We start from the raw sequence: 143148 nt of genomic DNA, 5'->3' as shown, positions 1-143148 counted from the left end.
TACTTTTGCATCAACCTAATAACGTAGTGTTTGGTGATAAGAAAGGTGTATATTTCTTCCCTGAGAAAACTATACACCAGTGGAAAGACCTACTCTTCCTTCACGCAGGTCCCACCTGCCCAACATGTTCTCAAATGTTGAGGATGAAGATCAGTATACTGAGTTATCTTTGCATTTCATGAGTCAACAGTGGATGGTATAATTGATATTTTAATTGAATTCTGTCCTCTCTCATCTCTTCCAACTATCGACAGCTCCTTTACTAAATCCTTCTTAACTCAAGGACATCTTGTGAAAGCAGATATGCAGTTAACACTCTATGAGTTGTTAGCTGGGAGGTTTGGATTTCAACTTACGTCACTGAGTTCAGATAGAAAGCCTGAAGCCAAGGCCGCTGAGAGCTCTGGGTCTACACCTGTGCTGTGCACTGTGGAAGCCACCAGCCCTTTGTGGCTATTGAGCACTTGAAATGTGTTGGTCCAAACTGAGAGGTGCTATAAGTGTAAGATACCCACCAGACTTCAAGTAAAAATTAAAAAAAGAATACAAAATAGCTCAAATTTTCATATGATTATATGTTGAAAGGATAATATTTTAAATGTTAAAATATATATCATAAATATATTGGATGTACACAAATTGTATATTGATAGAATACATTAGATAAAATTAAATATATTATTAAAATTAATTTCACCTGTCTTTTTAACTTTTTAATGTAGCTACTAGAAAATTTGAAATTACATCTGTGGTTCACAGTATACTTCTATTAAACAGCTCTGATAGAAATAGAAAAAACTGGTCTGTTTTGCAAAAAGTGTGCAAGAAATAGTGGAATTCCGTACTTCTCTGCTTAAAGCCCAGCGTGGCATGCTAATATTCTTGTAAAACGAGACAATTGAAGTGTCCCTGACCTTTCACACCCAGACACCTGTAGGCTGGCCCCTCACTAGCGCCTTTGCCTTTTGAGAGCCAGTGGTGGTGCCTGCTGCATTGAGGCTTGCGGGGCTGGCCAGGTAGGCACAGGTAAGCAGGGAGGCTTTGGTTAGATACTGACGTCATTCTGAGAGTCAGCTGAAATAGTGCTACGGATCAGACAGGATCTCAGCTTCCCCAGGCAGAGGCTGTGTGGCTCCATTCCTACTGCCTGCTGGTCAGGAACAGAAGTATTTTCATTTTTTTCCCCGTTAAACATGTGCCGCCTGTAGCAGCTTGTGCTTGAGGCTTAGCACTTTCTCCTAAATTTAGCTTGAAGACCCAGCAGGTGAGACCAGAGAAGGGCTGTCATTAGCAGCACACAGTCATGTGCTAAGACTAAGGTGTAATGCTGACTCTTACTTTGAAGCAAAGGGGAAAACCATCCCTATCATGTTGCAAAGATGAGTAAATCAACCTGGTGACAGAGTTTTGTATCTGTTAAGAAATTGGACTACACATTCACCAAGGTCTCTTTAAGCCACAAACCAATGTTTCTTTCCTACTCCCCAAATGCCCGTTTGCTCAGTAAGTGTCTGCTGGCTCTAGAGACATGTTGGAGAGAGTGGAAATGGAGATGGAGAGGGAATAGGTATGGGGAATTCATCCAGTCATTTGGCTGAAAGCTCCACCAATCTTTGGATGAACTTAAGATACATCAGCATGGGAGAGAAAACTAGAATCGAATAGGACAGAAGTCACAAACTGGTAGCCCAGAAGTAAGTTCTGTTTGGCCTGAATACCATTTTTAGTAAATTTGAATTCAGAGGCAATACTTAAGTACCAGGAGATGTGCTTAAAAATTTTTTTAATCCCAATTTTAACTTCTTTTGAAAAAACACCAAGATCTGGTTACAGAGTCTGTATTTCTCCAAATAGATTTGGAGCTGAGAAATATCTGCTCTCCCTTAGAAAGGGGCCTATATGCTCCAGATTGGGAGTCCTTTCCTGTCTTGCCTTACTCCTTTTTTTTAATTTTTTTATTACAACTTTTATTTTATTTTTTTATAACTTTTCCTATTAGTTTCAGGTGCACAAAACAATGTAATAGTTAGACATTTATCATTTATATCCCTCATACAGTGACAACCCCCCACCCCCATTCACTATCCCTCTGACATCGCACAGAGCTGTTACATTTCCCCTGTCTCTATTCCTAATGCTGTACTCTGCTCTGCCTTACTTCTTTATGTTACCTGTTTGGCTGGCCCTGGCTGATGTTTGAGTCCACAACCCCAGAGGAGCTTTTAAATCCTCCTGACCTCAGCATTTTATGGTCTATGGATGTAATGTTTCCAGGGTCCTTGATAGACATGGGTCATTTGATTTTTACCTGTTTCCCTGGAGCTCTCTCAACAGACATCAAAAGACCCCAGGGCACAACTAGTGCTGTGCAGAGGTCAGAATCCTATGTCCTCAGCTGAAGGGCTAAGAATCTGATCTTGGCAGGCAAGCAGAGCCCTGCACTTTCTAGCAATCATGGTTCTTTGATGACGTAGTATCACAGAACCCAAACTTTTGCACCCATCTGGTAAACAAAGAAAAGGGAACAGAGGTAGCAGGATTGGTTTGCCCAAAGGAGCAGCCTTTAGTTCCTGCGTAGAGACTGACCCTGCTCTCACTCATTCCCGGTAATGGCTGGAAAAGACAGTTGGGAAGAAATTCAGTAAGAGGTATGTATGTAGGATGGAAGTGGTAGAGAAGCTTCCTTCCACTGTCCATGGGGCCCTACAGATACTAGTCTAGTCTATACTCCCCCCACTGCATTATGCCCCCAGTTTATTTGGAGGTAAAGTGGAAGGTGAAGTAGAGGGAGCACGAGCAAGGACCACTCAAGGGACAAACATCTCCTACAGTGCAGGAAACTTACTCTTCCTCAGGACTTGTCGGCACTCAGGGGTGATGGGTGGAGCATTGGACTTCGACAGGGCATTTGAGAGGACCTCGATGATGCAGCGAGTCACCTGGGGGAAAACCCAAAAGTAGGTTGGCAAAAGCTGGTGTCACTGGGATGACAGACTACGCAACCCAGGGCTACTGTCCAGAGATGCTTGGCTATGTGATCTGTACTGATGCAGAATCCTTGGGGCAGGAATGTAGAGTTACAGGACCATAATGAAACCTTTCAGGCCTCTCCTGGGCAGTGCAAGAAGGCACTGGACTAAGATCACCCCAAGAAGAGAAAAAACACCCATTTCTCAACATGTTGGTAGGAAAATGGTGTGATGATACAGTTATCCTCAGAGACACTAAAAATCCAGGAAGGAGGTGAGACTGAGGGCAGGAGGGGCATCCTTGCCTTTTCCCTCAGGGGTGAAAACCTGGCTTTCTAACACGATGTTGTCTTTTTGTTATTGTTTGTTTGTTTTTGTTTTTATTTTGTTTGGTTTGGTATAATAAGGAGTGGGAGAATGCATTGCAGTCTAGATTCTAGACTCATTTCAACTTACCATTTCTTCATTGTGATTCCTGGTATCCACTGGCATAGAACTGACAGCTATGAAAGAGAAAAAGAATGGGAAATGAGTTGCGTTGATTTTGGAAGTTGTATGACCCCAAACTCACAAAATCATCCTCCATCCCCCACACACATTACTTGGAGAAAGGGGCAGAGTCCGTGTTGAGCAGAGTGGAGATAGCTGGAGATGATTGTTCCAGGAGCCATAACTGTCTCCATTTCGTGTATACACACACACACACACACACACACACACACACACACACACACACAGCTGTTTTCCCTAAACATGATTTGGAAAAATATGCTATCTTATACTCAGTCTAAATCAAATCCAGACCACAGACAAGGGGAGATTTTGGGCTACTGGTAATGTTCTGTTTCTTGATCTGGAATCTGATCACATAGGTATGCTCAAAGCATGAAAAATTATACTTACGATCTGTACAGTTTTCTGTTTGCATATTATACTTCAGTAAAAAGTTTGAAACAACCTAGTTTAAATGAATCCAGGGTGCCTTCTTCAACTCTTCTGCCCACCCAAAATGTGTAAATGTCTGTGATTCCCTCTGCCTATTCCTGTCCTCAAGAAAACATTCTCTCCAAAACTCACTGCCTTTACAAAAACATGGTTGTGACTATCTTATGTAATTAATTGCCTCATCTTTTCACTTCCAGGCCTTTACCTGAACAAGCTTGCTTATGCATCTGTATCAATCAGTGTTGTATCATCCCCCACGTTGTCTGCAGCCATGTAAAGAACATGGGAGGTGTCTAATTCTATTAGTAGATCACCAAGTACATAATATCATATGCAAATAGGCACTTAACAATTATTTATGAGGATATTGTAGTTTAACAACTAATTTATGAGGATATTTTCAAAAGGATAATTTTTAATTTACTTAAGTTAAATTTCATGAGATTCAACTTATTTTAAACCAGCAAACGAAGTGTGTTTGTCTTCTTAGGAAATGCTTCAGTTGATTTTAATTTTTCAGTGCCTTCTTTTATTCTTTCAAAGTTGCTTTGATCCTTTTACCTTTTACTTTGACTTTGTTCTGTCTAAGCCTTTTCCATTGGAGAAGCTCAAAAGCATTTATGTACATATAGGCCCCTCTCTACAGTTCTCGTGGTACTTCCTGGAGGAGAAACTGCTATGATGGCAGAAAAAGCTCATTGCAGAAAATTTTTCTAGGTCCCTGAAACAGGAGTAAAGCTAGCTGGAGCAAGGGCAAAACTCTTAAACATCGGAGATGGAAGCTACTCAAATGCAGTTTATTTATAACCAGCAACCTGACCTTTCCTCCCAAAATGTTTGCTCCCCAAGCCTCTTTAACTACTCCCCCTCCAATCAATTACATATCACAGGGCTCAACCTGGAAATAAAACACCTATTCCATTTATTCACCTTTCCGAATTTTCCTTTTCAAACCATGGCCTGGGATCTGCTTCAATTGTTTTAAGAGGCCCAAAGTAATCCAGCATGTTAAAATCATTTGTAAAATGTTTAAGAAATTGCCAACAAGGTACAAAGACTCCCATGTTCTTCCTGAAATCTAGTTCAGACAAGATCCAGATGGTTCTTTAGCATCCAGGGTCCAATATGCTGGACTATTATTTTATCCCCCAAATTCTCACTTTGGCACTTACTCTTTCCACCTGGACTCTGTAAAATTCTCTGGAAAGAAATGAGAGAATTCCTCCTCTAATAAACTAGAAGTTGCCTTTTTAAAATCTAGCTTTACTAAACCTTTGGTATTGCAGTTTCTTGCTAAAACTTTCCTCTTTTCTTTCCCCCACAAATGTGAAATAGGTGTTTTTATTAAGTGCTGATGTTGCCAAAGTATTAACAGTCATTAGATTTGGGGGGAGAGAAATATTTTTCTTTTATTACTCTAAACAATTTGTAGCTCATGTTTATTATTACAGAACAGACTTGTTTCTCTGATGGAGGCTCTTCAGACATCTTTTGATGGAAAGGAGCATGAGAGTCTCCTTGCGAAAGTGTATTATGCATCTTGCTGAGACATCTAAGTGCCAATGTAGTTCCTCCAATAGGATCTGTGACAACAAAGTAATAACTAAGACATATTGATTGCCCTAAAGCAGTGTACCTTATTTTTGTATAAAGTAAGATTCAGGGGGCACAAAAGGAAACCCAATGATTATGTTAAAATGAAGTAGTGAGATGGTAGAAAAATTTTCAAATAATATTGTATGATAAATCTGAGAATAATGTCTGAAGTATTAATATCTCTCATAAGACTATCGTTTGATCCCAGATTGAAAACACATTTATAAAATAACAAGTTAAGCAAGCCCTTCTGAATGCAGAACCCATCTTATCTGGTATAATATGGCTATCATGTAGCTACTTCACTCGTATTAATTTTTAGAGTGCACAGTAGCTACAGTAGAAAGGTGTGGATCTCCCTCCAGAAGCTCTTAAGGGTAGGAAATGAACCATATGGTTTCCTGAGGTCCGCCCCTCCAGCCCTGTGATTTTGCTACATAACAAGCTCTGCTTAAAGGTTACCATGTCTCATTTCCAGGTCCTGGGGAGAGGTGGGAATGGAAAATGACTGCTAACGAATATGGGGTTTCTTTCTGGGGTGATAAAAATGTTCTGAAATTTGATAGTGGCCACACAGTCTGTGAATATACTAGAAATCACTACATTATGCACTTGAAAAGGGTGGATTTTATGGCGTGTGAATTATAGCTCAATGAAAAAAAAAATTTAAAGAGTATAATGTCTCCATGTTAGCTGATATTAAAATATGAACCCTTCTTAAAATATTCTCTTACATAAGAGAGCCATAAGTATTTTATGACTATAGTTAAGTAAGTTTCACAAATGTCACTGTTTTGTATTCTAGCACAATATATAGCACAGTTTTAGCCTCTTAAGCAATTCCTTTCTGAAGATATTTTTCACCAGAAAGACTCTAAATTAATTTGTTTGGTTTTCTTGAATTAAATTGAGAACATTTATAGGTGATTTGTAAGAATGACAAACATTATAGGAAATTCCTAATGTGTGTAGCTTGCAATAAAATAAATTACCACTGGCTTTCCTTTTGTCTCTTTACATTTTAGATCCAGTAATTGCTGTCAATGAAAGCTTCATATTCCTGGATGGCATTACCTCAATTCTAGTTCGGACTTTCTACCTCAGATTTTTAAAAAATTCTATGAGGTCATTAAAACAGCTGGAGAAAACCTCCAGTTTAATCTGGTGCTGACATATTTACTTCTCAGTGGTCTCAAACTCATAGTGACTTTACTTCAACACACACACACACACACACACACACACACGCACACACACACACACACACACACACTTTATTTTCAAATCCCCAGAGATCATTTCTTTGAGATTCAGAATAGTTTGAAAGATTAATCCCACATTCTTCCACACATAAAGAGACACTGTCAAATATCTACTACTTAAAATTTCATCCTGTTATGTCAATGATGCCTCAATAAAAAGACCAAAAAAATCATTTTCCCAAATTGACTAAAATAATTTTGTTTTCATTACTCCAAGGACATTTTGTAATTATTTCATACTCTATTCTTTTTCTGGAATACAAAACTCAAAATATCTACTGCAGTTTCCATTCATAACTTAAAAATGCATTAATTTGAATGTGAAATTACCTCTCTCCAGAAACGCAAATACAAAATACAGAAAACCGTTACATTAAACTTGTACACACATATACCTGAACGCACATACACATATATATTATTATGTTAAAAGAAAAATAGGATATCTTATATATAGGAGACTTACTTTTGTTTCATCATGTTTATAGAATAATAATAACAAAGCTAAATATGCAGGTGCCAACTGATATCATATTACATGCACTCCTGTCTCTCCTTGGTTATCTGGCTGTAAAAAAGCCAAACAAATACTTAAATACAGATACAGAATAAGACTATAAAAGCGCCTCTCTAGACGGGTGGGTAAAAAGAGCACAATTTAGAAGTGAGCGCAAAACGTGAGGTTTCCTTGGAGGCTTTGGCACGTTTTCTCCCTATCCACAGGAAAACTCAGATATGAAAAGGCAAACTCTACTGGTTGGGCTAAGAAACCCTCTGGCTTTTTCCAAGTCAGACGGTGGGGCGGGGAGTTGAAGGGAAACACCCGGGGAAGAAAAGAAATTAAGAACCTGCAGCAAGAGAGAGAAACCTATTTAACCCTTCCTCTTTCCCAATATCCTCCAGCTAACACGCCGGGAGCGGCGGGGAAGATGGAGACTGGCGCTGTCCGCGGTGCTGAACGGCCCGCCGCGCCCACTCACCCGCCACCATGGTGGCTCCGAGGAGGCCGAGAAGCACTGCCGGATGCATGGCCCGGCTCGCCTGAATCTGCGCGCAGAAGAGGATAGTGGCAGAACCAGTGGAGCGAGAAGAGGACGGCAGGCGAGACGAAGATGCTCCAGGAAAGCGGCCGTGTGTCTTAGTGCCCACGGTGTGGCGCGGTTGGCGTAGGCCCCCCGCTCTTTTAAAGGGCAAGTCCCGGCCGCATGGTCGGGAGGGGCGGGCACCCAGCAGGCGGCGCCCCCTCGCTCAGCCCTGACGTCACGAGGCAGCACTGGGGGTGGTGGCGCAAGTAGGCTGCAGTTTGCGCCAGTCCAGTCGCCTGGGTGCTCTGGGTCTGGAGCGGGGGTGGGGAGTAAGGCGGCAGAAGGAATGGAAGGGTGAAGAGAGGTAGTGCCAATCTGATCCCCGGGACAGGCGGGAGGTCCCGCTTAGACTGCCCGAGCGTAGACTGCCTCATCTCCACCTCACACACTTACAAGTCTAAAAACGTGTTGGAAGCTGTGTATGCTGTGCGGTTCTATTGAGAGTGTGTCCATCCATGCGTCAGTCTGCTTTGTATCTCCACTACCCAGCGGATGATAGGACTCTTGCTAAATAGAGAGGACTAAACGGTGGCGGAAATGGAAAAGGCTTGATGGCTTTAAAAAAACAAGGTGCAGCTGGAAAATATGGAACCTGCTGTTTTTCAAACTTTTGGTCTTATACCTAGCTATTATTCATTTATCTATCTATCTATCTATCTATCTATCTATCTATCTATCTATCTATCATTTAGCTACCTATCTACTATTCTACTATTCATAATTCCCTCCCAACAATAACATATATACTTGGTAAAAATTTTTTAAATCTCAGATGCGGCAGAAGGGTTCACTATAAATGTCTCCCCTCCACCTCTATCTCCCCAAGTTCCCCAATTCTCCTCTGCAGAGTCAACATGACTTAATTAATTTCTATTGTTAGGCTTAAGTTATTTTAGAACATAAACAACTGCAACTTATTCTGAATGGCTGCGCAGTATTACATTGATTGTATATGCTAGAATTTATTTATCCAGGCCCCTTTCTGATGGGCATTTATTTAGGTTGCTACCCTTTGGCATCTTATTACTCCTTTATAACACAGCCATAGTCTCAGGGGTGGGGAATGGAATAACCTGCTTGTAGGAGCCAGTACATCCCACAAGCCCTGTGAATCCCCTTTGCTTTAAAATTGAAGTAGAGGAAACTATTTTGTTATTATGTGAGAGGAAGAGGAAAACATCCTCCAGGATAATTTTGATGTGGGTTCTCTCAGTCTAATGAGGAATCAGGAAAGCAGCAGAAAAGTGCCCTGCACCAAGGAGAAACAATTTAGAATCTTCTCTGACAACACAGGCTTTGGGAAATAGAGTGAGCCTTCCTTTGGGGTCTCTTTCAGGGAAGGCAGATGTCTGCATGCGTAGCTAAAAGGAGGTTTCAGTGTCATTTTCCAGAAAATCAATGAGGCTCAAATTCTTTTTGCATGTGCTGAGTGGATGGCTGCATCTTCTTGAAAAGGCTGGGAATTATTTCACCAAGGCCACAGCCAGAGACTATTTAAAAGAATCTTAAACAGGATATTAGCAATTTTGAACAAGATCTGTAAATTACATAATGATTATGTATCAATGTTAATTTCCTGATTTTGAGAATTCTACTGGGATTATGTAAGAGAATGTCTGTGTTTTTAGGAAATACATGTTAAAGTGTCTAAAGGTAAAAGGGTATCATGTGTACAACTTACTCTCAAATGTCTTAGAAAAATATAAAGATAGAGAAAGGAAAAGAGAATACTAAGGCAAGCAAAGCAACATGGTAACATTTGGGAAATTGAGGGTGAAAGGTGTGTGGAAGTTTTTAATACTATTTGTGCATTTTTCCAAAATCTGATATTATTTTAAAGCAAACAGAAAAGAATGTTCTTGTCACAAAAGAGTCTGTAAAGCAGTGGGTACAGAAAACAAAGGTGTTGCCTGAGAGCCCTCCCCTGGGTATTGATTTGGAAGAAGTTCTTCCTCTGCTGTTGAGCTATACAAGGTTCCAACTGCTCTTTTAAATGCACTGATTGGTAATAGTACTTGCAAATCCCTACATTCCAGGAGCATCTGCATTCCACTTTTATAGCAATTTCCCTCTCTTCTTACTCCCTTGAAAGGCACATGGTTAAAAATGTTAATGTCATCTTGTAGCTTCTCAAACTAGGCTTGAGCAGAATTTATTAATCATTAGGAAAAGACTTTTCATTATTGTCAGTTGGCCCACAGCCAGCTCCTATACCAGACTTACCTTTCTTTCAGTCATTATTTCATAAATAATATGAGACAGGGACAAAGACCCTTTTTTTTTTTTAAACCATATCACAACCTAATTGCCCTGGGACTTTTTTTTATTGAAATAGCTGTCATTTCCACCTGCTCTACTGTCGCACTGTGAAAAAAATCTAGAGTCCACATGTGCATGGGCATGTTTTTGGGGTCTTCTAGAATATTGATGCTTTCCATTTCATTGGTCTATTTGTTTATCCTTGGAGCAATACCACACTTTCTCTATCACCATAGCTTGTAAAAAAAAGATTTTTATTAAAAATATAGCTAACATACAATATTATGTTAGTTTCAGGGGTACACCATGGTTAGTCAACATTTATATGTCTAAAGTGATCACCATGATAAGTCCAACGACCATCTGACACTGTACTATGCTATCACAACATTATTGACTATATTCCCTATGCCATATATTACATCCCCATGACTTACTTGTTTTATAGCTAGACATTCAATATTATTTTATATTAATTTCAGGTGTACAGCATAGTGGTGAGACATTTATATAATTTAACAAATGATTCCCTTGGCTAGTCTAGTATCCACCTGACACTATACATAGTTATTGCCATATCATTGACTATATTCCTTATGCCTTATTTTCCATCCCCATTACTATTTTATAACCACCAATTTGTACTTCTTAATTGCTTCACCTTTTTCACACTGCCCTCCAAACCCTCCCATCTAGCACCCCAACAAATCTAGTACCCATCTGACACCATGCATAGTGATTACAATATTATTGACTATATTCCTTATGCTATATTCAACATTCGCACGACTACTTTGTAGTGCTTCTTAATCCCTTCCCCTTTGTTTACCCACACCTCAATCCCCCTCCCAGTTGGCAACCATCAAAATGTTCTCTGCATCTATGAGTTTGTTACTGTTTTGTTTGTTTATTTTGTTCTTTAGATTCTACGTATAAGTGAAATCACATTGCATCTGTCTTACACTCCACTCAGCACAATACCTTCCAGGTCCATCCATGATGCCGCAAGTGGCAAAAACTCATTCCCTTCCATGGTTAAGCAATATTTCACTGTATATATGTACCACCTCCTCTGTATCCATTCTTCCACTGACAGACACCCAGGCTGCCACCAAATCTTGGCCATTGTAAACAATGCTGCAATGAACATATGGATGTACATATCCCCTCGAAGTAGTGTTTTGGGTTTCTTCAGATAAATATTCAGAAGTGGGATTATTGGGTCCTTCTTTGTCTCTTGTTATAGTCTTTGCTTTATAGTCTATTTCGTCTGGTATAAGTTTGCTATCCCAGCTTTTTTGTTTGTTCTGTTTTCATTTCCATTTTCATTAAATATCTTTTTCCATCCCTTTATTTTCTATCTGTGTCTTTCAATCGGAAGTGAGTCTCTTGTAGACAGCATATGTAGGGTTTTGTTTTCTGATTCATTCGGCCCTCCTCTGTCTTTTGATTGGAGCATTTAATCCACTTACATTGAAAGTAATTGTTGATAGATATGTAGATATTGCCATTTTATTATTCATATTTTTTATCTTTCTTTCCCCCATCTTAAAGAAGTCCCTCTAACATTCCTTGAAATACTCGGTGTGGTGATGAACTCCTTTAGCTTTATCTTGTTTGGGAAGCTTTTTATCTGTCCTTTGATTATAAATTATAGCCTTGCTGGGTAGAGTAGTTTTGGTTGTAGGCCTTTGCTTTTCATCACGATTGAATATTTTGTGCCAATCCCTCCTGGCCTGCAAAGTTTCTGTTGAGAAATCAGCTGACAATCTTATGGGATCTCCCTTATAAGTTACAAGTTGCCTTTCGCTTGCTGCTTTTAGGATTCTCTCTTTGTCTTTTACCTTTGGCATTTTAATTATAATAATTATAATGTGTCTTGATGTGGGCCTGTTTGGGTTCATCTCGTTTGGGACTCGCTGTGCTTCCTGGACTTGTATGTCTATTTTCTTCCCTGGGTTAGGAAAGTTTTCAGTCATTATTTTTTCAAATAGGTTCTCAATCCCTTGCTTTCTCTCTCCTCTTTCTGGTACCCCTGTGATGTGAATGTTGTTACGCTTGATGTTGTCTCAGAGGTCTCTTAAACTATCCTCATTGTTTTTGGATTTTTTTTTCTTTTTTCTCTTTTCACTAGGTGTTTTCTGCTACCTTGTTTTCCAAATCACTGATTTGATCCTCTGCTTCACCTAGTCTGCTGGTGATTCCTTCTAGTGCATTCTTCATTCCAGTTATTTTATTCTTCACTTCTGACTGGTTCTTTTTTATGGTTTCTATGTCCTTTTTTATGCTTGCTATCTCTTTGTTGAAATTCTCACTAAGTTTCTTGAGCATCCTTATAACCATTGTTTTGAACTCTGTCTCTGGTAGGTTGCTTGACTTCATTTTGTTTAGTTCTATTTCTGAAGTTTTCTCCTCTTCTTTCATTTGAGACATATTTCTTTGTTTCCTCATTTTGGCCTTAGGTACATTGTCTGACAATTAAGTTCGTGAACTTGTTGCAGTGATGTTGCCAAACTTTTTTGATATCAGAGGGATTATTCATTATGAATTTGTACCAAGTGGGCAAACAATTAACCAAGTTTACTATTTGGAAGTGCTGAAAAAGCTGCATGAAAAAGTTAGACAACCTGAACTTTTTGCCAACAATTCATGGCTCTTGCATCATGACAATGTACCAGCTCACACGGCACTGTCTGTGAGGGAGGTTTTAGCCTGTAAACAAATAACTGTATTGGAACACCTTCCCTATTCACCTGATCTGGCCCCCAGTGACTTCTTTCTTTAGCTGAAGATAAAGGAAATATTGAAAGGAAGACATTTTGATGACATTCAGGACATCAAGGGTAATACATCGACAGCTCTGATGGCCATTCCAGAAAAAGAGTTCCAAAATTGCTTTGAAGAGTGAACTAGGCACTGACATCAGTGCATAGCTTCCCAATGGGAGAACTTCAAAGGTGACCATAGTGATATTCAGCAATGAGGTATGTAGCATTTTTTCTAGGATGAGTTCTCAAACTTAATTGTCAGATCTTGTAGTAAGTACCCTGTGGGACCCTGGCACAGTCTCCCTGGTCACCTGTTCCAGGTGCTCCAGGAGTGTCCCTTGTGTGGGTTGTGTGTTCCCGCCTGTTATAGTTGAGCCTTGATTGCTATTGCCCTGTCAGTAGGTGGGGTTGACCCTCAAGCTGATTGGCTGTGTGGTTTGGGCACATCCACAGCTGATGGGCTGCTGTGTGGGGGGCTTACCCCACTGAGTGGAATTCACCTTAGTGGACTCTGGTGCTTGTTGAGGCCACTCTTTGTGTGTGCCACTTGTGGGGAAAATTAGGTAGTGCTCTGCTATGATTTGAAGCCAACCTCTAAGTATGTTGGTTCTGGGGCCTCTTGGGAGGTGCTCTGGTGCAGACCCAGGTCGCCCACTGCTTGTGACTGGCTGGGGACTACCTGGTAGGAGCTACAAAGTGATCCACAGTTGTTCACTGCCTGTGCTAAATCTGTAGGTGCATGGGAGATGCCATGCTATGAACTGAGGATGTCTGTCACAGTACAAGGCCTGGAGTAGCTCTGCAAAAAGTCAGGACATCCTGAGGCCTGCTGCCACATTCCAGCTCCCTTAAGTTTCAGCCCCTGATAAAGCCTTGTGCGGTATGTAAATTTGGTGAGGCACCGTCTCAGGGAGTCACTAGAGTGGTCACCAGGTTAATGTAGATTCTGGGTTGGTGCCAGTGCTGAGCCTGGAGCTACTCAGCAAAAGTCTCAGAGCACACTGAGGCCAGTCGTCGCCCACCTGTGGCCCATGGACTTTGATAGTTTTCCAAGAAGGAATGTAATACAGGCGAGGCTGGTTTCTGTCAGAGAAAGTACATCTGGTGTTGGGGGAGTTGGGGATGGCGGGTTCCCAGTGAGTCAGCAGGGTTGAGCAGTGGAGCTCACCAGACCAATCAGATTCTGATTTGTCTGTGTGTGGGCAGGCTCAGCACAGGAAAGATGGTGCCCGCCTGCTGGCTGCATGGGTGGAGGCCCCTTCACAGAGAAAATTGAGACTGTCCTCCAGCCCTCACTCTGGAGCCACATTCCTCAGTCTGCCCTTCATATGCTTCTGACGCCCCCTGAGTCACCATCCCTCCACCAGAGCCCAGGGTGAGTGACTGCGAGTGAGTAAGTCTGTGTGCAGGACACTTAAAATTATCTGGGTTTCCCCCAGTCTTCCATCCCACCCACGCAGTCAGAATCCCCACTGTTTTTCACAGCCAGGTATTGTGAGGGCTTCTCTTCCTGGCACCAGTACTCCAGGCTGGGGAGCCTGGTGTGGGCTGTGGTCCTTCGCTCCTCCAGAAGGAAACTCCAGGGCTGAGATATCCCTCCAACTGCCACATGGAGGTTTGGGGCTGCATTGCCACCCCTTCTACCAGTCTTGACTTGGCTTTTTCTTTATATCCTTAGTTATAAAACTCCTGTTCAGCTAATCTTCAGATTGATTGTTCTATAATTTAATTGTAATTTTAATGTGTTCATGGAAGGAAGTAGGCACAGTGTTTATCTATTCTGCCATCTTGGATCTCTCACCTATCACCATAACTTTTTAATTAATCTTTTTTTTTTTAAGATTTTATTGGGGAAGGGGAACAGGACTTTATTGGGGAACAGTGTGTACTTCCAGGACTTTTTTCCAAGTCAAGTTGTTGTCCTTTCAATCTTAGTTCTGGAGGGCGCAGCTCAGCTCCAGGTCTAGTTGCCATTGCAGGGGGCGCAGCCCACCATCCCTTGCGGGAGTCAAACCGGCAACCTTGTGGTTGAGAGGACGCACTCCAAACAACTGAGCCATCCGGGAGCTCAGCGGCAGTTCAGCTCAAGGTGCCGTGTTCAATCTTAGTTGCAGGGGGCGCTGCCCACCATCCCTTGCAGGACTCGAGGAATCCAACTGGCAACCTTGTGGTTGAGAGCCCACTGGCCCATGTGGGAATCGAACCGGCAGCCTTCAGAGTTAGGAGCACAGAGCTCCAACCGCCTGAGCCACCCGGCCAGCCCCTAATTAATCTTGATATCTGGTGGGAAATGTCTTCCCACCTTGTTTTTCTTCAGGAGGGTACTAGTCGTTTTTGGCCCTCTGCATTTTCATATCAATTTTAAAATCAGTTTTCAATTTCCATGTAAAAAAAGTGTTAGGATTTTAATATAAATTGCTTAAATACATAGATTAATTTGGTAACAGATGATATCTTTACAATATTGGGGAGACTTGGGTTTTTGATTGCTGATAATTTTCTGGATATAATCTGCTCTCAAGTACCACAAAATACTATTACCATAGGAAAATACAAAACCCCACAGGGAAGAACATGTCTCAGGAATGCTCTCAAAGAAGAATTAAGGAAGAAAACATATCTCCTTCAGGAATCAGGGTGTAGATTAAACCATAGTTTTTGTTTATGGCTCCTGAAACAGGTTATCCATCAGGGTCCAGTCAGTAAAATGAAATTATTAGAAGGAATTTAACACAAGAAATAATACACAGGGGTTACAAAAACTGAAAGAGCAAATAGGGGGAGATGAGGAAACCCAGAGATTATTAACTGCAGGCAGCCACTACACCCCTGGGAAATGGAGGGCTACAGAAAGGATAGGTTCTCACTGGAGCCCAGAAACATGGGCCACTTCTGTAGTGGGAACTTCTGTAGGCTAGGAAAGTGGTATTTGGGCCATAGAACAAGAGCTATCTGGTGGAAGCTGAAACCACAGAAGAGAAGCAGTGACTGCTAGAGATGTATGCCCTCCTCCCAAGAAGAGAAAGGGGGAAAATACCCTGGCTTCTGCTTTCTTTCAGTGCCACTGCCTCTTGGTGGCTGAACATACTTGGGAATGACTGACAGGGGAAGCCTGGGGAATAAAGTTTGCAAGGGCCAGTCTCTCTAGTGATACAGAACAGAGGAAGCAATCAGAAAATAAACAAGCAGATGAATGGCATATAGATCGAAACCACCTAGCAGTACAAGTACTGAATTTAGATTTTCTCTCAAAAATTAATTCATTTTATTTGCATGTATAAATGCTTACAATGTGTCAAATACTTTAGTAGATGCATATTCTTTTTGGCTACAGCAAATTACATGGTCAATCTCAACATTGAGGGCAAAAAGACATACACGCCACCTACTCTAGCAGAGCTCACTAGCCGCCAGAGAGTAAAAGTGGGAGAGGTGTAGGGTGGATTCTGAGTCTACAGAGGAGGGTGAGAGAGCATGGCATGCCAGAAAAATGTCACTACCATGGAAACTACTGCCCTGAAAATGTTCATGTACAGAATTGTCTGTGTTTGTAGCCAGTATGACATTTATCTCTTGTGACTGACTGCAAGGTATTTTCCTAATAAAGAGCAGCATATAAACAAGTAGTTTTCCTTAGGTAGTTTGGTACTAGAATACATTTAGTACCTGGTTTCTTATGTCAGACAGATTCCTAATACCCTTTGACCTAATTAAAAAATCACAAACCCAATTTTCATCTTAGAAAATAGAAACTATTTTTTTAATCCACTAAATTGTAGGTAATGTAACTCCATATAACTTGCATGTAGGTACATATTCATAAAAATTAACATTTCTTAAAAGAAGTCAAGAGATAGAGCTGCAACCGTTCAGGTGTGACAAAGCAGAGACTGTTCCTCTTTAATTTGGAGTTTGCAGAAAATTGATGCATTAGATGAACAGGTTCATATATTTGTTCGTGTACTAGAGAGAAAGCAAGAAACGGATATTGAGAACTTGGTGCGGTAACTATGGTTGTGTCTGATGAGTTAATAAGATCACCAGGCTCTTGACAAATTTATTCTAGTTAGCAACATATAGCATAGTAAAGATCTAGAATGGATGCAGAGTGCTTCCTGGTCTCTCATATGTTCCTCCTCGCAATACACACACACACACACACACACACACACACACACACACACACACGCGCTGCAGCAAATGCTACTGGTTATCTGCGGTCCTTCCCACTTCACAGAACCCTGGCTTGATTTCCAGTCACTAAGACCTGCATTTCTTTGCCTGATGGCTTTCTCTAGTCACCAGGGCCAACAGTGCTATGCAAATGGAGGCTAGAAGTGCTGAGAAAGTAAAGCCCTTAGGATCAGCCCTCACTCAAAGACTGACAAGCATTGGTGTGTAAATACCCCAGATTCCGAGATCCTTTTGAGGTGTGTGTTCTACATAGGCTCTGAGAGTTTCCCAGTGGGACTGAGCTTTAGTTGCCCACAGTGGAAAGTCTCTTGATAGCAAGCTCTATATGGCTGCCTTTCCTTCCCTGTCTTGCTTCTCCATTCCCTGTTACTGATTCCTGGAATTGTCTCAAAAATAAATAACTTGCAGTTAAATTTTTGTCTCAGGATTTATGTCTGGGGGAAATTGAACTATGACATGTATCTTCACAAACCTCTAATAGGCTGTTAAATAGAAATTTTATTATGTCTAATTTTTGGCTGAGGCCTCAGAGCTAGAGAACATGGCATTAAGTGCCCACATATTCCAAAGATCTTGTCTTTGCCAGTCTCTACGAGACTTACTAACATGGGGCTGAACTGGCATGGTGGCTCTCACTCATAACGTCCGTGTAAGGTAAAATAGAAATGCAAAGGGGATTAGTTAGAGAAATAATTTATTTGAAGGGAGTTTGTAGGGAGCTCTATAATGTTTCATGATACCTTTTCCTAAGTGACAAGTGATGGGCCCCAAGAGAACGGCCCATAAAATGTAGGGTTGTCTGCAGGAAGGAAGACTAACATCTCATTTCCTGGCTGGATGCTTGCTGAGCTGCAGAAACCGAGAGACTCCTTACAGTGCTACTAGAGGAGAGTGGGAAGGAGACCACATGGCAATTTAATTTGTATCGCCAAGAGTTTGAGAATTAAGTGAAGAAGATGGAGGTCAGTGAGAGGTCAGTTAGAACAGCCTGCAATGCAAGTTGGGCAGAGAGGACAATGGCTGGACTATCTGCAAATCCAGAGTTTTCCCTGGGCCATGTAGACTCCATGGAATTTTACTGGTCTCAAGTCACCCCCAAATGGTCCCTGCTTGATGGAGCAATGGGACCCATGGGATGTACTGATGATGTAGCTGAGAGTCGTTGTGAGAGGTCAGACAGAGAGCATCCCCTTTGTTAGGGAATGATGAATGAGAATTTGCCATGGAGGACTCTGAAGAATTGACAAAGGTCCCCTGTGACTGGGCAACCCAGCATCTCTGGTGTTCCACAGCAGAGAGCATATAATATCCAAGACAGAACTACAAAGTACACTGGCAGTGGTGATCTCTGATCCCTCCTCGGTCTTCTCTGATCCTCGAACTTGTTCCAAACTAGATGGAGCTGGGGTGGAGTAGGGTGCGAGAGGGGAGGATGGAAGGAAAGAAACAAGGAAACAAAATAATTGGCTATATTTTCTCTCTCCTGCATGACTTGTTAAGAGTTGGGCAGCAACTGGGAGCTGGAGCCTTGAATTGGGTGAAAAATAAAAGTTTGAACTGTTATAATGATCCAGAGTTAATGAAAAGCTATTATTTCTACCTGAGATACAATTCAAGGATCAGGGAAATTTGATAACATGCTTGAAGGCAGCTGTGAGAGAAGTCTGAAGCTGTTTCCTGTGTGTACTTTCCAAGTTCAGCGTGTTCAAAATGGTATATGTGTAATATAGGACTGAAAAATGCTTACACACAGACAATAGTTTAGTGGTTACCAGAGAGTAAGGGGGGTGGGAGGGTGGGAGATGAGGGTAAGGGGGATCAAATATATGGTGATGGAAGAAGAACTGACTCTGGGTGGTGAACACACAATGGGATTTATAGATGATGTAATACAGAATTGTACACCTGAAATCTATGTAATTTTACTAACAGTTGTCACCCCAATAAATTTAAAAATTAAAGAAAAATGCTTACACATTGTTTACACATGAGTGCTGCAATATAAGAGGGAATGCTCTGATTGGAACAGAAACCATGAGGAATCAAAAGGCAAAATCTGGTGGGTTCAGAGTGAAGGAGGAAAATCATAGACCCAAAGATAGGAGTAATGCAAAAGATTGGAGAAATTTTGAGGTTCCTCTAAGCCCAGAAGCAGGACAGAACCTGGGGGTAACTGTTCAGGAATTTGAGTGGGGTACCTGGTGGAGGCACACAAGTGGCATGGTCCTCCCCTTCTCTGGCCCTTGTGCCAAGCAGTGGGTAGCAGAGATCTCAGGAACTGCATCCTGTCCTGTTGGGTTCTCTCCACCTCTTTGCAACTTCTCTCCCATTTCTCATGCCTTGGTGCCCACAGCCTCTTTCTCCTCGTCCCCTGAAAACATGTTCTCTTGATGGCACTTCTCATAGAAATTTTTGGAATTTGGTCTCATTCCAAAATATGTATTTCAATTTTTGGAATTTTTAACACCAAGCCAGAAATAGTGGTCATGACCTTGAAATCACAGCACCGTTAGGCAAACATGGCTGAAACTAGACATCAGAAGCAGTTTTGAGGTCTCCCTCTTGTGTTTGGCCTGCTGAATTCCCCTGGCCTTTCTTCCTGCACTCATCCTCAGGATTCACGAAATGTAAGCTGGTACTGCCTCTGTGATTCTGAGAGATCTGGCAGACTTAATAAGCCCTCTTTGCTCTGCGAGGAGGCATTCTTCTGCTGGTGCTGAGTTTTGAATTATTTATGGCGAATATTAGAACATAACAACTTCCAGGCAGACCTCTCCTCAACAAAAAATGTATTCTGTAGATATAAACTCCAGGAAAAATCCATGTAGGCTAATTTCAGTTTTACACCTATGAATATTTCATTTCCCAATAATTCACAATGGTCCTCGAGGAGCCATTATCATAAGTAAATATGCATAATGTGAAACCTCCCAAGATGCAATTGCCCATATTTTTGATGTGAGTAACAAATGTATATATGGAGAGTGGGCCAATTCTCATCCGTTTTATTAAAGGATTGCTCTCTATCCCTTTCTTCTTCTCCTCTAGCTGCCTTTCCTTTCTTTTACATTCACTCACAAAGCTGAGAAAAGAGCACCAAATAATTCTGCCATGTAAACAGGGTACTGCCTGAAACTGTAAGTTACCAGGATTTGATACTTTCTCCCCAGAAGTACAGTGGGGGCAGAATTCCTAGCTAACTTAGGAAAGGAGAAAGTACCTTTGCTGGGATATGAGTGGTGTCCCAAGTCCTGCAGACCAAAGCAGAAGCCTAAGGGTTCATCAGACCAGAACCTACTGGAATATGGGGCAGCTTCTAGCTTAGAGGTGGATGAGGAAGTAAAGGGGCATCCAAAAAACCCCACTGGATCTAGAGCCCAGAGAGAGATTGTAAAAAGGTCAGAGCAGCATGGGGGACGGGAGTTGGTTTTGTCACAGAATGAACGTGAATTCCCCTCATTCCTGAATTTACCCAAGGACCCAGTGAAATGGATAGACAGCATTCTCTAAAAGCTAGAGCAGGGCCGGCCCGGTGGCTCAGGTGGTTGGAGCTCCATGCTCCTAACTCCGAAGGCTTCCGGTTCGATCCCCACATGGGCCAGTGGGCTCTCAACCACAAGGTTGCCAGTTTGGTTCCTCGAGTCCTGCAAGGGATGGTGGGCAGCGCCCCCTGCAACTAAGATTGAACATGGCATCTTGAGCTGAGCTGCCTCCTGGATGGCTCAGTTGGTTAGAGTGTGTTCTCTCAACCACAAGGTTGCCGGTTCGACTCCCACAAGGGATGGTGGGCTGTGCCCCCTGCAACTAGCAATGGCAACTGGACCTGGAGCTGAGCTGCGCCCTCCATAACTAAGACTGAAAGGACAACAACTTGAAGCTGAACGGCATCCTCCACAACTAAGATTGAAAGGACAACAACTTGGAAAAAAAGTCCTGGAAGTACACACTGTTCCCCAATAAAGTCCTGTTCCCCTTCCCCCAATAAAATCTTTAAAAAAAAAAATAAATAAATAAATAAAAATAAAAGCTAGAGCAATTGTTTGTTTGCACAATAATTCAGTGTTTTATTGTGACACTGTGGACACTGTTTTGACAGTGGGGATGTAGAGGAAGAAAGAAAACAAGAAGAGTATATAAGAGGCAGAGTGTCCTATAGACACATGCATACCCTCCGCTCTGGGTAAACCCACACATGGGTATCCTGGGATGCTGCTACTTGCTGAGTCGAGGGAAAAGGGCACACAGAAGGTCATGGAAGCCTCAGAGCAGGCATTGCGATGCCAAATCAGTCGGTGGCCCCCAATCCTCTCCTCTTCATAATCTCCTTTCCATTTCCCCTGGTCCCTCCAGATGAAAGGGAGATACCAAGAGAACTTTGGGAGGCGAGGAGGAAGTAACCCAGGAACGATGCTCTGTCTCCTTGACACTCTGCTCTAAAGTGAGCATCCAAATGAAGCATCCAGCTTCCATCATCTGCCTGCCCTTCCAGTAACTGTTTAACATCTCACCATACTAGATCCAAAAGTAAAGAGGCAATTTGCATAAAACATGCTGTTGCAAAGTGCTAATGAATGCGAGGAGGCTCCAAACCAATATTACCCCTGGAGCCATTTCAGAACAACTTGTCCCTAAAGGCATCCAACAGGAGAGAGTTCATGAGTGGGATTTCAGGCACAATACAGAGGTTCCTCCGGGACCCACTTCAGTTAAGAACCGTCTCAGGATCCCTCAGCTCATAACCTGTGGGTCATGGCCCACTCAGTGGACCGACTCTGCTCTCGCTTCACATGGAAACAGTAGTTCCCATGAGAACATCCTTGGGGTGGGGCTGTGGCTGCTGAAGTAGACATTTCTGTGAGCACTGCAAAGTGGGTGGTGTTTGGAAGATCTTCCAGAACTCCTGGGAGGAGGGTGCAGGTCTTTTTTATCTCTGTACCCTAACAGCATCTGTCCCAACCTCAGTGGGTTAAGGAGGTGTCGATCTCTCAGTGTCACAGGACCGTTTCTGTCGCTCTCATCTGTCCACAACCAACACACTTAACCCTGCGTCTCTGGGCTCAGCCTTGCCTGAGTCTTATGTCCTCCCTGAGCCTCTGTTAGGAGAGACGCACAGAGTTCATCATCAGACCACATCTCTAGGTGGTCTGGCCAAATATGGAGTCTGTCTTCTTATAATTAGACTTGTTTCTTCATCTACGGTCTGACCTCAGCCACCTCTCCTGTGGCCCATGACTGTATCATGTATGATTAAGAGTTTGGTACCTCATCTCAGTAAACAGTGTCTCCGTACTTTCAGGTGCTCAGCTACAAACCTGGGAGCCATCCTTAATGCCTCTATTCTCTCACATGCAATAGTTAATCTTTTAGGAAATCCTAAAGACTCAAACTTTACTCAGGCTGTTCAAATGTTCCAGTGGCTCCCACGTCACTCACAAACCCAGAATCCTTACACTGGCCACCAGCCCTTTATGACTTGACTCCCTTTATCTCTCTCACTTCTCCCACACTCCCTCTCGTTCACTCTGTTCCAGCCACACTGGCCACTGTGCTGTTCCTGAAACTTACCAAGCAGCCTTCTGCCTCAGGTCCTTTGCACTTACTGTGTCCCCAAACAGGGCCAGAGATCCGCAGGCTCACTCTTTTCCTCCTTCAGAGCTTTGCTTCAATGCTACGTTGAAAAAAAATATTATAATTGACATACGGTATTCTATTACTTTCAGGTGTACAATATAATGATTCAATATTTATATACCTTACAAAGTGACCACCACAATAAGTCGAGTAACCGTTTGTCACTCCTCATAGTTATTGTGATATTACGGACTCGGTTGCCTATGCTGTACATTATGCTTGTCGTGAGGTCGTCCCAGACCTTCTCCCTCCCCGTTTGCCAGTATTCCCTATCCTTTCTCCTGCTTTATTGTTCTCCAAAGCACTTCACATATGTGTTTTACTTATTTATTTGCCGCCTACCTCTCCCACTAGAGTGCAAGCTCCATGAGGGCAGGGATTTGTGCCTGTTTCATTGTGTCCTATTGTTGGGACCTATAATGGTGCCTGGCACATAGTGGCTGCTTGGTGCCTGTTGTTTCATGAATGAATGGTGCACAACCAGCTGTGGAAACCGTTATTAGGCAGGGCATTCAACCAACCAACAGGGGTGGGTGGTCTGCTTTTGGGGACATTAAAACAACGACATTGTGTAGTTTGGGGAAGGGTATACTGTATGCCTACTGTGAACATGGCACTGTGGAAGACTAAACAAGATCTGGGCCCTGACCCCTACCCCCAATTCAGTTTGACAACTGAACACCTGCTGGGTCTGACGTTGTATGAGTTGCTCGGATTCAAGGATAATTAGCAAACGCACCATAACTGCACTCAAAGAGCATATCAGGAATTCCAGGCACAAATAAATAATTATAATACAAGATTCTAAGTGTTTCCTTAGAGGAAAATACAAAGCAAGGCCTATCTAGAGTGCCAAAGTTGGCATGGGGGCCCTCAAGGCTTCCACTGGAGCTGATTTTGAGTTGGCCCTGGAGTAAACACATATCAGAGAAGCTTATTATTTCATAGGATGGTGACTAACATTAAAGACAAAACAGCAGTTACGAAGGCACTGTGCCACTCATGCTGGAGCTGGCTTGTACCAGTTCGTGAGAGCTGATTGCTAAAGTTTCAGGAATTTCAAGAGTTTGTTGACATCATATTGATAGCTTGAACTCAGGCCTGGTGGGAGTATTTACAGCACAGAAACCAGCCACCGGTATCCCCTGCTTTTTGAAAGTTCGTGTCAGGCCACTTTGCTTTGATGAAAGACCTACGTTAGTGCCTGTTGTTGATAACCAAAAAAATCTGAAGAGGATTTTTGTTTTTACGAAAAAAAGACAAAAAGCAGAATAGAGTTTGGTGTTTGTTTTGCAGAGATTTGTAACAGAGGCCATGCACACTTTGAACAGTGAGAGTGGCCCCGCCAGCTCCTTCCCCGGGAACCACACTCAGCATCTCAGCATCAAGGCACAAACTTTGACCTGCGTCTGGGAGCATCTGTGCTTTATCCCCATTCATTTTGTGTATCTGATAGCAAGATGTGTCCTAACATATAAAAGAATCCTAAGAGAGCTTGTAAGGGTATTATGCTTAGCATAAAACTGGTCTTAATTCAATGTATTTTGGTATGATTGGTAGGTTATTTTTTGATTCTGGGAATACTCAAAATTTTGTCCATATAAATTAATGGTAATTGTTTGCTTTGCACCATATATATATATACCTCCCTTTGCACATCTACCCAAGAAAGTTGGTTGCTAAATACTCACGAACACACCACTAGGCACAGGACAGACATGATCCCATGGTTCATATTACTGGATGGTCCTGGTAGCCGTCACAGTCAGGGACCATACACCCAGGTGAGGGAATGAGCTAGGTCTTCACGTTGGGTGAGATATGGACATGCCAAAGTAAATGTACTGGGTGAAATAATGCCCTCCCCTAAATTCATGTCCACGTGAAACCTCAGAATGTAACCTTATTTTAGAAATATAGACTTTGTCACTGTAATTACTTAAGGTAAGGTCATACTGGATGAGAATGGGCCATGAATCCAATGACTCATATCTTTATAAGAGAAAGGAGGGGGAGATTTGGATACAGAGACAGTGGAGACCCAGGGAAGAAAGCCATGTGAAGACGGACACAGAAATTGGAGTGGTACAGCTACAAGACAAGGAACACCAAGATTTGCTGTCAACCACCAGGAACTAGGAAGAAGCAAGAGAGGATTCTTCCCTGCAGGATTCAGAGGGAACGTGGCCCTACTGATTTTGAACTTCTAGCTCCAGAACTGTGAGAGAATAAATGTCTGTTGTTTTAAGCCACCAAGGTTATAGTAATTTGTTACCACAGCCCTAGAACACTAATACAGAGTTGCATGAATAAGGACAATGAGATGGGGATGTGTAAGGGATGTCTGAGGGAGAGGGAGAAGAGAAACTGTTGTCATTTTTTGAGGGTCTTATATGTCTCCTCAGTCCCTATGATGTGCTTGCTGTGTCATAAACATCATTTCTGTTAATCCTTAAAACAATCCTGTGAGGTAGGGTTTATTATTGGTTCATGAATCTCATTTTAAGATAAGAACACCAAAGTTCAGAGAAGTTAAGTGATTTGCTCAAGGTCACACAGCAATTAATGACAGAACTGAGATTTACAATAAGCTTGGTTTAACGCTCACCCTCCTTCCCCTGTGACACTCTACCTCTCTGATATTCACTCCGAGGTGGGCAAGAACCATCTCAAAGGTCTCAAATGATGGAGACTGTGATAAGATATTAAAATCATCAATATCTACATCAAGGAAGCAGGGCAAGGAGGTTTTAGGACCCAAGTAGAGTTCAATAGCTTTTGCATTGTAAAAATCAACTTGAACTGGAAAGATTCAGACGTCATTAAGGAATGGAATTTCAAATAATCACAGACCTGCTTAGAAAAATGCAATAAGGGAACTGAGACCCTCCATATGGAGGGAAAAATCACAATCATGTTCAGAAGAGATCGAGCAGCCAATGTTTATGTTGGTTAGAATCATTTTGCTTTTTCCCAAATGGTGCCTTTTGTTTGGCATCACGGTCTGAAGTTAAAGGAATAAAGATCTAATTACTAGAATAGCAGGCAATAGTCACACAATATTCTACACATTTGTGCACATAAGACAAGCTTTGACTTAAAAATAAAGATTCATCGCTTCTCGGCCTTTTGGCTAAGATCAAGTGTGAAAATAAAGATTCTACCAGAATTATAAGAGAAGAACCACATCAAACAATTGTATTTATACTGCAACTGTATTTTGAATATGTTTAGTTGATAAAAAGCCGGTGATTTTTTCTCCCGCGTAGACTCATGTAAAAATGTTCTGGGTTATAGAATATTAGGATTGCATTTGAATTTGTACATTGGTAAGGATAGTCAACCAATGATCTAATAAAAAGAAACATTGCTGATATGAGTGCAATAGTTGAATGGAGAGGGATAATTATAATGAATTCCTCATGTTACTTTGTAAAACCACAGTCTACATATAAAATATAATTTTCTCAGCTTACTAAATTTATTAAAAGTCTAATATTAAAATTGCTGGCATTTTGCCTACTTGGTTTTTTAAAATAAATTATTATTATTATTATTATTATTTTAAATTGTGGAGGGTTAGAATCTTGTAATCTGTGATTTTAATTCTTGGGGTCTGGAATTGGTTTCCATTAAGTCCATACCTCTTAGAAAGCTATGCCTATATTTCACTGACTCCACAGTCTCACCTTTGGGGAAATACTAGCTTCAATCTTCTTTCGAGGTGTGATTGCACATGCTGGGTTCACCTACCTCAAGCAGACTAGTCCCACTGAAGCATCAATGCAGAGACCCCAAACTGGCCGAGCCTGGCCCTCAGGTGGGTTATGTTTGACTTGTACTATTTGCTTGTTTTAAACATTTGAATTTAAATGCCTTTAGTTCATGCTCCTGTTTGGCCACACTCAATCTCCACCGGTTTCATAGTCTTAACATCTAGCCCAGTTCCCACAATTTATCGTCATATGGCCCTTGGAAGCTTTTGCTGCTGGATCGTTGGACAGCGTGCCTTGGACTATTTTTTCCCATAGTTGCAGAAATGTTTCCATTGTCTTGATTATGCTTCTAATTTCCATGGAAGACATGTTAGTTCTTCACACCCCAGGATGAAATAGCTCAATGGATTGCTTTCCTCCTCAGGCCTAAATTCAACCCAGAGAGAGGTGGAGTTTTGCTGGTGGGACTGTATTTCTTTGCAGCTCAAGTGAAGTACGGGAAAGGGCAGGTTTAGTGGGACCAGGTAGAAAGGGGTTTGGGGCAGTCAGAGGGCAAGGCCAGGGGAGAGGAAGTATCAGTGGAGGAGCTGCTGAGTAGTGTTTCCATGAGGGAATTCTGTCCCAGCATTTCTTGGATGATTTGTATACTTCCCAAATCTCACATTTTGAGAAAAATCAGTTGAGAAATTGAGAGAACAGGGAAAGGTGTTACAATTCTCCTGTGAGAATTAAAAGTTAACCATCAACATAGAGACACCACTGATTTGAAGGGATTCATTGAGAGGTCCATTGAAAGCAAGATCAAGAAATCCTAATACCGGAGCTGGGTTAGATTTGAATGTTAGATTATTCAAAATCTACTGAATAATGTTAGGTGGCATTTAAAAATATTTGGATAATTGCTACAGGCTTTAGTTGTTTATAAATATTAATAAACTGTGTATTTCTTATTTATTTAAAATATTTTAATAAATCCATAATAATGAGTAAAGAATTTCTGATGTTTCACTTCCAAGTCCCAAAGATTCATTTTTTGAGAATTTAGCAACATTACAATGAGGGAGGATATAAAAAGGTGAGTGAAAGTCTGTTTTGAAATTTTGCCTAGGGCCAATCTTGTTCCTGAAAGAAAAATAATGGTCTTCAACAGGCATGGGTTTCTATAGGGAAACAAAGTTATTTAGTAAATGTCACAGCCTAAAGAAGCCACAGGGATTTGCTCTGGTTTTTTTTTGTCTTATCTCCCATGTTCTCAATTTTATCTAGAACCATCATTGTACTTTTGTCATGGCTGACAAGTCAACTCATGAGCCTCAGGAAGCTTAAATGAACGTGGCTGTTTGATTGTAGAATCAGAGCTTTTTAACTACTCTAAGGCCCAAAGAGACCAGGGAAACTAGCAGTATCTGTAACTACCCATGTTAAAGCTGCGTGTGTTCCAGCCCAGACCAGTTCAGATGGAACAAGAGGTGATCAAACCATACCACGTTCTCGAAGTGCAGTCATTGCTCTTTGAGAAGAAATTATTCTTTATTGCCATATTAGAGGTAATTGTGTCTGTACCAGATGTCCTCTGGTTCTGGGAGGCTGGCAAGCAAAGACAGGGCATGAATGAAATTCATCAGGCACGTGCTTAACTTCTTACTTCAATCCCTGTGGTCTGAAGCAGGGACAAAGCCAGCAAAGAGATCACACGTCTAAAACTTTAAGGAGTGTGATCAACAACGGTCAACCTCTCTTTCACTTATATTATTGTCTGTGGCCAGAGGAGGGGAGAATTAGAATTAGATTTTAATTTTAGATTAAATGGACCACTCATTCTGATGTAACAAACATTTTTGCATGTGGTCTGTGATATTGTGATTTATAGTAAGAAATATATATTTGGTCTTTTGTTCCTGTTTCTGGCACAGAGCTCTCCTAAAATCCTTGGAATTTCCTAAGTAAGAGTGATACAGGTGTCTTGATATTTACAACAAACCCCTTTCAACCACACCTGAGTTTATGTTAAAGAGGTGACTTTTGGAAAGCACCTAAGGATGGAGGCTGGTTGTCAGGGGAACCAGCCATGTGACTGAAGGGTTGGAACTTTCAGTTTCACCCCCTGACCTCCCAGGAGGGGAGAGGGGCTACAGGTTGAATGGATGGCCAATTGCCAATTATTTAATCAATTGTGCCTATTTAATGAAGCCTCCAAAAAACCCAGAAGGAAAGGCTTTGGAGAGCTTCCAGGCTGGTGAACCAGAATGCTTCCACATGCCACTGTGCTAGATCCCAAGTTTCATGAAGACAGAAGCTCCTTTGTTTGTTACTTGCCCTATGTATCTCTTCATCTGGCTGTTGATTCATGTCCTTTAATATCCTTTGCAATAAACCAGTAATCTAGTGAGTAAACTGGTTTCCTGAGTTCTGTGAGCTACTCTAACACATTAATCAAACCCATGATAAGAATTGTGGAAACCTTTGATTTATAGCCTGTCAGAAGCACAGGTAACAACCTGGACTTGTGATTGGCTTCTGAAGTGGAGGGCGGTCTTGTGGGACTGAGCCCTCAACCTATGGAATTTGATGCTATCTCCAGATAGACAGTGTCGGAACTGAGTTGAACTGTAGGACACCAGTCGGTGTCCGAGAATTGCTTGGTGGTGTGGGAACCCACCCCCCACCCCACACTGGAATTGGGTGATCAGAATCATTATGGCCAGAGGAGGGGAGAATTAACATTAAATTTTAAGTTTAAATTAAATGAACCCCTCATTCTGATGTAATAGGCATGCCCAGAGCTGCTAATTAGACGAACAGTTAGATGTAGACGTCAAAGATGTGATCACACAGGTAGAGATGATGGAGATGTGGCTGCCAGTGGGTAGGGTAGATGTAGAGGAAAATTTGCCTTCATTGGTTGATACGAGCTTTTGTCGTTTCTGCAGATGAGGTGATCTCTGTGCTGTGATCAGGGGTTGAGTAAATTCCCCCTTTGGTCTCGTGCTCCCGAGCAGGGGAGACATGAGATGCGGTTGCTTTTCTGTTTGTTCTCATTCTCCCGAGTATGGGAGATGTGAGATGAGGCTACTGTTCTGTCTGTGCTGTGAGGTGATAGTTAGCTTAGGGCTAAACAAAAAATTCTTGATCAGGGTTGAGAGAATTCCCTCTTTGTTCTGTTTCACCCACATCAGCAGATGAAGTGAAGAATTAGCTAAGTTATATCAGGATGACGTGACAGGCACATCGCCAGGCCTTGTTGCTTATCCAGATGAATTGGCCCTTCGGCCAGATGGGCAACATTCGTATCAGTAACTGACTTCCAGCCACGAACCTGGTGAGGTCTGGGTGGTTCCCGACCTCTCCAGTGCTGTTCCCCACTGTTAGCCTTCTTGAGAACTTGTTAGCATCTAGAAAACTTGTATGCAGCTTGCAGCTTACAACATCAGAAGACACCTTGACTTCTAACAACAACAACAGCAATGACAACAGCAACAACATTCTTCAGATTGTTAACACCTTGAAAACTTTTATGCAGCTTGCAGCTTATAGCATTAGAAGACGTCTTGACTTCTAACAACAACAACAACAACAAAGGCAACAGCAGCTGCATTCTTGGGAACTAACAAGCAGCGGTGTGGTGTGGGAGACGCCTGAGTTTCTCTTAGCTGCAGATTTGGCAGGGTTTTGATTTATTATTTTTCCAGTGCTGTTCCCCACCCCGGTTTGGTGAGCTTTTGGCAACTACTGTAATAGTTACTATCCTATAGAGCTTACTACTCCTTTTGGATACTCCTTACTGATGTTATTTGTGTATTTAGCCAAGTGATTTTTGATCAATAGTAAACATATGTTGGGATCTCTTAAATTTATATGTATGTGTACTCCTTTGATATGACATTGTGATCAATGTATATAGTTTAGTCTTAACCACCTTTACTTTCCGACATTAGCATATTCTGTTAATTGTCTTTGTCTTTTGCTATTGCATGTTGCTAACTACATTGATTGGCTATTAAATTAATTAATTAATTAGCCTCATTCTAACGTGTGCGCCTCCCCTTTCCTTCCCCCCCCCCCACTTGTCAGTACACAGTGACATGGATGAATATGCAAATGATGATGTCGATCTAAACGCAGATGTAGGCAGAGTAAATGTCGATATAGATGCAGATGTGCATGGCACAGCTGTAAACGTGGAGGTAGAGGCTGCAGACTGGGATCTCTCCAACTCAGCACTATTGATATTTTGGGCCGGATATTTTTTTGTTGTCAGAGGCTGTCCTATGCATGGTCCTACATGCCAGGGGCACTCTGTCCCCCACCCCCAAGTTGTGACAATCAAAAATGTTTCTGAATAGTCCTAATGTCCCTTGGGTGCAAAGTTGGCTCGGTTGGGAACCACTGATGTAGACCGTGTAGATACTGACATAGACAGAAGCATAGGTGTAAATAATGCAGATGATGAACATGAAAAAGTAGCTGTAGATGATATGGATGTAAACATAGATGTACGTAAAATACATGAAGTGTGATCACAAAATACGGTGAATGTTTAAATAAAAAAATTATTACAGTAAAAGACACATTGCAGTTAATCCGCCTCAAAATACCCCCCCCCCCACTTCGAACACACTTATCCCATCATTCTTGCCACTTTCTGAAGCAGTTCTGGAAGTCCTCTTTCATGAGTGTCTTAGTTGCGCTGTCATGGCTGCCTCGATGTCCTGACTAGATTCAAAACGTTTACCTTTCATGGTCATTTTGACTTTGGGGAAGAGCAAGAGATCACACTGTGCCAGATCTGGTGAATAAGGTGGATGAGGACACACTGTAATGTTTTTATTTGACAGAAATTGCTGTGCCAGAAGCAATGTGTGACGTAGAGCGTTGTCATGATGGAGGATGAAGACACTAAAGAAAGAGGACTTCCAGAACTGCTTCAGAAAATGGCAAGAACCATGGGATAAGTATGTTTGAAGCGAGGGGAGTATTTTGAGGGGGGTTAATGGCAATGTGTCTTTTACTGTATTAAGATGTTTTAATTTAAACACTCACCGTATTGGTTGATTATACCTCATATGTAAATATAAATGTAGATGATAATGTAAGAGTAGTTACAAATGATATAACTCTAAATAGAGATGTAGATGATATATTTGATATACATAATGTAGATGGATAAATGTGAATTTATGACCTGGGCAGGAAAATACAGGTGTTAATGATGCAGATGACATAGATTAGGTATAGGTGATGAAACAGATACCTAGCTAGAGCAATATGGAAATAATTTTCCGAACGAGTATCTTTGAAGTTGAGGACCGTGACTATATATTCATATCTCCCAGAGTAATTTGGACGTATTCATTAATGATCTGTTGATTATTTAATTAGTTCTACCACTTAAGAGCAAGTAATCTTTTCATATTTCAAGTGCTTTCCATTAAGAAAAAAGATTGTCTTCAGGGAACTTTGTGGTAACTTAAAACTCCAAGGTATAAATAAATGCATATGGGTAGATATTTAATACACTTAAAACATATCCTGTATATATTTCCCAAACATTTTATTATGAAAAATTTCAAACATGCAGAAAACATGATACAAATTTACAAATAAGACCACTTAGATTTTACCATTAACGTTTACTGTACTTCCTTATCTCTTGCCTATCCATCTATCCACCATCTATCCATTCATCACTCCCTCTTATTTGTTGATGTATTTCAAAGCAAGTCCTACATATGTTTTTAATTGATTCCCTGGGTGTTGTTGAACTTGCATGGTGAATTGTATGTGGCATGCCATGAGTTGTGTGCTCCCATTGGTCCATAACAGATTGGAAATTAAATAGGGGTCCTTCACCACTGACAGCTTAAGAAGCAATGATTTAGCACACAAAAGGGGGGTGGAAGGTGATGAAAAAGAATGGCAGAAAGCTAAAGGCTGTTGAAGCTAGGGGATGGCCAGGCACATAGCACAATTCCCTCTAGTTTTGTAAAGTATGAAAATTTGCATCATTTGGTTTATTAAAGTTTTTTTTTAAGAAAAACGCAGCCTGTCAATGGAGATATTTTAAATACATGTATTTTCAAAGTATATAGTTATACCTAAGCATACAGTGACTATTTAATATATGTGTGTTTCAAATAAAATGATACAGAAATGACACACAGAATACATAGTCCACATAGGGATTACATGTAATGGTTCAAGTGAAACTTTATAGAAGAAGTCTTAGGTAAACAGAAAGTAATTTGCTGGATCATGAGCTTGGTGAGCTTTTATTATGTAATAAATCCTGATTATGTAATAAACTCCTTGAAGCCACAGATCCTGTGAGATACCACTTCTGTGTCTCCACAGCACTTTATCCAGGGTACTGCAGAGTAAATGGTGCTTAATAAACACCGGCTGATAGGCTAAACTCAAGAAATGAATTGTGATGAACAGTAGTTTAATTCTCCGTGTAATAACGCCACATAGCTCAATCGATTTGAAAAATCTGTTTCCTGAATCCGCCCTCATAGAGATTTGCACAGAATGTTTGAGCCTGAGGGGGACTTGGAGCTTTGCTAATGTCCTCATTTTGCAGACGGAAATGAGGCCTGGAGGAGTTATATGAGGCTCACTGAACACCCCACTTGTTAATGGCAGCATTGTTGCCTCTGACGCCTACAATGGACTCTTCCTTTGGCCATGATGTTTCTCAGAAGGTACAAACCACCTCCCACCCCCGCCCCTTGCTCCTGGCTTAAAATGATACGGTTTTAGCTGTAACAAAGAGAAAGAAGTTGTCAAGCTGGCTTCACTTGGAGGCTAAACAGGAAATATGAGTACAGAACAAGTCCATGTGATGGTCAATATTTACCCAGGACTGTCGTATGCCTGGCTTGGGTAAGATAAGCTCTCTGGCCTTCAGGAACTTTCCGTCTATTGGGGAAAGGAAGATGTACAGATGTGAATAGTTAGAAGATGGTCCTGCTGTGTAGGATTAAAGCATAAATGAGCTGTTGGGTAGAGCCGCGGGGGCTGGAGAAAGGTTAGGATGTTTTGGAGACCACTGCGCTTGGATGTAAGGTTCGAAGACTGAGGAGGGGGCAGAAACCAAGGTAGACGAGCGTGGACCTGGGTTTGTACTTCATCCTGTTGGTATGAACGAGGTTGGGAGGTTTCTGTAGAGGATGGGGTGGGATCCATTACTGACTGGATTTAGGAAGACCAATACGGTAGCAACAGTTTCTGGGAGAGACTGACAGCCAGGAGAATCTTGAGGAGGACCTTTAGGAAATGAAAGCTTGGAGCAGGTGCTGGCAGTGGGAAGAGAAAGAAAAGGCAGATGTAAGAATAGTTTTTCTCAGACCAATGTTTCTCCAAAAGCAATGAGAGAATAAGGCCAGCGGGTTGCAAACAAGCAAACAGGCCTGACTCCGGTCCACACGCATCTTGGGCTGTGTAAATCATTTCTCCCAAAGCGGCTGTCGTGTGGATCACCTTCACATGTTCTTCCTCTGAACGTAAACTTGCTCATGAACACTGAGTTCTCTAACAAACTGGGAAAGTGATTTTCCCCTGGAGAAAAAAGTAGAGTTTCAGGGAGTCAGTGACCTGAGATCATGGGACTAGAGAGAGGAAAATATTATAAAAACTTACCAATAGTGTCCTCTGCAACTTTCATAGTCTTATTTTTTACATGTAGATCTTTAATCCATCTGGAATCTATTTTTGTGTATAATGTGAGGTGGGGATCTCACCATTTGTTGAATATTTAGGTAATTCAACTTTTATGAGTGTTTTGAAATGTTACCCTTAACACATACTGAATTCCATGAGTACCTTCTTATTCTCTTACTTAAAATCCAAAAATTGTTTCCTATTGTCCTTAGAATAAAATTCAAATTCCTCTTCCTGGCTTAAAAGGTCCTCGCTTGCTTCTGAAATTCATCTACCAGTCTGCCCTCTGCATACTGTGCTTCACACATGGGGCTTTCTTCTGTCCAGACACTTCGAGCTCATTCCAGGCGAGGTGTCACACTAACTTTGCACATGCTTATTCTTTTCCTGGATGCTCCAGCCTTTGTGTAGCTTTTTTTTGTGTGTGATTCCTGCAGCTCTCTGCTTGAATGCCACTTCTTTAATCTTTCTCAGACCACCAGTCTAAAGCACCCACCTCAGGCCCTACCACATCATCCTTTATTACCCCAGAGCATCTAGAATCCATTTTGTCATCAGAAGTGAGGAGGAATCTAGCTTTTGTACTCTCCTCCCCTATTGTGGGGAGTGAATGACTCTGAGACCATTTGCTGAAACTGCACCTTTTCCTTATGCATTTGATTGCTGCCTTCATTATATACTTAATTTCCACAGGCATCCACAACTATTTATGGACTGAACTCTTTTTCTTTGATTTGTCTACTTCTGTTTTATTGCTGCTTTAATTACCGTAGTGTTAAAATGTTTTCATATTTGATAAGGCGAGATCCTGCTCTTTAATTTGCTGGCTACTCATGCATGTTTTGCTTTTTAAAATAATTTGCACTATGGCTGCAGGGTAAAGAGAGACAAAGGTAGGTGTGGGTTGACCTGATGGACTTTCTCTCAGTATTCCAGGAGACAGATGATGGGAGACAACAAAGTAGAAAAGATGATCTATCCCATTTTATTCCAAACTTCAGTCATTTTCCAGCGTACCACTTCTATAATTTTTGACATATTTATGTCACCCACCTGCACTATTATTAATTAAACTTTTTCACTAATTCAATTCACTTTTATATTTTAAATATTTGTATTAAGCTTATTCTATGTAATATCTGTAAAGCATATATTAGATGTGGCAGTTATATTTTTTGTAACATATGAGTATTAAACTGAATAGGTAACAATAAAAATAAACATAGTCCATGTAGTGCCTAAAATTATTTTGTGTACTACCAGCAGTCTGAGAACACTGGTGTGAGCAAACCCTTCTCATCAATTCTCCAGATAAAAATCTCTACTCGGAAGGGGGCTGCCCTGGCTGGCTGGTCATATCTGTGGCTTAAGCTGGATGCTCACTGCACAGTTGGGTTCAGTTCATGAAAATCATCACAATGTTCACTTATAAATACTCTTCTGCATAATTATTATAATCCAATAAAAGTTTTAAAAGTAACCTTTAAAGTTTTAAGAGTATCACTGTATTGTTATGTGCTAATTACTGGTAATAAGATCTATTGCATATGCCCTTACATAGGTCGTGTGAAAAAATAGACTAATGAAGTGAGTAATAGTTACACAAATTTAAAATACTGGTAGAAGTTCTCTTCTTTGGGTTTTTTATGTTCCTGCAAGCAAATCCATCCTCCCCAAGACCTCCAAAAGGGCCACAGGTGATATCATAGGCCAGTGAGAGCCTCCATAGGATGATAATATGTCAGTGAAGTGATCTGTAGGGCAGAATTAGACAATAATGCCAAAGGCCAGAGCCTCAATATCCTTACCTCTTAGTCTTTATTAAAGGCAAACAGAGATAAATGGAAAATGTCGTCCTGACCTCATGAAGATCAAATTAAAGCGCAAGATTGCACGGAATCAAATATCATCTACTGACCTGTCACAAGCACTTACTCAGACACAAACAAGCACACACCACACTCTTTTTTCTCTCCCCGCAGGTGATACTGGCTTTCAGACTTCTAAATTCTCTGCTTTCACAGTCTAACCTCTGGCTAAGCACCCACAGCACTGATATTAATAAAGGTTGCAAAATCACTGATGCTAAATTCTCACTGCCAAGTAGAAGCTGCTGCTTCTGGCATGGAGATTCAAATAGCTTGTATCATTTGTCCTTTAAAACAGTATAAAATAAGGGTGACTGGTTAGCTCAGTTGGTTGGAGTATGGTGCTAATAACACCAGGGTTGCTGGTTCGATACCCATCTGGACCATGGTGAGCTGTGCCCTCCTTAAAAACAAACCACAAAAAACAGTATAAAATATCATAACCTATAATATAGTCAATTTCTTTAATATATTACTTAATATTGGTTATGATTACATTTACGGAATAAATAGTGTAAGTTTTTGAAGTTCTTTATAATATGAAATAAAAAGAATAAAAACAGTATGCAATAATCCAGTTCACTTCTCTTGGTAGCCACGCAAACAAATCTCCAATATTTGAGTTACAGCGTAATACTAGGAACTACAGCATTCTTTAAGGGCATCTATTAATTTGTTTCATGTTAAAAAACAATGCAACTAGTGACCTCAGAATTCAACCTGTAGATTTTCAATTATAAGTCCCACAGTTTTCATCACTATTTGGGGGTCACTTGAATAGGAGAAGCCCATGGAGAAAGATTGCTTGTCACAGGAAAATCTGGAGGCTTGCTTTCTCAAGTATCTTTCAGAGGCCTATTGATTTCTTATTTCCTACCATTTAAGTCTCTCCTTCCACTGGTGCCTCTGCCTTTCAATGTGGAACTCTGTTTCTTATGTCTGATCTTCCTAGAACAGAAAGCCTTAGTATGCAATTCCTGACCTGTAAAAGGCTTCTCTCTCCATCCAAAAGTCCCCAAAAGACCTGCCTGAGAGGGCACACTCACTCTTAATATACCCATCTAGGCTGATCTATTTGCATAATTCAATTTTCAATTTCCAGAAAGCTTAGGGTGTCTTATGCCAATTATATATACCTAAAGTTTCTCCAAATCTAATTGCAGTGTTGCCAGCTTCTCTTGTTGTACTTCCCCAAACAAGTGATATAACCCTTTCTATGAATGTAATTTGGAGAACAGTCGAGGTAGGAATTCCTGTGAGGCTTCCAATGATGGGGTACTTCCAGTTTCAGGGTACTTGATGCCAGGTGATGTCGTTCTATCACTGAGTCTCAAACAGGGGGTTCAGATACAGCTGCGGAACAGAGCATCTGCTAGTGCAAGCCTGGACTGGTGATTTACAGCCACAGGGAACATAGTCACTAATATTGTAATAACTATGTATAGTGCCAGGTGGGTACTAGATTTATTGGGGGACCACTTCGTCAGGTATATAAATGCCTAATCACTACATTTTACTCCTGAAACTAATATAACATTGTATGTCAACTGAAAAATAAAAAAAGAAATTAGTCCCGGGTGAAGCCAGGATAGGACAGGGGTGAGGGGCCAACTGTTCAAAGGGTGACAGAAGGTGCTGGCTGCAGGGAGGCAGAAAGCAAAAATAATGAGAGGAAGGTGACCACTTGGGCAAAGGCTTCTTTTTTCTCTTCCACCACAAACTAACAAGGACGCATGGCATCCGCCTAGCCTATCATAATTGCGCTTACGCATACTTTGGTGGGTGGAGCACATTTGTTTTCTCCTCACCTTTCACATGTGCAATCTGGTGGAGATGAAGAGACTTTTTTTTTTTTTTAATTTGTGAATTTTAGCTGTTATTTTAGATGGTTCAAATGTTCCTTCCACACCCAGTTAATATTATAAAATAGGCCATTCTGGCTTTGGTGAGGCAAGGGTATGATTAAGACGTGATGCACTTTTTGGCACCGTATTTAAATCTTTGTATTATTCTGGGACATATGTTCTCAATCACATGGTTGCAGTTTTACAACTTGGTATAATTCTTGTATTTGATTCAGCATAGGGCTTTGTTCCCTTTAAAAATTCACCTAATGGAAACTTGTTCTATTAGGTCAAGTTTTCCTGGAAGTGGACTCTGAGTCACAAATTCAGGTACAAGAGATGCATTAAAGAAAGGCTCCCAAGGGACACCAACCAGTAGGAGGACCGAGAAAGGGAGGGAGTCAGCAGAGTGGGCTATCCTGCGAAGTCCCAGCCTCAGCCTAATTCAGAGGGGAGTTCTGGAGCATACATTATGCCTCAGAGCATGTCTTTCCTTGAGACAAGGAAGTTGGGCTTTTGATACCCAAACCCATCATCCTGGGGTTATTCCTCTTGTTTGCTCAAAACAAGCACATTTTATTTGCCTATTGCAGGGGTTCTTAACCTTGTATAGAATGAGCTCAGGCCAAGGGGAATGGTGGATAGGGTGGGAAGGAGCATGGCCTGGTGGCTATAGTTTCCGGACATTGATGGCTCTCTATATGGGCAGAACTTGCTCTAGTACTTGGTCACAGTACTTGGCCTTTGACTGTAGAGCAATTAGCTGGGGGCTGGGCACACAGAACTGACAAGAGAGACTTAAGGGGGCACCAACAGTGACACCCACGGTGCTACCCTCCATACAGCCTGCTTTCACCACCAAGCACCTGTCATGGGTCTTTCATCATGTTCTGCTGCAAGAGGAAATGAATAATATCTTTGGAAAGCCCTGGGGTTGGCGTCTCGTTATCCAAAGACTCACTTCCTTCTTCCAGTGGGTAGAAATGGGTGTCCCTGGAATGCTTCTGTAAGACTGAGCAGCCATCCCGGTTAAAGATGACCTGGGCCATTTGAAAACTTCGAAGGGCATACTTCTGGCTCTCCTGGCCCTTCAGGTCATTGATTTTCTGAGACAGGCACTGGCAGACAGATGCGGAGAGTGGATTTCCAGAGGCTGGCTGTGGATGGCCAAACAGTTCATAGAATCTATCCAGTGATTTCCGGAGTCCGTCATCCTCTGTCTTGGTCTCTGGTTGGGCTTTCACAGAAGGGTCAAGCCAGAAATTCTCAGAGGTACAGGAATCTCTTTGTGCAATATTTAGGTTACTGGTGTCTGCAAGACAAAACACATCCCAATACTTGAACACATATTTGAAAATACCAGAAAGTCAGCAAGAACAGATAACGTCTCTTTTCAATTCAACACACTTACTGGTCCTGGGTAACGGGCAATGGGCAGAATCAGATGATTTCAGAATTCATGCCCATCATCCTGGGGTTATTCCTCTTGTTTGTTCAAAACAAGCACATTTTATTTGCCTATTGCAGGGGTTCTTAACCTTGTATAGAAGTTTCAGGGTGACTGTGAACTTGGATGAGGAAACAAATTGTATCTTTATTTTCACTAACCTCTACCTGAAATTCAGCATTTCCTTCCATGATGAATATAGGCAATAAACCCATAGGCAGCAGTACCTGTGACTTTTCACCAATAGATCACACCTATTTTCATATAACATTATGGTATGTTGAAGATATTTTGAAATATTACTTACGCCTATCACTATGCTATGGACTGAATTGTGTTCCTCCAAAATTCGTATGTTGAAGCCCTAATCCCTAATGTGACTATTTGGAGATGGGGCTTTTAGGGGCTTACAGTTAAATGAGATCATAAGGGTGGGGCCCTAATCTGATAGGATTGGAGGATTTATAAGAAGAGGAAGAGAAAGCTCTCTTTCTCCGCACACACACATCAAGGATAGGCCATCTGGGAACACAGAGAGAAGCCAGCTATCTGCGAGGCAGGACAAGAGACCTCACCAGAACCTGACCATGCTGATAGCCTGAGTCTAACTTCCAGCCTCCAGAACTATGAGAAAATAAATTTCTCTTAAGCTACCAGTTTATGGTATTCTGTTACGGCAGCCCAAGTAAACTAAGACACACTACTTTGAAATCACCGTAGTTATTATTCCTGACACAAGATCTTATTATCTAAGCATTAATTTAAGAAAACATATATTCGTTACCATATCACACATTTGTTCTTTAAGTATTTTAATAACTACATTTCAATTTTTTCCCTTCGTAATGCTGTGTGTTTTACTTTATACATTTAAAAACTTTATTCTGAGAAAGGGCTGATGGGCGTCACCTGATTCCAAAGGGATCTATTGCACACAGTGAAGCCCCCTAATGCAGACAATTCTGGGCATTTATACAGTTCAGACATTTCTTTTTCTACTCCCTACAATGATCCTAGAGACTCTTTACCTCTAAATTGAAAGCACCACCTTTGTGTTATTTATTTAAACAAATAAACTAAGTGATTTAATGATAGACAATAATAAACTAGAATTCGAGCCAAATCCTAGTTCTTGATCTAACTTTCTGTATCTCTCTGGGCACCACTAACTCTTAACACCGGAATCTTTTAGGTCTTATGAAACAAAGAACTTTCCAATAATTGTGTTCTAGAAAAGATTTTACACAAATAATTAACTTGTAACTTGCTGAATTCCTGATACAGCCACAAGTTTTATGCTTTAAACTTTTATACTTTAAATCAAAATAGTATGTTTTCCTTTTTTTCACCCTGATATTTAAGCTTTAATAAATTACTAGCGTTAATTCCACATACCCACTCCCCCCGTCCGCTAACTCAATTACTAGTTATGATAAAAATATCTGTAGTTGTTAATGATGAAGAAAGTTGCATGCCGTTATGGAAGGCAGTGTGGAGGTTCCTCAAAAAATAACGAATAGAATTGCCATATGACCCAGCAATCCCTCTCCTGGGTATCTACCCAAAAAATCTGAAAACATTTATACATAAAGACACGTGTGCTCCAATGTTCATTGCAGCTTTGTTTACGGTGGCCAAGACATGGAAACAACCAAAATGTCCTTCGATAGATGAATGGATAAAGAAGTTGTGGTATATATACACAATGGAATACTACTCGGCGGTAAGAAAAGATGATATAGGAACATTTGTGACAACATGGATGGATCTTGAGAGTGTAATGCTGAGCGAAATAAGTCAGACAGAAAAAGCAGAGAACCATGTGATTTCACTGATATGTGGTATATAAACCAAAAACAACAAAAGAACAAGACAAACAAATGAGAAACAGAAACTCATAGACACAGACAATAGTTTAGTGGTTACCAGAAGGTAAGGGGGGTGGAGGGTGGGAGATGAGGGTAAGGGGGATCAAATATATGGTGATGGAAGGAGAACTGACTCTGGGTAGTGAACACACAATGGGATTTATAGATGATGTAATACAGAATTGTACACCTGAAATCTATGTAATTTTACTAACAATTGTCACCCCAATAAATTTTTAAAAATAAACTAAAAAAAAGAAAGTTGCATGATGGAGTGGGTGGAGTTTTAGAAAAGGAGCTGAGATTTGGGGTTTTGATTCTAGCTTTGCTAGTAGCTCGCTTTGTCCCCTTGAATGAGCCATACCACCTTTCTGGGCTTTAGCTTTCTCATGTATAAAACAAGAGTTCTACTAAGCAATGTCTCATCTATGGTAACATAGGGAACAGAAAAGCATATAATCCAAAGCATTAGGGCATCCCAAAAGAAAGTGGACACATGCTCTCTGAGACACACACAGACTCACACATGGACTAGCATTCATTAATCCAATACAACAGTAGCTCCAACAGCAAAGCACTGTGCTAGGAAAGGACAAGATGAGCCCAGAACATCTTACTGTTCTAAAATGCTCAAAGAATGATGGGGGCATGTCAAGCGAGGGGGTGGGGGCACAGAGGCCAGTTCGAGAGGGATCCTGTGGCCAAATCTGGAACAACTTGAGCATCAAAATAAATCATGAGAGTAACATATTACAAACCACTTATTAAACCACGAATCCATACAATAATTGAAAGTTTGATGAGGAACAGGATATTTACAGTCTCAGAGTAATTCCCCATACAATACTTATTAATCAAAGAATAATGTTCTAGAGGAGAAGCCTGGCAAATATCACCTTAATCAAGTGATCTAGGTGAACAGCACCAGTTAATGGGACAAAACAAAATCATGTGCCACCTGACCAGATGCAACAGGAAGACCCAGCATCACTTCTCTGATAGTACTAACAAAGATGCCTCATCTGAACCCAACTATGAGGAAGGGTCAGACAAAATCACAGTGAAGGGCATTCTACAAAATGACTGGCCTGTGCTCTTCAGAAGTGCCAATGTCATAAACACAAAGGAAAGACTAAGCAACTGTTCCATACTGAAGACTAAAGAGATATGACAACTAAAGGTAACACATGATTTTCAACTGGATCTTTTTGCTGTAAAGAACATTATTGGGACTACTTGAATGGGGGCTGAGGATTAGATGATAGTAATGTTATAACTATTAATTTCCTGATTTTGATGATTGCATTGGAATTAGGTAGGAGAATGTCCTTGTTTATAGGAAAATCAGGGGTGGTGGGCATCAGATTGGCGACTAACTCTCAAATAATTAATGAAAACAAGTTATTTGTATTGTATTTGCAAATTTTCTATGAGTTTGAGATTGTTTCAAGAAAAAAATTAAAACAAATCTCTGGAGGAAGAATCGTTAAAACTTCCTTTGATGGTCTACTTTAATAAAACAAAACAAAACAAAAAAACGAAAAACCTTAGCCCAGGGCTTGGCGAATATTATTTGCCTAACAAATGGTACTGCTGTTAGAGAGCTGAGAGGGGAAGGGAAGGGGATCTGAAATGGCAGGACGAGGTGTCCCTTCCCACGCCCTTCCCCACAGATGATCTGGTCCTGAGGTGGTCAGGCGGGAAGATGGGGGCTGAGAAGAGTCAATGGGAAGAGTGGAAGAGTGAAGAGAGATGCCTGGCAGTAACACTGGGTAAGGTGGAGAGGTCTTGAAACTGCCTACCCAAGGCAGCCATTTGTACAGAACACGCCAAGTAGCACAGCATGTACTTATTAAGTAACTGGTCAATAACTTTGATATGAAGGGTTTTGACTTTCCATCTGAGTTTCATTTTTATATTTAATTTTTGAAATTCAGTATCCTAAATTCAGTGTCCAAAGAAACCCTACAAAACTCATGTGTCTCCTCTATTTTTCATGCAAATATCAAGCCAACTGCAACTCATCTTCAAAGAAAACCTCCTTGCCCTTTCCAGAAGAGCAATAACAATATGGGTTGAGTCATTCACTGTGTCAGTTCTCTGGCACATTGTCTCCAGTTCATTTCACTCTTTGATTTCCTTTTAAAATTTGCTTTACTACCAACTACAAAGCCATCTCTCTGAACACATGGTTGGTGTGGCCTTTTGGACATCACTCTTTCTTCACCAGCATATAAAGCTAATTACTTCTCTTCCTGATGCACCTATGAAGGTCTCACAATTAAGTTCGCGAACTCATCCTTGAAAAAGTGCTACCTACCTCACTGCTGAGTATCACTATGGTCACCTTCAAAATACTCCCCTTGGGAAGCTATGCACTGATGCCAGCGCTTAGTTCACCCTTCAAATCAATTTTGGAACTCTTTCTGGAATGGCCATCAGAGCTGTCGTCGTATTATGCTTGATGTCCCGAATGTCATCAAAATGTCTTCCTTTCAATATTTCTTTTCTCTTTGGGTAAAGAAAGAAGTCATTAGGGGCCAGATCAGGTGAGTAGGGAGGGTGTTCCAATACAGTTATTTGTTTACTGGCTAAAAACTCCCTCACAGAGAGTGCCGTGTGAGCTGGTACATTTTTGTGATGAAAGAACCATGAATTCTTGGTGAAAAGTTCAGGTTGTCTAACTTTTTCACGCAGGCCTTTCAGCAATTCCAAATAGTAAACTTGGTTAACTGTTTGTCCAGTTGGTACAAATTCATAATGAATAATCCTTCTGCTATCAAAAAAAGTTGGCAACATCATTGCAACAAGTTCGTGAACTTAATTGTCAGACCTCATACATGTGGACAAAAGGACGATTCTTTGATAACTCAGCCAGTTCCTCTTAGTGGTGCATCCTCATAGCTATGTTCAAACCCCACCTTATTCTACCTGTTGGTATAGCCCAGACTTGTAGAGCTCACACTAGAGGACAGTAATGTCTACTTTAGGGAGACGTTTTTGCGTCAGTGATTGGAAAGTGCTACTTGCAGTTAGTGAGCGGGGTTGAGGATGTAAATATCCTACAATGTAGAGGATAGTCCCATACAGCAAAGAATCATCCTTCCCCAACGTGCCAGTAGTGCCCCTTTCCCCTGCAGGAACTCTGGCTCAAAGAACGGATTCTAGAAGAAGTAAATGCCGAATCCCACTGCATTTTCATATATTGATGTGTCTCAAGCTCCCCTTTGCAATTGACCCCTGTACCATGCTCTTATTGCTGGCATCCATTTGTACTATGCATTCCTTCCTTCTCCGACCTTGTTTTTTTCCTCAGCAAGAGCCCCGGTCCCAGTCCCAATTCTGGCCTTATCTAAATTGGGTGGGACTTCCCTTTTTATTTCAATATGCTTTCTATCATTAATAAAATTTCTTTAGGAATTGGCAGGAAGAAATGGAGGACAGAGTTTCCTGTGGTAATACTTTTGCGTGCATTGTTTCAAGGTCCCCTATCTACCAGAGCATCTGTTTGTCAAATTTTCTTTTGACCAAAGAGACAAAACATAGAGCTGTTTGAGATTCTTATAAACCTAAAAATGCTTCTATATCTTCAGGAGTTATAGATGGTAAGTACCATCTAGAAATTACCATCCAGCCAATTAGCATGGAGCATTTGAGATTAATGGTTGTGTTCTGTGAGAGATGCTATTAGCCTTTAGAAACCCCGATATCTAATAGGGGTTTCTTCCAGAGAATCTTCATGGCACTTCTGTGGTTGATAAGTGCACAGCAGGATTCTACCTCTGTGAAACATTTTAGCTTCAACTTTAACAAGTTTCCTCTAAATGGATTTGATATTTAGAATTCTGTCTCCTTCGTGCATCAGAGTCAATCACTGCCCACTCTGCCTTATTTGTCCAGAATTTCTTTTACTAGCAACTGCTAATTGGGAGGAGCTGTGGTTTCAAGGCTGTGCAGAGCTGAAAGAAATCTAAGACTTAATAAAAAAGAATATGGAGAATTATCAGGATTTAAGGAAAGAAAGAATATGTGTCTTTTACAGTCTCCTTCTATGTTGCTCAGAGGGGAAGCTGCCCCTTTATCTGGGCAATGCAAGGCACACTCCTAAGTGTGGCCCTGCTACCTTGGTTTGTCTGTCGGAGGCTACCTGGGCCCCCGCTGGCTCTAAAAAGTCATGGACATGAGAAGGACATGGTGAATGGGGTGGATGGCATATCCTGGTCATCAACGGTCACTTACTAGCGCAGTTTGGATGCACGGTCTCATCTTTACGCCAGCAGTCAGACCTCAGAGGCCTCATATGTTCTCTACATGGGTGACACTACCATTTTTAGTATATGAGGGACAATGGCCCATGGATCTGGGGGCCCTGTTCTCCTGGTTTGCATCTTCCTGCTCCAGATCTCACTTCCTTTTCCTTCATGCCTTCTTCTCCTCTCACTCCTGTCACCCACTTCTGTGGAGGAGGAAAGGAGTGAATAGGATCATTGATTCAACAAGATTAAGCCCTATCTCCATCCCTACGGGCTGCGTGGAAGTCAGACTGCATTGTTGCCTTGAAGAATCTGACCTCTTTCTGAACCTTGATTGCACCAAGAAAGCTACCTCTTCAGAACCTTTGCACTTGCTGTTCCTCTGCGTGGAACACGCTTTCCCCACATAGCTGCATGACAGGGTCCCTCCCCTCCTTCAGGCCTCTGCTCAGATGTTACCTTCTCAGTGAGGCCTTCTGTATCTGTCAGGATGGATTGGGTTATGCTACATAACCAGCAAGCCCCAAATTTCAGGGGCATAAAACAACAAATGTTTATTTCTCACTACTTTCAGGCAGGGATGGGGAAAGCTCTGTCACTTCTGTTCGTGTATCATTGGCCAACGTGAAATCATAGGACCACACCTGATTTCAAAAGAATTAGGATGAAAAATTCTCCTGTAGGGAGCTGTAGAGAGTATTGGTGAACAACGATTCAGTCTACCACAACCGCCCTGAGCACACTATTTGAAATTCCATTTCCCTCACTTCCCTAGGCCCTGGCTGTCCCTCTCTCTCATTTGTCCTACATTTCCAGGTAAACCTAACAGAATCTAATAATATAAATGATTTGTGTGTTTGCTATCTATCATCTCCTACGCAAGGATGTTTTGTCTTGTTATCGGTGGTGGCCTCAGGGCCTAAAACAGTGCCTAGCATGTGGTAGATACATTTTTCAAATGGTGATATTTTATTTGATGAGTTTCATTTTCAAAGGCATAATAAATCTTTAATACGCAAAGATCTCCTTATTGTATGTTTAAGAAATTCAGAACCCCATGCACTCAATACATTCGTGGAATGAATAAAGGAGTGAATGAAATCAAGGTTAATAAGCTTTGGAATGAGACATGTAAGCAACACACGTATGAGTTAGCCAAACACCTATCTACTTCCAACACCCACACTACTCAGGGATATTTCCTAAAGACTGACAAAGTTTAAGGACACTTAAAAAAACTGTATAATAGTAAAAAGCAAGGAATTGCACACAGTATAACGAAAGGTGATGTGAGCAGCACATTCATCTAGATCTCTACTATCTAACACAGAGGCCACTGACCAACTGCAGGTATTTAGCACTTGAAATCAGGTTAGTCTGAATGGAGATGTAGGCATCAAATCACACCAGTATGAACAAATAATACATATCTCACTAATAATTTTAAAATATTGACTACAGATTGAAATAATAATATGTTGGATACATAAGGTTAAATAAAATATTTTATTAAAATTAATTGTTTCTTTTATGCTTTTTAAATGTAGCTACTAGACCATTTAAAGTGACTCTTATGGCTTGCATTATGTTTTTATTGGCTAGCAGCTGGTCTAGTCTTTATAGTTGTGATTTAAGAAAGCTTTGGCTCCACCGTTCTCTTCCTGAAGGTTCACGTTGAAGCTCCTGGAGACCAGATGACATTGTGAAGGCAGCCAGGATGAAGAGTTGCTGTACTATGAGGCCCTACCCTGGTTAGAGAAGCATAAGCTGTCCATACCCGGTTGGTCAGGGCTGTGCCGTCTTGCCTCTGTCAGATACCTTGCGGGACCACTCCTACAAGGAAGCGAGGATGAGCATCCTAAAGTGGCCCAGTCGTTTCTACCTTCAGACTAAGTAATTATGAACCATCTAACACCCAGGCCACAGGGTTTGGCCCAGTGCTAGATGGCCACGGTCCAGGAGGCAAAAGCCGAATAAAACTGGGATGGCAGGTTACACATGGACTGGGAAGATGGGTCATCTCCAGACAGTTGAAGTGGAGGGAAAAAGCTATACCCATAGGGGAAGGCCTGGAGGCAGGAATGCCTGTGAGGGTAGTGTGGGGAGGTCCAAGGGTCGGGAATTCTTATAAGAGAGGAGAGGCCTTAGGTTGTAGAGGACGTGAGTGCCTGCGGAGAAGCCAGGCAACCCCTTCTGAAAACCTCCAGCTTTGGACATTCCCTACTGTAAATGTGCACTAGTACTAGGGTGACCAGTACTCCCTAGGGTGACTGGGAGGTTTGCCCAGGACAACCCTGGTTTATGCCTGCTGTCTCAAGTCATTATTAATAGCACCCTCTTCTACTCTCAAATGGGTGCTGGGTCACAGGAGTCATTACATGTATACATAGATCATGAAACATTAGGTATATAACCTGATGCTGGAAACGTGGGGCAGATGTACCTGGGTCAACCGTGAGAGGTTCCTGCCCCATATCCCTATGTCCTGGGGGGTTGAGTTTTGATACCAAAAAGAATCCCAATCTGTGGTTGAAATCATAAGGTGTCTACAGTCTTTTGTTTGCTTTGTTTTTTCCTGAACCTTCCGTAGGTTTGTTTTACTGTCCTCCTCCTTTCCTTTCCCGTCTTTTACACATAAAAGTATTTCTCCTACCCCTTGCTGTCCGAGAACCTTTGGGTTTCTGTTCTACAAGTAAAGGGCCTTGATTCGCTCTACACCATCAGCAACTTGCTTTGATTCCTCTCTTTTTTATTTGCTCCCCCACGACCACCCCCACATAATAACACCAGCATTGGAGTTCTAAGGCATCTTCCTTCCTAATACCATAAAATTAATGAACAAAAAAATCAATAAGTGTAAGCTTCCTGCTGTCTTATAGCAACCCTGTTGGTTTATACATTTTAGAATTTGCAACTGTTCCTTTAAAAGACAAAATCCACACACTTACAAAGGGGGAAGTGGGCAGGGTGTGGATATCAAGATATTAATACTTCAAAAGGAGGGATGGTCTGAGTCAGGTGCTTTTGAAACCGCAGTCCCCGTCCGTACTTGTTTACCTCTAAAGCTAAAACTGGGTGAATCACCCTGAGGGGAGGTGGGATATGCTGTCACCTTCATCCTAAACAACAAATAGATGCAATGGGCAAAGGAAAGGGTCTTCTGAAAAGGCAACAGTTGAGAAATAAAATGAATGCTGGAAAAAAAACAAAGATATGTGTGATTGGAGAATCATCCTAAAATTAGGTACCCAGGACAATTATATTAGGCATATCTCTAGTGTGCGATTTGTAAGCTATCTTACTTTTACCTTGGCATTTATATTTTTCTTAAGAAATTAAAATGTTCTGAAATCTACAAGGAACTATAATATCCAAGTTCACGTCACTCCGAATCAACAATCAACGTTGTCATATTTGCTTTAAGTCTTTTTTCTTGTTAAAGAATTAAACATTTCGATTAAAATTGACCATTTCTACATATAAATTTATTCCTTCCAGCCCATTTTTATACCTTCCACACAGATGTATCCATAACAAATACAGAGTGTTGCTTTGTGTGTGGTGGTCATTGTAATTTTAATTTCAATATACAAACTTTTGCTTTTTTTCACTCAACTTAATGATTTTTTTACTTCTAGCCACTGTTGATATGTCTGAATCTACTTCATAGTATTCTAATGTAGGTACATACTGCATTATTTTTCATCCATTCTCTTGCTAATGGTATGTAGGTTGTGTCTAATTTTTCACTATCACAAACAAAGACTCAGTGAGCCCCCTGGTACATGCCTCCTTACATACTTGTGTGAGGCTTTCTCTGGAAATACACCTAGAAGTGAAGTTGCTGAGTCAAAGGGAATATGCATTTTCAATGTCATTAGATCCTGAGGAATCACTCTACAAAGTAGCTGCAGTATTTACAGTCCCATCAGCTGGGTCTGGGTTTTCCTGTTTCTCTGTGACTTTGCCAAACCCCAATACTGTCAGATGTTTCAGATGGTATCTTCTTATCTAGGTTTTCATTTCCCTGATGACTTATACAGCTGAGCTGCTTTTCATACACTTGTCGGCCATTTGGGTTTCCTGTCCTATGAACTGTCTACTCATATTCTTTACCACTTTTTTCTATTGGGTTTTGTATCTTTTCTCTCTTCTTTTTAATGGCACAAAACAAATTACAAAAAAACAAAACAACAATATCTTTTCTAACTTTTCTTCACTTCATCTCAGTCTGAAGGGGATTAAAAGGAATGTGCGAGTGAACAAAAGACTTCATCGGAAGCCTCAAGGTTTGTTTGGAGTGGCAAATCTTCTCAAGCAAAACAACCCTCACAGGGTCAGTTTATCACTTCTAAAAAGTGATACTGTATTTCTACTCCATTTAGTAAAAAAGTCATGCACCCAGCTGGATGCAGGGGCAGGGAAAACATCCTGGTCCCATCCAGACTAGAAAATTGAGACCAAGTCTCCAGAATTATTTGATGAAGGGGTTGGCAAATAGAACCAGAAAAGGCTAATCTGCTCATCAATTTTCTTTAATAACATGATCTTCATCTGGCTATCACTTGCCATAATTAGAACCAGTGATAGCTTTGCATGTTGGGGATGAAGAGGTAGGCAGGGGAATCCAGAGCCTCTCTACGCGACTCAGATAATGAAAGTTTAGGAACCACAGGCTAGGATCCTGAAACTGCTTAACAGTTCTTTTCTTTACTATGACATTGAGGCTTAGCCTGAGGCTTGATTTAAATCAGCTTGGTTTTGCGTTTTGTTTAGTAACAAGTTAAAGGATCAGAATCTGACCCCTTTACAGCTAGGAAAATCACGGGGGGAATTATCTGGTTCAACTCTCTCACGTTCTGGACCAGAACTTTACAGCTGGAGCTAGAAGAAGAAGTAGGACCCCTGACCCCATCAATCCCTGAGAAGGGTCGATGAGGCCAGGCTGTCAGACAAGGGAACCCAAGATACAATCCCCTTCAGTAGCTGTTTGGAATTAGGAGCTTCACTGTTAAACACTTGAAGCAACCATTTAAAAGATTTTCCCCAAAACGGTTTTTTACATTTCATTTTACATGGGAGGTCTCAGCAGATTTGTTTCATATCCTGGCCTAGATAGTAAGGAACACTTGTGAGCAGAAAGGAAAAGCAAATGATTGGGATCTAGGTTGCTATGGCAACATTGCTATTTTTGAATATGACTGTTTACTTCAGCAGAGTTAAGTTAAATGTGAGCAGCTAATTAAGGTGATGCTTGAATCTTTAACCTTAACCTTCACTATAAGAAAAAAGTAAGCACTTTAAAATGCTGCTTGTAGTGTTGCTGGAGATAGATGTAGCAGGGAGATCATTCTCCTTTGCTGGGGAAGCAAAAACCTCAGCCCTCTTCCTTGACAAGCATTGGGGGCCTGCTCACAATCTGGCCACATCCACAAGTCAATATTTCGTCATTTTAAGATTTAAAGAGGAACAGAATTCCTATCAAAACAAAGCCTGTTCCAGGGTTGACATCAGCAGTAAGACTTTCTGAGACTGCAATAGACAAGGAAAATCTGACGTTTTTCTACACACAAGTAGAATTTTTGTTAGATGCTTATTTGTGTCAACAGATTTCACTCCACCTCAAATTGACGTTAAGTACATTGTAATGTAGGGTCTCAGCTCCCGCTCCCCATACAAGAACGCAGTATATGGTGAGGCCAAAAAGGAACAACAACGGAGCCATAGACAGGGGAGTCATACCACTATATTCTCAATAGCAGCTGGTCGAGACACAAAAAGTCGGACCAACACGATCCGCAGTCCACAATCCGCTTGCTAACCACACTTACTAGCTGCAATCTGCGCTTGCTAGCGTAGCCACGGCAGTTATATTAGTGGCTAATAGCTAACTGGTTACAGCTGATGGCCATCTACTACCCGAGCCAGCACCTTTCCACGTGAGGTCGAGAGCCTGGAAACTGCTCTCTGGGACTCCATTCCTACAAAATCTATGAAGTCACAGACTGAATTGTAAACCAAGACACCAGAATGTAAATACATAGCTGAATGCTCCCTCTTCAAAATAATCACTCCGGGGGCCAAGCTCTTATTTTTAAAATGCTGCCATTGCTGAGAGCATGTTGGAGCCTCTTTAGCAAGTGTCTTCATGCCCTCTGGAAGCATTTTCTGGATGTCTGCATTGGTGGCGAATCTCCTTTTTGGAAACTGTCAAGACACATTAGGAGTGAAATCTGATAAATAATGTTGGTGAGCAAGCAGGGTAACATGGCATGGAGTGAAAAGCAAGATTTGGAATATAAATGTCTAACCCTTATGCTATACACCTGAAAGTAATATGATATGGACTTTCAACTGTACTTAAAAACATTGTGGGGACAGAGTCCCAGAGAGCAGTTTCCAGGCTGTCGGCCTCATGTGGAAAGGGGCTGGCCCGGGTAGTAGATGGCCGTCAGCTGTGGCTAATTGACCATCAGCTATGGGCTATTTATTGAGCACTGACAATGTGCTAGGCTTTAATGCTAATAAATCATTTAATTCATAGCTCCTGATATAACTGCCGCAGTAGCACTGCTTGGGGAGTCGGTTGGTTGGCAGATAGAGAAGCAGACAGCAGGTTGCGGGTTGTGTGGAACCAGCCTCCAGTGAGACTATAGTGGTATGAACCCCTACCTTTGGCTCCGTGGGTGTTCCTTTTTGGCCTCACCATGTCCTGCATTCTTATGTGGGGAGCGGGAGCTGAGACCCCACAGGCCACATCGCACGACAAATGGCACAGCGAGCAAGGTCCCCCCGCACGACAAACATTTTTTAAAATTTTTAAATAAATAAAAACAAGGTTTATCTCCAAAAGGAGATTGCATTTCTTGTTTCATAAGCTGGTTCTGAAAGCAGTTCTCACAAAGGAGTTCTAAAACCAGTTCTGTACTACAATAGGCAGCATGTTTCCGATGTGTATATATTTTCAAATTTGTGACTTTGAAGGACAGAACTAACATGGATATAAGTTCTCACCTTTGTAAAAAAGCTCTTAGCTATAGATCAGAAAGCTGAATACTTTTGTCCTGACAGATGAGATGCTTGCAAGCATGGATTTTTTGCCTTTAAGAAGGTTTGAGTTCGAGTCTTAGCTTGGCCACTTACTGGTTATTTGACCTTGGGCAAGTGACTTAACATCTCTGACGCTCCATGTCCTCACCTGTCAAATGGGGTTAATAACAGCTCTTACTTCACAGGACTGTTGTTAGAATTAAATGATTTATTAGCATTAAAGCCTAGCACATTGTCAGTGCTCAATAAATAAAGCCACTTAATAATGATTAGTATCACAGTGATAAGAGTAGTATCAACAGCAGAGTTGTTATATATCGGTATTAAGGTATTTGTCATTTAACATCTGGGATTTTCAGAAGTGAGATGTAAATGCTCCAATATGTCTCCTATACAGTGACAGATGCATATCGTAAGGAAAGTCCAGATGAACAAGCATTTATTCCTCACTAGAAGGAGCATCACCTTTACCAAAAGCTACTGCCCCAACCTGACATCAGAGTGGATGGGATGAAGCATAGCGAACATTCCCCATTTCACAGCAGTAGGATTATGACTACAGAGAGGTCCCAAGTGCACGCTCTGCAAAGCAAACATGATCCCAGCGTGGGTGGAAACAGCAGGAGCCTCAGTGTGTGGGAGTGTCAAACACAGAAGCCCAGGCTGGTAGAGTCCTCCAGCTGGCCCTCAGCACATCTCCCCAGGGAAGACCAGCACCAGCGTGTAGGTGGGACTGAAATGACTCAATCTCCAGGGAGCCTGACGGTGGTGGTGGTTTTGGAAGTTGATGGAAACTATAAATCAAGCAAAGACCTTCAGGGGAAAGTTTGGGTGAGTAAATATATTGAAGAAGGAGAAACAGGCTACATTAAAAAAAAAATGGGGGAAGTAGGCAGAAAAGATCTAGGGTTCACAAAATGACTTCTGGCTGAGTCAGAATTGTACTGCTGAGTTAAATTTAAAAAGGTAAGATGAGACCAGGAAATAAAATGAGAATACTTATAGGAGATAATTTTCAATCTCCTTCCCTCTTCCTCCCTTCTCCCATTTACAGTTGGATCTGAAGAAGGGCAAAGATTTGCACCTTCTCTTCTGTAGCAAAAAACTTCAGAGAACATGGAAAACTCAGAGAAACTGGGGGAAAAAATCCACAAACAAAATTTAAAATAGCATAATACAATCTATTCAGAAAAGGCCTATAACCAGCAGAGAAGTGAAAGCTGGGGCTGACTGAATGACAGAAAATATGGGACATGAGGGGTTAGGATGTATTTGTGTTGAAAATGTTTCTAACATGGATTATTAAGAGCTAGAAGTGAGTGCAACTGTGGAATTGAATTTCCACTTTTACAAGGATACCTCTGGTAAGATTGCAGAGATAAGTTATATGCTTTTGACAAAAGAAAATGGTGGATAAGAGACTATGAAAATTCTCCTTGTTTGCAAACATCTAAAAATCCTCGGTAAAATAGTTTAAAAAATCTTTTAAAATGCATGACTGAGCTGGAATAAAGTAAAGAAAGTCATTAGAGACCAAAAGTAAAATGAGAGCAGGTGTTCCAAGAGGTAAGTGAATCCCGAGCTGCTTTCTAAACCTAGGACATCAGCCTTAATGGTCACACAGGTTCAGTACATAAAGTCTAGGGTCACAGCAGGATGAGGTTCTTGAAAGGAGATCACTGCATAAAGTGGAGAGCCCTGAAGTTACTATACATGAACTAGATGAAGTAGAAAAAAGAAATGCCTTGCAAAGAGTCACAGTGAGAAAACTTGTTTGTCTTGGCTTTGGCTCTGCAGTGAAGAGAAAGAAAAAAAAGAAAGAAAGAAAGAAACGTCTGTGCAGAGATTTAACCATGAGCCAGACCTCACATATGTTTGTGGCCTGAGTTGAGACTACTTTTGTGGTCTAAAAACCTCCAAGTCAGGGGCGGCTGGATGGCTCAGTTGGTTAGAGTGCGAGCTCTGAACAACAGGGTTGCTGGTTTGATTCCCACATGGGCCAGTGAGCTGCGCCCTCCACAACTAGATTGAAGACAGTGAGCTGCCGCTGAGCTGCCAGAGGGGCGGCCGGATGGCTCAGTTGGTTAGAGCACGAGCTCCCAACAACAAGGTTGCTGGTTCAATTCCCACATGGGTTGGTGGGCTGCGTCCCCTGCAAGACTGAAAATGGTGATTGGACTTGGAGCTGAGCTGCACCCTCCACAACTAAATTGAGAGACAACGACTTGGAGCTGATGGGCCCTGGAAAAACACACTGTTCCCCAATATTCCCCAATAAAAAATTCTTAAAAGTAAAAAAATAAATAAGAATCATATCTTAATATGGTTCTAGATTGATGTGTCCTCTTATGTTTAGAAAACCCAAATGCAAATCCTCTTTAGAGAAATGTACTCTTTAATCCAAACCTCAAAAGAAACCCTATACATAAAGTTCCATTGAACATGAAGTCACAATAAAAACAATATTCACAAAATACACACTGAAACAACACATCTTTATTGAAGAGTAAACAAAAAGAGCACCAGAACGAGACTCACAGAAGCATTAAATATTGGAGTTAATGGACACATATAAAACAAATGTGCTCAATATGTTTTAAAAAATAAAATAGAAAATAGAAAGTTTAAGTATGAGTAAGAGACTACGAAAAATGAACAGGTAAATTAGAAAAAGAAACAAAAATAACTAGAAAAATGAAAAATTATAATAATAGATGGGCAAAACAGAAGATTAGACACCACTGGAAAGAGAATTAGAAAACAGAAATTAGATTTAAAGATATTGCTCAGAATTTAGCACAGAGAGACAAAGAGATGTAGACAACAAAACAAAACAATTAAGAGACGTAAGAGATATAAGTCAAAGTGAGATGGTCTATATGCATCTAACTGGAATTTCTGAAAGAGTTAATAGAAGAGGGGAAAGGCAGTGCACAATGAGTTCGTGGGTAAGAACTTCCTAGAACTCATGAAAGCATGAATTCTCAAATTTAGCAATCACAGTATTTTACAAGGAGGATAAATAAAAAGAGCTCTATGGCTAGGCACAAGATACAACTGCAGCCTATCAAAGGCAAAAATAAAAATCCTAAAACCACCCCCCACCCCAAAAAATACAGATTACCTATAAACGAATGATGATAAAGTTGACTACTCATGTCTCAATAGCAGTAGTGCAAGCAAGTAGGCAATAGAAAAATATCTTCAAAGTTCTTAGAGAAAATAACTGCCAACCTAGGGCCACTCAGGAAATGATAAGGAAATTAAGACATCAGTCTCTTAACTTGCCAGATCAACAAAATGATAAATGTCATACTCAGATTGCCCTCATATCCAAAGCTCATTCTTTAAGAATGCTTGAAACGGACAATATTCACCTAGGCTGACTTATAGAGATTTTGCCTGAATGCAGAGGAATGACCTACATAGAATTTTCATGTTTTCTATCCCTTTGATGACATGAGTCTGTTTAATTTACTAATATGGCCCAGCTATCCTTGAATCAGTATTCCAATGTTAGACTTTGATCCCAAATCCCATGTGATCATCTTAAAAGTATAGTTCGTGTCCACCCTTCATGTTGCTTCTGAAAGTTTCATTCCATAATAAGTCAATTATGCAAAATCATTCAACATCAAAGTTGTTCTAGTTGGTTTTATAAAAAAATATAGATGCTGTTAATGTCTTACAGATGACATTTTCTTTCTCTGTAATCAACTATTTTTATTTACTTTTCACATAATTATAAACTTTATCTTTCTAACTCAGCTGACGCCTGCTGTTCTAGTAGCTTCAGCATTGCAATACTAATTGTGCAGCCAATGGCCCACAGACCAAGAAATCTGCTCCAAATACTCTTTTTGGAAAAAAGAAAATGATTTTTACTCTCTCATGATATTCACTCTCTTTGAAGCGATCACACAAAAGAAGTATAGTTTAGTTTTAAGAAAGTAGTTCAACTCTCTTTTAGCAAACAAACTATGCCACCTTAAGAAGATAAATAGAGTCAAAGATTATGACTCACAAAGTTATTACTGGTAACATTTACTACCTTATTGATATTTTGGAATTTTCTGTTATCTCAAGTCCTCCTTTAATTCATCGCATTTCACATATAAATGAAACAGTTTTCTTGCAGAAACCTAGAAAGGAATACAAATTTTTAGGGGACTATCAAAAAGTAAAAAAGAGAAAGATGATTGAATTTTACTGATTATTTCAGATGACTAAATTTTTCTGACTTCTGAGTGGCAAAACCTTAAAAGCATTTGAAACTTTAGCCCTAAAAGGAACCCCCAAAACTCATGCACACAGTAAATCTTTCATGCACATGTGGTTTTTTTCTATGTCTTGATTTGGGTAGTGGTTAATCGAGTATATACATATATAAAAATCCACCAAGCTGTAACACATAAAAATATCTACATACACACACACTTCCTATCTACAATAAGTTGTGGATGTGGTATAGAAATTAAGTTTAAAAAATAGATTCCAGATGGTTCTAACGTTCAGTTAGGTTGGTTAACACTACCCTAAGGCAGCTGGAACAAGTCTTGATTAGAATAGACGTTCAGAAACTATTTGTTTCAATGAATGGATGAATGACTGAATTAATGAATCAATTAATGAACCAACAAGCTAATAAATATCTGTGTTATTCATGGTTGTAGGTATACCATTGAGTAAAGCCCAAAAAAGCCCTAAGAATACTTTTTTATAAAGCATGCCAGATAATGTTTTAAGTACTTTAAATGCCTATTTTATTAACCCTCACAACAACTCTATGAGGTAAGTTGACTGTTCTTGGTCTTCAGTTGCAGCCAGCATAAATCACTTTGGTTACTTTAAGCAGAAAGAGAGGTATTAAGAAGTATACCATAGTTCACGCCATTGTTGGGAGAGCTGCAGAAACAGACTCTAGGCTGAGTTTTTAGGAAAAACTACTCAAATCAATAAGCAGACTTGCACAACCAAAGGGGCTACTGGCTCTATCACAGTTGGGAACCTAAAGAATTAGGAAGCTGCTGCGACAGGTGCTGCTCCAAATGAACAGTTTCTGCTATAGTCTGGAAGCTGCCTGCTCAGAGGACATAAAGAGACATTTTTCTAAAGAGGACATACAGATGGCAAACAGACATATGAAAAAATGCTCAACCTCATTAATCATTAGAGAAAAAGAAATAAAAACCACAGTGAGATAACACCTCACTCCTGTCAGAATGGCTGTCATCAATAAATCAATGAAAAAGTGCTGGCGAGGCTGTGGAGAAAAGGGAAACTATGTGCACTATTGGTAGGATTGCAGATTGGTGCAGCCACTATGGAAATCAGTATGGAGGTATCTCAAAAACTGGAAATGGAACTACCTTATGACCCAGCAATTCCACTCTTAGGTATCTACCCAAAGAGTGAAATCCAAGAGAGAAATCCAAAATGCTGATTCAAACAAATTTATGCACCCCTATGTTTATTGCAGCGCTATTCACAATAGCCAAGAGTAAAGCCCAAAAAAGCTTGGGGAATAACCGAAATGCCCATCGGTAGACGACTGGATTAAGAAATTGTGGTACATTTATACAATGGAGTATTACTCGGCCATAAAGAAGAATGAAATCTTACCATTTGCAACGATATGGATGGACCTAGAGAACATTATGCTAAGTGAAATAAGTCAGACAGAGAAAGACAAATACTATATGATCTCACTTATATGTAGAATCTAAAGAATAGCATAAGTGAACAAACTAATCAGAAACAGTCTCAGAGATATAGGGGAAAACTGAGCATTGCTAGATGGGAGGGGGTGGGGATGAGGGAGAGGTGAGGGGATTAGAAAGCACAAATTGGTAACCCCAAGATTGCCACGGGGATATGAAAGACAGTTTGGGGAATATAATCAGTAATGTTGTAAGATTTTGTAGGGTATCCAATGGACACTTGTCTCATTAGGAAGACCACATCAGGGATGGTGTAGATGCCTGACCACTGCACTGTACACCTGAAGCTAAAGCTGAATAATAATGAATGTCAAATATATATATATATATATATATATATATATATATATATATCACAGGATGTGCAGTACAGTGTAGGGAATAGAGTCAGTGGAACTGTAACAGCTATATATGATGTCAGAGGGGTAGTAGATTGGGGGGTATCACTTTGTGAAGGGTATAAATGTCTAACTATTACATTGTTTTGTACACCTGAAACTAATTTAAAAAAAAACCAACACAAAACACCACACACACACACAAAAAGAAGCTGCCTGCTGAATCAGGAAGGTATCTATCAATATAGTTGCTAGTTCCAAAACCATGCTGCCTCTGCCATCATCCACACCAGCTAAAAATGAGTATACCACGCCCCATTTCTCTTCCAACAGAATCTCGGTCTGAATTCAAAGGTTAATGGGAATGCATTTGATTAGCAGATCATACTTACATCCAGAACACTAGCTGCAAGAGATTCTGGAAATGGAAACTTCTACCCTCTGTAAGATAAGAAATAATGGTAGCAGGAGGTTGGAATAGGCATTGGGTGGGCTAATTGACAGACTCACAGATAATGAAACTGAGGCACAGAGGTTAAGAAACTTGGTCAAAGACATACTGCTAGTGAGTGGCAGGGCCAGGATTCAAACTCAGGAAGAATGACCCAAAGACTCATAAGGCATATTAGAGAATAATAATAATACAGTATACAGGCAAGCTCATGGGTGTGAGGACTGCAGGACTGACATAGAAATTTCTGTGCTCACAAAGAGCAGCTTACTGTACTCATTAACCCTGACGTCCCTTCTAGAATTAAGTCTCATAGTTCCTCATCTTCAAAATTCAAAAATATATCATTAATTTACTTGACCATTTTATTTTTGGTTTAGAAAGTGTTCTCAAGTGTTTTGGGTGGTAGAAGGATTGAAAAAGATTCTATGATTAAATAGTCACTGAAGACCTCCTTACCCAGACTTTGATAACCACCGTTCAGCTTCAGCTTCTCACGTCACTGCCCTGGTACAAATTTTAAAAATATTGAAAGGTATCCTCAAGTTATTTTAGGACTTTCTAATGGAACATCTTCCTGATTCCACTTTCATCAAAAAGTTTGGGAAACTGTGTTGGATGCAATAGAATGACGATAATTTAACCTCTGCTTGGAAAGCCGACCATTATATAACACTTATGGACTGGATACCTTGAAACTGAAGCTTGTATGTATCCTCTGTTATTTGAAACTGTATTTCCACACTTTCTTAGTATAGTTTGGCCTGTCAGTTGGTCTGTCTATCTACCATCTATCTGTCTGTCTGTCTGTCTACCTATCATTTCCATCCATCCATCAATCTACCCCTCTCTCTATAAGAATGACCCAGATAGCAAAATAAAAACATTAACTATATCCAAAGTAAATATATCAATAAGTACAGACTAAGGTTGAAATGAGTGAGGAGGGTCAGTTCCAAATCACAGGATGGAAATGTTGAAAATTCCCCACAACGGAGAATGTGTCAGCTATTTTTAAAAGACTGTAATTTTGAACAGAGATCCTTCTGGGGGAAGGGGCAAGAGAAAATGTTTCATTTGACATGACAAGTTATGAATTGTAAATCTGCCAGTTTGGGAAGGGTAAATATTTGCTGAAGATTAAGTAAATGGCAAAGGTACATCATTAAATATAAAGTAATTAAAAAACTCAATTTAGTATGACATGCATCTGCTCCATTTTTAACGAGCATACAGTCTGAACAACCATGAGCCATAGTCCAATCTATCTCCATGGTGTAGAAGGAAATGATAAATGTCTTCAGCATGACTTCCAACAAAGTGAGTCTGACTTAATTACTCCGTGTGCAAGTAAAAATGGATTTGGTTAAACAAATGAGCTTGTCAACCAAGGACATCAGTCACATGCTGAACTCAATTTCATATTAATCAAATGTACATCAGACTTTATCAGTGACATGTGCACAGAAGGGCTGCTTAAAACTTATATATTAATTCCCAATTTTTGTTTATCAACGTAATATATGCTCATAGCTTTTAAAAGTCATCAGATGAGACTAAAAGTCTTACAATGAATAATAATTCCCTGCCTCTTCCATCCTCCTTCCCATTCCTGAGTCAACATTTCAATTTGCTGTTCCTTCTGATTTTAAAAATCTTGTATGTCTAATTAATATCATCACATATGATAATTTATCAGTTTGAGACATTATATGTTGATATCCTTAGGCCTTAGGCACACACACATACAGAGGCTTACCTTCCCCCATTCTCTAAATATAGTTATGTCGATTTTTTATTAATAAATATTCAGTGTTTATATTATTATAATTATATAAAGTTGATCACTGCTAAATGTACTAAGAATATGTTCCCTTTATTGTATGGTCTTACTGCTTTTGTGGTTAGTAGTTATGTCTGCTTGCTTTGCTTTGTAACTATCTTTAACTGTACCCACACCCTCCAAGAGCCTCTCAGTACAGTTTTCCACATCTCAAAATGACAGGATAATCTCAATTCCCCAGCCCTCCTGGTCACTTCCATCTGAGAGCCCCCCACACTCTTGCTGCCGTCAACCTGGTTGCTCTCCAGGCCTGCTCCACAGCTGCTGACCTGGGTCTCCCCTCTGTTGCTCTCCTAAATTCCTTGTATTATTTCTGTGATTATTTCCTCTACCCCATTTGCTGTTTTGTTTTTTTGTAGATTTCATCTGCTACATCATTCTCTCTATTTCTCTCAAGTTCTCTCGTTTTTATTAGTCCTGGTCTCTATATTTTGTGATATAGGATTTTCACAAATAGCTGGTGATCATTGGCTGTGAGTTCATAATTTAAAGGTGAGGCATTAAAGAGCTAATTGGAAACTCTCACCATGGGTAGGGCTTATAGACTGGTGGACTTCATATAGAGTGACTGATATTCATTCAGTTTTTCCAGAGATGGCTCCTCTCATCTCTGAACTGGCCAGAGAGTGATGGATGAAGATGCTGTTTTAGATAGGAAGGTACAGAAAGTCCTCTTTGAGGAGGTAGCATTTAGCTGGAGCCCTAAATGCAGTGAGGAGGGAAAAAATGCAAATATCTGAGGCAGCTGGGTTGCAGACAAAGGAAAATAGCAAACGCCGAGTTCCTGAGTGTCTGACAGTTGAGCCACACAGCACAGTGACCACCAAACCATGACGGTATCTTAAAACCGAAAAACAATGCAGGCAACTCCATAGATTATAATCAAATTTATTGTAGGATAAATTACTTACAAAGGGTAGGACTGGAGCAGACAGGCACTCCAAGAGTCTAAGTCTGAGCAGTTAATCTCTGCCGCTTGGCAGGCGTTACCGTAAGTGTTTTATAGTATAACTAAAGTACTAAGTGATTGACAAGACAGAGACAAGGAATGCAGTACGTTCCAGGAACCATATGCCCTGGTGGTCTTATGATGGATAATTGCTTACAATTGACACCAACACTTGGTTTGATATTTATCTTGGTTGCTGTGTCACTCTGGCCATTACTGACAGGAATCTCTATGGTCACATGGTGTAGCTTACCCATCAGAGGTAATCATTAACTATACGGCTTTGGTATGCTTGCTGGGAATAGTTAGATTAGTCAGAGTTCATAGCATGAAAACTTAAACAGAAAAGAAATCAAGGGGGTACAAAGTTGGAGTCAGTCTTATTTACACCAACATCAGTACACTGAGATGGGAACAGATTTAGTGAGTGAGGACCAGCCAGGAGACCACTGTGGCTGGAGCAGAGTAAGCAAGAAGGAGACAGAGGAACAATGTAATTTACAATTTATGGAAACAATTCTCACATAGACACTAAAAAGCCAAATACTGAAATATTTAGACATAGTTTATAAAAATGAATCTGAATCATTTCTACAGTACTTGACAGTGACAAAACAAAAATCACTTGACTTGCCTTTGGTTAATCAGGCAGGCTAACAGTTACGTGAAATTATGTATCCCTGTTCAACCTCATGAAGACCTGAAAAATAAAAAAATTCTGTACCTCATAAACATGTAGTCTAGAGACTCTGAATATATAGATCTGAAGATATAGATCTGTACACCTGAAACTAATAAAAAAGATATAGATTTGTACACGCTTCTGAGCTAAATTAAAAAAACAACAACAGTTCACGTTATTGAGAAAAATCAAAAGCTTTTTCAAAAAATCCTAGTTGCCAAGGCAACAAGAAAAAATCATACAGAAAATAGTTTCCGTCTACAGCACTATCACCTTCAGAAGTTGTATTTAACCTTTATTCAGTCACTTCTGAAGATGGGGCAAGAATTGAGAGTCCACAGCACAGGAGCTTTGTCAGAGCTGGGCAGTGGGGCAACTCGCTAGGAAAGAACCCTTTAAGAGAGTGAAAAAAACCCTCTGGCTCCCGGGCTAAGGCATAAGAACCATTTTTTTTTTCACTTGGTTTTATTCTGCCCCTTTCCCTGTATGACAGTTTTACAGACAACTTACACTTCTGAGTTAGACACCAAGTGGTTACTACTATGAGATTAGAAGGTCAAATAACTTGCTGGAGGGTTTCCAAATCCTTCTCCTTAAATTTCTGTAATTTCAAAGAGTGACTCGGAGCTGACTTGAAATACCATCTGTGATCCTCCACCAGCCACGCTGCCAAAAGCCATGTCATTTGCACACTGCCAAACACGTTCTTGACTCTCCCCTTGCTGGCTTTCTCCACCTAGAGACTCCACTGCTCCTTGGGGACCCTGTGCCCATTTTCCTCCTTGGTGAGACCTCCTCAGTTTGCCAGGTAGAGCTGGCTGGCTGTCCCCTACCCCAGGTCCTGCAGCCCTCACACTCAGTGTACGGTATTCAGCAGCATTTCCATCCTACTAAAAGTGGGTGTGTCTGTTTTCTTCTCTGACTGACTTCCTAGAGGCAGGGGCCCTGTCAAATATAGTGGAACACCAGTGCCTGGTACAATGCCGAGGTAACTGGTTTTAGTGAATGAGACACGATGAATTAATGTACTGCTCTAGCTTTTAATGCTAAAGGAAAATCCCAAGTCACCATCAACACAACTAATGGGAAGAATCTGGAAAACTGGTGGTGGGTTGAGGGAGGCAACTGTGTGTGGTCCTATCTCAGGCCCTAGATGCCTGTGAGATGACTAAACTGCCCTCATTTTCCAAACTGTGTCCTGTAGATGGTAGCAGGTGTTCCATGAAATATAGCAACATGGTTAAGCAGAGGCCTAGAGATAATGTAAGTGTCACATGGCCCCAACCACAGCAGAGCTGAACAAACAAAACAATGCTCCCATGAAGGTATCTTAAATGTCAAGGGAAAGTCTGCAACTGTTACACGGGTGATTTTCGTTCTTACCAATGAATAATCTCATTTAAATGAATATCATTTAAATACTGCAGAAGTCTGAAGAGAAACTAGGGACAAAGCTCAAAGTCATCCTGAAGAACAAAACTGAAAAACATCAGGAAAGAAGCATAAGAGTCTATTGTAGGACTATTTTAGGAGGAAAAGCAAGACTACAAACACTGTGGTATGTGTACCAGGAAGTACGACAAATCTGCAGCTCCAGGTCATGACGAGGAAGATAGATACATCAGCCACACAGCACAGGTGTAGGGAAGGTTTCAGAAACACAAAGAACAGCGCAGACTTGGATAACCGCCCAGAAATCTCTGCCTGGAGAAGCAAATCTTCAGTTAAAATTCTCAGGCAGAGAACTAGAAATAATGGGATTTTAAGGTTTAAAAGATGTTAATGTCTCCAAAAGATCTCATCCTACTTTCAGGATGAGGTTCAGGAAAATAATATTAGTAAACAGAGTAGTCCTATCCTGGAAGAACTCTTGGTTCGATCCTGGAAGTATGATGTATACACCAGCAAAACTAATTGAAAAAAATGTAAGCAGTGAATTAGAGAAGCTTGAGTTACAGATCATGTTAAACGATTCGATAGCAAGGCATGAAAGCCCAGCTCATATTCTAAGTTAATGCCTTCACATATGGATAGTAAGGAAAACCAAGGCAGTAACACATAAGGTTTCTATTCTCCACAAGAATCCTTTACAAATACGGATTAGTTTCTCTCCTAGACTCACTTTCATTATTCTTAACAAATAAAAATAAAAAATAAAAAAACGGGACAGGGGAGAGGAGGACAGGGGGCATGAAAGCAATGGCATTACAGGAAACGGAAAAGAAAAATTAGCAAAATAGTAAGAGTTTCTCTCTGAGTGGAAGGATTATGGGTGTTTCTCTTTTCCTTCTTTGTGCCTTTTCTCATTTCCCAATCTTCTACAATAAACAGACAAGAAAAATTTTAAAGTGAGGTAGAGAGAAAAAGAGAGAGAGAGAGAGAGAGATCAAAGGATTAGAGAAATCAAATAGAAACAATTTAAAGGAAGCAACACAACTATTGCCACTTCAAAGCAAATGCTTGTTCTGCCTCAGGCAGAGCATCTGTTCATTTCCTGTTTCTTCAAGGGCAATAGTCATTTGTCAAATATTTATTAAATGTCCACCAAATGCCTGACCCTGGATGGAGAAATGAAAGGTGGGGCTGTTGACCTTGATAACCTTGCAGTCAAGGAAGAACCAAAAGAATAAAACCCCTAGAGCATTATTAATTGCTAACCCACGTTCTTCTGACAATGGCTGTAAACAGAGCTTACAGACAGAGAACAGGGATCAGAGGTGCCAGAAGATGTTCACTGAACCAGGAAACCAGAGCTGACCCCTAAGGGAAATGGAGATTTGGATGAGCTCCCAGGGTTCTTCACAAAACGATCACAGCTAAGTGGAGGTGTCTCAGTGGTTTCTTTTGATAGATAACAGGATCTGCTTAAAGACAACGCAGTACTTGTGTGCCCTCTAAGCTTTCATCAAAGTGTCACTGTTAACATCTTCCTTTTCTAATGAGTCTCACTGGAAAATTATTGCAATGCCCTGTTTTTAAATTGATATATTTTAAACTTTTTATTAAATTGTAATATACACATATGAAAGCGCCTAAATCATAGCTCTGTTAGTTTTCACAAAATGGAACATATTCAGTATAACCAGCACCCAGATCAAGAAACAAAACAGCACCAGAACCCCAGGAGCCCTTCTCGTGTCCTCGTCCAGTTACTACCCTTCCGAGGGTTCCTGTCATTTTGACTTCTAACACCTAGATTGCTTTGCCATTTTTGTACTGAATGCAAATGGAATTATACAGTAGGTACTCTTTGGTATCTGGCTTCTTTGACTCACCCGTGTGAGACTCATCCATTTTGTTATGTAGAGCAGTAGTTTGTTCATTTTCAATGATGTATGTAGAATTCCACTGTATGAATAGACAAATCCACCATTTATTTATCCATTCTCCTGCTAATGGGCATTTGGGTAGTTTCTAGTTATGGCTGTTACAACTAGCGCTGCTATGACTATCTCAGTGCATGTTTTTCCATGAAAATATGGATGCATTTCTCCTAGGTCGGTACCTGGGAGTGGAACTACTGGGTTGCAGGGTATACAACTGTTCAGCTTTTAGAGATACTACAAATAGGTATAATAGCTTATCTGAGAATTAGCGTCCATTTCTGCTTTTGCCTGTTCCTAGCTGTCATGGTGACATCCTGTATCACACCTGGCTCAAATCTGACCTTCTGTCACCAAGATTGAGAGCCCCCAAACCATTCTATCTACCTTAAAAATATTATCTTCTTAGGTATTGCCTATGCTTGGTGTTGTTGTTTTTTCCCCTAAAGAAGAGGCTATTGACCAGAAGGGCAGAAGAAATTATACTGTAGTTAAAGGCCAATTATATTATAAAGAACAAGCTGTCTAGTATAACGCACTTATAATTACAATTATCTTCAAAATACATCAAATTATCCATATAAACCCAACCATTCACTGGTAAATTAATGAAAAACATGACAATGTCGAGCTTCTAATTGCCTCTATTGCAAAACCCCCAAACTTGAACTTCGGTTATCAGGCAGAGAAGAGACAATCAGTGTGCAACAGATGCATCAGTAAAAACCTATTACAATTTGGGCCCAGAGTTAATATTCCCCATGTTTATGAAGTCCATCTGTCTAATTTTTTTCATGTTTTCACTTTAGACAATCCTACTCAATCCTTCCAAACTAATTGCTTTTTATTGTTTTGCTGTTCTTGTTGGGTTTTTTTTTTTTTTGGGGGGGGGGAGTGGAGGGGGTCAGGATCTTTTTCTGATAACTTCAGTATATTAGCTTCATAGGACCCCTGTTATCTCAAACCCCAACTTTAATTTCCTTTCCAGAACATTTTTTTCCAGAATATTAAACCTCAGAAAAAATGGCAGATGAAAAGATGATTGAGCAATGATAGGACTTAAATAAATTAAGGTTTCTAGGCTGTGTTGCTACTTCCTGTTTCCAAAAAGTAAAATCTTTTCCGAGGATATTAAACATCCTTTGTGACCTTTAAGAAGAACCCCTGAAGTCATTCATTCATCATCAAATCTGGTTAGACTATCATAACAGTGAATAATATAAAATGATGCCAATTTTCAATTATAAGACTTCATACTGCCTATTACACATTTTCAAAATTACGGAATAGGTTTGAAATGGTCCAAATAACAATCAAATATATTTTGTTTGGCAGCATCAGATGAAGAAGCTACAAATAAACACAACTGGGGCCCAGAAGTGGGAAATAGAATAATTCCAGAAAAATAATTACCCAAATATTATATTCCCTATGGAGACTGAAGGAAAGGGGAATTTGGTCTTAGTACAAGACCTGCTCCCTTACAAGTGGAAAGGGGGGCTGCTCTGATGATGGAAGCGTGGGGTCATAAAGAAATGACCCCTTCAAGCAGTAAGGAATGACTTGAGGGGCATAGGAAAGAACATCACGGGCCCTTCCATCGCACCTAGAATTCCCACTCTGCTGGCCTCTGAGGTGATGACGTATCCTGTAGTATTGTGAGCGATATATTTATTCATTCAAGAAATATTTCTGAAGGATCTGTTATGTGCCATACACTGTTCCAAGGTCTGGAGACTCGGTGATGAACATCACAGATACAGTCCCTATTCTCATGGAGCTAAAGTTTAGAAGAGAAAGTAAAACAAGGAATAAATAACTGCATACATAAATTCTAGTAAGTGACACAGAGGGTGCCCCCAGAGAATATGATAGCAAGTAAATCTGGATATGGGAGGAGGAGTGTCAGGGAGTGACTTGGTTATGTACAACATGCAATGTAGTTCATCAGTGTTACGTATATATGCTGAATCCATTATTCATAACTAACAGCATCTTTAGCTAGGTAAGTGATATTTATTGCACCTTTTCATTAGTCACTTCAATACAACACATTTGGGGGGGGGGGGCACTTGTTTTTATTTCAACCACAAAGGAATGCAGAGATGGATATGGTGTCGTCTGTCCTCAGAGTGGATGGTCTGGCCAACAGAGGAAGCGGTCCCATGAATAACCCTCCAGACCACAACACGAAATGCAGCCTAATGAAGTACACATGCAGTCAGCTGTAAGGGAACCTAACTGCAGGCAGGGAAGACTGCAGAGAACAGGGTATTGGGGCTGGATTGTAAGAATATTAGCACTTCTCTAGGCTGGAAAGGAGGGAAAGGAACTCCTAGGAAAGGGAGTAGGCATGAAACGTTGAAAAGAGGTGCAAAAGTCATGAGGTGTTTGATGAGCAGCCTGTACACTGGCTGAGTGGCTGGGGAGGAGACCAGAGCAGTGGGTGTGGGGGCAGAGACAGAGGGGCCTGTGGGTGGAGAGATAGCTGTGGACCACACTACAAGGGGCGATGACTCAAGGCTGCATGGGGACTGCAGAGCAGGTATCACGGGGCTCTGTGCACACATTTTCCACCTACTCCCTGGACTAGATCCACAGGGCTCCACCCTGCTCTGCGCTGGGGGGCTGACGACATGGACTGCATGGGTGGGCACCCTAGCCCTCTGTCTTGGAGCTGGGAACCATGGAAACCCTGGCAGGAGATGCAAGGAGGGAGAAAGGTGAGGTTGGACTATTTACTTCTCTGGCTCCCTTCCTGGGTGGTTGCCATGAGCGGGCTGCATCCCTCCACAAGCTCATAGCTCCCATCGGGCAGCCCACTCAGCACAGCTGCTGTGAGCACATGCTCTGAGGGTTTCTACGCCCAGGTGCTGTGCTTCCCCTTGTGGTTTCCTCACAGCTGCTCACACCCTTGTACCTAATCTCTTTATTAAGCTTTCCTCAAATTGCCTGGTTGGACTGTGTCATCTGTTCCCCACCAGGACCTGAACTAATCCAGTCATGCAGCAAGGAAATCAGGGGGGCTGTGAATGCATCAGAGGCAAACGCAGAGGGGGAGATGCCTATGGGAAAAGGAGGGAACTGGGGGCCGGAAGGTCGTGATGATGGTGAAGAGCAGTGTGGTGGGGAAGGTGGAATGACAGACTAGCCACAAACCACAGCACTTATGTGAAACCTACCATGTGGTAGGCACTATTCCACAGGCTTTAACATAACCCATTTAACTCTTACACCTTCCTTATGAGACATTCTATTTAATAGGTGAGGAAACTGAGGCACAGGGAGATCAGGTGATTTGCTCAAGGTCCCAAGCTACTGTAGTAAGCGGTGAAGCTCAGATTCAAATTCAAGGAAGTCTAGTGCCAGAGTTATATACTCAACCTCTGTGCTAGACTGACCCCTCTGGCAGGGGCAGAGAAGGGGACTTCAGAATTCAAGATCTTGTAGGCAGCAAGGCACTGGTAATGAGAACTCTTGGGAAAACCATTTGTATAGATTGCTGAATTAAGGCTACTTGAAGAAAATCTTGTTACCTTACACAAACTCTGCCTCAATGACAATATACAATTTTATACAGGTATCAGAATGGCAAAAATCCTCAAAAAAAAAAAAAAAAAGAAAAGAAAGAAAGACAGAAAAAAGTAAAGAAAGAAAGAAATGATCATGTCCAAATAAATAAGTTGGTTCTGCTATAAAACCATAATTATGTTCCTAAGAAACGTCACATCATCAAAAGAAATCATATAGTTATTTCAATATGGGAAAAAGAGGATTGTGGTTACAGAGAATTGATAAAACTTGATAATTTTTCCTGTAGGACCTTAGACCATAGTTTAATTCTATTTTGTTACCATATAAAAATAATAAATGGCAGCACAGAAAAATAACCTGCAGCCAAGTTCATATCCACTGATGGTAAAGAAAAGCCCCTGACGCCAGCTGCCCTCCGTGGCAGCCGCTTCCTTCCGCCAGGCCCAGGGCTCCTTCCAATGGTGCTCACATCACAACCCCCAGGGGTCCAGAAAAGGCAAACTGTGCTTCCCACATAGTCAGATGCATAACAACCAGTTCTCAGAATGAAAATGTATACTGTCAGGGAGACATTGATCAATAGCATTTGTTTAAGGTCTCTTGCAGCAGAGAAGATCACGAAAACAACAGTGCTCTGAAAAATGAGGAGTGCTAGAGCCATGGAACAAACAGCACGGCTCCTCCCATTAGTTATTTTCAATGGCATCTCCCCATCTTAACTCGGGCTGTCTTCCTTTGGCCAGCAGAGCTCTGCCAACGTGTTCCTATTAATGTCGGAAATAACTTCCACAGCAATCACTTTCTTTCCTTAAGGAGAAAGAGAGGAAGGGAAAAACGCTCCCTCATCAGCCTCATGTATTTTTCATTGGCGCTGTGGGTTGCCAAGCGTGTCAGTCCAGCCGAGGTTATAATGAGGAATCCAATAGGGAGCTCTTAGAAACGTTGGCTGGGGGTTGCAGCCACACAGTGGGCGTTGGATACTAGCTACCGGCGGTATTGACTGGCCTCTGCCTTACTGTTCGTAGCCTCATGCTGGGTCCCCGGACAGTTAACGATGGGATTATAGCACATGGCTTGTTTCTGCAGTTGTTCACTCGACATCAAAGACAGGTTGCTACGATTATATAATATGCACATTCTGCGTTTCCTTACAAGAAGGGATAGCGGGTGGATGACACTTGTTAATCAGTGATGTCCCATACATTCATATTAACAGGAGCCAAGAAAAGCTGACACTATTGTGAATGTTTATCCTTTCAGGTTCAAACTGCTAATTTGTTATAGAAGAGTACACCCTCTCTTTGGGTATACCACAGGAGAGAGTCCATAAAGTCCTTTGGAAGGGACATGGTTTAGCTTAAGTGTATTGACAAGTCTTAAAAGTTTGTATTTTCCTAGTGCCTCAACCTCCCCACAAACAGGCTATGAGCACCATTTCTAAGGAGAGAAAACAGTTGAGAGAATCGGATTTAGCAGCCAGGAAGGGGCAAAAAGGGGCAAATTTCTCAGGACACAAGAGCAGGCAGAGAAAAACCACTGTTATTTTTTCAGTTGATTAAGCTCAGATAGTAAAAGATTTTTCAAAGGACTACAAATTGCTGTCATACATTCAATACCCAAGGAAATTGTGTATTTCAAAGAAGACTTGGGAAACCCTTTATTTTATGGGGCTTCAGGGGAGCTGCCTTCCCAGCAGGCGCTCGCTGCACGGTCGGTCTGCTGCCATCCTCCGTGTAGCTCGAAGCCAGTTCCAAAACTAGGTCAACCCATCAGGCCCTTAGGTAGGGCCTGGATGGCTTTGTCATCCCGGGTCTCTTTCTCCAGAGCACTGTAAATCAAAGGCCCAGGCTAACGCTTAGATATCAAACCTGGAGATGAAAAGAAGACGAGACCAAAGGAGACACAAATAAAACCTTTCTCTTGTGAGACAGCATGGCAGCGGGCTAAGCTATCATCTAACATATCAGCCTGAAGTAACATTTTCCCTTCTTGATTTTATGAACTTTATCTGGCCTTTCACAACTATTCTTTTTCAAAACTTCCCCACAACAATCAACCTGAGTTTGCCTGGTAAAAATATCACTGTGGGAGAATGTCTTGTAATCTGAACATTTCAGAGGCCAGTTTCTTGGGTTTTCTATCACTGGATGGTAAATTCCAAGAGGGCAGAGATTGCATCTAGCTCATATTTCACCCCAGGAGCTAGCACAGTGCCTGGTACATAGTAGGTATTCACTGAATATTTGATGAACAAATGCATTGAATTTACTTTCCATCCCTGAAGGTCTATCAATCAATCAAAGGGTATCTGTTGAGTGCGTGTGGGTATAACATGGTGCAAGGAGCTGTAAGGGCCATGAAACTTAACATGGTATGTAGGTAGGTGAAGCACTTAAAAAGCCTATCAAGTCCTTCTCGTGTATCCATCAGAATCCAGTAGTTCTTTAGGCATAGACACAAAGGTGTGAGTGTCTTAGCAAGTTACGTGATGTTTTAAATATTCTATGTAGTTTCTACGGTGTCTGAAATCAATAAGCATGCATTGAGTACTTACTATCTATGAAGAAGGCAAAGCTGTTATAAAGGTGAGCATTACCATTAATAAGCAAAGCTTGGCATTGGAAATAACAGATAAGGGTAAGGGGTATAGATGATTTTTTTTTCCTTCTAATCTTCTGCATTTTCAAATTCTCCGTCAGTGAGTATGTATTGGTTTTAAAGTCAGAAAAAAATAAATGGTACTCCTGAAGGGGTGGAATGAGGTGGGAAAAACATTAGGCAAGTCAACAAAAATGAGTCAGGAAGAGGTAACCCCTGATGGGAAACCATAATGAAAGAGCACAAGCTTTGGGAGTCTGCAGATCTGGGTCAAATCTCAGCACTGCTGCATATTAGCTGTGGCTCTGGGCAGATGACTTTGCCTCTCTGAGCCTCAGTTTCCTGATCTGTAAAATAAGGATAATAGTGTGTTCTTTGATAGAGAATGAAGTTAAATGGGATAATATACTGAAGGCTCTCAGCGCAGCGGTAAGGATGGAGTAAATGGTGGCTATTATTTCAGTATCATTATGGGTGACAGAGAGTGATACCTAATGCAACTCCTGGGGTTATTATAGCTGCCCCAAATTTCTCTCCTAATATACAGCTCTAGAGCTTTCCCCTACCCCATTCTTCTACCACTTTTTTTTACTGTCTTCTTTTTGGCTCCGTCGCTTTTGTCTCTGCCATTGGCAACCAGTGACATTCACTGGTGTGCTTAGGTCGGCAGGTGGGATCTAGTTTAATGAGGCAAGAGCTAGATCGTGTGATCCCTGGTTCCTGCCATCCTACCAACTCAGGATGTGATTTCAGGCTTCTTACTCACTCTCGGCGACTCTGTGTCCTCTAACCTATACAATGGGGACAGGATCCCTGCTGTTACTTATTACAGAGAAATACTGGGAGAAAAACATCTAAATAATAAATAAGTCTCTGGCAATGACAAGGTAAGTGGAACCAGACTCACCCTTCTGCTGTAAACAACTAGAAAGCCAGACAAAATGTATGAAACAACTTTTTCACACACTAGACACAGGTAGTATAGGACTTTGATCCCTGGGAAAAGGGAAACAAGTAAGATGTCTATGACCGCCAGCCCAGCTTTCTGCCTGGAGGTACTTTCTGGTCCACAGTGCAAGGAGGGGGGATCCAAGCAGAGGACAGCAGTCTCCTCACCAAGGAGACAGAGATTGGAGTTTGAGGTGCCTGGAATTTGTGAGGCAAGTCCTGGAGAGGAGGGAGCTACACAGAGAAAGAGCTCCAGGAATTGGCATGGGGCAGGGGGGTGGGGGGGACAGTTCTGTGCATTGTAGGACGCTTAGTGGCATCCCTGGCCTCTGCCTCCTAGATGCCAATAGCATATCCACTGTTGTGACAACGACAAATGTCTCCAAACATTGCCAAATGTTCCCTGGGGGGCAAAATCACCCCTGGTTGAGAACCACTGGTGTAGAGTAAATACTTGAGTTCATCTACACAAATGAGGGAGGATGGAGGCAATTGTTGTAAGATACAAGATAACAGTAGTTAAAAGAAAAGTTGTCCTGGGCTGGAGCTGGAGCTGCCAAGGGCCAACTGCACTGGGTCATTCTTGGTGGCAGAGTGACAGTCCCCTCAGGACTGAGTAAGCGGGGCTGTGGCACTGCCCACCTCATGCAATCAGACAGCTTTCCCTACACAGACACTGCTAATCAGCCACCTGACCATAGGGATGTGCCCATAAGGGGAAATAAAGATTTAACCGTGTACTCAGAGCAAACGAATCTAATTCTAAGAATCTACGAGGAGAGCCATATCTGTTCATGGTCTCAAGATTTACTCTAAACAGTAATTATTCATTTCATGGAATTAAATTGGATTGTCTACTTTGTGCAAACATGTACTTTCAGATCCTTTCTACTATTCAGTCATACATCTAGTTCTTTCGTGATTTTTAAAAATCTGTCATTTTAGTCACTTATGAACACAGTTTTAGAAAGAAAAATCCACCCCCAACATTTCTCACCTCCTCTTAATGAGAAATTATTCTTTTTAGTTCCACCTCTGGAAGTACATTTTAATGATGTCTGTGCCACAGTTCTGTATCTGCCACTATGGCAACTCATTAAAAATGCCACCCCCTTAAACTCCTTCATCGTGTATACATTTGATGTTCTAAAACAAATATTTTACCATGAATTAACCCTTAGAAAAAAATTAAGATTAACCTAACTTAAACTGGCTTCTGTAACACTTCCACCATCTGTAAATATGTTTCCTGTACATTTTAAAGAAAATCTTTTGCTACTTGGTCGTTAGGCTTTGTTATAAATAATCCATAACACTAAAAATACAGCAATATAATTCTCAAGATCTGATTCAACTAATGAGAATAGTCACCAAATGCACGAGGTAAGACATGGATAAAGAGCTCCACTAAAAAAGTGGCAACAACCTAAACATCCATCAACAAACATCATGTTAAATAAATTATGGTCCAGCCGTACAATGGAATACTATGCAGCCACTAAAAGTATGACAGATCTACACGTACTAACTTGGCAAGATGCCTTGATACAGCTTCAAGTAAAAAGAGCAAGATAAAAAATGATATGTATGGTAAAATCCCATTTGTATTCCTAAAACAATAGATATATGTGCTGTTTCTGTGTGTGTGATGTGTATATGTATATGTATGTATATGTATGCATGTGTATGTACAGCTGTATGTATGTATACCTTTATAATTGCATAGAAAAATACCTGGTAAGATACACAAAAGTTATTTACAATGATTACCTCTACGGAGAAACATTAAGGAGACCCAGAGCTTCTACATTTCATTCTATATCCTTCTGTACTATTTATTTTATAGCTATTTTTTTAAAGGAAAGGATGACTAATGCCTTTATTACAAGCATCATAACTATCATACATATACCAAAGTGGGAACCTCCCCCCAAAGACTAGTAGCAGTAAGTCTACGATTAAAACAAAGATATATATTGGATAACTCCACAGCTCATCATCTGAAACCACCAGTGACTTCTAGGGAGCATGAATCCTGAGACTTAACAAAGAAAGACTATATCCTCAAAAAGGAAATCTAAGGAGTGTCTCTTTTCCAGCAATGTTAAAATAGTTCTAGGGTTTGGAACTTGCCAAATCAGGAACATTCCACAGAAATACGACTCTGGTACTTATGAAACTGCTTTGAATAACTGGGATGGGTACTATTTTCAGAAATATTCTCAGAAGTTAGGAGTTTACACTGTATTTCTGGATTTTAATTTTTGTTTTTAAACCAAAGTGATATCACTGTGCCAATTTTGAATCACAATGCAAGCACAATCCAATGTGGCCGAGAGCTGCCCTAGGCCCAGCACAGGAGACGGACACAAGGCAAAGGCTGGTCGAGGAGAAGCACTACTCTGCAGAGCTCCAGCTGAAAGCAGTGGGCGCTGTCCTGGCCCATGGCTGCTAGCCAACTGATTTCTAAGGCCGCATGTTCATGAACCAAATAAGAATTCAAGGCAGAAAATTGTAAGTAATGGTTACAAGACCACTCACTTACTCTCAGGTGCTAAAAGCAAGTCTTGCAGTGGAAAGATACAATACATGGAGACGGTGGTGACAGAGGGCTGGCAACCTTCACTGTCCCCACTCTGCACCTTCCCCCCACCCCAGGTGGCTCAGTTCACACCTCCTGGGTGCCCAGGAACAAAAACATGGGATGTAAATAAGGAATGCTGGTATCATAACTGATCAGCGTATCATGGACAGGCAAGATGGCTAGGAAAGCCGAGTCTCCAGTCATTGTGCAGTGACATGGTGATGCTGAATGTATCTGTCCATGGCAGGAAGCCGATGCCAGTAATCTCACCAGCTCCTGGGACAACGCCATGGGTCTCCGTTCCATTTGTATCAAAATTCAGATGTTTGGTTTCTTTTAGGCCTCAACCTAATTCCTTCAGAATTTGGAAAGGAGTTTATCAAAACTGCATGCCTGACTGGTAAGAGTGGATATGGACACAAGGCATTTATAATTCGCTTCCTCACAGGAAATTCGCTTCTTCACAGGAAAATGATCTGTGCTTCTTAAACATCACAAGGGATAAGACAGATGATAGAAGAAAAAAAGACAAGCAAATGTTCTAATTTTCAACAGGGAGGAAGAACATACAATCCATAAGTCTATAAATTATAAACCGTCGAGCTTGATGCTTAGACAAGAGGTAAAAGCGTGGGGGTGGAGACTGTCACTTGTGACACCTGCTGTGTACAATTCCATTGGACAGGTATTATTATCCCCATAAAACAGATGAAAACACTAAGGCTCAGAGAAGTTCTTTAACTCATCTAAGGACACCAAGTAAAAAGTGATAAAGCCCCTCAAGTCCCAATGGCTGTACTTTCTCCCCATTCAACAGACAAATGAAGGCCACCAGGCCCAGCCGTCAGCTCTACCACATTTTGCCCAGTTCTGTCTGATCACAAATTTAGCAGAGTGTTCAAACATTTACATTCCTATTTTGCTATCTGCCTCAAGTAATCTACTTTTTACCCTTTCTAAGAAATTGAAAAATATACCACTTATATAAAGGCCTAATTTCTTAATTTAGAGAAACCAAAAGAGGGATTGGGGTACCTATTGATAAAGGAGAGTAAAAATAGAAACAATCATAGCACTGCAGCTTCATGACTATTAAAGCATGAGTTGAGCATTAAGGAACAGCTTTCCTCGGTCAAGACAATATTGTCTTCTGGAAGAAAAAAGGGGCATTTGGGGTTAGTGTTGTAGGAGTTTTGTTTTTGCCCTCAGGTGATCACTGTGGAATATTGCCAGGGTTCCTGGCGCCTGGACTCCACCAAGATTTCCTGAGTACTTCATAGGACATTCTTGAAGGCTTTAAGACATTTGCTCTTCACCTTGTTTCACTGCAGATCCCAAAGTCTAGTTTCCTTCTGTTACCATATATTTTACCCCATTTGCCCTCCCCCACCCCCTTTCCCTCTGGTAGCCACCACTCTGATGTTTGTACCTATGAGTTTATTTATGTTTTGTTTTGTTAGTTCATTTGTTACTTTTTTGTTTTATATTCCACATATGAATGAAATCATATTGTTTTTGCCCATTCTGTCTCACTTACTTCACTCAGCGTAATACCCTCAGGATGTACCCAGGCTGTCACAAATAGCAATATTTAATCTTTTTTTATGGCTGAGTACTTCAATAGGACATTCTTGAGGCTCCAAGACATTTGCTCTTCACCTTATTTGACTCCAAATCCCTTTGAGAATCTGATAGAAAGAATGAAAGCTATGGGGAGCGATGGGGGGGGAATGGACTTCAAATGTGGTGTGTGGTTTCAGGGGACCCTCCCTTCCAGAATCCTAGACACTGAAGGTTTTATTTCACCACCAACACACAGCCCGCTTTTCAATAAACAAACTGTCAAGGAGTCTTTGAATGTATAGAATCTCTTGAGTTGTGTTTTTCTTTCCTACCCCTGCCTTCAAACACTTCAAGTTTTCCAAGTCAACAGGAAACATCTTATGCAAAATTGAACAAGATCCTGTTTCTGAATTCAAGTTCCTGTTTGATGTACCAGCATGTGTTTCCATGCCAGTCACAAAATGTAAAGTGGCACTGGTATACACACTTAGGTAACAGAAACGGCTGATGGACATCTGCCAGTGCAAGTTCTGTGATGGAATTTCTGGGGTACATCTTGTGTTAGCCCAGAATTAAAATGTTCTTCTACAGTCACAAATCCTTCTAAGACAAAGATCGCAGGATGTGACAACTACTGAACAAACAAAACTGGCCTACAGGTTGAAAGTCATGTAAAAAACATACAGGAGGCTGAGTGGAAGCTAGATTATTTTTTTCCTGCTCTATACTAATGTTTTGGGTTAATGTTATTGATGCAGCCATAGGCACAGGCAGCTTCCTCTTTGGAATGAGGAGGAGAGACAGTCTTCCAACCCCCAAAGAGCAAGCAAATCACCACCTCCTCTTGTCATTCTTGTTTTATTCCTTTAAATGTTAAATTCAAGGTCAAAGTTTCTGGGTGGGGTCCCCTGAAACCACAAACCAAAGTTGAAGCCCATTTCCCCCTACTCCCCACCCCGTTCCCCCGTAGCTTTCATTCTATCAGATTCTCAAAAGGATCTGCAATCAAACAAGGTGAAGAGCAAATGTCTTAGAGCCTCAAGAATGTCCTATTGAAATACTCAGCCATGAAGAAAAAGATGAAATATTGCTATTTGTGACAGCCTGGGTACAACCTGAGGGTATTATGCTGAGTGAATTAAGTGAGACAGAATGGGCAAAAACAATATGATTTCATTCATATGTGGAATATAAAACAAAAAAGCAACAAATGAACTAACAAAACAAAACATAAATAAACTCGTAGGTACACACATCAGAGTGGTGGCTACCAGAGGGAAAGGGGGTGGGGGAGGGCAAATGGGTAAAGGGGGGTCAAATATATGGTAATAGAAGGAAACTAGACTTTGGGTGGTGAGCACCTAATAGAATATACAGACATTGAATTATAATGTTGTATAACTGAAATGTATATAATGTTATTAACCAGTGTTACTGCAATAAAAAAAGAACCATCACCAATGCCCCCAGCGCCCACCCCCCAAGAAAACCAATGTCCTATTGAAATACAATCCTCCTTGAGTTGAGTGTTGTGGACTTATTCAGTGTATGCCAAGGACGAGAGTAAGCCCAGGACAGCAAGGAAGGAAGGCCAGGGCTGGCAATCAGCCAGATGGGAGCCAGAGCAAAATGTAACCCATTTCACTTTGTCCTGGCACTGGTCCCAGCCCTGTAGTGTATGCGACAGAGAATTCTATGGTGTAACCATTAGAAGAAACCTCAAAAAGCATTGCTGCATTACAAGGGTGTGGCTTGAAGAAACCCTTGGTTTAAGGGGCAGTATTGCCTATGGTGGTCACTGAGAGAGCACTGCCTAGTTCCACCGTAGCCGTGGCTAAATAACCAAGTTGGGCCTCAGTTTTCTCAACTGTAAAATGGGGATTAAAACAGTATCTCTTTGTTTATTCAAAGATTACCTGGGGTAAACACTCAGAAAATGTCAGCTATCATGATTACTATTTACAGGCGACTTTATGCTCACCTTTGTAATAATTTTTGTGCGTGACTTTTGCAGTGAGCACTTCCTGAAGCTGATTTATTATGATCTTTGTAGTAATTCTTCCATTTAAAAACGTCTGGCCACATGCGTTTAAAGTATATTTTTAGCTTTGCTATCTATTTCAGAACTTCTACCTTCAAAGGACCAAAGCATGTTTATCTCCTCATTTTTCTTATATCCTATTTCGTGGAGGTATCACATAAAGCCTACAATGATTTGCACATTTCTAAGCTCAATAGACACAATGATGAGGTGGGTTTTCCAATATCTGCCACTGATAACACTTACTGGCTAAAAATGTCTTGTATATGTATGATGTTTTGACTTCTTTCATAACTACTCTTTATTTTATTTATGTGTTTCCTTATTTATTTATACACCTACCTTTCCATATCAAGGACTGAAGGTGGCTTTAATGACGTACAAAAATTGACAAGTTGGCATAAAATATAGAGCCAAAGAAGAAAGAAATCTAAAATCCCTGAGACTTGGAAAGAAAAAGGTATAATTCCTATTTCACACACAGGGAAACCAGGGCACAGAGCTGGTAAATGACTTTCTGAAGCTATGTGGGTTAAAAGCTAGAAATAACCTGAGACTAGGCCAGCCCTAAAAATGATATCCTGGGACTCTGGAGTATTGGGAAGTTGACTTCAAACACACTAATGTCAAAGAGACCACCATCCAGGTCGGTAAAGCTGAACAGAGACATGGAGACTCCTCCCCAGAGAGTTCTGAGCTTGGAGGGAGGTAATGCTGACAGCTACGGTGATAACCAATACCACAGATCAGTTACTCAGAGTGCCGGGCACCATTCTAAGAACATTGTAAGCAGCACCTCATTTAATACCATGGCACCTTATGGTGTAGGTACTAGCATTGTTCAAATTTTTCAAATGAGGAAAATGAGGCCCGGAAAGATGAAGTAATTTGCCCGAAGTCATAGAGTGAATGCGTGGCATTTGGACCCAGGCAATCGGACTCCAGAGCCTGTTCCTAACCTCTAGTGTCTCAAGAGACCCAGTGCAAGGCCGCCAACAGGAAAGCTGGGCCTGGAAGACCAGGGACATCCTTTCACAAAGCTGGGAGGGTGAGAAGAGCAGGCATGGTGGGTGGGGTTAGGAAGTTGCAAGACAAAATAAGGACTCAGCTGAAAAACAAGGGAAGCCAGGATCGAAATCCCCAGGGCTTTTCTGTGGATGCGGGCAGCTTGCTGGGCAGGAGAAAATACTTAAAGTGACCTCACAAGGGGTCAGGACACTGACTTGTTTCCAAAACCAACCTTAACTGTGAGGTAGGATAACAAGACGACGACGACGACGATGGTGATGATGATGATGATGATAATAAAAATTATTTTTGATCTTGAGAGAGTAATGCTGAGCGAAACAAGTCAGACAGAAAAAGCAGAGAACCATGTGATTTCACTGATATGTGGTATATAAACCAAAAACAACAAAAGAACAAGACAAACAAATGAGAAACAGAAACTCATAGACACAGACAATGATTTGGTGGTTGCCAGAGGGTAAGGGGGATGGTGGGTGGGGGTGGGAGATGAGGGTAAGGGGGATCAAATATATGGTGATGGAAGGAGAACTGACTCTGGCTGGTAAACACACAATGGGATTTATAGATGATGTAATACAGAATTGTACACCTGAAATCTATGTAATTTTACTAACAATTGTCACCCCAATAAATTTAATTTAAAAAAAAAAAAATCAGCTTTATAAAACATTGAAAGCTAGAGAAAAATCAACTTTCATTTTGCCAAAAACTTTCATGTTTATGTAACAAAATTATTAATGAGTCAAATTAAGAATGATTTACTAATTATAATATTTGTACAATTAGGATTTCAATAAGTAATGGTCTTAAAAGAAGATTTATCTAACATATGAATATTTAACTTACAAATAAAGTGTACATTCACTGAAAAAAAAGTACATTAGAGTTTGAAGCATTTTAAATTGAAGGCCTTACATATTTTATTAAAAACTTAACAGTGAGTCACCAAAAAAAAAAATTATTTTTAAAACAGTGTTTGCTTTTTCTTATGGTAAGGTTAGAGCCATCATTCAATTCAATGAGTATTTACAGAGCACATACTATGTAACCTGGCACTACACTAGGCACAATGATTTTGAACAGAGGACTTTATAGAGATGATTTTATAAATTTTCACAGCACATTAAATGTTTAAACATTTAAAAATTGCTAAATTTTAAAATAGAGCATTACTAATTCTTCCGTCTCTGGGATAGGTTGGGCATCAATTTCCCAGGCTATCATGGCACTCTAATAAATTACTCTGTTTTGTGCACAGAGTCCCATCCTCCTTTTATCTTTAGAGGCTGCTTCCACCTTCCTCAGTTCTTCCCTGTGCTCACTTTGAGCTGTGCTCACTTCCTTCCTCAGATGTCCTCTATCTGGGCCTTTGAGGGAGTCAGTAAAGCTATACCGAGTTCTGACAATTAAGTTCGTAAACTCATCCTAGAAAAAGTGCTACATACTTCATTGCTGAATATCCCTACAGTCACCTTCAAAGTACTCCTCTTGGGAAGCTATGCACCAATGCCAGCGCCTAGTCCACCCTTCAAAGCATTTCGGAACACTTTTTTGGAATGGCCATCAGCGCTGTCGTCGTATTACCCTTGGTGTCCTGAATGTCATCAAAATGTCTTCCTTTCAATATTTCCTTTATCTTCGGGTAAACAAAGAAGTCATTAGGGCCCAGATCAGGTGAGTAGGGTGTGTGTTCCAATAGAGTTATTTGTTTAATGGCTTAAAACTCCCTCACAGACAGTGCCGTGTGAGCTGGTGCATTGTCGTGATGCAAGAGCCATGAATTGTTGGCGAAAAGTTCAGATCGTCTAACTTTTTCACGCAGCCTTTTCTGCACTTCCAAATAGCAAACTTGGTTGACTGTTTGTTCAGTTGGTACAAATTCATAATGAACAATCCCTCTGATATCAAAAAAGGTTAGCAACATCATTGCAACAAGTTCACAAACTTAATTGTCAGACCTCATATGACAAATATTTCTAATTCTCCCCTCTCCAGGCTACTGACAGGTTTGCACCTCCTGGCTCCTTTATGGAAATGGGGTCATATAAATAGTTCTGGGCAATGAGTTGTGAGTTGAATTGATGTTTGGATGCTTGTCACTTCCAGGACGGGTCATTCAACTACTGATGCAAGACCCTCTGGAGTTCTCTTTTTCCCTCTACATGGCAATGGCAACATTTGAGATGGTCCCTGAGAGACTACGCATCCTGACAGCCCAAAATGAACATGGAGGATGAGTAAAAAATGAACTGTATAGCTTTGAATCACTTAGTTTTGGGGGTTGTTTGTTACCACAGTATAACTTAGCCTCTTCTGACTGACAGCCTTCAGTGAGACTCAAAATTTCTGGTCCATAGTGATCACCACGCCTTCTTCTTTTCCAGGAGATATGGAGACAGAGATAGAGATACAGGGATAGAAATGGAGATGGAGATAGAGAATAAACATATATATAAACACAGATATAATTTTTCTAGTCATTCCTCAGAGTTTGAGGTGGGAGGAAGAAGGTGGAATGTGTGCCCTACCAGCCACCTTGCCAATCCATGTATGTAAAATTATTTAAATATAAAAGTAAATAGAAATGGCAGCCTTAAGAACCCCTAGAGAAATCTTAAAATTTAAATCTGGAAATATAGGGATAAACATTTTTTAATGCTAAAAGGCACAAATGATGTCTCAGAGTATAAAAAAGCAACATGCTCTGTATGACCTAACAAGACACGATGGGACGAACCTTTGCTCTAGGGTTTCTCAACCTCGAAACTATTGGCATTCGGGGCTGGAATATTCTTTGTTGTGGGGAAGGGCTGTCCTGTGCATTGTAGAATGTTTAGCATCATCTCTGCCCTAAACCCACTAGATGCCAGTAGCACGGCCCCACCTGCCCCAGTTGTAACATCCAAAAATGCCTCTTGGCATTGCCAAATATCATCTGCGGAACAAAGTTACCTTCAGTTGAGAACTGCTGCACTATTTATAATCACAACTAGATTTAAACCTTCTCCTACAAAATTAGATAACTATTTTCTTTTATAAGCTTAGTCTCTTCCTGAAAGGAATTCAGTAAACCCCGGTGGCTGGCAGTACTCGTTTTAACAGCAGCAGTAGTAATGATGCCTAGCATTTATTAAGTGTAAGAAGCTCCAGGTGCCTCACTCAATCCTCATGACAACCTAAGAGCGGACAAGATTATCTATCATTCTCATTCTACAGAAAAGAAGCTGAGCAAAGCAAAGTGTAGCAACTTGCCCAAGGTCAGAAAGCTAGTAGGTAGAGAAAAAAATCATGCCCCCCCAAATTACAATGTTTCTTTTCACTATAATCAGAGAAATGCAAATTGAAACAAGAAATGATTTTTTTCTATCTAGATCATTAGCAAAATCTTAAAAAATTATAATACGAGTGTTGATAAGAGTCTTGGAAAAAGTGGTTTTCATCCCTTTTCTGGACGACAAACTTGAATATGCACCAAATTACGGTATATAAATCTCTAATCACTCTTTTGTACACCTGAAACTGATGTAATATTGTATGTCAACCGTAACTGAAAAATACATTTTTAAAAAGTTAAAAAAAAGAAAACATTTTCCATGAAACAAATTTTTTTTTCATATGTGATAGAACAATTTTTCTTATAGGAATTTAGCTTGAAAAATAATTTGTTACATATAAGGGTTTAACCAGAAGTACGTTGGACACAGCCCTTTGTAAAAGCAAACATTAGAAACAATGAAAATTGATCAAAGAGAGGGAACTGTTTATCTGTATAACGATTTTTAAAGTTGTTTCAGAGAAAAATAAAACTATTACAAAAAAACATAAGGAACAGGAAAAAGATGATCTGGCAAGCATTTTAAAAGAAAAAAGGCCATTATTTATTGATGCCCAACGGATTTTTTTTAATGGAAAGTTTTATTGAAATAATTAAAGATTCACATGCAGAGCTAAAAAATAATCGGACAGCTTACGTGAAACTTTACCCACTTTCCCCCAATGTACTTCAAACTATAGTATATTGACACTTATACAATCCAACAATCTTATTTAGATTTCTCCAGTTTCACTGTACTCATTTGTGTCTATACAATGTTATCATATGTATAGTTTCACGCATCCATGACCACAGTCAAGATACAGAATATTTTCATCACTACTGGATCTCTCATGTTGCCCTTTTATAACTATACCCACCTCCCTCCTGCCCGCCCAAAACACACCCTGACATCTGCTAATCAGTTCTCCTATTTCTAAAAATTTTGTAATTTCAAAAATATTATACGAGTATAAATGGAGACATACAGTATACAATCTTTTGGAATTGGCTTTTATCCCCCCATGCAGCATAATTCTCTGGAGATTCACCCAAGTGTTGCATGTATTGATAGTTCATTCCTCTTTATTACTGAGTGGTATTCCATGGTATAAATGCACCATCAATTTGTTGGAGGATATCTGGGCTGTTTAACTTTGGGGCTATTAGGAATAAACCTGCTGGGAACATTCAGGTACAGGTTTTTAAATAAACGGTAAGTTTTCATTTCTCTCAGATAAATGCCCAGGTGTGTAATTGCTGGGTCATATGGAAGTTGTGTGTTTAGTTTTAGATGCAACTGCCAAACTGTTTTCCAGAGTGGCTGTACCATTTTATATTCCCACCAGCATTGTATGAATGACCAAGTTTCTCTACCTCCTCACCAGCATTTAGTGTTGTCATTATTCTTTATTCTAGCATTCTGATAAGTATCATTATGGTTTTAATTTGTATTTCCCTGAGGCTAATGATGTTGAACATTTTCTGAATATCCTTTTCAGAAGAAATGTCTTTTCATGTCTTTTGACCATTTTCTAATTAGATTTATTTTATTGCAGAGTTTTAAAAATATTTTTATTAAAATATAGCTGACATACATTATATTCATTTCAGGTGTACACCATAGTTATTCAATATTTATATAAAGAAGTGATCACCATGATAAGTCCAGCAACTGACACTGTACAATGCTATCAAAATATTATTGACTATATTCCCTATGCTGTATGTTACATCCCCATGACTTATTTGTTTTATACCTGGAAATGTGAACCTCTTATTCCCCTTCACCTTTTCCCCCTTTTAAAAAATTTTCATTTACAGTTTATATTCAATTTTATTTCATATTAATTTCAGGTGTATAGCACAGTGCATAGACATTTATATAATTTAAGAAGTGATTCCCCTGACTGGTCTAGTCCCCATCTGGAACTATACAGTTATTACAATATTATTGACTATATTCCCTATGTTGTACTTTACATCTCCATGACTATTTTGTAACTACCAATATGCACTTCTTAATCCCTTCACCTTTTTCACCCTGACGCCCAAGCCCCTCCCATCTATCACCCCAATAAATCTAGTACCCATCTGACACCATACATAGCTATTACAATATTATTGACTATATTCCTTATGCTATATCCTACATCCCCATGACCACTGTGTAACAACCAATCTGTACTTCTTAATCCCTTCCCTTTTTCCACCCACCCCACAATCCCCTTCCCATCTGTCAACTATGAAAACGTTCTCTGTGTCTATGAGTTTATCGCTGTTTTGTTTATTTTGTCCTTTAGATTCCACGTATAAATGAAATCACACTGCATCTGTCTTTCTCTGTCTGACATATTCCACTCAACACAATACCCTGCAGGTCCATCCATGCTGCCGCAGATGGCAAGAACCCATTCCCTTCCATGGCCAAGCAATATTCCATTGTATATATGTACCACCTACTCTTTTTCCATTCATCTATCAATGGACACCCAGGCTGCCTCCACTTCTTGGCCACTGTAAACAATGCTGCAATGAATATATGGAAGTAGTATTTTGGGTTTCTTTGGATAAATACCCAGAAGTGGGATTACTGGGTCCTTCTTTGTCTCTTGTTATATAGCATTTGTTTTAAAGTCTATTTTGTCTGGTATATGTATTGCTATCCCAGCGTTTTTTTGTCTGTTTCCATTTTCATGAAATAACTTTTTCCATCCCTTTACTTTTAGCCTGTGTGTGTCTTTTGATCTAAGGTGAGTCTCTTATAGGCAGCATATGTAAGGGTCTTGTTTTCTTATCCAGTCAGCCCTCCTATCTTTTGACTGGAGCATTTAATCCATTTATATTTAAAGTAATTGTTGATAGATATGTAGATGTAGTTATTGTCATTTCATTATTCTTGTTTTATTTATTTATTTATTTATATTTATTTATTGTCTTAAAGAAGTCCCTCTAAGATTCCTTGTTATATGGGTTTGGTGGCGATGAACTCCTTCAGTTTTTTCTTGTCTGGGAAGCTCTTTATCTGTCCTTCAATTTTAAATGATAGCTTTACTGGGTAGAGCAATCTTGGTTGTAGGTCCTTGCTTTTCATCACTTTGAATATTTCCTGCCAATTCCTTCTGGCCTGCAAAGTTTCTGTTGAGAAATTAGCTGACATTCTTATGGGAGCTCCCTTATAAGTTACTAGTTGCTTTTCTCTTGCTGCTTTTAGGATTCTCTCTCTGTCTTTAAACTCTGGCATTTTAATTATGGTGTGGGTCTCTTTGAGTTCATCTTATTTGGGGCTCTCTGTGTTTCCTAGGCAAATTTAAATCCTTTGGTCTAACCTTTGCTAAAAAAAAAAAAAAAAAAAAAAAAAAGCACAAATTTTACTTGGCAAATGCTCTTAAGAAAACTGTATTCCTATCACATTTTATAGCAGTGTGAGTTTTTTCTGCTTACAAAATAATAAAATTGAATGGAAAATTTTAATAAATTTAAAAAACAAACAAGCAAAATAAAAATAGTTTTGTTTCTTCACAATACACTCAGTAAACACGTCCATAATTTTTTTTTCTTACAAAGAACTCTTAGAAAATATTAGGGAATGTTAGGCACAATATAGATTAAAAGATCATATACACATCATTCTTTACGTCTGTATTCTAGCCTGCAATCAATCAAGCAAGTTAATTAAAAGGTGTCCTCAAGTTATAGAATGCATGTGCAATAACTAGATGCATTGCTGGCCTTAAGACAAGTTAGCTTCTCAGATTTCAAAAGAGTAAAATAATCACTAACAACTTTAAGTCTGATCTCCAGTAGGCACAAAACTCTGCAAAGAATGCATTATAATACAAAGGCTTAACACATCTGGTACATATAAATTTTTTTTTTTTGGTAGGGCCCAGGAATGTGTAAAAACTAGTCACTAGAGGGCAGTAGACTCAAACACTAACCCATAGCAGGAGCTGGCCAGGCATATCTCAGGCTCTAGACCCAAGACCCTGTTTACATATTACTGCCTAAAAACATGGGATATTATTTTAACTAATGTTCTCCCAAAATCTACTTCAAAAATGGCATTAGCCCATGGGTAACTACCCCATCTTTTTATTTATACTTTGTGTAATATTCCCTAATATTTTCCAAGAGGTCTTTGTTTTAAAAAAACCAAAAAATTCTAGACATAACTACTGAGTATATTGTGAAGAAATAGAACTAAACCTCTTTGCTTGTTTGTTTTTAAAATTGACTTAAATTTTCAACTCAATTTTATTATTTTGTAAGCAGAAAAAAAACTCACAATGCTATAAAATGCATAGGAATAGTTTTCTTAAGAGCATTGCTTTTAAGAAAAAATTTTTAGGGGTATCTTTACAGCCACAATTATACATGATAGTTACAGAAATATTTGCTGAATAAATAAAGAAACAACTTAAACAGGAACATACTTTCTTCATAATTGGGAAATGTAATGATAATTTTCTACTGTCAGTAGCATTATACCTCCTCACAGATGTTCATTTCTCTGATTTTTTTTTATCAAGGAAAAAAGCCAGGGGCTTTGCAAAGAGACCAGTTTGGATGAGCATGAAGACTTTCTAAATGAGAGTTGAGCAAATCTGCAGTGTTTGCGTAAGAGTATATGCTATTCAACTTAGACACTTTCTCATCCTATAGTACACATAAGATCAATCACAGTGTAAATATAATAATAAAGTTATAAACTAATAATCAAGGTACTATGATATTTTGTATCTATTTTTAGACCTTATCAAGTTTCACTTATATGTGGTTTCATTTATTCATTCAATCAGCCTTTACTGAGCACCTACTGTGTGACAGGCACTGCACCCTTATTCTCTACTCACATGTCAGGGTCTACGTCTAGAAGGCAGCAGCTGCAGACACTGTGACTAGATGAGGCAGAGAACAAAACATGAACCCTGCCAGGCAAACAGGAGGGACCCAATAATAAATTAAAAAGGATTTACCCTTAAAAGTTATGTTTTAATAATAATATCAAACACGTTAGCAAAACTCAGCTCTATCAAAAACATCAGGGAGTTTGCTGGTCTGCAAGAAGCAGCCACTCAGCAGACAAAAAGCAAGATTTATAACTTCAAAGGGCAAAGAGCAAAGGATAAGATGAGTTCCCGGCCAGATGAGAACATTTCTTCTAGACAGAAAAAGTTATCAAGGGTTTCATTCATTCCAGCAAACACAGTTAAAATCGCTGACTTGTGTTTTTCCCTTGGTTTTAACATAAGAAGTTGGTGTAAAGGTGAGGGGATTAGAAAGCACAAATCGGTAACCACATGATTGCCATGGGGATACGAAAGACAGTTTCCGGAATATAATCAATAATGTTGTAAAGATTTTGTAGGGTGTCAGATAGGCACTTGTCTTATTAGGGAGACCACTTCATGGATGGTGTAGGTGCCTGACCACTGCAGTGTACACCTGAGGCTGAAGCTGAATAACAATAAATGTCAACTGTAATTTAATATATATATATATGGTCACAGGATGTGGAGTACAGCATAGGGAATAGAGTCAGTGGAACAGTAACGTAACAGTTATACACGATGTCAGAGGGGTAGTAGATTGGGGGAGGAGGGTTATCACCTTGTGAGGGATATAAATCTCTATTACATTGTTTTGTACACCAGAAACTAATTTTAAAAAAAGCAAAAAGAAGTTGGTGTGAGAAATTTAACTGAGAAGGCAATGCCCTCTCTCAGGTTAGTCTGCAGGTAGTTAGAGCTTATGCAGCAATGGAAAGACGAGGTTGAAAGGGGAACTCAGTGGGCAGTGGACACACACTGGTCACGTGAACCAGAGTCCTGGTCGTCCGTGAGAAAGTCCTGATATTGAAGATATTCAGAATTAGCAGAAAGAAGCTAGCAGAGACTGAAGGAGGTAACTGTAAATATTTAAGACTTAATACTTAACTACTCAGGACTCACTCATACCTGGATGTTTGTATTTCTTTAAAGTTCTCCTTTGAAGTCAGCCTGACCCAGATTTGAGTCTTAGCTTACCCACTATTCTTTGGGTAACATATTAATATGTAACCTCTCTAAGGCTCTATTTCCTCATAGGTAACATGGAAGTTATAATAGTAATTATTTATTGAGGGTAGATGTGAGAATCAGAAGGAACAGTGCATATAAAATGCATAGCCCAGTGCCTGGAATGTAAGTGGACAATAAATGATAAACTATTCATCTCCCTGTCTTCTCTCTTAATTGTGCATAGTCTTCTTTGTCCTACAAATATTTAACAGTGAATGATACTAGCGATGGGTATGTTTGACTATGTTAATCAAGCTGTTTTCTCATATTTGAAGAAGACACAGCTGAGTGACAAGTCATGACTGAATGATCAGTGGGGGAAGCCCTTGAGGAGAGCTATCGGGTCAGACCATGTGGGCACCGCTGCACACCTGAACTGAAAAGATAAACGCCAGTAGGTGTGGCTCTCGGCAGGAACACAGCCTGTTTTTCAACTCAGTTGGGATTTCTTTTTAAAACTGTCACTGCAGGCAAAGTACACAGAAGTACACAAGTCTCTTCTCCCCTAGCAGGTGCCCTTGAGACTCAAAAGTAAGGAGTGATGAGAGATGTCACAGATGGCAAATAGCATTCTTGAGCCTTTAAAAATAATTCTACTCTTAAACTATGATCATCTATAATGACAATTTACTGTTATCTACAGTCCAGAATAGAGAACTGTGTTTTTCTTACTTTTTTAAAGGGATAGAAAAGGCACAGTTAGGAGTAGTCCGTACAGAGGGTCACTTAGGAAATAGGAACCTCCAGGTTATTCTGTGACCTGGGTGATTTTCTTCATTATCTTGGGGTTCAACTTTCTCTTGTAGAAAATGAGATGTCTAGGTGAGCTTGGTGGTTTTCAAACTCTTTTTGGCCCTGACATCCTTGTTTTTAATGAATGGTTATCTGAAAGCCCATAGGGTAAATAAGCTAATATGGATGAACAAGAGTGGGGAGTCCAGGATCCCCATAAGCTCACTACTTCCTTCCAATCCTGACCCTGCAGCTCCTAAAGGGCTTCCTGGGACAGTCTGAAAACCACTGACCCAGAAGCTGCGACATTCGCTAACTCTGTGGGCCTTAGACATATATTCTTGTAGTTTATCCTTCACTACTTGGGCCACACAATTAGGACACATTGCTGCCTTCCAACAGTAGCAGACAAAGAGTTTAAAATCCCATTCTGGACCTGAAAATTAAGTCTAGGTGGCTGAATTTAGATAACTCAAGTCTGCATAATTCAATCCAGGATGTGGTAACAAATGAAGAGAGGCATTGCTATGCAGAATACTGTAACTTTCCAAATAAAACCTATCAACCTGGTATGTGATAGGAAGTACCAGATTTTGTTGTATGATTTCTCAGAGAATCGATTCATCAGACTCCTCTTTCCCCTTCCTCAGGATCTTAGGTCCAGTTTAGAGGGTGCTGGGTCATTAGCCAATAGGTTGGATATCATTTAATGCACCTATGAAGAAAATATCTTTAAAATTATTTACATGTCTAAAATATACCCTGACTTTCATTTAAAACAGCAATAACATACCCAGAATTACATAAGTTCTATTTTGAGATTTTGGATTTAAGAGCTTATAATTTCTTATGAAAATAAAGTTTTCTAGAATTACAAATTGATACCATATGAATCATTGAAAGGAAAAAAAAAGACGTATTTATCTACTTTTAAATATGACATTCCTTGGATGAAATACCTAAATACACAGGTTCTAAAATGGCCTTTGAAGATGACAGTGTTGACAAATCATAAAAGAAAAATAAAAGGGCATTAAAGCACTGCTGCCTTTAAACTGATAGCAGTCTGTCAGCTCGGGCCTTCAATCATCAAAGACTTACTGTGTTTAACATTCAACTTGCTGTATACCTTCAACCAACTTCTTCAACAACTGATCCAAGAAGTTCAAGTTTGAGGAAAGGGCTGAGATTTTCCACCTCTATATTATGACGTCTAAGCAGGAACTTTAGAGGAATTCTTTGCCCTGTATTAGAATGCATCTTGGGTGCTTCCAGGACAAAGGTTTCAGAAGGCCCTGATAAGATATGCCACATGAGCTGCCCAAAATTTATCAAGCTATAGTAATGCACACAGGACTGGGCGCCTCCAGGAAACCTTTGTGATCTGGCTTTCAAGAGGCTTAAACCAGGACCATTTGCCAGTTTGTTCGGCACTTCCATCATTTTACTCTATGCTTTCCTTGTGCCTAGCAACACAAGAGAAAGAAAACAAGTATCTTGGAGTCAGGGAGTTCAAAATCCCAAATGTCCATCAACAAGAATGTATTCAGGACTAAATGAAGGATTCAATTCAGGAATCTCTGGAGTGGACTGGAGTTGACCAGGATGAAGGGAGCACATTGCAAATTGGGGAAAAATGCAGCTCAGCAGATGCATTAAGGTCTGACTCAGCATAAAAATGGGCCCAGCAGGAGAGGCAGGCCTTTATCAGACACCCACAGGGGCCTCTGTTCAGCTGACATGCACCTGTACAGCCTTGCCAGTTGTTAAAATATTGTAATACTGCTGAATTGGTTGTTAAATATTTTGAATAAATACCCCAGACACCAGATAACAGAGTCCTGAAAACGAGGCACAAGAGCTTTGACGGGAGTTGGCAGGAAAGTGGAAGCATACAATGAAATCTCAAAGACACTTAGAGGAACAGAATGGAAATGGTGTTTCAGGAAGACCTTTTTGGGGTGCGGGTCTCCTGCCTTATCTCACCAGGACAGGCAGAGGGAGGGCATTTTGTAATCCTGCACCTGGCTTAGGTGACAAGTTGTTTACTCCACTAGCACTTCATGAAAATTGGCTAGTGTCATTTCAGGACAGCTGAGCTCTGTTTATTTAGACAAATATAGCCTGGCCTCACCTACCTTTGGGTACCCAGACTGAAATGACTAAGGCTTCTGAGCTTTTTCTAATACTCTCAGATCCTTATCAACCCATTAGTTTCTTAGAAAGTACTCTTATGTCCCATGTCCCTTGCCACTAATGTCCTCCTCCAGGGCACGAACGGTGATATGGCAGTGAGCATGCAAGATAAGAGCAGAGAAGTGTCCATTTCCCAAGCAGAGCTCCTTGGGAAAGTCACTGGCATCTGAGCAAGAGAAGGCTCAGCTTAGTGGGTAGCGGGGGTGGAGGTCTTGGGCTCGGGAGTGAGGAACAATTGTGAGATGAAGCTGAATAAAGGCATGGAGGCAACACCTTCAAAAAGCCTGGCTGGGAAGAGCAGGTCAGTGACAGGCCCCTAGCCAGAGGCAACTACAAAGTAAAATGAGGAATCCTTTACAAAAGTTCGGTTTAAGCCTGGGCCCGTGGCCTCATACCCTGGCTTCTGCAGTGGTCCCTGTTGCCACTATCAAATATACAGGGTGCCCGATGGCACTAGTTCTGTGAGGAAAATAAAGCTGGGGAAGGAAACAATGAAGGGACATCAGTAGGCGCTGGCTCTTACACACAGGAGGGGGGTGGGCCTCCTGAAGGATCAGCATCCAGGGCAGAGGGACACCCTTGGTGTGGCAGAGGCCCAGCCCAGGAAGGGCAGGGAGAACTACAGGAGGCAAGATCAGAGCAGCAACAGGCCCAGGGTCCAGAAGGCGTGGATGCCAGGTAAGTGCTTCCGCTTTTGCTCCGAGTCACGTGAGGTTTTGTACCAAGGACTCACATCATTTGATTTATATTTTAAAAGGATCCTTCTGTTTGCTGTGCTGAGAAGAGATTGTAGGAGGATACAGGCAGGTGTGGCAAAAGCTAGTAAGAAGACTACAGAATGATCCAGAAGACAGATGACAGTGGCTTGGACCAGGGTGGTGGCAGTGGCAAAGGCAAAAGCTGTTCAGATTCTAGATTTAGTTTGAAGGTAGCGTGGACAGGATTTGCTGATGGACTGGATGTGAGGTTTAAGAGAAAGCGAGACGTTGAGGATGACTCCTAAGTTTACGCCTAAGGGAAGAGAGGATGCAAGTGCTTTTTGAAGACGAGAAAGCTTCAAATAACAGGTGTGCATATGTGTATGTGAGGGGAAGGGGCTGGGTGATGGGGAAGGAGTATTAGGAATTTGGCTTGGGATGTGCCAAATGTAAGAAGTCTAATAGAAACTGAAGTGATGACGTCAAGTACACAGAGGGTCTAAGTGTCAAGCTGGAGAGAAAACTCTGGGGTTGAGCAGGGTTCTTAGGGCATTTAAGGTCCCCAGACTGGATACGATCACTGAGGAAGTGGATAATAATAGAGAAGAGATCTGAGAACTCAGCCCCGGGGCCCTCAAACATTAAAAGGCTGGGGAGGCAAGAAGAAATCAGCAAAGGAGACTTGGAACAAATGTGGACAGCAAAGTAAGAAGACAACCATGGTGGCTTCCTCCCAGAAAGAACAGTGAGGAAAGAATTCAAGAAGGAAAAGTCAACTACGCAAATGCTCCTGACAGATCAAAAAGGATAAGGCTTGAGGACTGCCCACTGGATTTCAGAATGTGGAGGTCATCAGTGACCTTGACAAGGGCTATTTCCATGGAGTGATAGAAGCCAGGTTAGAAGATTTTAGGAGGAACTGGGAGGAGAGGAATTGGAGACAGCAGGTGTACATGACTCTTTTAAAGTTTTTTCTATAGGAAAGAACAGAGAAATAAGACCATAACTAGAGGACTTGGGGTCCGGAGTAGACATTTTTTTTAAAGATGGGAGATATTACAGCATATTTTTATGATCACAAGAATGACCAGTAGAGGGGGGAACCAGTGATGCAGGAGAGTGCCAGAGTGACAACCTTGAGTAGGTGAGATAAGACAGGACTCAGTGCAGAAGTGAAGGCATAAGACAGGGATGGGAGGGAAGGAAGCTGGTGGATGTGGAATATGAGTGGGTGATCCTCTTCTGATTGCTTCTGTTTTCTTAATCAGGTCATCCACAGAGAAAGGCTGAAGAAGGAAGTAATGGAGGTTTGTAAAGAGAGGAGACGATCTGAAACAGTCATCCAGGAGGGCAGGCGAGTGAACACGCTAGGAAAATGGTGTGTGGTAGGTGGGCAGCACGAAGGGTCCACTTGAGGTGGGAGGTCATGAGTGTAAATGGAGCCTGGTCACAGTGGTGGTGTGTCGAGTGGCCCAGATGCTGAACTCATGAAGAGTTGGATTTGCATGAGCTCACCGTGTGCCAGGCACTGTGCCTCACACACATTCATCCTCATGATGCCTCCGCACAATGAGGTAGGTGAGATTATCTCTATCTTACAAATGAGGAAACCAACACACAGAGGCCAAGTGACTTGCCCAAGGTCAAACCACAGGAAGAAACAGAACCAGAAGTCAAGCCAGACAGTCTCACCCAGAACGACCATGACCCATACCATGCATAATGGTTGTCTTAGCAGTGTGCCTTCCTATGTTTAGACTTTTATAAGGATTTCCAAAAGAACCTTTTTGCATGAAATGTCTCGATTTTCAACAAATACTCCAATATAAATATTTCAACATGCTTCTCATTTTTAGAACTGTCAACCCAATGTGAAATCACAGTTGCTTTCCTATGGATTATTTACCCAATAGGCAATAAAAAAATAAAAACTGAATCCACACTGAATTCTCTGGAAGAATAGAGCCATTGCCACGAAGTATTTCAACAGAACAACACTTCTAAAGTTCGGTCCACCCATTCACCAGTTCCAGGAAATGCTGCAATAACCAGAGATGATGAACAAAATCAGTTTTAGGGATAGAAAGTAATGCAGAGGCAGCAGGATTGGAGGGGGAAGAAGAAAGATTAAATGAACTAAGACTTTGAACCTAGAAAGAAAATAGATAAGGAATGATCTGTTCTTGGTCGGAAAGTAAATTAAACAGGAGGCTCACTGACCCTGAACAGAATCACAAGGGAGTTTACAAGCATGTTTTGCCCATAGAATTCTTGAAGACAATAACAGGTACATACCCTACTTATTGCCAACACTAAATTCATCATCAAGGCCTACATAACTCTAGTACCTGAGTTAAAAATATATATTTGGGTTTCTTAATATTAATAACAACAATAATAACAGCACAAAAATAATAATTGAGCACCAATGTATGGCAAACACCATGAAAGGTACTTCACATTGTTCCTGGAATTAACCTAACTCCATGAGGCAAGCATTCCAATCGCCATTTTGTAGATGACTCTGGAGCTCAGAGGGGTTAAGAAACATGCCTTAAGTCACATAGCCAGTAAGTGGCAGAGCCTTGAATCCAGGTCTGTGGACCTCTAGAAATGCTCACTATGTCAAAGAATTATCATAAAGCTTAAAAAAGAGAGTTTGGTAATTTAGTCACGGAAACTTGTAGAGAAGTTGTTACCTAAGTCTAGAATATACTTCCAAGAGGAAAACTAAAGTCTTTAGTATTCAGAATACTAAAGACTTTACCTGTAACGCATAACTTACGGTTACCTGTGACATATAACTAGCCCACATTGCTATTTTCTGAAGTTTTAAAAGAACAACAAACAAAAAACCAATTCGACTTTCTTTTCCCTGTTAAACCAAGTGTTCCCCTGCCTCTGAACGCATTTGGAGGGAGATCAGAAAGGGACTCAGACAAAAAAAAACAACACACACACAAAAAGTCTTTAGGAAATAGCTTCTTGTGGTGGTTATACCAGGGAAGCTATCCTTTGAAGTCTCTCCCCACAGTTTTGTTTAGATAAGATGTTTTTCTGCCTGAGGCAATGAATCATTCCTCGGAGATCTACTATTGGAAGAGCGAGAAACAAACTATCACATACCTGTATATGTTAAGGATTGTGTGTGTGTGTGTGTGTGTGTGTGTGTGTGTGTGTTAGTTTAGTTTAAACTCTGCTGCTTACCTGGATCCACATCAGAAGAGGAAGGAAGAGAAAAGGTTTCCACAGAACTAAAAGCCTCGCTGTGGGCCTCCTGGCTGGGTCTCTGCAACACGTAATCTCTTATGTCACAAGATGATGGCAGGTCCAAAGCACTGCTCTCCTCTGCCTGGCTGCCTGGCGGGACTTCCTGAGTCGCCATAGTCCTGCCACGGAAAAAAATAAAACAATGCAACACAAAAGACATTGCCTAAGAGGAGCCACCATTACAGCCAATCTTGGCTTGAAAGACTGAAGTCCCAACATCTTAAAGGCCAAACCACAGAAGAACCAGAATAAATTCCTTTCCCATTGTTAATGGTCTTCCTCGTCTTTACTTTAGAGCCAGTATCTGTTTACCATGTTTTCTTCATCATGAGAAACAAATACTCTCGTTACAAAAAGAAACCATTAATATTATAATTTCAGCTAGAAAACAAGCTGAGTTTCTAATAAGGGTAAAATATTGTGCAGCCCTATAATTCAAGGACTATAAGAATGTTTAATGAGAAGGAAAACTGTTCGTGAGGTATTCAATGGGAAAAGATTTCAAAACAATAGAACAATAGGCAGGATTTGATCCAAGTCTTATAAAATAAAATATTGTATGTGTGGGTGTGTGTAAGAGCGAGGGAGGGAGGGAGGGAGGGAGAGAGAGAGAGAGAGAGAGAGAGAGAGAGAGAGAGAGAGAGAGGGAGGGAGAGGGGAGGGGGTGAGAGAGAGAGAGAGAGAGAAATATATAGATCTATAGCTAGAAAAACCAAATTTGGAAGGGTATATCCAAAATTAATTTCAGTGGTAATTAATTCAGTGGTTTAATTTCTGGGTAGTTTCCTCTGTGGCCTACTCAAACATGCATTCAGGCAATTATTTAACATGCCAGGCCTGGTGCCTGGCCCTGGGGATACAAAAGTGAATGTGATAGACCCTTCCTTCAAGTTGCTCACAGTTTGGGGTGATCCCAACACAGAGATATACCAGGTTAACACAATGACAAAACAGAGCAAAACCCAGCAAGGGGCAGCAGGCTTTCTGGAGGAGGTTATCCCCAAGCATGGGGCAGGCTAGGCCATGGCCAGAGGACAGGGTGAATACTATGAGAACAAGCATGGGGTGTCCGGAGTTTAAACTTAGCGTCAAGGAATGGTCACACTCTGAGTAACTGGGGAGGGACCACCCCTGCGGGCTTGGCTGGGACCCTCTCCTTTTCCTGGCCATGTCTGAGAAGGACCAGCTTTCAAGGCCTGGCTGCTCACACACTCTCTAGCTGAGCTCCAAAGACCATGAAGCTGGCTTATTGAGTTTCATGTTTGGACATCTCTTGTCACAAATGAGGTGTGCCTGACCCGGTTCTATATCCACCCATAGGCTGGGTTCTTTAATGGGGGGCCCTTTGCAGTGCATCCAATCCTGCCCACCTTTCTGTAAAATAACTATGGGCCTGGGAGATCCTGGATCCTCTGCTACTCTCTGTTTCACAAGCTGTTGTCATCAATAAATCTTATTATAGACAACACCACGTGCCATGCATTCCATCGGCCACCATGCACCATGCAGAGGACTTACAGAGTCAGATCTGCAGATCTGACTACTGTGTAGCAGGTGGGTTTGCAGGATCTAAGCCCAGTGGCAGACAATCCCACAAGCAACGGGAATTGGTTCACCTGCAGTGATCCCGGCAAAAGAGGAAGAGTATGTGAATGAGGGCAGGGCACTACCGGTCAAGAGCAGGGGACATTGTAAGAACATATTTAGGAAGGAAAATCAGAGTAGAATTTAATAATTGAATGGATAACGAAGCCCAAGAGGAACTGAGAGGCAATGAGGAGTGGCAGCTTCGGTGCCTGGGTTGTATTATCAACTGAGTTAAAGAAGACGGAGAAGGAATGGGTTTGGGAGGAGGTCGTATTCCAAATTATAGAATACTATGCAGCTGTTAAAATGACATTCAGAACTTGAAAGATCTCAAAGCTGCATGTTTGAATGAAAAAGCAATTTCCGAATAGCATGAAACAGTATAATAACAAGAGTTGTTAACATTTATCGAGTGCTTGTTCTTAAGCCAAGCATCATGCTAAGAACTTCATCTGCAACAACCCTGTGAAGCAGGTAATCCTATCATTACCCTGATTTATAGTCAGTCAGCCCCAAACACAGAGAGCAGCAGGGAACTGGCCCAAGGAAACCCATCTAGAAAGTACCAAGCTAGGATGACCCGATCCAAGACCTCCAGCCTCTTACGTCTGCGCAGTCTCTATGCTGTGACCTGATCAGGCAAAGCCAGGAGGTGGATGAAAACAAATCAACAGGGAGGCCTGGCAAGATCCTTCTTGTTTGAGGACACCCGGTCACAAGCTGTTTTGAACATTCGGGTAGGCAGAGAGTGAGCCAAGACATCAGCTGATTGCTTCTGAAAGGAGTGGAGTGATCGGAGTTCCCAAAGAAGCAAGAACATCCTGTCTTTTCACATGTGCTAGATTAGCCAACCAAGCCTGAAGTTTCAGCAAACACCTCTGCTGCAGGCATTGGTGGCTCCTCCTTCTCCCCTCGTGTTACCAAACACTGCTCTGGAGGCTTCTGGAAGGGAACAAACAGGTCAATGAATGACACGGCCTGCACTACAAAGGTACCTTGACACCAACCATCAACCCAAAGTATCATTAGGGATATGAAACAAAAGGAATCCTTTTTGAAAACAAATAGCATGTTGATGTGATAACTATCTTTTCTTTTAGAACCACTTATATTAAATGTCAAATACATTCCAAAGTAGGCATTTTAACAAAAAAAAAGGAAGAAAAAAAAAGCCTACTGACAGGCAGAATCCTTTTTATTATAAAATAAGTATCTGTGCAGGTAAAACACGTTATTTGGGACTCAGTGAATTTGTACAGGAGAAAGCAAGTAATAGGGACAAACAAGATCCTTCTTGTGGTTTGAAACCACCTACGCTGGCAAATAGAATACAATGATTATCTTTTGCTCCCAAATTATTGATATGTGGTTCAACTTCCTTCTCCAGAAGTGCATAGTTTCCTCTCTTAAAAGTGCTTTAATTACAAAATCTATTCTTTTCCAGTACTGGAAAGTAGAGGATACCTGGGATTATAGACACAAGAAATCTCGTAGTACATAAAAACCTGCTCACCATGAGAAGGCAGCCATTCTTCCAATACTCTACAGATTCTTATACAAGTCAACCAGGGTCCAAGTAAAAGTGGTTTAACGTCATTTACTTTCTTCAATTAGGGTTCTTCTCTCCCAGTATTTTACATGAAATTTTTCAAGCACAAAGTGGAAAGAATTATCCAACGAACATCCATATAGCTACTGCCTAGATTTCACAATTAACATTTCACTATGGTTTTCCTTATTATGTAACTATCCATCTAACCAACTCTATTCATCCATCAATTTATCTTTTTTTTTACACATATTTCCACTTAAATTGCAATATAATAAAAGCTTCTGAATTGGTGTGTGGTATAATCAATTTGCATTTTCAGACATTGTTAGCTGAGTGAAGCATGGGACACAGCTGTGAAGCTCTGCAGAAATGTCCAGACTTGTGCAGGGTCTCTGGAGTTGGAGACTCAGGGCTGAACCCCTGCTGTTACTTTTCAGCTGTGTCACCTAACCTAAGTGGCCAAGTCACTTAACCTGTTTCCTCATCTATAAAAATGGCTTGATGACTATGCTTGCTTACCTTATAGGGCTGTTGTAAGAATTATATTAAATTAACGCATGTAAAATACTTATTATAGTATGCGTGCTCTGATGGCTAGCTCCAATAAACGAAAAAGTAATAATTAAAAAAAACAAATTACAGGCTTCTATCTTCCCGGCCTACCTCCAGACCATTTGCCCTTCTATTTCCCATCCAATAGCCATCTTGCTTCTTTCATCATTATTCAGTATCTTCTATGGTCCATAATCTGGTTAATACTCTAAACGTCCCTTCCCTGCCCATTCTGTCTTTTCATCAAACCCTTTTGGCAAAACCCCAGCCCAGATGAACTCAACTATCTATCCAGTCTCTGTGTGCTGGTCATAAGAATCACTAAATAGGATGGAACTGGCTTGCTCGAAATGAATGAGCACCAATCTGGAATGGGCACCAATCTGGAATCTGGCCAAAGGAATCCTGAGACGTTTATCTCATAACCCCCTCTTCCCCCTCTCTTGATTCTTTCAACACCTTCCTCCTCTTTTCAACAGAACGTCTCACTTCTTAGTTGACAAAGAAAATAGAAGCCAGCAGAAAGGAACTTCTTCAACTCCCTTATCAAACACAACAAGGTTCCCACATCTGCACACTGTGTCACCTCTCTTCACCTTTCCTTACACAGGAGGTTGCTGTACCTCCTGTGGCAAAGGCCAACTCCTCTACCCGGGCCTTAGATTCCACTCTCTGAACCTGTCCATAAGCCTTCAACGATGACAATCCCTTCTCTTGCTTCTGTTCCACTGAATCTTCCCTTATATTTTTCAACATGCCCAAATGGCTCCCATTTTTACCAAAACCTGGTGCATAAGGGAATGTCCCTATTCTTTGGAAATGCCCTTCAAATATATATTGGTACGCGGACATGATGTCTGCAACATACTCTCAAACAGTTCTAAAAATGTGCATGTGTGTGTGTGTGTGCACACATAAATAAAGAGGGGAAAGCATTGAGCTAAGCCTCAAGGAAGTCCAGTTAGAGATGGAGGATGAGCTGCAGAGCTCATGTATTTCTATACATTTGCAATAAACAACCACACTGAAATTAAAAGAACATAATTCCATTGACAATAGCATCAAAAAATAAAATATTTAAGAATATATTTAATTAAAAATATGTAAGGCATGTACACTGAAAACTACAAAATAAATGTTGAAAGAAACTGACGATCTAAATGAATGGAAAGACATAAAGACATACTACGTTCATGGAATGTAAGACTTAATATTTTATGATGGAAATATTGCCCAAATTGATCTCCAGGTCAATGCAATTCTTATTAAAATCTCAGTTGGCTATTTTTTTTTTTTTTTTTTTTTGCAGACATTTGACAAAACTTTCAAAAATTCCTATGGAAACACCAGAGACCCATAATAGCCAAAACACTCTTGAAAAAGAACAAAGTTGGAAGACTCATACTTTCCAATTTTAAAACTTACTGCAAAGCCACAGTAATCAAAACTGTGTACTACTGGCAAAAGGTGGACGTATGGATCAAAGGACTAGAACTGAGTCCAGATGTAAAATTTTACTTTTATAGTCAATCGATTTTCTTTTTTATAATGAAGTATAGTTGATACACAATATTATGTTAGTTTCAGGTGTACATCATAGTGATTCAATATTTATATACAGTATGAAATAATCACAATAAATCTAGTAACCATCTGTTACCACAGAGTTATTACCATATTATTGACTATATCCCCTATGCTTTCCTTACATTACATCCCTGTGACATATTTATTTTATAACTTACTTATTTTATAACTGAAAGTTTGTATCTCTTAATCCTCTTCACCTATGCTCTCCATCCTCCCACCCCTCTCCCCTTTGGCAACCATCAGTTTGTTCTCTGTATCTATGAGTCTGTTTCTGTTTTGTTTTATTTTTCAGATTCCACATATAAGTGAAATCATATGGTACTTGTCTTTCTCTGACTTATTTCACTTAGCATAATACCCTCTAGGTCTATCCAAATGGCAAGATTTTGTTCTTTTTTATGGCTGAGTAATATTCCATTCTATATATATACTACATGTTCTTTATCCATTCATCTATCAATGGACATTTAGGTTGCTTTCATATCTTGGCAATTGTAAATAATGCTACAATGAACATAAGGTATATCTTTTCAAATTAATGTTTTCATTTTCTTCAGATAAATATCCAGAAGTAGAATTGCTGGATTATATGGTACTTCTATTTTTAATTTTTACAGAACCTCCATACTGTTTTCTATAGTGGCTACACTATTTTAAACTCCCACCAACAGTGTATGAGGTTTCCCTTTTCTCCACATCTTCACCAACCCTTGTTATTTATTGTCTTTTTTATAATAGCCATTCTGACAGACATGAGATGATATCTTGGTTAGTGATGTTGAGCATCTTTTCGTGTGTCTGTTGGCCATCAGACCATGGTATTGTATGTCTTCTGTGGAAAAATGTCTATTCATCAATGGATTTTCCACAGGATGCCAAGACAATTCTATGGGGAAAAGACTGGCTTTTCAACACTGAGATAACTAGACATCCACATACAAAAAAGTAAAATGAGGCAGCAGGCACTTTGGAAAACAGTTTGGCAGTGCCTCAAATGTTGGTCAGAGTTACACTTTGGGCAATTCCACTCATACGTATATGCTCAAGAAATAAAAACATGTTCACACAAACTTTACACAAATGTTTATAGCAGTTTTATTCATAATAGACAAAAAGTGAAAGCAATTCAAATGTCCATCAACTAATAAATCGATGGATAGAATGTGGTATATGCAGACATGGAATATTTTTCAGCAATAAAGGAATGACGTTCTGATACATGCTATAAGTTCAAATTTTGAAAACATTATAATTAATGAATGAAACTAGTGTTAAACAAGACAACAGGCCCAAAATTGGGTCGCTATGCTAAGCCCCATGTCCTTAAACTTTTAAAACGACAAATTTTATTGAATGTGAATTATATCACAACAAATCTGTTTTAAAAAAGAAAAAGAACCTAAGCTCATCCAGACACGATGCCTGCAAATTCTCAAGATTCTCCAAAGACAAGGCTGCAGAGGCTGCAGAGGCCGCATGTTGGAGTGGAGGAGGGGGTGGATGGGCAGGAAATTGGAAGTGTGCCAGGGAAGCGGCCATAACTTCCCAATTGTGAGAGAAGGATCTTAAACGTTGAGAGCACCCCTTCCCAGCTCCCAGTCCCAAAGCACTCCTAAGTGACAGAGACAACCTGCCCCAGAAAGTCGCCAGTTACACTCACCGCCCGGCAACAGCAGCACACCGGAATCCAGGAAGTGGAGGCGCCATATTTGTTATGGGAAAAGAGAAGTTTGAAAGGAAGTCACTGGAACCATCTTTGCTGAGGGCAAGCAAGGGCCCTAGAAGGTAGCTGTGGCCATCTTGGCTGAGGGCATTCGCCCAGCCAATAAAGCTTTCTGCAGGCACAGGGCTAGTTTGGGCAATTTCTAGAGAAGACTTATTGATAAAATCTGCTTGGTGGACTCTAACGGGAACAGAAAACTATTTAAAATTTTTAGAAAGTGAATGTCTACATTAAGAAAACAAAAACATGAAAAGTAGAGAGAAATTAACAAACAGAATGAAAATGTTTTAATATGTTGCATGCAGGTAGCTGTACACAGCTGCCAGAACTGAAAGACCACACCGAAGGGACTGAGGGGTATTGTCCTATTTCACCAACTTCTTGAAAGAGTGCTGTACACTCACAGCTTCCTATAGATACACCTACCTTGGGAAAGGACCCTATAAATTAAGAGTCCTGCATTTCAGGCGAATATTTTTAAATAACACAAGCTGAGGTTTTGCCAATCACATGTCAGATACTGTGAGTTTAAGACACTCTGGGAGAGGTAGAGACCTTCTGAAGACAAATTTAAAGATACAATGAGAAGTAAAACTAACTTTCCTTCACTTTCAGACAGACTGAACACAGCAACTGCAAATTTCATTTTATTTGTGCTGTGAACAAAAAAAGGGCTATATACTAAATGTGACAAGCTGGGGTGGAGGATGGCACATGAAAGGCCTTACAAACTCAGTGACTGAAAGAAACTACACAGGATGTCGGATCATAAATTCCAAACTGGGCAGACCACGGCAGAGAGTCACTTTCCAGGCCTACAGTTTCCTTAGCAAAAGTCAATCTTTAAGTGAGCTCTGTCCATTGTACTTACTCATCTAGGCTAACATACCTTTAAAAGGTCAGCATAATTTTCTTTTCTAGACCCCTCGGAGGCACAACTTCTGGCACCAGAGCCCAAGACCATGAAACTCCTCATTTTTTTCTTATTCCCTAGATACCATCACTATGTGCTGTAAATGTTAATTATTATGTTTTGCTCATCATTGTAAAAGAAGTATGTGTCTCTCCATTTTGCTTTTTATCCAATCCTAGAGATTTCTGAGCTTTACTTCCTCCTGCCCACTTAATCTACCACTAATGGATTTCATGGAACTCTTTATCTCTTCTCCTTTGATTCTAATGTATAAAATAAGCTTCAAAACTACCATGATCTGGAGCATTTTCTCAATCCATTGAGAATTTGCTTCTGAGCATGTCATCAAAATTTTGGCTCAAATAAACTCTTATAAAGGCTGGGCATTCTTTTGTTACCAGTGTACTAGCAATCAAAGTGTATAATTTTTTTTATTATTGCTTTTTTGCTGGCATGGTACAGCCACTTTTCTTTTTAAGGATTTTTATTGGGGGAGGGGAACAGGACTTTATTGGGGACAGTGTGTGCTTCCAGGCCTTTTTTCCAAGTTAAGTTGTCCTTTCAATCTTAGTTGTGGAGGGTGCCATTCAGCTTCAAGTTGTTGTCCTTTCAGTCTTAGTTGTGGAGGGCGCAGCTCAGCTCCAGGTCCAGTTGCCATTTTCTAGTTGCAGGGGGAACAGCCCACCATCCCTTGCGGGAGTCGAACTGGCAACCTTGTGGTTGAGAGGATGCACTCCAACCACCTGAGCCATTGAGGAGGCAGCTCAGCTCAAGGTGCCGTGTTCAATCTTAGTTGCAGGGGGCAGAGCCCACCATCCCTTTCGGGAGTCGAGGAATCGAACCGTCAACATTGTGGTTGAGAGCCCACTGGCCCATGTAGGAATCGAATCGGCAGCCTTCAGAGTTAGGAGCATGGAGCTCTAACCGCCTGAGCCACCGGGCCGGCCCCAAATTGTATAATTTTGATTTTCACTTTTTTCCATGTAACATATCATAAAAACACTCTTCCAAAGTAACATAATGGGTTGTGCTTAGAGAAGGTCTAGAATGACATTGTTACTTTCCTGTTTCACAAAATGACAAACTCAAATATAATTGAATGAAATTAATAATCTGTATTGTTATGCAACCTGTCTCAAAAGTACATCTAAATCTCTTCACAAGGTCTTCTTTCTCTTCAGTGTCTCAGGGTCCTATCTTGAATCTTCTCTTCTGCCTTTTATGCAGATGGTTCCCAAACCTCTAAGCCTAGTTTCCTCTCAGATTCTACTCAACATATCCTCCAGCCACCTTTAATTCAACCTTCTCTCACCTTCTAATCAACCTGCTCCTACCTCAGTGTCTCCTGTCTCAATAAGTTGGCCCATTTAGTTGCCAAAGCCAGAAAATTTTTCTCCTCCTTTGTCACCATGTAGCACATCTATCAATAATCAAATTCTCTCCTGCTGGTTTTTTTTCTCTTAAAGATCTATTGATTTATTTCTTAATTCTTTCCATCCTCACTGCAACTTTCTGAGTACAGCCCATCATTATCTGACACCTGGATGATGACAGCTTACCAATTCCCATGCACCCAGAATGTCCTTTATTAAATGAAGATTGAGCACACAACTCCCTTGCCTTTGGGCTAATGCCCAAACTTCTTAACCAGACTTAAAATACCCTTCGCCTATCTCCTATCACTATCCGCTAACCCTCTACCTGTACACTACTTTACTTTCCTTAAAGACTCCATGCTTGCTTTCTCTTGCCTCTGAGCTTTTTACCTAAACAATTTTCTCCCTTGGGAACCCTCTTCTCTCCTATTCTTAGGTCACTCTTATTCTTATTCAGCTCTCACCTTTAGGGAATTCTTCCAGGGAACTTTCTCTGACTTGTCAAAAAGAGTTAGTTGTCCCTCCCTCCCAGGAGTGCTCACATTCCTTCATTTACCCAAGTATCCTAATTCCTTTGCCCTTTCTGTTTCTCCCACTAGACTGTAAGTGCCTTGAGCACAAGTACCATATCTATTTCAAACTGGTAGTCCAGAACCCAGCCCAGTGAAGAACATGTAAATGCTCAAAAAATGCTGTTATATGCATGAATGGATAAGTCTTTTCCCAGGTTTCCTCCATTCCCCACTCCATCTAAGATGTCTCAAAAACCTGACTTCTGCCTGACTTATCAGAAACAACCATTGGAGCCTTTTGTCACTGTCACCCTTTCCTTGAAAAACAAGGCTGTTTGCTTATAAACTAATTCTCATTTGTTCCCCTGTGGCCTTTCTATAAGGTTTATCTTTCTGATGGGCTTCCTGGAACAAATTTCTGAAGTCTGGTGTGACTTTCTTTGCCATATAGCATGCCTCTGACCATCTTTCTTACCACTTTCAATTGGTCAGTACACAAGAAATGAAAAGTAATTGAAGTCATTATCAAAACCAAAGAGTTAATAATGGGGACCTTAAATCTACAGAGCCCGCAAAACAAAGAATTTGTTGCGTTTCAAAAGTGAAGCATAAATTATTTTGAATGCCCTACTGGTTTGCCATTGTTTATATAATGACTGTATAAATTGGATTATATCACCATTTTATGAAACTCTTCTATTTCATGGTTGGTTTTTCTACCATCTGCTAAGCCAACTACGTCAGCCAAATTTCTTTCAGCAGAACGAAGTCACTTGAGGTGAAAGAGCAAAATAGCACTTTTAAACTGGGGTGATGTTTGCAATCACCTTATCTCTCTTTATCATTCTAAACTTTGATCTAATTGTTCTCCCATCTGGGGATTTAGCTTTAAGAAGGAAGAAAGGAAAATTTACAAAAATTCAAGGGTTCAGTAACTGACAAGTCTCAAGACATCTTATTGCTTTTCATTCATGCAATGTTCTAAAACCAAGGGGAAAAAATCAGATAAATTGGAAGCTCCCTGACTGGACTGGAAGACCCATGAAAGTGGAGGTGTGGGTTTTATTTGCCAATGAATACCTAGCATCAAAACAGTAGCTCACTCAGTAACTTCTAGTATATTATTAACATAAAAAATGTGTAAACCTGTAGAGAAATTTTTTTAAAGTTTATTTGAGCTAAACTGATGACATGCCAGGAAGTAAGATCTCAAAGTCTCTGGAGGAGGATAATTCTTTTCAGTTTCTTTTATACATTTGGAATTAAGGAGGGAACATAAGGAAGATTACATAAAGGTGGGAGAAAGCAAGGTGGGGATTGGATTACAAGACAGTTCTCTTGAGGATGGTTGTACTTCAGAGAGAGGTCAGAAAAAGTGTCATTTCAAAGGTGTGTTAGCCCATGTATAGAAACAATGGACAGGGCTTGCTTAAGGTGAAGATAAACTTTTTATAGGCCTGGGATGTGACTCCCCACCATGACCTGCCCAGTTAGGAATTGATGATCAGACCACCATGTGAGGTTACTTTTTGTTAGATTTATCACAGAGGCCCCTTTTCAACCACAACATTTATTATGAACATAAACTTGGACCTTAAGATCTGAAATCAATACTAGCACAATGGTAAACAAATGGTGAAGACCTTAAAAATACTGCTTGATGGACATTCCATGATACTAGGGAGAAGCATTCATGTCCTGCAACTTGAGCCTGTTTTCATGATGCTACAGACAGAGATGTCTGACCTGTGGCCAAGAGCCACCCTGGATTTTTTATACTCAACGGAGGAGCAACAAGCACCCTGAATGTGGAGTTAGGAGACAATTTCAATTTTAGCTCCCTTACTAACCAATTTTATGACTGTAGCCATTTAACCTCTGTGACCCTTATTTATTTTTCTCATCTGAAAAAGGGAACAATAAATGCCTTCCAGGACTACCAAAACAAAAAACAAACAAACAAAAAAACTGCTTGATGGAGTAATTGACAGACTGAAGTCCAGCAATTCTAAATTCACTTTCCTCACAAATTAATGAAGTGAATGCCAGATATAATGAAAATATTGCATGTCAACAGCAAACTCATGCAACTTGAAGATGCTTTAGCTAAAGAAACTGATAATGCTTCTGAATACTAAAAAATAATTTAATTGTTACACATTTATTGGAGTGTGATATCTCAGATCTTATGGGAATTACCACAAAGCTTAGAAATCAGCACGTACAATATGGTAATGAAGTTTTTATGTGCTTCTACTCTGCCTACTTCTAAGAACTTAAATCAACAATAATCATTTGGTTTCTGCGGGTCAGTTATTATCTCATAGTTTCTATGGATCAATTATTAGGCAGTGGCTTGGCTAGACGGTTCTGGCTCAGGCTCTTTCATTAGGAGACAGACTGATATCAGCTGAGGCTACAATCCTCTGAAGACAATTTTCAGTCTTTACTTTCAAGATGGCTCACGCATGGCTAGCAAGTTTGTGTTGCCTTGGGTGGGAGGCTTCAATTCCTCTCCCTACTGACCTCTCCATAGGGCTATGTAGATGTTCTCTCAGCAAGGTGCCTAGATTCCTCAGAGCAAGGGTGGCAAACTTTTTCTATAAAGGACCAAATAGTAAACATTTTAAGCCTCATGGGCCACCTCCAATCTCTGTCACACATTCTTCTTTTTCTTTTTTTAAACCATATTTTAAAAATATAAAAACCAATCTTATCTTACAGGTCATACAAAAAGTGTCTGTGGGCTAGATTTTGCCCATGAGCCCTCATTTGCCATTATCTGCCCTAGAGTAAGCAATCCCAGAGACCAAGGTGGAAGCTGCCATGTCTTTAAACATCTAGCCTGAGACATCACACACTGTCCCTTCCACGGTATTCTATTGGGCACTTAGGGCTTGGTTTATTGTGGTAGAGGACTACACAGGGTTTGAAGACTATGCCTAAGGCAAGGGTCATCTTGGCCACCTGAGGCTGACTGCTACATGGTGCCTTTGAAAATAATAGTAACATCCAAGGAGCATCCCAATTGGTTAACATGACAGACCACAAAGACAATTGTCCTTGCCATGAAATGTTCCGCTCCCAATTGCTTGGTGTTCTTCTAAAGTTTTCCCTGAAAGGGTCTAGAAAATAGTAAAGAATAAATAACTAAATTGTGAGTGAAGACTACCTTTTTTATTTTCAAAACCCCACAACTCCTAACAAAATTATTTTGAAATAGTAGGCATTAAATAAACATCGTGTGTGTGTGTGTGTGTGTGTGTGTGTGTATAAAATAGCCCTTCTTTTTCTCAATTGATCCATCCAATTATTTGGCACTCTGTAAGTCAAATATTAAAAATTATTTAATTATCTATTTTTCAGCCAGTTGTACTGACTTAATGTAGACACGGTATGTATTATCTGAGGAAAAAACTGTAGAAAAAAATTAGTAATAGGATATTCATAGAAATACCTTACTGTTAAAAATTTAACAATCACTTTTTTTTCTTTTAAATATCCACTTGTCTTTTTGTCAAATACCTTTGTGTGATGTTCTCAGAGATAGTGTCTCAAGTATACATAACACTTAAAGGAATTTGCCAAGAACTACTTGCTTCTGCTAACTTTATCAGCAGCTTTTGAGTCTCCAAATGATTTTGCTGTCATTATCTTTGACAATGACCTTCTAAAATAAGGAGATAAGGTAAAGCCATTTTCTTATACTCCATGCTGGTTAAACCACAGGTTTAATATGAAGCATCAAATTAATGACCCCCCCTACACCCACCATGACCTATAGGAAGCCTGTGAGATGCAATGAAGAGACCTGTGCAAGTTGTGAGATGTCTTCGCGCCTGCATTTCTCTTCATAAGCTGAAGGTAACACTTCCCACACCTAAAAGGGTTTCCATCATTTGAACTCCTCTAGTAAAAAGCACAATACACTCACACTAATGGATCACAAAGTTTAATGTATGTTCCAAAAGTTCTCTTGAGTTGCACAAGTCTTCATTTTCTGATCCTGGGAGGTGTATTTCTAAATGCTAGTGACTGGGAAGGTCTCTCTAAGCATTATACAAAACCCAGTCGATGTAAGGAAGAGTGAGGATTTGACTACATACAAGTGTGAAAGCCACCCTAAACACATACTGGAGCCACATACAAATCAGACAAGGAGTTAATATCCATATTATGTAAAGAGGTGGCTCCAGAGAACTTGCTCTGGAAATACATCCATGATTGGTTGTCAGAAGGGACAAGCAAAGTTCTGAGACAGTTTCATGAATGTGCATAAAAAATTCGATAGACCGGTGACGTCATAGGAATGGCGGCAGTGGGGCGCACTTTTTGAGTTCTCCTCCAGATCTTATCACAAACAGGACATCTATAACCCATCAAAGGGTTCTCTGTTCATCACACAGAACAGCTAAGAGACTTGTGCAAGGATTACCTGAAGGTGGGCAAATTGGGTGAGCAGGGAAAGAGGGAAGGGAATGGAGTGGAAACGCGGCCCGCATCCGCAGTTGCAGAGACTCAGGGGATCCCAGGACGGAACAGAGAATACAAAAGCCAGGAGGTGGGCTCTTTCCCTGCATCCCACAGTTGATCTCTCCCACCGAGGTGGCAGCCTAGCTAGCATTTGAGGCAGTAACCTCAGCTGAGCCCTCCAGTTGGGCCCTAGGCTGGACAAAGGACACAAACTCCGTACCTGGGCCCCTCCCCCTGCTCTACCAGTCCTACCCCACCCTTCCAGAGACTTAAACTGGCCCCTGACCTGAGGAATAATGTCAGATTACAGAGGAGCCTTAGTGCACAGGCTCTGGGAAGACTGGCATGCAGCTCTGACCCAGGGAAGAGGCTGGGAAGAGTGTGATTTTTGCTGGGCTAGGAGAGAAGAGACTCCTCCACCCCCAGCCACCACCTTTTCTGGCCTTCGGGAAGAGTGTGACAAGGCTGGGCTGGGAGAGAGAAGACCCCTCCATCCCCAGCCCCCACCCTTTCTGGCCTGCCTAGGGCGGGGCAATTACAACTGCGGAGACACTCCCAGGGATCAGCAGTAAGCAGCAGACGCAGCTCTGGGCTTTCAGCAGCTCAGAAATCTCCCGCCCACCACACACACACACACACACACACACACACACACACACACACGGAAGAAGTGCCCTAAGACTCAGGAGAACTGGACATAGGGCTGGTGGTGCTACTCTCAGTGCGCATATGTGCAGGCAAGAGCAGAAACTGCACTGACTGTAGAAACTACCATCCAGACCCCTCAGCCCCACGCCTCTAAATCTGCAGTCCCAATATCACTCTGGGCACCAGGTGACCGGCTCTGCCTGTGCAATACACAAAGGACTCTTTGGTAGAGCAGAGGACAACCTGGAGATTACTTGGTGGGCTTACGCCAAGACTGGCGCTGCTTTTTGTTTTGTTTTGTTCTGTCTTTATATCTTTGATATCTTTGCCTGTGTTGAGTGGGGTTGTTGGTTGTTTTTAAATGTGAATGTATTTGATTTTTTCTTTGTTGTTGTTGTTGTTGTTGTGCTTGGTGATTTGCTTTGTTCTAAAATTGCCCTACCAGGGCCCGGCTTAAGAGGAACAAGATTCAACACACGCAGAGTCCAACTCCAGACCAAACCAGAGTACTAACGGTACCAGAGTACTACCAAACCAGACCTACAAGTGACACACCCAGAAGGAATTCTCTACAGGCACAAGAGCCCATAGAGGCCAAACCACATTTAAGTGGTCAACCCTCACACAGCAGAACACCCTACAGTGGGCAAAGCCAAGTCTCACAACTAGTCAGCCTAGGAGTTAACCCCACCTACTCACAAGTGAAAAGCAATTAAAGATCTTCTTTAACAGGACAATATACACAACACAAGAGTCACCTTTGGCGTACACACAGAGGAGAAGAACGAAGTAGTGCAAGTCAAATATAAAGGACACATACTACATAAGATAACCCAGCAAGAAATAAGAACTCTAGGGGATCTACCTAATACATCGAAGCAAACACAGAGAGTCAGCCAGAATGAGGAAACAAAGAAACATGTCCCAAATAAAAGAACAGAAGAAACCTCCAGAAATGGAACCAAATGAAACAGAGGTAACCAACCTGCCAGAGACAGAGTTCAGAACATTGATGATAAGAATGTTTAAGGAGCTTAGAGATGACATAAAGAAGGATGTAGAAATCATAATGAACAACCAGTTAGAACTAAAGAACACAATTACTGAAATAAAGAACTCACTTGAAGGAATTAACAGCAGGTTAGATGAAGCAGAGGATCAAATCAGCGACTTAGAAGACAAGTTAGCAGAGATCACCCAAACAGAACAACAGAAAGAAAAAAGAATAAAAAACAATGAAGATGGTTTAAGAGACCCCTGGGATAACATCAAGTGCAATGACATGCATCATAGGAATACCAGAAGGTGAAGAGAGGAAGCAAGGGATTAAGAACATATTTGAAGTAATAATGTCCAAAGATTTCACTAACCTGATGAAGGAAACCAACATACAAGTCCAGGAAGTGCAGAGAATTCCAACCAGGATAAACTCAAACAGGTCCACACCAAGATGTGTTATAGTTAAAATGGCAAAGGTTAAAGACAAAGAGAGAATCCTAAAAGCAGCAAGAGAAAGACAGAGGGTTATATACAAAGGAACTCCCATAAGACTATCAAAGACTTTTCTACAGAAACATTGAAGGCCAGGAGGGAGTGGCAGGAGATACTCAAAGTGATGGAAAACAAAGGCCTACAACCTAGATTGCTTTATCCAGCAAGCCTATCGTTTAAAGTTGATGGAGAAATAAAGAGCTTCCCAGAAAAGAATAAGCCAAAGGAATTTATTACCACCAAGCCAGCATTGCAAGAAATACTAAAAGGACTTCGGTAAATAGAAGAAAGATGAAAATAATCTAGCTACAAATTTAAAAATGGCAATAACTATGTACCTATCAATAATCACTTTAAATGTGAACGGATTAAATGTTCCAATCAAGAGACATAGGGTGGCTGAGTGGATAAGAAAGCAAGACCCTTGTATATGCTGTATACAAGAGACTCACCTCAGATCAAAAGACACACACAGGCTGAAAGTGAAGGTTTGGAGTAAGATATTTCATGCAAATGGAAATGAGAAAAAAGCTGGAGTTGCAATACTTATATCTGACAAAATAGACTTTAAAATGAAGAACATATTAAAAGACAAAGATGGGCACTATATAATAATAAAGGGATTGATCCAGCAAGAGGACATAACCCTAGTAAACATCTATGCACCCAACATAGGAGCACATAAATATATAAAACAGATATTGACTGACATAAAGACAGAGATCAACAGTAACACTATCTTAGTAGGGGACTTTAACACACCTCTGACAACAAGGGACAGGTCTTCCAGACAGAAAATCAATATGGAAACAACAGCCTTAAATGACACATTGGACCACTTGGATTTAATCAATATTTTCAGAGCATTTCACCCCAAAGCTACAGAATACACATTCTTCTCAAGCACACATGGAACATTTTCCAAGATAAACCATATGTTAGGCCACAAAACAAGTCTTGATAAATTTAAGAAAATTGAAATCATACCAGTTGTCTTCTCTGACAACAGTGCTATGAAATTAGAAATGAACTACAGGAAAAAAACTGGAAGACACACCAATTCATGGAGGCTGAATAACATGTTACTAAATAATGAATGGGTCAACCAGGAGATCAAGGAAGAAATCAAAAGATATCTCGAGACAAACAAAAATGAAAACACGATGACCCAAAATCTATGGGATGCAGCGAAAGCAGTCCTAAGAGGGAAATTCATAGCATTGAAGGCCTACCTAAAGAAACAAGAAAAAATCACTAATCAACAGTTTATATTCACACTTAAGGGATCTGGAAAAAGAACAGCAAAATAAGCCCAAAGGGAATACAAGGAAGGAGATAATAAAGATCAGAGTGAAAATAAATGAAACAGAAACCAGAAAAACAATACAAAAGAACAATGAATCCAAGAGTTGGTTCTTAGAGAAGATGAACAAAATTGACAAACCTTTAGCCAGACTCATTAAAAAAAAAGAGAGAGGACCCAAATTAATAAAATCAGAAATGAAAGAGGAGAAGCGACAACAAACACTGCAGGAATACAAAAAATTTTAAGAAATTACTATGAGCAACTATATGCCAACAAATTTGACAATCTGGAAGAAATGGACAACTTTCTAGAGGTGTACAACCTTCCAAGGCTAACTCAAGAAGAAAGAGAAAACCTGAATAGACTGATTACCACCAGGGAAATCAGTAATCAACAATCTCCCAACAAACGAAAGCCCTGGACCAGATGGCTTTACAGGTGAATTTTACAAAACGTTTGAAAAAGAATTATCACCTATTCTCCTCAAGCTCTTCCAAAAAATCCAGAAGGAGGGAAGCCTCCCAAACATTTTTTACAAAGCCACTATCACCCCGACCCCAAAATCAGACAAAGACACCACAAAAAAAGAAAACTACAAGTCAATATCTATAATGAACATAGATGCAGAAATCCTCAACAAAATATTAGTGAACAGAATTCAGCAATACATTAAAAAGATCATACACCATGATCAAGTGGGATTCATCCCTGGTAGGCAAGGGTGGTTCAACATTCGCAAATCAATTAATGTGTTACACCACATTAACAAAATGAAAAATAAAAATTACATGATCATATCAATAGATGCAGAAAAAGCATTTGATAAAATCCAGCAGCCATTTATGAAAAAAAACCTTTAAGAAAGTGGAAATAGAGGGATCATATCTCAACATAATAAAGGTCATATATGATAAACCCACAGCTAACATCATACTCAATGGGGAAAAGCTAAAACCACTCCCCTTAAGATCAGGAACAAGGCAAGGTTGCCCACTTTCTCCACGTCTATTCAACATAGTGCTAGAAGTTCTAGCCACAACAATCAGACAAGAAAAAGAAATAAAAGGCATCCAGATCAGTAAGGAGGAAGTAAAATTCTCATTATATGCAGATGACATGATACTATGTATAGAGAACCCTAAAGACTCCACCAAGAAACTATTAGAGCTGATAGATGAATTTAGTAAAGTAGCAGGATACAAAATTAATATTCAGAAATCAGTTGCATTTGTATATACCAATAATAAAAGATCAGAAGGAGAAATTAAAAAAAAATCCCATTTACAATTGCTTCAAAGACTATAAAATACCTGGGAATAAATTTAACAAAAGAAGTAAAAGATCTGTACTCAGAAAATTATAAGACACTGAAGAAAGAAATGAAAGAAGATACAAATAGATGGAAACACATACCATGTTCATGGATAGGAAGAATAAATATCGTTAAAATGTCCATACTGCCTAAGGCAATATACATATTCAACGCAATTCCTATCAAACTACCAACAACGTTTTTCAGAGAAATAGAACACATAATCCTAAAATTTATATGGGACCATAAAAGACCCCAGATAGCCTCAGTAATCTTGAGAAATAAGAACAAAGTGGGAGGTACAACAATACCTGACATCAAATTATACTACAAGTCTACAGTAATCAAAACAGCATGGTACTGGCATAAAAACAGACACATAGATCAATGGAACAGAATAGAGAGTCCAGAAATAAATCCATGCCTATATGACCATTTAATCTACGACAATGGAAGCAAGAATGTACGGTGGGGTAAAGACAGTCTGTTCAATAAATGGTGCTGGGAAACCTGGACAGACACATGCAAAAAATTGAAGCTGTTCCACCTCCTTATACCATATACAAAAGTAAATTCAAAATGGCTTAAAAATTTAAATGTAAGATCTGAAACCATAAAATTCCTAGAAGAAAATATAGGAAGAAACTTCACAGACATTACCCGGAGTAAGATTTTTACTGAGATATCCCCTCAGTGTGAGGGAAGTAAGAGAAATAATAAACACGTGGGATTACATCAAACTAAAAAGTTTTTTCACAGCAAAGGAAACCATCAATAAAACAAAAAGGGGTCCTACTGAATGGGAAAAAGCATTTGCCAATGATATATATGATAAGGGGTTAATATCACAAATTTATAAAAAACTCACTCAACTCAACTCCAAAAACACAAACAACCCAATTAAAAAATGGGCAGAGGACATGAAGAGACATTTTTCTAAAAAGGACATACAGAGGGCAAACAGCCATATGAAGAAATACTCAACCTCACTAACCATCAGAGAAATGCAAATAAAAACCACAATGAGATACCACTTCACCCCAGTCAAAATGGCTATCATCAATAAATCAACAAACAACAAGTGCTGGTATGGATGTGAAGAAAAGGGAACACCTGTGCACTGTTGGTGGGATTGCAGATTGGTGCAGCCACTATGGAAAACAGTATGGAGGTATCTCAAAAATCTGAAAATGGAACTACCTTATGATCCAACAATTCCACTCCTAGGTATCTATCTGGAGAAATCCAAAACTCTGATTCAAAAAACTTTATGCACTCTTATGTTTATTACAGCATTATACACAATAGCCAAGACATGGAAACAACCAAAATGCCCATCGGTAGATGACTGGATTAAGAAACTGTGGTACATTTATACAATGGAGTATTACGCAGCCATAAAGAAGAAAGAAATCTTACCATTTGCAACAATATGGATGGACCTAGAGAACATTATGTTAAGTGAAATAAGTCAGACAGAGAAAGACAAATACCATATGATCTCACTTACATGTGGAATCTAAAAAAAAGAATAAGTGAATGAACTAATCAGAAACAGTTTTGGAGACAGAGGAAAAACGGAGGGTTGCTAGATGGGAGGGGGTGTGGGGATAAGGGGGAAGGTGAGGGGATTAGAAAACAGTCAGTAAACACAAGATGGCCACGGGGTTTTGAAAATTAATTTTTGGAATGTAATCAATAATGTTGTAAAGATTTTGTAGGGTATCTGATGGACACTTGTCCCATTTGGGAGACTGCCTCAGGGATGATGTCGATGCCTGATCACTGCACTGTACACCTGAAGCTGAAGCTGAACAATAATGAATGCCAACTATAAATATATATATTTACAAGAAGCTGAGTACAGCATTAGGTATAGAGACAGTGGAAATGTAATTGCTCTGTGTGATGTCAGAGGGGTAGTGGACGGGGGGAGGGGGGTTCCCACAGTGTGAGGGATATAAATGATAAATGTCTAAGTGTTACTTTGTCTTGTGCACCTGAAACTAATAAAAAAAAAAAAGTTAAAAAAAATTGGATAAAAATACAGTGTCTATCTCTATGACTGGGAGGGGCTGAGTAAAGAGTGGACACTATCATCTGTTACTTTATAAACCTCTATATTGTTTAGATCTTTTTTTTCTTTTTACAACAGCACATATTACTTTTGTAATTCAAAACAATAATAATATGCTCATGATAGCTACATTTGGTAGAGTGCTCTAGACTGTGCGAAGGTCATTAATGCCATAGATTTCCTCATTTAATCTTTATAACAATTCTGTGACAAAGGTACTATTGTTATGCCCATTTTACCAGTGAGGAAACCAAGGCACACAGAATGTAGGTAACTTGTGGCAGAGCTCATAAGTGGCTGGCTAAAAAGATATGAAAATATATGAACTGCAAAGTATGCTAGTATACTAAAAGGAATCACTGTTACTATTCCCAGCTTTAGAAAATAATTTAAAAATAAATTTGAATTTTCAAAAATTGAAATCATAAACTATTTTTTTAAACATTATTAAAATATATAGACCAGACACAGCCCTGTAGCAGATATATGTGACCCAAAGCCTTTGTGGATTTTGGAAACAACCCTCCTGTGTGCTATAAAAAAACCCATATCATTAGCCTCATTGCTAAAGTGGCTTGTTTAAAGGTTCAGAGAAGGAAGAATCACTAACAAAAGCATAAATGAGGAGAAATGTGAGACTACAAAGCTCAAATGCTCCAAACAGATTGATATAGAAAATAAAAATGTGAAGGCATCCCTTTCATTGGGATTTAAGTTGGCTCCCTCCTTTGTTGTGGATGGCCAGACAGACTTGTGAGGGAGGCAGAGTGCTCACTTCATGTCTGCGGTGACACTCTAGGAGTCAACAGTCTCACATTTCCTGAGATTCCTGCTGTTCTGGTTCTGTAAAAAGGAGGTAATAAAACCCATCTCCCCCAAGCACCTGAGGGCACGTGAAATGTATTCTTCCTTTGCTATCAACGTGACTGTCATGGCTCATTCCTTTTTCTTTGATCGAAGCAATTACCTACTTACTATCCAAGGATACCCATTATCAGTAAGTCCTTGGAGCTAACTGAAATCCAGGGGAATCCCAGGAAGACAACCAGATATTGCTGAAGTTCCAAAGGGCAGAGCCAACCTCTCAGGAGGGTGAAGTGGGATGACCTATTAGGTCATTTGAACAACACACAGTAGAGTATCCTGTGCCAAAGTATCTTTGTCACACTTTGTACTTGAAGTTTCACCATTAGAAATGTACTTCTTTGAATCATGGGCGTCCTCCTTCAGAATGAAAACACATTCACATCAGCTCTTCATATGGGCAGTGAATTCAAAGTTGGGCCATTGGGATTACAACCTAGAAGCCCCTACCTGCACCCCCACCCCTTGAGTCAGGGGATGTGAGGGGACTGGCCAGGAGACACAGACCTTTTTGCTTTCGACCAGCCCTAGGACTCTGAGGGCTCTAGACCTTCCTGGTTAGTATGTCTCATTAAACAGGGCCTGGCTTACAATCTACCTTCCAACTGCAAGGAAACCTCAAGCTTTGGCTGGGTTCCCTCTTGTGGATGAAAAAGGGGTTCTATGGAAAAGTAACCTCACAGGGTGATCTGATCATAAATTCCTAACTGGGCAGGTGGGTGGTCACTCCCCAGGCACATAACTTCTTTAGCAAAAGGCTTATCTTTGCCTAAAGCAAGCCCTGTCCGCTGTCTCTGTGCATCTAGGTTAACACACCTTTGAAAGACTTCCTTTCAGACCCTTCCTTCTAAAGTGCACAATAATCTTGTTAACTATCCTGTAATCCTACCCCCTACGTGCTTTCTCCCACCTTCGCTGTAATCTTCCTTACATTTTCTCCTTATTCCAAATGCATAAAAGAAGTTGCAAATTGTCATTTCTTGGAAGAATTTTTCTCAGTCTGCTGAGACCTTGCTTCCAAGCACATCCTCTGTTTAGCTCAAATAAATTCATAAAAATTATCTACAGTTTTGGAAGATTCTTCTGTGGGCAATTTGAAGTCACCTCCCTCCTAACCTGGAAACATCAGTTTCCCAGCAAACAGCAACCAAACAAAGCAAACAAGTGATGCATTGACAAGATTTCTCTCTTGTGGTCTGAAGCCCCATGGACCCACAGAGCTGTGCTCTGGCAATGCTTAGATGCAGACACGAGGTTTCCAGGCAGGACACCGGGAGACTTTTTCTTCTTTTTAACCCCGGAAGGCTGGCTTTTTTATTTTTTCTTTGAAATTATATTGTCATTACAAAGTGTCTAATCTTTTCCATGGAGAATGAGTCACAATTCTGCTCTGATTAAGGACCCCATGGTCCTAAACAGGAACACCTTGTCTTCTTTGAAAAAAGAACTCATGTCCATGTTTTTTCTCTTATATAACCTACCATCCACTAAGCTCCAACCACACTAAACTAAGGGTCATTCCCATCATCCCTGAGCATGAAGAAGTTTTCACACAGAAAGCTATTAATGCACATTTAATCTACAAACTGCCTGGGGTTGGGGAGGAAGGATCAAGGAAGGAATTAGCAAATTGCAAATGCTTAGGTGTCTGTCACATTCAGTCAGTAAATCAGTTAGGAGGTAGACACACCCATGTACGAGAGAATCATCTCAGAAGTTAATAGCATTAGGAAGCATTAGGACTTTGAGCTCTGAGCAAGGGGTTACTCACCCAACCATGTTACAAAAGACAGAGTATGTTCTGAATTAAGGTAATAAGATAAACGTATCACTAGCCTTCTAACAGTTGTCCCTAAAATTCCTCAGAATCTTCTGAGTTTCTCTGCCTCTCTGTGTCTAACATTGCCTGCCTGTTCTATCTGACAAACTTAATGAGTTGGACATAATATTTTTCATATAAATTAAACTGCTTCTTGCTGACCATTCCTTCATTTTCTCCCTCATCTTGGATCTGTAGGAAAAAAGTCCCCACAAAGATAGAGTTAAATTAGAAGGAACTTCTTTGCCCCTCTTTCCTGGAGAAGACAATAGAAAGTCAAACAACTCAGTTTTCAAGGACTGCCAGGAAAAGTTACTCATGGAGCCACAATGGCTCCTTTGTAAATTCACTCTTACCAGCTGCAAGTCACTCAACAGGGTCGGGTCTTCCAGTGCCATTTCTCTGGTCAGTGCCGACTCCTCTCCTCCATCATGATTATTTCAAATTTTCCTCCTCTCCCTGTTGGCTGCTAACTTACTTCCTAATGTCATCAAACATCCAACCCCGTCCAGATCTGGGCCCTGCTCCTCTTTCCCTCCATTTAACACAGAAGTTGCTGATAGTCCCTTTTTGTCTTTCTATGCCCTGTCCTCTCTCCCAGCACATTCACAGGACAGTGACACTATTGATCTTTCCTTCCCTTCCTTTCCCATCTTATCCCTTCCCTTCTCTTCCCTTCCCTTCCCTTCCCTTCCCTTCTCAAGCCAAGTGTTCCCTCTCAAATGGTTCTTTACATCTATATCCATATGTCCATTCCTTTTATCAGTAATACACACACACACGTGTATGTATATATACATATATATATATATATTGCAAATAGTTCCAAGTTTGTCATTTGTCTTTTACTTTATGATTTTTTTGTTCATTTGCTTGCTTGTTGTGTTTTCAGCAATGCAAACATTTCTTTTTTTTTTTTAAATAATCACATTTACCAATCTTTTATTGTATCTAGATTTTGAGTTAGAAATACCTTTCTCCACCCTCAAGAAATAAAGGAATTCACACATGTTTTCTTCTAGAACTAGTATGGTTTCATTTTCACATTTAGCTATCCAATCCATTTGGAATTTATTCTTTTATATAATGTGAGTGTGGATCCAATTATACAATTTATACATGGCTATTTAGGTATCCCAATACCATTTATTGAAAGGTCTTTGACCCAGAGTTTTGAGATGCGACCTTTACCATACTATAAATTTCCATGTGTATTTATAGATTTCTTGTCTGTTCTGGCTAGTCATTTGCCTGTCATTAAAAAAAAAAAATCCTTCCTCAACCCTACATCTTTCTCTAATTTTTGCCCTAGTTCTCCCCTCTCCTACACAAACTTTTCAAAAGAGTTTTCCATAGTCTGCTTCCATTTTGTTACAATTTACTCTTCAATTTGATCCAGTCTGGCTCCCACCTTGATCATTCCATCAAAACATTTTTCAGCTTGAGTCATTGCCATGACACTACATTCCATGGGCATTTTTCAGGCCTCATCTTATGTGTTCCCTCAGCAGTTTTTGACACTGTTGAACACTTTTTCTTTGAAATGCTCTCCTGATTGGCTTTCAGGTCTGTACCATCTCCTGGTTTTTTCTTTCTTCCTTAGCAAGTCTAGCCCAATTTCCTATGCAGGCTCATGCTGTCCCTCCTGGCCATTCAGCATTAATGAGTCAAAGGCTCATCACTTTTTACCGTTCTTTACACATTCTCTTTGGGTGCTCCCGTTCCTGCCTATAGTTTCAGCTATAACCAACCCACCGAAAACTCACAGACACCTATCTCCCACTTTGTTCTTACTTCTAAGTGAATCTAGACCCATTTTTCCAACCCCCTTTTTGACATTTTCATCTGGATATTTCAAAAGCATCTCAAAGACAGGATGTTGAAAACTGTATTCAAGAAAAACTCATTTCATCTTACTCTCATCCCCAAATCTGGTTTGTCTTCTTCCTATATCACTGAATAATATGACCATCCATCAGGTGAAGAAACCCAGAAACCCAAGTGTCATCTTCGGCATCTTTTTCCTCACATCCCAGATATGAACTTTTGCCAAGTCCTCCTAAAGACTTCTCCTATCAGTCTATTTCTACCCACAACCCACCCTAATCTGGGCTATACTCACTTCATAGCTGGATTCCTGCCATAGCCACCAAACTGGTCTTCTTACTCCCCACAGTTACTTCTTTCCCTTATTTCCACTCTTCACTCAGCAACCAGATAATTCTATTTGAGATCAAACCACTTCGCTTGCTGTCCATTGCTCTGAAGATAAGCTAGAATTGTAACATGGTCTAGCCCCTACTTACCTCTTCCTTCTCTCCTTACATCATACTCCTTTCTCTTTGCTTTCTGAGCTCTACTGTGCAAGTTGATTTTCATTGCCTCTGGTATTCTCCCCTACTGAGGAACTCTCCTTTACTAGGATACCCTCGACCTCCCTTCCTGAGCCCAGCCTCTTCCGTGCTCTCTCTAACTAGGACAAATTCTTCTGGGTAGTATGTACCTCCCCTTGGAAACATTTTAATCACAGTTAGCATTTTATTTAACATTTACATGAGAGATTTATTTTTAATATCTATCTATGAGGACAGGACCACATGAGTCATTTGTTACCATCTATCCCAATATGTACCTTTGTGCCTGACATGTGGTAAATAAATGAATATACTTAAATCAAAACCTTCTTCTTCTGAAGCCCTAATTTTCTACACTTCAAACTTTTCAATAAATAAGATTTTGTTTTTCAACAAAAGGCTTTTTTGAAACAGGGGGTGGCAGCCAAGTGTAGAATTTGGTATCATGACTAGAATATTGGAAATCAGAAAACGAATTCTAACTTCAGTCTTATAAACTACAGTGATGAATTCAGAAAAAGATTTTAAACGCTGCATAATTCCCCGAAGTCTGAAAAATATGGCTGCCTTGCTTCTATTTTGATTGTTAGTTGCTTTCATATTCCTCTCTTCGGATGGATTGTAAAATTCTTGATGGAACACCCAACGCTCTACAGATTTCTGTGCCTCTATGATATCCATCACTTCAAGGCACATAGAAAGTATTCAGTCAGTGTCAAATAAGTGAATTAATAAATGTGTTACATATCATAACATGGTTATTAACAGCACTGTGAAAATACTGCAATATTAAAAATGGTTGAAGAATTGAGGAGCTTTCCACTGCAATTTATTTATTTATTTATTTATTTATTTAAGGGTTTTTATTAAAATATAGCTAACACACAATGTTGTGTTAGTTTCAGATGTTCACAATAGTAATTCAACATTTATACCTAAAGAGGTGATCACCATGATAAGTCCAGCAACCATCTGACACTGTACCATGCTATCACAATGTTATTGACTATATTATCTATGCTGTACATTGCATTCCCATACCTTATTCGTTTTATACCTGGAAACTTGAACTTCTTATTCCCCTTCACCTTTCCCCCTCTCTTTAACTTTTCAATTACAGTTGACATTCAGTATTGTTTTATATTAATTTCAGGTATATAGTATAGTGGTTAGACATTTATATAACTTAAGAAGTGATCCCCTGACTAGTCTATCCCCACTTGGCACTAGTCATAGTTCTTACCATATTATTGACTATATTCCCTATACTATACTTTACATCCCCATTTTGTAACTACCAATTTGTACTTCTTAATCCCTTCACTTTTTTCACCCTGCCCCAACCCCCTCCCATCTATCACCATAACAAATCTAGTACCCATCTGACACCATACATAGATATTACAATATTATTGACTATATTTCTTATGCTATACCCTACATCCCCATGACTACTTTGTAACAACCAACTTGTACTTCTTAATCCCTTCCCCTTTGTCACCCACCCCTCAATCCCTCTCCCATCTGTCAACCATCAAAATATTCTCTGTATTTGTAAGTTTTTTTCTATTTTGTTTGTTTATTTTGTTCTTTAGATTCCATGTATAAGTGAAATCACATTGCATCTGTCTTTCTTTGTCTGACATACTCTACTCAGCACAAGACCCTCCAGGTCTTTCCATGCCGCCAGAGATGGCAAGAACTCATTCCCATCCACGGCTAAGCAATATTCCATTGTATATATGTACCACCTCCTCCTTATCCATTCATCCATCGATGGACACCCAGGCTGCCTCCACACCTTGGCCATTGTAAATAATGCTGCAATGAATGTACGGATGCACATGTCCCCTTGAAGTAGCGTTTTGGGTTTCTTCAGTTAAATACCCAGAAGTAGGATTGCTGGGTCTTTATTGTCTCTTGTTTTAAAGCCTATTTTGTGACTGTAAGTATTGCTACCCTAGCATTTTTTCGTTTCTGTTTTCATGAAATACCTTTTCCCCATCCCTTTACTTTCAGTCTGTGTGTGTCTTTTGATCGGAAATGAGTCTCCTGTAAGCAGTGTATGTAAGGGTCTTATTTTCTTATCCATTCAGCCACCCTGTCTTTTGCTTGGAGCATTTAATCCATTTACATTTAAAGTAATTGCTGTATGCTCACTTCAGCAGCACATATACTAAAGTAATTGTTGAGAGATAGGTAGTTATTGCCATTTTATTATTCACATGTTTTATCTTTTTTGTTTTTTTAATCTTAAAAAAGTCCCTTTCAGATTCCTTGTAATACTGATTTGGTGCTGATGGACTCCTGTAGCTTTTTTTTTTTTTTTTTTTTTTTTTTTAGTCTGGGAAGCTCTTCATCTGTCCTTTGATTCTAAATGATAGTTTTTCTGGGTAGAGTAATGTTGGTTGTAGATCCTTACTTTTCATCACCTTGAATATTTCGTGCCAATCCCTTCTGGCCTGCAAAGTTTCTGTTGAGAAATCAGCTCACAGTCTTATGGGGGCTCCCTTGTAGGTAACTAACTGCTTTTCTCTTGCTGCTTTTAGGATTCCTTCTGTCTTTAAGCTTTGGCATTTTAATTATGCTGTCTCTTGGTGTGGGCTTTTTTGGGTTCCTTTTGTTTGGGACTTTCTGTGCTTCCTGGGCTTTTATGTATATTTCCTTTGCCAGGTTAAGGAAGTTTTTTGTCATTATTTCTTCAAATAGGTTTTTAATCTCTAGCTCTCTTTCTTCTCCTTCTGGTATGCCTATGATGCAAATGTTGGTATGCTTGATGTTGACCCAGAGGCTTGATGTTGTCCCAGAAGCGTAAACTATACTCATTTGGGGGGGGGGGGGGGTATTCTTTTTTCTTGTTGCTGTTCTATTTGGGTGTTTTTTGCTACCTTATCTTCTAAATTGCTGATTTAATCCTCTGCTTCATCTAATCTATTGATTCCCTCTAATGTTGCCTTCATTTTAGTTATTGTATTCTTCATTTGTGACTAGTTCCTTTTTATGTTCCTATCTTCATTTTTGTTTCCTATCTCCTGTTGACGTTCTCTCTGGGATCATTGAGCGTTGTTATAATCAGCGTTTTGAACTCTGTGTCTGGTAGATTGCTTGTCTCCATTTTGTTTAGTTGTTTTCCTGGAGATTTGTTTTGTTCTTTTAGTTGGGACATGTTTCTTTATCTCCCTGGTTTCTATATATTAGGTAGGGTAGTTATGCATCCTGGTCTTAGTAGAGTGGCCTTATGTAGTAGGTGTCCTGTGAGGCCCAGTGGTGCAGTCTCACTGGTCACCTTAGCCACATCCTCCAGGTATGCCCTTTGTGCAGGTTGTATATGTTCTCCTGTTGTAGTTGAGCCTTGGTTGTTGTTTGCACATCAATCGGAGGGATTGACCCTCTGGCTGGTTTGTTGTGAAGATTGGCTATTACTACAGTGGAGGAGCTGTTGTGCAGGGGTTTACCCTATGGCAGAGGATTCACTTTAGCAGGGCTCTGGTGCCTGCCCAGTCTGCCCTTTGGATGTGTTGTGCTTGGAGTTTGCCAGGTGATGCTCTGGCTCAGGTATTAAGCTGACTGCCAGGCATGCCAGCCCCGGGGCCTTCTGGGCAGGCCCCCACAGCATGCCAAGTTCAATCACAGGCCAAGTTTAGCTGCAGGCTGTGCCTTGCCTGGGGCCACTTGGCATGAACCACACAGCAATCCACAGATAGCCACCACCCATGCTGGGCTTGGAGGTGCCTCGAGAGGCCAAACCACGAACCAAGGCTGGCTGCTGCTAGTGCTGGGCTTAGGACTGCTCTACAAGAGGTATGGGACATCCTGAAGCCAAATGCTGCTTGTTTGTGTTTTGTGAAACTTTGAGAGATTTTTGGAAAGTCTGCAGCACAATCCAAGATAGGCTATTTGTATGGAAAAGCTGCTGGAAGTAGGTATGCCTAAAAGTTGCATGGGGCAGAGTCTCAGGGAATCACCAGGGCAGATCGAATGGTCTTAGCCAGGTTTATTGCAACTCAAATATGGCAGCCACATGCATCCGCATGCTGGGAGGGGGTGGGTTCAATAAAGAAACACTGGGTTCTACTAGCACTTCTGTCTGGGAAAAAGCTACCCCTCCAGCCCTTGCCCTGAAGTCAGACAACTCAGTTCCTCACCATATGTCCCTGGTACCTTTCGAGATGCTGCCCCAGCACTGGAACTCAAAGTGAGTGAGTCTGTTTGCAGGTAAATTTGTGCACAGGCCCTTTAAGAGGAATGCTGGGACTCCAGAACTTTCAGTCTCACTCAATCGCAACCTATGCTGTTTTTTACAGCCAGAAATTATGGGGAGTTCTCTCCCTGGCATTGGAAACTTGGGCTGGGGACCTTGGTATGGGGCTGGGACCCCTCACTCCTCCAGGCAGAACCTCTGCAGTCGAGATATTTCTCCTGATTTTTAACAATCATGTGTGCATGTGGGACCAGCCTATTCCATGTCTCTGCCCCTCCTACCAGTCTCGAAGTGGCTTCTTTTGTATATCCTTAGAGGTAGGAACTTGGTTCAGCTACACATCATGCAATTCTCAATGATGGTTGTTCTGCAGTTTAGTTGTAATTTTGATGTGGTCATGAGAGGCAAGAGCAACATTTATCTACTCTGCCATCTTGACTGGAAGAGATCCACCACAATATAATCAGAAGTATAATATACACAGCAGTGCCCCAAATATGAAAGCCTTTGGTCAGAGATTTGAACAAGCAGAGCTGATGTGAGGTCAAACCATGATGTAACTGCTCAAAAAGAGGTTAGAGGACACTTAAACAGGCAGTTGAGGAAGACATAGGCATCTGGAATTGACAGAATATCAATATATGTGAGGTTCTCCAAGAGACTAGCGAGTATGGAAAGTTTAGAATTAGCTTCAGATATATATATATATATATATATATATATATATATATATATATATATATATATATATATATATATATATATATATATAAAGTCTAGAGGCATCTGGTCCAGGGTTGACATATTGGCTCCATTTATCTTGTTGTTTTGCCATTTAAGCCTGTGGCATTTACCTCATGATCCAAAATAGTTGCTTGGGTTCAAGCCATTGTATCTACATTCCAGCCAGGAATCAACAGGAAGAGAGAAAAATGGCCATATCCAGTTTTTTAAGAACATTTACTGGCACTCATATGCCATTGGTCAGAAACTAGTCACATTGCCACATCTAGCTGCAAGGGAAGCTTGGAAATGTAATCTTCACTTAGGGAAACCACATGCCCAATTAAAAGTTAGGGAAAATGAATAATGGGAGTCAAATAACAGTCTTTGCCCACCATTTAGTCAGAAGAATTGAAAAAGAAGTTTATGTTGTAAGGAATGAAATTTGGAGCATATCCGTGGATTGAGTCAATCTTCACATTTCTAGTCCCTATATACAGATTGCTGAGCCCTACACTACTGTGCAGGTAGTGGCCAAATGAGTGATCACCAAACCTCAGGTGGACCTCAGCACCCCAGTTAATCCTTCCCTGGTGCCCAGTCAACACCCTCCCCTCCCATAGATCTTCACCACTCTTCTACAGCCATTGTCCTGGCCCCTGACTTTTGACAACCCAGAAGAAATGGATGCTTTCAAGCATCCCCATACCTACAGCCTTATTTCTATCCTTCACCCTTGCAACACACATCCTCTAACTTTTTATTTTCTTTTTTGTTTGTTTGTTTTATGGTGCCCTTTTCCTGGTTAAAATAAATCCTGCTTCTCAGGAACCAAGCCCCAATGATTATTATGACTTTTCTTATTATTTTCTCTGTCCTAACACTTTCTAAACATTTTCAAGCCTCCCTTATTTAAAAGAAAAAAATAAGGTTCAGACCTCCATTGGCCATGTGCTTTTATCTAGCTACCACCCACCCTCTCTCTATTTGCTTACACAGCCCAAACTCCCAGGAAAAATGGTCTACTTCCCTACCTCCCACTTACTCTTTAACCCATTACAATAGAATTACATCCTATTGCAACCTGACTTCTGACCTCCATTGTCTACTGAAACTGCTCTGGCCAAAATCCATAAAGACCAACAAATTGCCAAATCCGATGTTCTCTTTTCAATTTTCATCTTTCCTAACACTTCTTGGCACATGATCCTGTTGTAACTTTTCCTCTTCTGGAAATTCCTCTCATGGCCTTTACAGAGTTCTATGCCTATTCCTTTTCCATTTTACTTTTCGCCTCTCATTGGTGTTTCTGAGATTGCCCCAAGGCATCTCGTCCCTTTCCACAACATCAATTACTCCTTATGTGCTAATAACTCTCAAATCTTTATCTCCAGTTTCAGATCAAAAAGTTCAGTTAGCTCCTGGACATTTCCACAGGATATTGATTTTCTCACAATTCTGTGAGGAGCAATTTGGGCTGGACTCAGCTGAGCAGTTCTGCTGATCTCACTGGAGTTCATTTAAGCAGCTGAGTCATCTGGTGGTTCATCTGGGGCTCACTGGTTTAAAATGGCCTCACTCGCATATCTGGTGGTTGGTGCTGGCTCCTGGCTGGAGCACTTCAGTTCTCCTCTATATAGTTCACCAGGCTTATGCACAATATTGTCTTAGTGTTCCAACTGTGGCCAAAAGAGAGCAAGCCTCAATGTGCAAGTGCTTTTCAGGGTTCTGCTTGCATCACCCTTGCTAATATCCCATTGGCCAAAGCAAGTCACACAGCCAAGTCCCAATTCAAAGGGTAGAGAAATAAATTCTACTTCTTGATTGCAGGAGCAGCAGGGTCACACAGCAAAGGGTCATGTATACAATGATGGATGGTATTATTGCAGTAGACAATCTACCACCATGTTCTTCCCATTCCAAACGCATTTCTTCTCATGTCTTTCCTATCCTAGGGAATGGTGCCAGTGTCTCCCCATTCACTCAAGCCAAATCATTTTAGTTTATTCCTTCCTTCCTTGTAGATACTGTAAGTTGGAGCGCTTACTACCAACTTCCAACCTCTTTCTCTACTTGAGAGATGTTGATAATAAACATCCTCTCACACTATATTGTAGCTACAAATGGTTATGTGACACATTTCTGACCAATAAGTAGAAGTTTGCAAGTGGCTTTGCAAAAATTTTTACTTTCTTATTAAAAGGAACAGTCCCTGTCTTTCTTATTTCCTCCTACTGACCCTGAACACAGACAAGATACCTGAAGAAGTGGCAGCCATTTTGTGACCATGAGGTGATAAATTTTAAGGAAAGACCAAGAGCATCACAGACACTACCTTGATATTGTTGAATCACTGAATCAAAGGCAGCAGTTGTCTCAGTCTAGACTCCTTGTTATGGGATAAAAATAGACTCCTCTTTGTTTAAGCTACTCTACATTAGGATTTTTTGTTACTTGCAGTTAAAAGAATTCCGGACACACCTTCATTCCCTAATCTAATCAGTCACATCCTGTACACTCTTCCTCCTAAGATCTTTTTCACATATACTTCCTTTATTCTATCTCTGTTGCCTCTGCCTTAGCTCACATCTCCACAAAGTTACCTCAATAATCTTTTCTCCAACCTAATCCTGTTTATTGCCAGAACTTGAATCATTCAGAGATTTCCAGTTTTCCATCACATAAAGACTTAATTACTTAGAATGGCCTCCAATATTTTATTGATCTGGCCTCTACCTACTTCCCCATGATTTAACAGGTCAGGGGTAGGACCCAAGAATTTGCATTTCTAGCAAGCTCTCTGATGATGCTGATGCTGCCAATAGTGGACAAACAACTTTTTGAATAGTATTGGTAAAGTTCTGTTTTCATCAGCACGTTGGCCTCCACTTGTCGTAATAGATCACTTCATTCCTTAGTTCAGTGGTTGTAAAACATCAATGTGCATCAGAATCCCCTGGAGGCTTGTTCAAACACATAATGCTGGCTTCTATCCCTAGAATTTCTGATTCAGTAGGTTTAGGGGAAGGCCTAAGAATTTAGGAGATACAGATGCTGCTTGTCAGGGACCACAACTTGAGAACCATTGGCTCAGTACAAGGTTGGCAGTATTGCCATCCTGGGCCAGATAATTCTTTACTGAGGAGGGGTTGTTTTGCACATTATAGGATGTTTAACAGCATCTTTATATTCTACTCAATAGATGCCAGTAGCAACCCTTTCCATTGAAAAATGTCTCCAGAATTCCCAAATATTCCCTGGAAAGCAAAATGGCTCCTAGTTGAGAACCACTACCTTGGAGTGACTATTTGGTCTCTACCTATCATTTTCATTACTCTCTAAGTTTCATAAAAGCAGGAGTCTGTTTTTTGTATTCTTGAATCCTAATGTAGGCACTCAGATGTTTGTTCAACAAATGAATCTAATTTCAACAGAGCCTAAGGTCCTTTTGATGCTTCCTTCTCCAGTCTCTTTCTTATATCTCCTCTCCAATCACCGGGAATCAGAAAAAAAATCCTCCTCCTACCACCCTAACCTAAACAGCAATGAGAGCCTTCTCAGTTTCTTTGACCAGGAATATATGGGTTGAAGACATTCCCCAGTCTCAGGTATTTGTTTAAAAAGTCTGGTCCCTCAGGGGCATTATATCAGTTGTCCCAGAGAAAGAGGTTTTATTTTTCCAGGATAAGGTGGAGGGTTATGTTGGATTCCTTATCCTGGCCACATTCATCCCACCTTCCCACTAGGAGAAGCAAAGAAGGTGGATCCAGTTCCTGCCCCTGCAAGATTTCCTAGGAAGGGGCAGGACTTCAGCAGGAGAGGTCTGTGAATGAATGTCTATGGAGATTGGAATGGCAGTGAGGATTTTGGTGACCAAGCCTGAGGCCACTGAGCTGCTCGATGGCCTACCCAAAGTAGCAGAGCCCATTTCTTATGACTATGTTTCCAGTCTTTTTTCTGTATGTTTATATGTCTGTGCTTGCACAGTGACATCCTGGAAAGTATATCTTAACCAAAAGCACAACTCAATAATGAGAATTTCATGAATTGAGGCAGGCTGGTAAAAAGAGGGTACTTTTGGTCAGGGTACTGCTGCACCCCAGTAACAGAATCACATGAGAAGCTGCATATGAACACCCATACATTCAGGTGACCCAATAAAAACAGGGAAGCTGAAGATTCAGAACCCTGAAAGGCAGCAAGTAGGAGTTGGGGAGCTTGCAGAATTGGTGTCACAGTCTGTTCCTGCTCATGCATATTTGACTTCCTCTGACTCCCTCCTATTGCCACATACCTCTAAATCTGGGGCAACTTGGTGACTTTACACTACTCCAGCTAGAGTAATTAGGGAATAAATTGTTCCATTTCAGGTCACCATAGACCACAAACACCTTACTCTATGTGGCACCAGGTCTTCAGGCCAGGTTTTGTGAATGTCGGAGGGTAGCTGAAGATTTGTTCATTCACCTGTGGGGAAATTGATCCTCATTGTGCTTTCAGGGCTGCAAGAAGGAAATTCTTAAAGGGGGTATAGTGGAGCAGAAGTTTCTGGCTCACTGAGAGTGTGAGTGTAATTTTATGATGCTTTTCTGGATTAATTGACTCTTTGATATTATGTTATAGAAGTTACTAGAACTGGTTTGAGAGACAAGGGGGAATGCAAAATTCACAGGCCAAGAACTGGATGTAGGCGGGCTTTAGGAAGACAGGGAGCCTGGAACAGGAAGTCATCTCTCAGATTCTGTGGCCCATTCTCTCTCTCTCTCTCTCTCTCTCTCTCTCTCTCTCCTGCCCCACTCCTACCCACTTCCAGTGCCATCCTGCAGACTGGTTTTCTGTGCTTCTACACATGTGATACACTATGACCACACTGATCAAAATCCTCTGTTCCATTACAAATTACAAGAAAGAGAATCTGATGGGTGCAGTTTGGGTCCAGTCAGCCATGGTTGGTACAAGCAAGGTTGTGGAGGACCCTCCTCAAGATGGGGCCTTTCCCAGATATCATGCTGTCTTCGATTAGATTGCCCCAGAACAGATCCTGAATCAAGGATTCAAAGGATTCGAGGCGAAGCTTATTTAAGAAGAAGCTGGAAGAACATATACTCCCACCTCACCCTTCTTACTCCCTTTGGTCACCTGCATGGGCTTTGTGTTTGCCGAACTCTCAAGACAGAAGGTCAGAAAGCCCAGGGAGCCTACTGAATCAGCCCATGTTAGGCCAGCAACCCAGGGCACAGAGGAGGATGGAGAAGGGCAGCAAGTAAATCTGAAAGGGCAGATGAAGACATGATTCAGACATTTATCAAGAGAATCTTATTATTTACACACCCTGACTCAGATATAAAAACAAAAATTATTCCATTTTTCAGTTATAGGTAATTGTAATATTTAAGTGTGCCCGACTCTACAATATGACTCATGAGATCTGAATAGTGTATCAAAACTTGGCATTCATCACTCTTTCATACATCCTGGTATCAGAAGTGTCAGTAAATTCCTGGACAAATTTTAAGCATGTTTTGATTTACATAAATACAATCCATGCCTGTCATAACAAACCTAACCAGTTCAAGGGTCAAAGCCAACATATTTATGTTATGCTCCAGGAGTAGTTATGTCCTAAGCAGAAAGAAATTTGACTTTAGAACAATAATCTTGGATTTTGATCTTCTCCATAGTTTCATGTGTTGCTCCAGAAGTCACTGTCCAGGCCTTCATTTAAACTACTGTCACATTGATCCAATCTCAATCCATAAAGATTTATAGAAATTCTTCCCCAAACAGCTCTCGCCAAAAGCCTCGTGTATTTTCTGAAGCAAACAACAACAAAAATAATTTGTTTGTATTAGTTTCCTATTGCCGCTATAACAAATTATCACAAATTTACTGGCTTAATAAAATACATTTATTTTCTTATAATTTTGTATGTCAGAAATTTAAAATGTGTCAGCAGGACTGCATTCCTTCTGGAGACTCTAGGGAAAAATCTGTTTCCTTGCCGTTTTCAGCTTCACAACACTGCCTGCATTCCTTGGCTTGTGGCCCTTTCCTCCATCTTCAAATCAAGTGGCATAGCTTCCCTTCTTCTTCTTTCCTCTTCTTTTCTCCTTCTCCTCCTCCTCCTCCTCCTCCTCCTCCTCCTCCTCCTCCTCCTCCTTCTTCTTCTTCCACCCTCATATCTCCTTCTCTGACTGATGTTCCTGCCTCCCTCTTATAATGACCCTTGTGATTACATTGGTACCACTCAGACAATCCAGGGTAACCTCTCTACTTCAAGATCTTTCATTTAATCACCTCTGCAAAGTGCCTTTTGCCATGTAAGGTAATGTATTCACAGATCCCAGGGATAAAGACATAGATACATTGAGGAGCCATAATTCTGCCCACCACATTGATATTAGAGTCATTCCCTTGACACCACGATTTATAAACACCCAAACTAAAAAAGAGGATATTTATTATTCTACACATTTTCATAGCAGAAACTCTCTATAGTCTTCAAGGGGGAATCTCAAGTCTACCAGAAGAAATTTATAGAGATTGCAATGGGGTGGAAGAGCACTCTCTCCCAGCAATTCACGAGAGGTGCTTGCCCTTTTGGAGTAAAGACTGAACTTGAGATAGAGCTGAGTGCCAGAGACAGCAGGAGAAGAAAGAGGAGGAGGAGAAACTGGGGGAGAGAAATCTTTTTAGGCTAGCTGCAAAGAGTGGTTGCATTGAGTCTTCTAAACCCAAAATTTGGTTAAGGGAGGCGGGGAAAAGACGTTAGCCATTAGGGCTACGTTAAACCCAAGAATTCATTTGTTAGTTTGAGGCTGATTCTCCAGGGAGACTTCCTGCTTCACTGATACTTGGCTTTGCTAAATTAGGTTTTTTTCCAAGCTTCTTCCCAAGCCTGCTGTTGGTCTGATCAAGCATCTTCTTCCACTCACTCTCGCCCCTCTTTGTTTAGATTTAATGTATTCTTGAGATTTCAAGGAGGACTCATTATCAAAGTATGTATACTTACCCATCATTCTCACTTGCTCTATCTTGGACCAGTGTTAATAAGCAATGGGTTATTTTTCCTTCGCACCAGTCTATAGAGAAAAGGATATTAATTTATTTTGTTTAAACTAAGCAAACATATTCAAAGCCTAGAGATATTTTTATTCTCTACACTGTCATATAAGAAAAACTAAACTGTATTTTATGCCCAATGTGGCACCTTATATTTTCCAAAGATGGCCGCAGTAATCTCATTGTCTGCTCTTTACATACATATGTATATATATGTATACCTGTATAAAATGTATGACATATGACATGTTTGTAACTGACATGGAGATATGTAGACTTTGTTCCCTCCCCTTTAATCTGGGTGGGTTTGTAAATTATGCAAATGGTGTAAATGATACTATGTGACTTCCAAGGCTAGATCATAAAAGATAGCACAGCTTTGCCCACATTCTCTTGGGATACTCACTGTTAAAACCCAGCCACCTTTCTGTGAGAAACCCAAGCCAAGACAGGGAGAGGCCATGTGTTGGTATTCCAGCTAATAACCAGCAAGCACTGCCAGACCTTTGAGTAAGCAAACCTTTGGATGATGTCATCTTCAAGCTGTCAATTCACTCTGCTGTTTGAGTCTTCCCAGATGAGGCCTCACGGAGCCTCATGGAGCAGAAACAGGATGTCCTCACAGTGCCCTTTCTAAATTCCTGACCCACAGGATCCATAGTCATAATAAAACGATCGTTGTTTTATGCTACTAAGCTTGGTGCAGTTTGTGTTGCAGCCAATGTCAACTGAATACTCAGGTAGATAAAAATGTGGAAGCACACAGGCATTCCTTCCAGGAAACACAATTATCTTAACAAGATGCCCGATTCTTGCCATTATTTCCCCAGCTAGTTTCTTATGAATAACAAATGTCTCAACCCCATAAATCTAATCCAGAGCTGGTTTTCCCTTCCTCTTCCAATGCAATTCATCTTTTCCCAAGCAACTCATGCGTCCAGTGCTCAATGTTCTAGAGATTTCATGAAACCTCATAGAACCTGGAAACAAATACCACTTAAAAGGACAGACTTAGTCTTTTTCTTAAAATTTATTTTTGTACAAACCTGTTTTTGGGGGGCAGGGAGAGGAGATGGGCAAAACAAAATGACAAAAGTGGAGAAGGAGGTTGCAAATGATTTACCCATTCGATAGAAAAAAATAAACCTTATTTTCACTTCTCTGAGATTTTTCCATCCTTAGAATATTGGTGATAACAGATCTATAGGAATGGATCCCTTTTCTGAGCTAGTTTTCTGATCTGTTTTACTAGGTTAAATTCCCCTTCAGCTCTGCCCACCCTTCAAAAATACCTAGATTCTGAGCTCAGGGAGTAATCATTTCCTGATAAAGTGTTTTGTGAGGTCAGTGATATGGAGGAAGTTATTTATTCTTTCATTCAGCTAATATTTGTTTTGGCTCTGTGGACAGGAGGCAAAATAAGAAGAGATGATGGCTGAGATGGGCATTTGGGGTGGGGCAGACAAATGATTTAATGACTTAAAAACAAAACCCATGTGATTGAATTAAGTGTCCAACACTGATACCAAGGAATTTGCTCATTCCTCTGTATCGCCATTTAGAGAATGGGAAGTAGACAATTGACTTATTTTATAATATTTCTTGAATAACTCTATTAGAGTGAACTTATCCTTTTAAATGTCAGTTTCTTACACTTGAATGTCATTGCTTTTTTGATGGATAGCTCAAGAAAACAATGGCTGGCTTCCCTGTGTGGATGGACAAATACAGGCTGTGATTTTTATAACACTTTATTAATGCTTGACTTCACTTAAAAACACAACTTATGGAAAAAGGAGACTGAGAAAGCATAGATGACTGAAATCCTCTGACCTCCTCTAAAGCACTGTATTGGCGCTGTATACTTCTCCGCCCCCCCAGCCTTATGTGGCAGACGGCAGTTTGCAAATAGATTGACTACTGTCTCACTAACTTCCTCTCCCTGAGCTGGTGGTGCTCTTCATCAGCAAGAAAGAGGTGATGGCCTTTTTGATGATGACTAGGGACAGAAATATTCATCCTCATAACACATTGATATCTCGAAGATGGTGTCTCATTGGCTCTATCCCAAGCAGGGATCAGAGCCTCAGAATTATTAACTCATTTAGTCATTGCAACAGTTATTAAGGGAAGATATTGTTATTAAATCCCCATTTTAAAGACAAGGAAATTGAGGGACAGATAGGTTGAGAAACTTGTCCAAGGTTATAGTGAGTGGGAAAGTCAGATTTTGAACCCTGAATTCTGGCTCCAGAGTTCATGCTCTTTGCGTTAGACAATGATGCTCTTGAGGGACGCTGTATCCCTCTTTATTAAAAAAAGCAAAAATTTGCCAGAGGGTAAGGGGGGCGGGGGGTGGGGGGTGGGAGATGAGGGTAAGGGGGATTGAATATATGGTGATGGAAGGAGAACTGACTCTGGGTGGTGAACACACAATGGGATTTATAGATGATGTAATACAGAATTGTACACCTGAAATCTATGTAATTTTACTAACAATTGTCACCCCAATAAATTTAATTAAAAAAAAAAAAAAAAAAAAAAGCAAAAACAAAAAAACACTAACAAACAAAATGCTCAAAACAAAAATTCTAAGAGGCCAAATTGCTCGTGCATTATAGACTCTCCTATCCACTAATTGATAGTTACAAATAATAATTCTATTTTTTTGCAGTTAATTGTGACCCCCAAAACATTAGGACGTATTGTTTTGGAGAACGTATTCTTGGAAAGGACATGTTTATGACTAGCAGACAGCAGGATCTGGTTTGCACAACATTTTCCAGTGAAGCAGTTGGTTTTCAAAAGCTGTCAAGGCTTCTAAAACAAAACCTGGGACAATGTCCATACCAGAAATATAAAAGGGCAGGAAATATCTAACTTCTCACAATCATCTGAGAGAAGCTAAGAGGACTTGACTGGTCACTTACATACTTTCTACCATTCCATCCTATCTCTATTTGTAAGTTTACATACCATCATCTTTGTGGTTGTGCATTTATCGCTAAGGCCAAGTGGGAAATTCTAGATAATTGAGATAATTGTAGGGAATTTGGTTCATTTATATTGTCAACAGAAGTTGACTTGTCTACAGTACTTCCCTTGAAAATCTCCACCATCACGTCACCCTACACACACACCATGTGAGAGATTGGTGGGAAGAACAGTCTTGTTATATTGCAACTTCTCCCATCAAGAGATGGAGTTAATATTTTTGGTGACTTAAATAAGGGCTTGGTTATGTAACTTGATGGTCCAATGTGACATTAGTAAATTGGATACATACCGAGGCTTGAAAAATACATTACTTTGAGGCTCAACTCTAGTGCTGGAATCTTTTGTGCCATCATGTGAACAAGCCCAGGCAGGCTAGCCTGCTGGATGATGAATGACATGTGGCCAAATCATCCTGTCACCCTAGCTGATATCAAACTAAGTGCCAGATATGTAAATGTACTGTCTTCCCCTTCTCCCCACTCCCACCCAAGCAATCAACCTACCAACCACCAGACAATTGAGTGGGCCATCCTCGACCATCCAGCCCCAGCTTATCAGACCAGGCATACAAAATGCCCTTTGACCAGCAGAATTGTGAGCAAATGAAGTGGTTGCTGTTTGGGGTGGTTTATAATATGTAAAAGTTAACTGATACACATCCTTACCTCCCCACATGGCTATTTAGGAACCTGCTTTTTCTTATATGATTCTCCTCTCCTCCCCTCATTCCTTATTTAGTCACAGTTATTGGCTCAGGGATAGTGATTGACCCAAGGTTGGCCAATCTGATTCTATTTCTGGGATTTTTTTCAAATTGTACTTAAGAAAAAGAAGCATGTAGTCTCTCCCCAGTAGTAGAATTTGTAAGATGTGAAAGTGGGAACCTCCCACCTGGTCTTAGCAATAAATGCACAACCACAAAGATGGTATGTAAAGTTATAAATAAAGCTATGAATCAATGATAGAACGTATGTAAGTGACCAGGTAGACAAGTTAGACTGTAGTGAATAGTAATGAAGTCAACATAGACAAGAAAGTAGAAATGAGAGATGGAAAGAAAATGCATGTGGCATTTAGGTACTTATACCTCATCCCTGATACTTGCACAGTTGGATGAGTTAACTCTTTCTAGGGTTTCACAAGCCAAAAATTTCCACCTTTTCCCTAAGCAGTTTGAATTGGGTTTCTATCACTAGCTCCTAAAAGAATGCTGATTGATATATCCTATTCATTTGCATACATAACTATTATTCATACAACAAACATATCAGTGATTGTTCCCATCCTTATGTCCAGTATTACATTAGGGATTTCTTTGATTATCTCTTGCTAAGAACAAATGATCCCAAAATTAGCAGCTGAAAACAACAACCATTTTATTATTATCTCTCATGGATCTGTTGGTTGACTGGGATCAGCTGGGTGATTCTTCTGCTGGTTTCATTTGGGGATTGTCATGTGACTATAGTTAGATGGTACCTGAGGCAGAATTATCTGGAGGCTGAAAGCTCAATTAGCTGGAACATCCAAAATGGCTTCTTTAGTTATGTATCTGGCATTTCAGGACTCCTCCTCGTGGCCTTAATCTCCATATGGCAGCATATCGTCTAGGGCCTATCCATTGTTCCTCTCTTTCCAGCTTATATGGTGGCTCAGGGCTCCCCTGAGCTTCTTCTCAGAGATTAAACCTCCTTATGACCCAGGCTTGGGAGCCGCACAGCATCACTTCCGCTGCATTCTATTGGTCAAGCCAGGCACAAGGTCATTCCAGGCACAAGGTCGTTCTAGTTCCCAGGAGAGGGAACAAAACTACTTCTTGATGATAAGAATGGCAAAGAAAATGAAGCCATTTTAACCTACCAGAAATAGCTTTCTGATTTTAACAGGCATTATTTAAATTTCACCTTTATGGTATGCCATATTTGGAGGTTCAACGTATAAGAAAAATCTAAGCTTGAAAAAATGTTAAACGCCAATAAAAATAATCTCCCTACAGCCTGGTATTTCCATGTCCAGGGTTTTATTATAGAACTGGCACCTACTTGAAAAGATCATTCAGATCTTCTATTAAATATAACTTTCTCCATAAGTGGGTTATTTGTGTAATCACATGTTTAAGTTGGCCTTCCTTACTAGACTAGGAAGTTTGAGAAAGCAAGTACCACAACCATTGACAATGTCCCGCCTTCTTCATGAAGCAAGGTATGGTGTCTGTACATGATGAACGCTCCTTAAATATCTCTTGAATGAATGAATGCAGTGATTTTAACCAAAGGTGATTTTGCCCCCAGGAGACAACTGAAAATGTCTGGAGACGTTTTTGGTTATCACAGCTGGATAGGGTATTGCTACAGGAATCTTGAGGGTAGAGGCCAGAGTGCTGCTAAACATTCTACAGTGCACAGGACAGCCCTCCACAGCAAAGAATTATCTAGCCTAAAACGTCAGCAGTGCTGAGTTTAAGAACCATGAATGAATGAATGAATGAATGAATGAATGAATGAGATGTGAAACTAATTGTGTTGTCATAACCTAGTCTATTGCGAGTCTACTGAGCCATAGATTTGCCAATCTTGTCTGCATTATCCTAGTTGATTACCCCCTGGTTTTTCCAGTCAATAACATTGGTTCCACAGTGGGAGAGGAACCAGGACTAGAAGTTTACACCTAGCCCTTACATGCCAGCTCCTCCAAGGGTCCTCACTGTCCTCCTTCTCCTCCAGCCTCAGAGTATTATCCTGAGTTAGATGTGCAGATAACATGGTGTATTGGGTATCTGCCGTTTGCCCCTACAGGTCCAATCTCGACTTTCTTCATTTTGTTCCGTGCCTTGGAAGACTGACCTTTGCGGACTACTTCATTGGGCCCCTCCCCTCTGGCTTCCCTTTGGATTCAGCCAAGAAAGGTGATGGCAGAAGGAGAGTAAGGCTGGAGAAGGTATTTTCCTGGATTCCTCCCTGCTGGTTGCTATAGAAGGCTGCATTCTTCTGCTGAAAGCCAGAGCTTCTGCCAACAGGCTTCAGCTCTCTCTAACTGTAACTTTCACTGCCTGTTGCCCCTTCGGCCTAGGGGTGTGAGTGGCTTCCCACTCTTGCTTCATTTCACTGTACCATCCATTTTGGTTTCCCTTAACCCTCCCACAACTTTGTAAATAGTCTATGAAATTTTTTCAATAATCCCATTAATGTGTAACATCATTTTCCTTCTGGAAACATACTGGGAATTACAAGGCTGCCTGATGCTTTACTTCAAGGAAACTTGCCTCTATAAAGATCTGCTGCCTTATCTCATCCATTGACTTGGATCACCTTGAATACGAACAACACTAAGCAAGCTGAGGCCACCCTGCTCCTTTGGATAACGATTAGTTTATAGTGTTATCCCATCTTGAGTTGCATCCTACAGTCAAGCCCCCCTCCTCTCCTTAATACCCACTATGCATCTCAACACTCCAGGTCCCAGGGTTAACCCAAACTAGGTTCTTCCCTTTACCCAAGTGCGTCATGCTACTGAGGCTGGCAAGCACCAGGGACCTGCTGAGTTGTGACATGTTGGCCCTGAATGACTTATCCTTTCCTGACCCTTTGCCAAGCTCTGAACTCTGGGAACCTGCTTGTCAGCATGGAATCTGCTATAGTTTTGCCAGCAATGACCATCTGTCTGGCCCCTGCTTCCCTGCCTCTCTCTGTGGCATACATGTAACATAATATTTGTTATAGTTACTTTCAAATTTGTTGTCCTTGTAGATCCCCAACAGTATCGGATGCTATCTCTGGCATCTTAATAAGTTATCCAGAGTAATCTAAGAAAGGGAAGAGAAAAGAATTAAATTCTATAGTTCTGTGTCACATTTTGTTTTAGCAATAATTATTGCTGCATAAAAAAGTATCTCAAAACTTAGCGGTTTATTGTACACCTGAAATCTATGTAATTTTACTAATAATTGTCACCCCAATAAATTTAATAAAATAAAATAAAAAAATAAAACAACCTTTTTATTCTGTTTGCAGATACCATGGGTCAGGATTTCAGGTGGAATGCGAGTGATTTGTCTCAGCTTTATGATGTCTGGAGTCTCCGCTGGGAAGGGTTGAAGACTGGTGATGCCTTGACAGCTGTCTGACTTCTGCATTGGGATTGTCAACTGGAGGGCTTACACGGGGCCTTACTATGTGCTACACAGCAGCCTCAGTGTTGTCAGACTTCTCACATGATCGCCTAGGGCTCCAAGACTGAATGTTCCAGTGAACAAGGCTGAGACTACGTGGCCTTTTATGAACCAGCGTCAGAAGCCAAACAGCGTCTTTTTGGTTGTATGCCATCGGTTGGAGCTGTCACAGACCTACCCAGATTCACAGGGAGGGGAATTAAGCTGCACCTTTTGATGAGGGAGTGGTGAGGTCACATTACAGAGAAATAAGTGAGACAGAAAATATTGTTCAATCATCTTTGGCAAGTGCAATCTGCTCAAAGAGCCTTAAAAATAATTGTTTCTTTTAATTTCAACAACTTGTAGAGATAAATGGTGGTTCTCCCATTTTACAAATGAGGAAACAGAGGCAAAGAGAGCAAGAAACTTGCCCAAAGAGAAAGTGGCAGACAGGAATTGATTCCGATCATTAAAATCTTGGGGTGGCCAGTTAGCTCAGTTGGTTAGAGCGTGGTGGTAATAACGCTAAGGTTGCCATTCAATCCCCACATGGGGCACTGTGAGCTGCGCCCTCCTTAAAAACAAAACAAAAAAAATCTAAAGCCCTCTATTTTAATATACCAAGATTATATATATATACATATACATGTATACATGTTTTATATAATGTATGAATGTGTGTTCAAATTAGGATGTCTCCTATGAAGCAGAAGCACTTATATAATATTGAAATCATGTTTAGGTCTTTCTCCTTTTAAATATAGTGTTAAGGATCTGGATTCTGTATTTCCCCTGGCTTCCTGAAGAATGTTATAGCAATTTGTATTTTCCAAAAGTGGCCAGAACAATATTGCCAGTCCCATATGCTCTTCTAGAACTTGCAACTTGGCCATCAAACGGTAGATTCTATTTCCCCTCCGCTTAAACCTGGAGGGCTTGTGACTGTACTGACCAATTGAGTACAGTAAGTCCTCACTTAACATTGACAGGTTCTGTGACTTTAAGTGAAACGACATGTAACAAAACCAATTTTACCATAGGCTGATTGAGGTAAACAAGAGTTCAGTTCCTCAGGCATCTCATCAACGTGATAACAAAATGAGATCTATCAAGGACCTGCTGTAGAGTGGCAGTGGTGCTATGTGACTTCCAAGGCTAGGTCATAAAAACCCATTGCCTGGCTCTCTATTTTGGGGTGGTGACTCTGAGGAATCCAGCCACCATGCTGTGAGGAAGGTCAAACTAGCCCAGTGCAGAGGGACGAGGGTTTCCAGGTGGGAATTCCCGCCCATTCTCAGGAATTTTTTTCACTTTTCCGTTCCCAAATCCCAAGATATAAACTGTCTTCTGTTCTCCACGATGAATCGTTTCCACAAAGTGACGGCCAATACTACCAACCACCTGGGTTCAAGGAGCCGATTGTCCCGATTTCCTGACCAACTTTTCTCGGGATTCAGGAATGGAAATGTGAAAAAAATTCCTGAGAAGTGGTGGGAATTCCCGGCTGGAAACCCTAACAGATACAACATGGAGAAGCCTATGTGGAAGAAACTGAGATCCCCCAGCCAACAGCCAGCA

At 40.5% G+C, this 143148-nt stretch overlaps 2 protein-coding genes and 1 long non-coding RNA gene across 5 annotated transcripts in view; all 3 read right to left on the bottom strand.

Moving 5' to 3' along the window:
- Positions 1-8339, bottom strand: part of CHGB (chromogranin B) — a 12036-nt gene extending 3697 nt beyond the window's left edge. Inside the window, exons 1-3 of the mRNA XM_019734917.3 lie at positions 7753-8339; positions 3426-3472; positions 2846-2939 (exon numbers count right to left, since the gene is read on the bottom strand). Of these exons, the coding sequence (XP_019590476.3) occupies positions 2846-2939; positions 3426-3472; positions 7753-7801 (190 nt within the window). The 5' untranslated portion in view covers positions 7802-8339. The remainder of the gene's footprint in view (positions 1-2845; positions 2940-3425; positions 3473-7752) is intronic.
- Positions 8340-36382: 28043 nt separating this feature from the next.
- SHLD1 (shieldin complex subunit 1) lies at positions 36383-103323 on the bottom strand. 3 transcript variants are annotated; one of them, XM_088789254.1, is made up of 4 exons: positions 103230-103253; positions 98442-98817; positions 96226-96407; positions 36383-39108 (listed from the first exon to the last, which is right to left on the bottom strand). In XM_088789254.1, exons 3-4 carry the CDS (start codon positions 96401-96403, stop codon positions 38666-38668), a joined length of 621 nt encoding a protein of 206 aa, XP_088645380.1. In that variant the 5' UTR covers positions 96404-96407; positions 98442-98817; positions 103230-103253; the 3' UTR covers positions 36383-38665. The 3 variants fall into 3 exon arrangements, with proteins under 3 accessions (XP_088645380.1, XP_019590483.3, XP_074173518.1); XM_019734924.3 differs by lacking the exon at positions 98442-98817 and having other exon boundaries at positions 103230-103323; XM_074317417.2 differs by lacking the exon at positions 103230-103253 and having other exon boundaries at positions 98482-98611.
- A 29339-nt stretch (positions 103324-132662) lies between these two features.
- LOC109449015 (uncharacterized) lies at positions 132663-141655 on the bottom strand. The gene is made up of 4 exons (XR_012491300.2): positions 141412-141655; positions 141144-141222; positions 134374-134443; positions 132663-133174 (listed from the first exon to the last, which is right to left on the bottom strand). It is a non-coding gene; the product is annotated as an uncharacterized LOC109449015 (long non-coding RNA).
- Positions 141656-143148: the final 1493 nt, after the last annotated feature.

Source organism: Rhinolophus sinicus, chromosome 13, assembly GCF_057876585.1.
Source record: "Rhinolophus sinicus isolate RSI-liver-muscle chromosome 13, RSI-T2T, whole genome shotgun sequence".
In the NCBI taxonomy this organism is placed as follows: domain Eukaryota; kingdom Metazoa; phylum Chordata; class Mammalia; order Chiroptera; family Rhinolophidae; genus Rhinolophus; species Rhinolophus sinicus.
This window is presented reverse-complemented; position numbering and strand designations above follow the sequence as displayed.

Excerpts from the sequence above, each read along its gene's own strand:
- SHLD1 (XM_019734924.3), bottom strand. The coding sequence starts at position 103,276 with ATGGCGCCTCCACTTCCTGGATTCCGGTGTGCTGCTGTTGCCGGGCG. Across the intron at positions 96,408-103,229 it reads TGTGCTGCTGTTGCCGGGCG|GACTATGGCGACTCAGGAAG; the intron begins GTGAGTGTAACT and ends TTTCCGTGGCAG. Across the intron at positions 39,109-96,225 it reads CTCTTCTGATGTGGATCCAG|ACACCAGTAACCTAAATATT; the intron begins GTAAGCAGCAGA and ends TTTGTCTTGCAG.